Below are 144179 nucleotides of genomic sequence, written 5' to 3'. Positions count from 1 at the left end.
TTTCATTGTAGCATTTTTTTTGTAGTTCTATTTTATCATGGCTCTCCTTTTCAAATAAAACCAGTCAATCAAAGTTTTCAAAGTTCTATTTACTTGTAACTTTTCACAAGTCCAACTCTTTCAAAAAACAAGAATGTAGACTACTTTACTCTGAGAGTAACAATTTGTAATCTAATGACCAAGGAAACTCTCTATCAAATCACTAACGATCTGTTAAATTATGCAGTACGAAAAGTCTCTTTGGTCTTTTGCATGACGCATACCCTTATAAAATGCATTCTACTTATAGTCAAGCTTTCATGGGGCTTTAGCTCCAAGTATGAAAATCTATTCTCAAAATAGTAATATTGACCACTGATAGTATCTTTAACATACACATTTTAATGGTAATTTACAGAAAAAGCAGAGCTTCAGGCCAGTAAATATATAACTTCATAAGATAAATAGATAAAAGCTTTTAAAAACTTATATTTAAAATTCAAAGAATGTTCTCTAAACTAGATAAGTTTAAATTATTTAGAATAAAAAAATTAAGGAAATAATTTGTAAATCATTTCAGGGAGTTGTTAAGCATTTATAGATGTGTACGAAAATAGAATGTGTCTGGTCACTGTCTATTGCTACCATATAAAGATATAATTCCACACACCGTTCATTGTCTTAAGTCACCCGAATTAAGAAATACACATGAGGAGGATATTTGCAAACATTTTATGGGAAATAATCTCAAGAGCAACCTTAGGAACTAAGGAAAGCAGGTTTGGCCAGGTGCAGAAGTGCTGAGAACCTTAGTACCCAGGTTATTCTTGGGAACTATAAGAATTCTCTTTCTTTTGTCCTAGTTAAACATAATCTGCTAATTTACTACCGGAATTTTCTTTGGAATTAGATCAATATCTATTTCCTTTGAGTAAACAATGTGTGAACAAATCAGAGTTGAAATCCTGAGCCATATGAATCAATTTTTTATCCCCTTCAGCACATACACACTGCTCCTTTATTATAGTTTTGGGTATGTTTTTAGAAGTTATTCAAGAAAAAATTATGAGCTGGGCGTGTGGCTAAATTGGTAGGGGACTTGCCTAGCTAGCATGATGCTCTGGGTTTGAGCCTCAGCACTGTATAAAACTAGGTGTGGGGGTTTACTACAGTATTCACTGCACCAGAGGGGTAGAAGCAAATCTCTAAGGTGTTCAAGGTCATCTCATACACAGAGAGTTGGAGGCCAGCCTGGCATACATGAGAGCCTGTTTTAATGATAACAAAGTGCTGCCTACGTATCAGTCACTGCTACAATGATGCTATATTAAAAAGAGCAAACCAAACTTGATGGCTTACAGAAACATTCTGCTCTAGGATCTGGGTCAAATACAGATATGCTTACTTGAACTGGACTCTGTTAAATGACTCTGCTGGGTTAGGTTCAGGTTTGGTCTGTATGCACTATTCTACCTAAGACATCCTTTCTTCATGGCATGCCAGGACCAAACCAAGCTAAGAACCAAGCATAGTTAAAACCTCCACTCATCTGATGACTACTGGCATTGTTTGGTCAAGGCAAGCCACAAGGTCAAACCCAACATCATGAGATTAATGAATTATACCTTGCCAATAATGTGAATGGAAGCTTTCTTTACACTAACCCAAAGTATCATAAATGCATCCGTTCGGGTTTGTGGATACAAGCTCAGGGCACCTGGATGCAAATGATAAACTGAAAACATTCTCTCTACATATCTCTGCCTGCTGCCTGTGGATCAGGGTGTAAATCTCTCAGCTACTGCTCTAGCACCATGCCTGTCTGCTTCTCATCATGATTATGGACTAACCCTCAAAACTGTAATCAAGGGGCCAATTAAATGTTTTCTAAGAATTGCTTTGGTCATGGTGTCTCTTAACAGCAATAGAACAATAACTGAGACAGCAACTTTGCCTTCACTCTGTCTTGAATGCTCTGTTCCTAGCTTCCGTAAGAGATGACTTTATTTTTCTGCTCACGTGTTGTGTCCATGATGAAGCGTCTTATGATCATTCTTCTGAAACTCCTGCCCAAGCTGTCCTTTTCCCACTGTTTTTACTCTTCTTTTCTTTTTCCTAGTAGAACATCTAATACATTGCCTATCTTATATGTACTCTTCATTGTCCCCCTCTACTAAAATCTAAGTTCTATAAAAGCTAATTTTAATCTTCACTTATTCATTCTAAGTACCTGGTAATCTGTAGCATATGGTTGGCACCCAAAAGCAATTCTGAGTTAATAAGCACATAAAAGTATAACCAATAAGTATACTTTAAACTTCTGAAAATTAAAAAGACCAAATCAGTTTTAGAGGCAGCATTTTAGGAAAACTAAGTCAGGCCACATTTTAGGCACAATTCTTATATTATATTAAAATGTCATCATATTCACAATGCATGCATATTTCATACTGGAGGTTAATTGATCATTTTTTGTTCATACATAAATGCCTAAATGGCTTATCCTCCACCATTTAAAAAGTATCAATCCTTCTTTTGTTTAAATAACTAAAGCTAGCATGGTTAAAATTCAACAACTTCTATTCAGTGCAGTTTAAAGGCACACAAAGCTATAGAGATTATTAAAGCCTCACAGAAACATTCTCAAACCCTCTAGGTATTCATTATAGAGGAAACATTCATAAACACAGAAGGAATTTGCTCTCAGTGATTATAGTAAATAAGTACATGAAGTTTATTGCTTTATTTTGAAACTTAGTAACTCCCTCCTTCCCTGTCTTTTTAAATGCCCTCATCGTCCTTGCATGCCTACTCCTGTACTGTTTAATGTGTTACCTTCTCTAATAGATATAGATACACGTCTTCGACCATATTTTTTTCTTCCAACAAAATCACTAAAATACTGCCTAATTTAGATTATTGATATGTATCTGAGATCATTTTTTTTACTCACAGGAAATAAAATTTGTACAAAGAATTGATGTCAATTAAAAAATAACAAGAAACATTTATCATCCATCCTTTCAGCTTAGACATGAGAGACAGTAGCACAAATAATTTTCATGTAACTCTTTTCAAAAGCTTTTGAATAACTTACATACAAGAAGCATTTTATTTCAAGCTGTAAGTGTTGCCTGCATTCACAGTGAAACTTCTTCAACCGTAAGCGTCATTGCTACGGACAACTGCAATGCCAGTACTGGTGAGAGACCTGGAGGAGAACTTTCCCAATACCGACAACTCTGCTAAATCTGCCTTTATTTAGAGTTTGGTGCTGAATCATGTTCTCCCCACTTCAGCAGAGGAAACAAATGAAAACAACTGATTCCTGCAGAAGGCTTACTGTCCATATGGAAGTTTTCTATTCTGCCTTCCCCTCAGATTACCATCCTGGTATGCCTTTCTTTAACACAATAGAAATGGCTATATCTTGGCTCCACAGAATCAATGTGACGTGGTTTCATACATTGTTCCTTCTGGGAGATCACCAGGTACTCAAAATAGTCCAAAAAGTTCTTCTTTCCATTTTACTCTCTCCCACTTGTCTGTGAGCTATGATTAAATTGATAAATGTTTGATTTATTAAAGTTTGCTAGAGCTCGCAGACATGATCTCCTAGATTTTTTTCTTTTCTTTTCTTTCTTTCTTTCTTTTCTTTTTTTCTTTTTTTTTTTTTCGAGACAGGGTTTCTCCGTAGCTTTTGGTTCCTGTCCTGGAACTAGCTCTCGTAGTCCAGGCTGGCCTCGAACTCACAGAGATCTGCCTGCCTCTGCCTCCCAAGTGCTGTGATTAAAGGCGTGTGCCACCACCGCCCAGCTCGATCTCCTAGATTTTTGACTGAATCCTTTTCTTTTGTATGATCTTATAAGTAGAAATATCTTAGGCTTGTTCCAACTTCCTGTTTGTCCTCTTCACAGTGCCTTTCCTTTCATGAAATTAGCCATTCCAAGGCATTATAGAAGGCTATATTACATATGTATTATAAAATATAAAAACACTTCGAAGACCATAAAAATATGTCTCCAGTGACTCAAAAGTCACCCATTTGAGTAAGCAGCTGAGATGGGAGAGACAGCACCCTTGTGTATGTTCAGTTACTGTGCTCTTCCTGGGTATACAGGCATAGGTGGGCACCAGCTACCAAAGACAGAAAACGCTAACCAAAAAGTAATATATCTATCTGCCTATCTAATCTATCAACCACTCAATTACTTATTTCCTAAAAAACTTTAGTTAATATAGATTTTATTAACTTGTAAGTATTATATAAATCTCTTGAGTTGATGTTTTACCAATTCTAACAAAGTGTAGAAATCATGCTTTACATTGGGCCATTTATATTATAATTCTTTTAAATTTTTAATTTTTATTACATTAATTAATTAACTGAAGATTAGAGAGAACAAAGGGAAGAATAGTTGAACTTCAATACAGAGCAATGGATTTGAGTAATTTGAAAAGTAAGAAAAACGAAGCACACGCCTTTAATCCCAGCACTCAGGAGGCAGAGGCAGGCGGATCTCTGTGAGTTCGAGACCAGCCTGGTCTACAAGAGCTAGTTCCAGGACAGGCTCCAAAACCACAGAGAAACCCTGTCTCGAAAAACCCAAAAAAAAATCCTTGTTTTTATACTTGTTATTTTAAATTTTTTCCTTAGTTTTCTCTTTTTAACTTTTCTTCTATGAATTCATTTTTTACATATTTATAATTTTTCATTCCTTTTATGTGTGTTCTATTGCTTACTGAAGGGCTTTTATAGTTGCTGTTTTTAAATCCTTATCAGATAATTCTAACATCTCTTGTATGGCTGTTTCAACATGATTGATTTCTTGCCACATTCAGATTGAGATCTTCCTGATATAGTATGTAAAATTTTTTATTGAAACACATTATTATGCAATGAGACTGTATCTTATTTATATTTTGAAGGTTAGCTTGCCTTCTACAATATTGCTTCAGTGCTTTCTTAGAATTGCCATCATTCATCATGTCAAGTCTAGATTTTCCACTCAACCTCCATTACTACTCCAGGGTGGGAATGAGAGTTCAGGCCCCTCACCAGGCCTTTCCTGATGCCCTCTGGCTAGGAGGAGAAAACCAACAGTATTGTTTCTCACATGGTCCCCATTGACAAACTGAGAGGCACACGGCCACTACTGCTGATTGGGAGCTAAAATCCTGAGTCTCCAGGGAAAGGAGAACTGTGCCTTTTCATGATAGGAGTACGGTGGAAATCCAATCTGCCTGGTGATCCACACTCTGAGGGAAGGCTCAGATCAGAGGAAAGGAAAGTTAATCAGAGGAAAAGCCAAAAAATTTCAGCCTTCAATCAATGGGTAGGGCATTAGGGTGGCCATCACAACCTAACAGAGGTAAAACCAAGACTCTCTCTCTATCCAGCAGGACTTGCTAGAAGGGTGAGTGGGACTACCCTAACCCTTCCCCACCTGAGGTGTTTGGCTGAATTATTTACACGTTTTTTACATTGTTTCACTATGCTTTTCCTGACCATTGACTAAAACAATGAGATTATTCTTGGGACCTTTTTTTTTTTTTAATTTTCTGAAACATTGGCATTATGGATTGCCAGCTTCCACAGGACCCATCTTTTCTTATCTGAATTTTCACTTTCATAGGTTTGCTCACCTGTGATAGGGTAAGCTGACATATGAAATGGGAAATTACGGGAATAAGCAACTTGGGCTTCTCGTGTAGGTCCGAGGCTCTGATTAATTTCCTGAGAAGGTTGATGTGGGTGCTAGGAACTGAACTTGGGTTCTTTATAAGACCAGTATCAAAGGGGCCTGGAGAGATGGCTCAGTGGTTAAGAGCACTGGCTGCTCTTCTAGAGGTCCTGAGTTCAATTCCCAGCAACCACATGGTGGCTCACAGCCATCTGTAATGAGGTTTGGCGCCCTCCTCTGGCGTGCTGGCATACATGGAGGCAGAATGTTGTATACATAATAAATAAATAAAGACCAGTATCAATCTTAAGTGCTGAGCCACTCTTAAAGTAATATTTATCAATTTTTGTATTTGCATATTTTTACATGGGTGAGGGCACGCCAGCCCCTGGAAGTTATTTTTTTACTTATTTAATATGTGGAGTGGGGGCTATGACTCATGGAGTCAGAGGATGACTTTGGGGTGTGGGTTCACCCCTTCTGTCACCTAGATGTGAGGAATTAAACTCAGGTCATCACATGCTGCTGAGTCATTTTTTTTTAAGTGACAAAATCCAATTATGTTGTCCAGGGACCTTCCTGCCTCACTCAACACAGGAGCTGAACTACAGGTGTGTGCCTCTGCTTTCATTGTTTGATATTCATATATTGTCATATCATAACAACTTGCACAGCCTATCTAGGATGTGAATCATACTTTTGTTCAGCAGATCCATGCTGTGCATACCCATTATAGACTTATAAGCCAGCATGATTATCAGACTGCCATAACATCACTGTGCTATTATTCAACTGACCCTAATTTTTTATATGTGCTTCTTTTTTATTGATTTTTATTGAGCTCTACATTTTTCTCTGCCCTCCTCCCTGCCTCTCCCCTCCCCTTAAGCCCTCTTCCATGGTCCCATGCTCCAAATTTACTCAGGAGATCTTGTCTTTTTCTATTTCCCATGTAGATTAGATCCATGTATGTCTCTCTTAGGGTCCTCAGAAATTGTGATTTGTAGGTTGGTTTTCTTTGCTTTTGAGTGAATACATATGATAATTGTCTTTTTAGGTCTGGGTTACCTCACTCAAAATAATGTTTTCTAGCTCCATCCATTTTCCTGCAATTTTCAAGAGGTCATTATTTTTTTCTGCTGTGTAGTACTCCATTGTGTAAATGTACCACATTTTCCTTATCCATTCTTTGGTCGAGGGGTATTTAGGTTGTTTCCAGGTTCTGGCTAAGATAAGCAATGGTGCTATGAACATAGCTGAGCACATGTCCTTGTGGCACAATTGAGCATCCTTTCTTTGGATATGTACCCAAAAGTGATATTACTGGGTCTTGAGGAAGGTTGTTTCCTAATTTTCTGAGAAATCTCCACACTGATATCCAAATGGCTGTACCAGCTTGCATTCCCAACAGCAATGCAGGAGTGTTCCCTTTACCACAAAACCTATCCAGCATAAGGTGTCATCAGTGTTTTTGATCATGGCCATTCTTATAGGAATAAGATGGAATGTCAGAATTATTTTGATTTGCATTTCTCTGATGACTAAGGATGTTGAGTATTACCTTAAGTATCTTTCAGCCATTTTAGATTCCTCTGTTGAGAGTTCTCTGCTTAGGTCTGTATTCCATTTTTTTTATTGGATTATTTGTTCTTTTGATGACCAATTTCTTGAGTTCTTTATATATTTTGGAGAACAGCCCTCTGTCTGATGTGGGGTTGGTGAAGATCTTTTCCCATTCTGTAGGCTGTCTTTTTGTCTTGTTGACTGTGAACTGACCCTTATTTTACACAAAAAGGCCACAAAGCACATGAATAGTGGCAATTCTGACATGTAACAGTGAATCCATCAAATTCTTCTAGTGCAAGGTGAAAACATAATAAAATCTTGAGAAACCATATTTACATAACTTTTATTGCAATGCATTGTTATTGTTTTCTATTTTATTACAGCTGTTATTTTCTTACTGTGTCTAACATATAAACTAATTTTTAACATATGTATATAGAGGGAAAAGCCACTGTATATATATAGTGTTTAGTGGTGGCCTTGGGCATCTTTTAGTGTTTTTTTTTTAACATAACTGTCACATAGTAAGGAATTATTATATAAGTCAAAAAATTAACCCCCAAAACATTGTTATGTCATTTTGGGGGTAATTGAACCTCACTAGTTCAATTTTTTTCTGTGCCTTTCAGAATTTTTTTTAAAGTATGATGTCATTCATATTGTTAGAGTCAATAGGAAGAGTGTGGAAAAGTAAATGTGCTTCATCTTCCAGGAAGCTGGTGTCCTCTGTTTGGAATTTTAAAACATTGGACTATATCATAGAGTCATACAAAGACTTTGTCTCACACAGTCCAAATATGTTGAAATCAATGTCCAGCCCCTCAGAGGAAGAACATACTGGTAGAATGTACCTCTAAGGGCTAATTAAGTTCAACCAACAGGATGAAGGCAAACCCTGGTACAGTGTAACTAGGTACTTAAAGGAGAAGACTGGAAAACAGGCTGGACAGGATAGCCAGGTGAAAATACAGGAGGAAGATGGCTGTCTCCAAGCCAAGAGAGGTCTTGCCTTTAGAAACAAAGTATTATACTTTAAGCTGCCTAATTTTTAGTACTTTGTTAATGCTGCCTCAGTAAAGAGAGACAGAACCACAGCATTACAATAAGATATTGATTTTGTTTACTATTCGGGAGGGGGAGTTCTGCATGAAAAAAAATTAGTTACTCATTTTTCTTTCTTTTCCTTTTCACTTAGACTAAAAATTTACAATTGTAGCAGCCAGCATATGTTCCCCCAAAGAATTACTTTTCTCAAGGGGAGATACTCTTAAAAAGTATTTAAAAGTAAAAATCTGGAAATTCGTCTGTTTCTCAATCTGTTCCACAGCATACCAACTAGAATCTCTAAATGCATGAGGGAAACACCTGTCTGATACAAAGATGGATAGTTCCAGAAAAGAATCAAATCTGGGGGGTGGGACAAATGTGACTGCATTGATGTGTGCACAGAAGCAAGACTGACTATTAGACAGAAGATTAGAAGAGATAAGAAAGAAGAGAATGTAAGGAAGGGGTAAAGAAAGGAGAGAGCAGAAGATAGAGAGATGCAATGTGGGAAAATAAAGAAGAAAAAGTCACAAATCTCCTTTTTCTTGTTTATAAAACATTACTGACAGAATTCCATAGAATTCGTTCAAAATGGAGATTACTGTTTGATAAAAAATGTTTTAGAGGGAAAAGCCAATGATGTACAAAATGAAAGAATGCTCTGAAAAAACCTGTCTCTGCCTCCTGAGTCCTGGGATTAAATTTGGCTGGGCTAGAGAGATGGCTCAGCAGTTAAGAGCACTGCCTACTCTTCCAAAAGTACTGAGTTCAATTACCAGCAACCATCTGTAATAAGATCTGGTGCCCTCTTGAGGAAGAGACCTGGTTGGTGGTCTTTATCAACTTAGACCATGAAAACCCAATATGGACAAGTTCAACAGAACCACCATATAGCGGATGCCCATACATGATTCAGCATTACCAGGGCATAAATTACATTCGAATTTCATTCACCATTATCACCAACTGACACCTTTATTTTAAAAGGGTAAGTGGCTGTAGCTATGTGCTTGTATTTCTGGTTCCTCTATTCCATTCCCTTGCTCTTCATGGCGGATCATATGACAGGAACATTCTGCATTATTGCTATGGATATGAATTACAATTTGAGATCTCATATCATACCTCTAGCATCTCACTTTTTGCTAAAGATTGAGTTCATCATTCAGGGTCTTTTGTGCCTTCATATCAACTGTAGGATTGTTTCTTCTGTATTGTAAAGATTTTGATAAAACTTGCATTAATTCTACAGATAACATTTAGTAACACTGTTTCTACAATATTAATTCTGACATAATCATATAGCTCTTTTCATCTTCTAATTTCTTCTTCAATTTCTTTTTTCTTTTTTTTCTTTTTACCTTTCTTTCTTTCTTTCCTTTCTTTTTGGTGTCTTAAATGTTTTCCTTGGAGAGACCTTTGATCTCTTTGCTAAGTTTATTCCTAGACACGTTTTCCCCTTGCAGCTATTGTGAATGGGATTTCTTTTCTGATTTCTTATTTTGGTAAACTCAAGTTTGTATACAGAAAAACCACTGCCTTCTCCGTGTTCATTTTGCAGCCTGCTGATTTGCTGAAAATGATTATTACTTCTAAAGAGTTTTATGGTGGGCAAGCAGACTCCTGAGCAGAAGGTTGAATGGAATTACAACCTCTGAAGTTAGTCACATCCTGACAAGGCAGTTCCTGTCATGAGAATATTGTCAGGTGGTCCTCAAATCTTCTACAGCTCATATGCATTTTCAAGCCCAACTATCTTTTAAAAAATTCTTATCTTTCCATTGGATTTCGTCTCGGTTAAGTAGGTTTAGTTTTTGCTGGCTACAATCAAATTACACTAATGTTCACATTCTTAATATCCCTTTTCCTTTAAGTCTGAGTCTGAAAGATTTTGATTTATAATTTAAATTTTATTGTGGATTCCTATGCACACACTGGTAACACCAAGGAAGTCTTTAACAACTGAGAAGTATAATTAGAAAGGATTTTTCTCTCTCTGGTCTCCTTTAAGGAAGTAGTAAATTGTGAGCACTAAAGTCTTGATTACATGTTGACAACCAGTTATAAAAGGTCTGCTTAGCACTGAACCCCACAGTCATGGTGTCTATGGGATTTTATCTTCAAAGGATGGAATTTGCATCAGCAGAATAATCTATATAGCAAGTACATGTATTTCTGAAAATAGTTTTAGTCACATTCTAGAAGTTAAATCTCTTCTATCATTTCCTTGAGGGAAGGAACATCAAAGGATCTTAGCTGTAAATTTCACACCATTCATGGCTCCCTGAGAAAACATGGATATGCAGTGTCTATACAGAAAGAAGCAAGAAATGTGTTGGGTAAGTTTCTGTAAATTCTGACTTATCCTATAATACAAAATTGATCTTGCAAATTCATTTTACTTCCTCTATAAATTTTCTATTTATCATTTTGATATTGTTATCTAGATTCTTTTTTATCTTTTTTGAGAAATATGTTTCTTTGTAACTTTTATTTATTATCTTTGGGAAGTGTAATTCTCAAGGCATAGTTTTTGATGTGTGTGTGTGTGTGTGTGTGTGTGTACTCTGAATTGAAACACTCAAAATATCTACATTTTGTAAAAAACAATCCTGTTTTACCTAGCATTTGTAAAACTGCATATGAAGGGATTGTATTCATCTGGGGGCATAGCATATTTTAGAAAGTGTTTAAATTTGAAAAACCTTATCAAAATCAAACGTTTGACAGGTATATTTGGAGCACTTAGTGTTCAGTGAGGTTTCTGTCCCACCTGGTCCTACAATCGTTAAGTCCCAAAGAAATCACACAGAGGTCTACATTAATTATAAACTGGCCCATTAGCTCAGGCTTCTTATTAACTCTTATATTAGCCCATTATTCTTGCCTTTGTTACCCATGTGGCTCAGTACCTTATTCAGCGAGGCAGTCACATCTTACTTCCTCTGTGTCTGGGTCACCACTGCAGACTGAAACTTCCCTCTTCCTGGAATTCTCATTGTCCCACCTCTACTTCATGCCTGGCTGGCTCCTGGCCAATCAGCATTTTATTAAAAATAATACAAGTGACGGGTTGAAAGACCATTGTCCCACAGCAGTTTAGCCTAAGGAATGTGGACAAGCAAGTAGGATCATGACTATTTTCAAATATTTAGCTGAAGAAGTTGATAGATCTCATTAATTTATCATGATCCGAGAGAGGTGCAAGGATAGTTAGTTCCCTTTTGTAAAAATCTTTAGAGAATTCCCCACTAGAGGGGTCTAATACATGCTAGACATGTCATAGACATGCACACTCCCTGCTAATCATGAGATGCCTTGACTCTGCAACTCTTCTTCCTTGTAATTTGGATCACTTCTCATTTGAATTTGAAACACGGTTGATGATGCACATTTGTATATGCATCCTACAAAATGACGTTGTGCTAAAAGTTAAAAATGGTCTACAAGATAAAAAAAATTAAGTAATTATCTTTTTTTTTTTTAACAGAAGAGCAGTTTATCAGTTTATTTTGGCCCATGGTGCCAGAAGAACAGTCCATTGTGCGAGCAAAGGCATGGCAGCTGGTATGGGTCTATCTTGGTTACTGATCTATTTGCGCAATAGACACCATGACCAAACAACGTATAAAATAAAGCATTTAATTAGACTTACCATTCCAGGGGCTTAGAATTTCTGATGATGGAGCAAAGGCGTGGTGGCAGACGGTAGGAGGAAGAGGCAGCTGGAGCCCGCATCGCCATCTAATCTGGAAGCAGGAGGCAGTGGGAGCTAATTCAAATAATGTTATCCCTCTAAAATCTCAAAGACTTCTCTGAGTGACACACCTCCAGCAAAGCCATCTCTTCTAATTCTACCCATATAGTTCCACCAACTGGGGAACAAATACTCAAACATCTGAGCCTATGCAGCTATTGTCATTTGAAACCATCACAGGCTCCGAGCGTGCTAGTGGCAGGAGCCTCATCAGGAAGCAGAGAACAGAACTGGAAGTGTGATTGGGCTATAGCTCATACAGCCCCATTCTCGGAACTCCCCTCTCCATTATGCAGGCCAAAGGACTTACCAAACCAGTGCCACCATCCAGGGGTAGGAGGTGTTCAAATAAGTCATCCTCATTTTCATTGCATAAATGCATAATGATGTTTTCCTTAGGGATTTAAGAATATGAGGAGGTGTGCACAGAATGAAGTAAATTAGCTTTTAAATTTAAGATGAGGCACTAAAATTTTTGTGATGTGTAAATGGGGTTGCCCTCTTAACTAGAAACTAGGATTCCAGATGGATTTCAGGAAAGAAAAAAACTGTTATTTCAGTAAGTTTAATGAAGAGTAAGTTACATGGCTAATAGAAAAGGACATAAAAGAGAAATAATGGAGAAATGGGAGAAGCCACTTATAATTTATCAAGAAATAGAAATAAAGGAACGGTGTCATAGATGATGCTACCTCTGGGCAGATGGAGTTCACCTGTGGGCATGGAAGCAAGCAGGGCCAGCTGGCCAGATGGTAGACTCCAGTAACTTGAGTATTTCTAAGAAGCTCTGTGGCCAAAGACACTTGATTTTCTTTTTAATGTAGGGATGTGCTTCCTAAAGTAAATTATGTGTAGTTATAGTTAAAAAATGCCTGTTACCCTATGCTATATACTATGTATTTGTGTAGTAAATGTAGATCTATGATCTAACTTCTGGAAAAAAGGTATAAAGAAGGTTCATATTAATGATTTTACTCATAATTCATCATTGTATAGAATTTGGAAAAGTCAGTTCTCTGACACCTCAGGGAAAGAAACATTCGATGGTAGTTTTATTTATTTTTTGACACAGGGTCTCCTTTTATAAACCAGGCTGACATTAACTTCCAACCTTCTTGCTTCAGTCTCTGAGTGGTGGGATTATAGGTTTGTGTTACAGGTCTGCTTCATTTTGTGGTTTTGACAACATGTAATTGAGATTATACGCCTTCCTTATAATCTATTGCCGTATTTAATAGAAAAATAGGAAGCGGCTTCCTTCTTCAGAGGGATACTATAAGGAACATAAAAATTGCCTACATTGCATGCCTGTATTTGAAGTGCTCAAATACTATTAAGAAAAGTTATAGCTATTGTCACATATAGTGGTGTTTTCACTCTTCATTCAATTCATGTTCAAGGTTTTATGTAAGAGAATTTATTCCTGACTGAGTGGATAAGGAGCTTTTCCCAGCAGTAATTTTAAACATTAAATGTTTTCCTTTAGACACCATAGAAGAATATTGAAGAAACATTTAAGTTAATTTTAATACAATCCCCTCTAGCAAAATGAAAAAAATCAATTGAAGTATGTCTATATTTTATTAGAATTATTTAGGATTATTGGGATCAAAGCCCAACAGAAATTAAGGGTGTTTGATCAATAGTATAGAAACATTTTTAAATAGCAGTAAAGTTTTTTAAAATGCAGGTAAAGCTTTACATATTTTTCTGAAACAATAAAGGAAACAATAGGTGAACTAATGGAGGGAAATGAGCTAAAATTAAGTATTTAGCCAATACCATTTGTCAAGGAGAGCTTATAGGCTATTCTTTAAAAAAAAGGATATAGCCCATGCTTATCAGGTAGGAATTAGATTGATTAATCAAAGACCTACTTTTAGAACAATGTTGTTAAAGCTAAAGGAACTGCTAAGCAAAGTAGAATGAATTGTGTCCATGGAGTCAGCCTAATTATGAATGTTTCATTTGACAAATCTCAAAGCAAGAAAATACCAACAATTAAAAGACACCAGTAACATCTTTGAGTTGATTGTTATTTACAATTGAAAAAAAAAAGAGCCATAAAGGGTGCACTTTCAGGTGTGTGCAGGAGTGGAGAACATGATGGAGATTTGAAAACCTGATGAAAATAATCCTCCTTAAAGTCTTCCAGGAGAAAAATAAATCTTCAACATTGTTCTCTCCTTGATTTAGCACTCTGGGGAGTCTGGGTTAACACATGCAATGGGGGGGGGGGGGTAGATATGCCCTTCTGATATATAATTTGAGAAAAGAAAGCCTTTCTCTACTACCCCAAAATATCTCTACAGTCAGTCTCAGATTTTGCACCCCGTAATTATATTCTTTCTTCCCCCTAAAGAGCTCTTGTGTTTAGTTGCCTTCTGGGACTGGGAAACACTCTTGGGGGAAGAAAATGCATCAATTAACACTTTAAGGAGAATTCGTTACTAAATAAAGAAGTGAGAGAACTGAAGCCATAGAGAAGATTGCACTAGGAAGGAAATTATACCTGAGACAGTTTTCAAACACTTCTCAGGCATCCCTTGGGCTTTGCAAGTGAATGTGCCCTACCGTCGGTAGTCATAAATGTTTCCGGTTTAATAATCCCGTAGTGCAGTATGCCAACATGCTTACTTGGATTGCAGATTTGAAACTAATACTTGAGTGACTCTCAGACATGTCTAAAAGCCTGTCCTCATTCCTCTAGACTTAGACTCAAACTAGTTTAGGAGTCCTGGTGACTTAAATGAAGACTTTGTCTCAGTGAGAACTCTCAGATTCCACTTGGATCTTGTCTTGTATCTGTTAGTAATATGAGACAAGGAGGGCAGTTCAGGAAGAGGAGTGTTTTACATAGCCTCCTGGCATGCGGATTGCATGTCCACTCCAATGCCCTCTTCTAGAGTCCAAAGGCCACCACCCCCCCCCTTTTTTTAAGGGAAGTTTCTTCCTACTGGTTTTCAGACTCTCAGTACGTTGTACCTATTCCAGGTGCTCACGCCCCACTTGGGAACTTAAAGGTAAACATAAGCTCTCAGATCTTAGATAGAGTTTTTCACCCTCCCTGGATGTTTAGGGCAAAGTTTCAGGGCAGGAAGGCAACTCCCCCAGTGAAGAATGTGTCTTTCATTCTGCACAAAGTTTCTCGCACTGCACAGCAGCGTCTTCCCCAAACTTGGCGAAGGTTAAGTTCTAGAGACTAGAAGTCTGGGAATTTGTTCAAGTGGTTCAGATTGACTGCACAGCCTGGGCTTTCACGTCCACGCCTGGTGTCACCAAGAGCTACAACAATAACAACAAAACAGACAAAACCTAGCATCCACTAGTAATGTCTCTGGTTTTTATCTGATTAAGTTTTATAAATGGTGAAATTCCATGGTTTAACAAAGGTCAAGATATATAGAAAAGTTGAAGGAAAAAAAAAACCCTATCATTGGTTTTCTTTATGAAAAGATCAGTAAGACACTAATATGGGGAACCCCAGAAGCACTGAGGTCAAAGTTCAGTCAATATTCTTCATAGTTCAAAACATATTAGTTACTTTTTGTTGCCACTGTGACCAAAATATGTTACAAAAACTCTTCAGGGAAGGAGGCTTTATTTCAGCTTGTGGTTTCAGAAGATTTAGTCTGGAGTGGGGCAGAAGCTTGCAGTAGAGGACAGTTGTTTACATCATGGAGGACAGGAAGCAGAAAGAACAATAGACAAGGGCTAGGACTAATGTTTCCTGTGTTTACCTATTTCTCCAGCTAGTCCTTGACTCCTAACATTTTCACAGCCTTCCATAATGGAGCTTCTGGCTTACAGGGTTAAGCATTCAATGCACAAACCTAGGTAGGGGCACCATCCCAATCTATAACACTATCCACTTGTGGAGGTAATTTTAATTTTTTGAAATTTAACACCAGGGAGTAGGGGCTCTGATTATCTTTTGTTATGGACTCTTCACAAATGTCAGTACCTCCTGCTAAAGGTAGAACTGGGTTTATTTGCCAAGAAATGTAACAAGCATATTGTCTCTCTTTGTCTTACAACTTAGGACAAAAGTGGAGTGGATTTGCTTGCATTACAATTAGAAAATTCAGTTCCTTAATGATATGATTCCTCAGCAGGGACACAAATCTATTGTATATTCATCTTCTCCTACAATACTCCAGTTTCCTTGCTGCTTAGGGAATGAACATGAAGTTCATGCTGATTTGTACTGTAACTGATCCAGTCCTTGATCTACAGCCCAGGAAGCTGATGTCCTCTACCATGGTCCAGAAAACAGTAGAAGGTAAACTTGGAAGATTAAAGTAAAATGAAATATCATACCTCACAGTTTATTATAATTTAAATTTCATAATATATTACTGGTATGATGAGGGGGTGTGTACACATACCTTGTAAAAGGTCAAAGGACAAGTTTCAGGAGTCATTCTCTTCTTTCACCCTGGGTTCCAGGAACTGAACTCCAATCGTTAGTCTGGGTAGTGTAGTAATATGGGGCGGCAGGGCTGCGTCCCCAGCACTCCGGCTGCCCACATGGCTAGCTTATGCTCCGAAATAACAACACACAAACTGTATTCATTTAAATCACTGCTTGGCCCATTTCTATCTAGCCTCTTCTAGGCTAATTCTCACATATTAATTTAGCCCATTTCTAATCATCTGTGTTGCGCCCCCTAGGTGCGCTTACTGGGAAGATTCTAGCCTAGTCCATCCTGGGTCGGAGCTTCATGCATCTGCCTGGGAGTTGGGAGCATGGCGTCTCCCTGAGGCGTCTGCTCCCGAGAGGAGAGCTGTCGAGTCTGAGCTCACTTCCTCTTCCTCCCAGCGTTCTGTTCTGTTTACTCCTCCCACCTATCTTCTAACCAATAAAATGGGCCAAGGCAGTTCCTTTATTAGCCAATGACCTTCCTCCATCATTTCCCCTTTTTCTGTTTAAACAAAAAAGGCTTTAACTTTAACATAGCAAAATTATATATAACAAAACAGTTATCAAGTAAAAGTTACAATAATCTTTATCATAACTAAGGAAAACTATAACTATAACTAACTATTCTTAACTCCATCAAAGACTCCAGAAAGATACAATACTACCTAAGCAAACAAGAAAAAAGCAACTTTTAAAACTCTAGAAATGACAGAGACATCTCGCTGCCTGGACAGTCACCCAAAGTTCCTCTGTACCATTGGGGCATCCATCTTCAGCCTACAGGCCCATAGTTTCCAGCAGACATTTCATTTCCACAAAGCAGGAAATTTCAAAGTCAGTTCAGTCACTATCTGTTGTGTCCTGCAGAATGTCTTGCAGACTCTTTCATGAATCAGGAACCCCGAAAGATCATCTCACCTTAGGCAAGTTCAGTAGTCCTCTCTCTGCGGGTTCTCTGTTTCCAGTTTATGCAATAGTCCAGGCAAGAGCAGTTTCTTGCCCAAATGGCTATCAAACTCCATAAGGATCCTCTTTGATGCCCATCTTCCTCTCGAAGTAGATTGGTGCCGCCAGGAGCAGACATGTCTCATTGTCATGAAAAGTCCTAAGTTATTAAAACATTTAAAATGCCATATTCTATAATCTTTGAAAAATATGAAGAATGCCTATCTAAAATATATCTATGCACAACTAGAAAATCTTAACTAACATGACTACAAACTTGACTATTATGATTATCTATTAACTACCTATATACATTACATTTTTAAATGAACTACACAATCACAATACCTTAATCAATATCAGAAATACATATACATATAACAAAATTGACCTTAAATCTCTATCAATAAAGCAAAATCTATACTAATGCAAATTGTTCATATCTATATCATATCCCCCTTTAAATGTAAAAGAACATTTATAAACATTTTTTGGGAATATGGGCGCAGTTATTTCTCTCCAAACTGCTTCCTGCTGAATGGGGGCGTTGTTAATTAGGCCTTTCATGGTATAACCTGTGTGCTAGTTTCATCTTTGTGGGCCAGGATGGCCTCAAACTCACAGAGATAGAGAAGCTAAATAAGAAGGCGAATCCAAAGACAAACACATAGGCATCCTCATGAATATTAACCTTCATCAGGCGATGAAAGGAGACAGAGACAGAGACCCACATGGGAGCACTGGACAGAAATCTCAAGGTCCAAATCAGGAGCAGAAGGAGACGGAGCACGAGCAAGGAACTCAGGACCACGAGGGGTGCACCCACACACTAAGACAATGGGGATGTTCTATTGGGATCTCACCAAGGCCAGCTGGCCTAGGTCTGAAAAAGCATGGGATAAATCCGGACTAGCTGAACATAGCGGACAATGAGGAATACTGAGAATTCAAGAACAATTGCAGTGGGTTTTTGATCCTACTGCACGTACTGGCTTTGTGGGAGCCTAGGCAGTTTGGATGCTCACCTTACGAGACCTGGATAGAGGTGGGCAGTCCTTGGGCTTCCCACAGGTCAGGGAACCCTGATTGCTCTTCGAGCAGATGAGGAAGGGGGACTTGATCGGGGGAGGGGGAGGGAAATGGGAAGTGGTTGCGGGGACGAAGCAGAAATCCTTAATAAATAATTAAATTTAAATAAAAAAAACTCACAGAGATCTGTCTGTCTCTGCCTTCTGAGTGCTTATAGAGGTGTGCCATCACTGCTCAGTTTATTTCACAATTTTTTAAAATTCATTTATTTTTATATTATGTATATTAGTCTTTTGCCTGCATGTATGTCTGTGTGAGGGTGTCAGATTCCCTAGAACTGGAGTCATAGACAGTTGTAAGCTGCCATGTAGGTGCTGGGAATTGAAACCAGGTCTTCTGGAAGAGCAGCCAGTGCTCTTTTTTATAGTCATCTATTCATCTCTCATTCACAGATTTTAAAAGCTGTGAAATTCTTTCTTGTCTTTTAGAAACAATTTATTTTATCTTAAAATTATGAATGTGTGTGTGTGTGTGTGTGTGTGTGTGTGTGTGTGCTTATGCACATGAGTGCAGGTACCTAAGGTGACCAGACCTAAACACTGCATCCCCCTGGGACTGACTAGAGTTGGTTGTGAGCTACGAGGTATAGATGCTGGGAATATAAGTTGGGTCCTCTGGAAAAAGTCCTCTTAACCTCTCAAGTGTCCCTGTTCTTGTTTTAATGAAGTCTCGGTATATTACTTTTTTTTGCATTTATTTATTTAGTGACAGGCTTATGTTGCCCAGGCTTACTATATAGCTGGGGACAAGCTTAAGCTCCTCCTGCCTCCATGTTCCAAGTGCTAGGATTACAGGCATGCACGATGACACCTGACCAACTTGGTCATTTCTAGCGTAGATTTACTGACTAGAACTAGAATGGCAAGGTTTATGAATAGTAGTAAGTAAGTGGCATTTCAGTTGACAGGCTGAGTTACGCTATCATAATAAACAACTACAATTAGGAACTTTAAATGCCGAGTAAAGTCTTGTGTGCAGCTCTTGCCAGTTCCCATAGGTTCTCTCGGTGTGGTCAGTTTCAAGCTACAGAGCTTAGAGAAGACAAACATAATTAGTCTTCTGAGTCAACTCAGATGGCATGGGCTTTGTACAAGAACTTTGTTTTGTCAATTGTGTGGCACAGAGAGAAGAATAAAGCTTCAGGATAGCTCCGGTTATTTCTGTTAAGAATTTCCAGTGGGCATTGTGGTACACACCTTTAATCCTAGTGCTTTGAGAGGTAGGTCTCTATGAGTTTGAGGCCAGCCTGGTCTACACAGTGAGTTCTAGGACAGCCAGAGCTACATGGAGACGCTATGTCAAAACAAAAGAAAATTAAACAAAACAAACAGAGTTGTCATAAGTCACTATTATTTTCCTTTCTTTTCTTTCCTCTCCTTTAATTTTCCAAACAGGTTCTCATATGGTCTATGTAGGCTGGCCTTGAACTCATAGCTGAGGATAACCTCTAACCACAGATGCTGTTACCTCTATCTCTTTTTCACTAGGATTACACACACACACACACACACACACACACACACACACACCACCACCACATCCATTGGTGCAGTGATGAGGATCAAACACAGGGTTTCATGTATGCAAATAAAGCACTCCACCAGCTGAGCTACATTGACCAAAGCAGATCACTTGGCCAAACCTGAGGTTTGAAAGGCCAGAAAAGATTTCATTTCTGTGATGGGCTCTTTGTTCAGGCCCCAGAATAAGCTGAAGACTGACACCCCCACCCCCAGTCCCCAAGGGAAGATGAAGACCGAGGGACCCCTCTTTAGAGAAAGTATTGGTTAATGGAGACACGAAGTTGCTGACCGAGTGGAGATCCCTAAAATTCAAGGGGAGCTCCTCAGGGTAGTGAGGGGTGGCAGTATGAAACTGTGTCTCCATTCTCAAATGGCTAATAGGATCACAGAGCGGCTGCTGAGGAGGATCTCGAAGGATTGCAATTGATAAGGTGAAAATCTAGAATGCCAAGATGCATGAAGGTAGGCTGTTATCTGTACTAAACAAAATTAGAAATCTTGTTGAATATTTCTTGTGTGGGAGAGGAATGAGGTCCTACCTAAATCACACAGGCAGGCCTTTAGCCCAATTGGTTGCTATTTTAACATGAAATATCTGCTTATGAAAGGAATATTATCCCACATCTGCAGCCTTTACAATGACAGTTGCTAATTGTGTTGAGATTCTTAACTAACAAGAGGCTTCAACAAGACTCTGGGATCAAGGTACTGCTTTTCCTTCCTGGGTCTCCTTCATTTTTTCCTAGCTTTCTATTCTGTCTCAAGCAGTACGTGAAGTTGATGGCAAGGAATTTCCACATAGTAGACTGGGCACTACACAAGTATATTCTCAGAGTTGGGAGGCTGAAGCATGAGAATCCTAAATTCAAAGTCAGCCTGGTCAACTTCGCAAGATTTTGTAGAAACAGAAAACAAAAGCTGGGCTTAGAAGTATAAGCCTTTAGTCACAGTTCTTTTGAGGGACTGAAGCAGGCAGATCTCTTTGAGTTCCAGACTTACTCAGCTACATTGTATGACTGTCTTAAAAACAACAAACTAACAAAAAACAGAAAAAGAGGAAAGAAAAGTAGATCTTGTCGGTGAAGAATTGCAAACCCAAGGTGAACAGGCAGGACTAAGTTCAAGACAGCCTACATTACAGAGTGAGTCAATTTAGGGAGAGTTTATCTCAAGATAAAATGTTTAAAAGAAAAGAAAAAGACAAAAAACATGAGGATATAGCTCAGTGGTAAATTATTTTTAATAAAAGGTTTTGTATTTGTGTGTTTTGTTTTTCAGATGTAATGTAGAGACTCCACTATAAGAGAGAAGAATTAAAATATGCAGTCAATTTGAAGTTTATATGCAATGCTCAGGTGGAATGGATTTAACAAAGTGCTGAGTGCAATCAGGAGTGGTCAAATCCTGGATTCCCCTTGAAGCTATAGAGCATCAGCTTGACTGTCATGGATGTGGGTATAATAGATAGGCAAATTAGCTAGCACTCCAGTCTGTGTTCTAGCCTCCACTTTATAAGGATTCACTTTCAAAGGGGGCTGTCGTTTCTTTCTTTCTTAAGTTTGATTTCTATTTTATTTTGTGTTTTTTTTTCTTCTGTCCTTAAATGGACTTTGTTGGAGGTCATGAGGCAGTACTAGCAGGTCAAGATCATCTGAACATAGCTTCCTTAACTTTGTCCAGTGCCTAATAATTTGTTCAACAGTTTGAAGACCCAAATTCATAAGAATTAGAGTGGTTTTGGTAGCATTATAATGATCTTGTTGTAGGGCAGTGGTTCTCTTACAGATGAAGCACCAGAGAAAAGGGCTGAAGCTTGTCTTTGAGGGTAGATGGTAAAGAGCAGTACAGCTTCTTCCTATTGCTGGGACCTGTCTTTGGAGTTTTAGCTGCCATGTAAGAAGTCTAAATGAATCTGTCCTGATATGAGGAAGGGTCAAGTCTCACATAGAAGCCTTATGTTAAGAGAAATATTCAACATCTTGCTAAGGGCCAGTAAAAAATGTGAATGAATTTTTCTTTAGGCATTTCCAGAACTGAGGCTTCAGATTGGCTTTGACTTCCAAGTGTTTCCTTCACTGAAGCAGAAACAAACTATTCACTCAAGCGAGCCCCCCTCCTATTTCTAACTCACAGAAGCAATCTCTTTAATACATGTGTGTGTGTGTGAATGTGTGTTTGTGTCAGTGTGTGTCTGTGTATGTGTGTGTGTGTGTGTGTGTGTGTGGTATATGCTTGTGTTCATGTAGCTGGACTATAAAAGGGTATGTGTGGAAGCCAGAGGCTTGTGCGGAGCTGTCTTTCTCAGTCCATTCTCCACTCTACTTTTGGTTATAGGGTTTCTCGCTGAACTTGGAGATCACTATTTTGACTAGTCCACGATCTCCCAATATCCACATTCTGGTACTGGAGCTATAAGATACTGCTTGCCACGGGAGCTTTGACTTGGTTGATTGGGTTCTGAACTCAGATCCACACACTTGCACAATGATCTCTTTTTCTACTAAGCCATCTCTTAAGCCCGTTACACACTTTTAAGCTAGTGAGTTAGTGCAGTTTTTATACAGCAATAATAACCAAACGTCTTGAAAGAAATGACATCTCCAGATAGAAAAGAGGCACTCTTTTTTGTGAAATGACTGTTTTCTTAAAGATCCTAAATTTTCAAATTTTTCTTCCCAACTAAAGTTTTATCCAAGTGTTTGGTCATGAATTACATTCAAGTCAGCTATATACTTTTGTGCCTTTCTCAAGATTTACAAAGAAGTTGTCTAGTTCTCTAGACAAGTTTTGTTACCTAATCCTCAAGCGTTTTTCAATTCTAACTCCTCTCTGAAATCTTTATTGACCATTCTAGACAAACACAATCTCTCATGGGTCTGCTTATGTCCTGTCTCAGTAGACCCGACAGGTCTGGACCTTAGCTGTGCTTCTCTGTATTGTGTTGACCACTCACTCTAGAAGGTTGTAAATAATAGATGTTCAATAAATACTATTGATTTACTCACTAATGTAAATATAGCCACAATATTTTAAAACTGATTATTTTGTCCTTCAATTGCATAAAGTTTGTTCTACTGTTTTGCTATCAAAACAAGATTGTATATAAAGTTATCCATATAGAGTATATATCTATATAGTTAGTATCTTCAAAACCTCTATGTGTGGGGGTGGGTGTGTGAGAGAGGGTGAGAGAGAAAGTGTGTGTGTGTGGTGTCAAGGTTTTATATTGTAGTGTGCTGGGTCTGTGTGTGTGTTGTTATAGGAATCAAACCCTTGGGCCTTGTACATACTAGGCAAGTGCTCAACTATTGAATTCCACCTGAAGACCTTATCTTCTTTAATAGAATATTTTTCACCATGATTATGCAATCTAAAAGAAATGTATGTGAGGGATGGTGATGTCCAAGCTAATAAGTAAGACTATCATACATGTTGGAAAGAGCTGGGCAAACTTTGAATTTACTCATACAATTTTCTAAGAATGGAAAAAATAGAGAGAGCAAAGGCAACTGACTCAGTAGAAGACAACTTGTTAATTAGTAAACAAGCACTGTATTATCACATATTGAGCTATGTGACTGATATTCAAAGGATGACGTACATGAACTATTTCATCTGCTTCCTAAGGCAGTGCCCACTTACACTTCCTTGAGAAGTATGTTTTACCTGCTGTGAGAATTGAGGAGTTAATTTATTGAGAAGAATTAGATAAAAGTTGGATTCAAGGAGATTTAAAGACATCTCAGAGACAGATGGGAGGAGAGAGCATTTATGGCTGAGGGCTTGCAAAGCAGAAGCATACAGCAAGGACAGTTACATAAATCATTCTTCTTTCTCAGAAAATGTGCCTTATCGGATTTGACTTGAGAAGAGCATCAAGCATGATGGGTGACGATCAATGCCATTTGTTTTCTAGAAGTGTTTAACATGCAGGCATTCTAGACAACGGCTGTTAGAAACATCATGCTGGAAAGAAAATCCTCTCCACGGTGCCAAAGCAGCCCCAGTGATTCTACAGTTCTAGGAACCTTAATGGATTTGTGGGCTAAAGTCAGAAACTGCACTCATACTATGAGACATCTCTAAAGTTCTCTGACTAGTTCTGGTACATTTTCTGACCACAAAACATTTGCTATAGAAGCTTGGAGCTGTTCCAGTAGCTTGAGTCTCTCTCAGCAGTCACACCTTGACTGACAAAACCATTCACTCCAAGCATGCCCTGATTTATGGTCTGCTTGTTTATTTTCCCTGATCACTTTAATGCCATTGATATCAGATTGCACTTAACCTTGAATCTCACCTCTTCTGTACTACCGCGTCCAGAACGGAACATTCTGCTTGCTTTCTGAGACAAGTCAAGTCTGCTTGATTTGATCCAGGACCTTACCCTTTTTAATTGTTGTGTCTTGGATGGAACATGCTGGCAATGTGAGTCACAAAAATGTGATTCTAGCAGAACTTGGTTTCCCTTCCCTATGTCAACACCAGGAATTCTGCCAGCATGTCTATTCTCACAAACACTCTACTGTTTCTGTTCTTTGTTTCTTCCCTCTCTAGTGTTGAGAATTAAATCTATGGTTTCACACAAGTTCAGCCACTGAGTTATACTGTAGCCCCATGGTATCTTATAAATCTATGGTAGATTAGAAAGGTTTGTTAACTGGAGGTAAGAAATTATATTTTCAACATTGGTTGCAAATGATCTTAAACGAGATAACTAAATTCTGTGCCAGTTTGTTTGCAAGAAAACTTCACCCGTTGTTTCAAAAAATGTCAGGTGTCTAGGAGGCCCACTTACGGACATAGGTAGGCCAAAACATTGGCAGCTGTGGGGACACCTACCGGGCCAAGACATATAAGACCAGGTTTGTGGTCACACTGGCAAAGAATTTGAAGAGCTGTGTCAGTAATTTTCATCACTATGACAACATACCTAAGAAAGGGAACTTAACAGAGACAAAGTTTATTTTCCTGACAATATTAGAGGTTTCAGTCCACTGTTTCTGGGCCTGTGGTGAAACAGTACATCATGGACAAACTGCTTACCTCATACTGGGCCAGGAAACCAGCAGACATCAGGAAGTGTCAGGGACAAATTACATCTTTCTGAGGCACTGACCTACTTTTCCTAGTAGGCACACTTCATTCTTCAGTTCTGCTCCATAATGTCATATTCTGACACCTTCGAGGGGCTAGTCCATTGATTAGAGTGGAGCCCTCAAAATTCCATCTCTAATTGAGGATTGGCTCTAATAGCTGGAAATGAAATCTTTTAAAAGAATTTAAATAGCAACATTTTAATTAAAAATATTTTATTTATCATTTATAATTTCATACATATATATGATTATCTTGATCATATCCACACCCAACTATTCTCTTCTACTGTTCTAGGACATTTGCCCCAAAACATGCCTCTCTCATCTTCAGGTCTACCTCTTCTTTTTTTCTTTTTTTAACAGAGTTCAAGTAGAACTGCCTGAAGGTATATAGGTACCCCACCAGTGGCCACACCCTCAAAGAAAAATGGCTTTTCTTACCCTAGCACCCAGCGACTGCCAACAGGTCTTCAGTGAGGAGTGGAGCCTTGAAAACTTCTTCTCTATTCATGCTAGAATTATCAACTGGCTTGACCTTGTGCAGATAACTGCAAGTTCACCAGTAGAACTACTAGATGTCCAGAATAGTAAAATGTTAACATTTTATGACTTTTAATATAGTATTTTCCTAATTCTCTGAGAACTTTATATAAGCGTACAATGTATTTTGACCTTAACTGTCCTCTTCAACTTCCCAAGTATATATTCTCTGTATTCTTTTAAAAATTATAAAAATCTAATTCACTGGGTATAATTAATGCTGCCTATATATGCATGGGTGTCAGACCATCCACTGGGGAATGGACAACCAACAAGTGCCATACCCCCAAATAAAAGTGACTTCCCCATTAACCCTTAGTAGCTCCTCAGCTAAGGGTGGAGCCTCTGGAACCTCTCCACAATCCGTGTTGGAATTGCGGCTGATTTGCTCTTCAGAGGCTTCATGCTCTTGTGACTCCATGAGTGCAGAAGCCGTGTCCTACCCAGAAGTCTGCATCTCACAGCACTCTGCCCACTCCCTCGTACTTACTTTCCTTCCACCCACTCTCCCATGATGTTCCCTGAACGTTGAGGGATGGTGACTAAACCTTGAACACATGCACCTTTGTGAGGGATAACATATGAAGACACTTTATGTCAATGTATGTTCCAAATCATTTGCTTGAAAATCTCTAAAATGTACTTTAATAGGGAAGGTGAAAAGAGAATTTACTTAAAGGATAAGTGAGAATCTTACTTTATCCAACTACAAATAGTACTATAGAGCCTCAAAAATTTGAAAAATCCCCAGAAAATTGACTTTCTCTCAGTTTTTCCTCTTCAGACAATACTATTTCCCTTTTTAGCATCTCTCTGTAGGTTAATTTCTTTATGGAGCAGGGCTTCTTCTCCAGGTCCTTGCTTTCTGCTCTTGGACAAATTCCAGGTAACATGAGAATTTCGAGCCACTGTGATGTCATTTGACACAAGCCTGACCAGATACTGCCACTTCCATACCCCCAACTCATCAGTGAATAAAACTCCAGGTCTATTAGTTAAATTCTTACGAAAGATAATCTGATTGGCCCAGCAAACCTTGAGTTTATATTCCCTGGTTTCTATATGGCAAGCATTTGAGCTTGGCGAGTTTATGATCCTGTGGTATAAATGGTAGTCATGGGTATGTTAAGAGGGGAGGTCTTCTTATATAGTGATTAGGGTTAAAGCTGAGGCAATGGTTACCATACAGGGAAATTACAAAGATTTGGTGACACTATGGAATTCAACAAGCATTCACAGTTACCAAAGAGGGCACTTTTTGGGAGAGTGGGGCAACACTTCATTTTGTGCAGGTAGCACAAGTTCTTTTGTATAAATGTGTTTTTTTTTTCAAATGAGAGCAATGACTTTATTTTTACCTAATTTATCTGACATTATTTAAAAAAAAACGGAAGAAGCCGGGCGATGGTGGCGCACGCCTTTAATCCCAGCACTCGGGAGGCAGAGGCAGGCGGATCTCTGTGAGTTCGAGACCAGCCTGGTCTACAGAGCTAGTTCCAGGACAGGCTCCAAAGCCACAGAGAAACCCTGTCTCAAATAAATAAATAAATAAATATATAAATAAATAAAAAATAAAAAAACGGAAGAAAAAGTGTATAATCAATATGATATAGCTTTATCTATCTTAAAGATGACATATTTTAGGAACATGTGAGGTCTTATGAACAACATGTTTGAGATTATTAGTTCTTATTACTACGTAGCTCATAGAAGAACATGCCATATTTGATTTGGTGCAGGAAGAAGGGGTGAATGGCGCCACATTTGTTAAGGACTCAAATAATAATAATATCAACGTCAAGAAAGATTACACCCACACAATCTTCTGTTATTTCCTGTACTGAGACAATTTACTCATTTCATGCTAATCAGATTCAGGGATAATGACATCCATCATTTTGCAAATGGTTTCTTGAGTGCTAGAAACTATTTCCATGAATATTTTGAGTAAGCACAGAATCCAAAGTCCATAAAAGGTCTTTTTGAAAGAAATATGAGATGCTGTAGACTTATCCTGGAAACAAGCGGCTTCCACTTGTAAAGTCGAGATCATGTCAGCGGTAGCTAAATTGTCCTTTTGAGTCATCTAAAATGCAATCTCTGGTCTACACCTATTTCATGATGGTCAGCAACATTTATCTGGTCATGGAAGCTGATTCTATTGTTCATCTTACCTTAATAGAACTGAGCATACAACTTGCCACAGGCCACTTGTACTATTTAAGCTCCTTTTTGTCTCAAGATCAGGGTACTGAGAATGTGGTCCCTCAAATCCAAGAAACCAATACCACTTGAAAACAAGTACAAAATACAAAGTCTTTGTCCTCCACTAGATCTATTGTATTAGAAGCTGCGGGGTGGAACCAACAATCTTTTTAAACAAGCCTCGGGGTAATTCAAATACAACCCAAGGTTTAAGAACTTCTGCCCTAGATCTTTTTTTTTTTTTAATGTGTGAATTGTCATACCAGGAGCAGAATATAGTTCAAAATTTGTTCATTTTCCAAAGGGAAAGTGTAGGTTTTTTTACTCTTTATTCTTTACTCTTTAGGATTCCCACCACCCAGCCGGGCGGTGGTGGCGCACGCCTTTAATCCCAGCACTTGGGAGGCAGAGGCAGATGGATCTCTGTGAGTTCGAGACCAGCCTGGTCTACAAGAGCTAGTTCCAGGACAGGCTCCAAAACCACAGAGAAACTCTGTCTCGAAAAAAAAAAAAAAAAAAAAAAGCAAAGCAAGGATTCCCACCACCCATCTCCCAAATAAATACACAGAAACTTATTCTTTTTTTATGAGTGCCAGGCCTTAGCTTGGCTTGTTTTTAAGCCAGATTTTCTTAAGTTAAATTATTCCGATTATCTCTTGCCTCCAGGCTTACATCTTTCTCTATTCTATATGTCTCTCTTTATTTCTTACTTCAAGGCTTGTTGTGTAGCTGGGTGGCTGGTCCCTAATATCATCCTCTTCTCCTTTTCTCCTTCCTCGATCTTCTAAATGGAGAGAAACTCACAGTGATCCCTGTGAAATCAGGAACAAGACAAGGTTGTCCACTCTCTCCATATCTATTTACCATAGATAGAGCCAGAGTCCTTTACAGGACCAACCCTAACCCAGGGACCTCTGCAGGAACAGATCCAGACCAGGGACAATATCATATGTACTCACTCATAAGTGGTTTTTAAACATAAAACAAAGAAAATCATCCTGCAAATCACAATCCCAGAGAACCTAGACATCAATGAGGACCCTACAAGGGACATGCATTGATCTAATCTACATGGAAAGTAGAAAAAGATAAGATCTCCTTACTAAATTGGGAGCATGGGGACCAAGGGAGAGGGTTGAAGGGGAGGGGAGAGGAAAGGAGGGCAGCAGGGAAAAATGTAGATCTCAATAAAATCAATAAAATTTAAAAAAGAAGCTAGAGTGGCAGTCTTTCTTACATTTGTACACACTGATTCTTCTCTCCAGAATGCCCATATTTTTGTAAATCACCCTATTCTTTACAAAACTGTACTTACTCTTAAAGACCTAGATTAATAATCATGTCTAGAAAGTCTTCTCAGAGTCTTTTAATAGTCATATTTGATCATTTTTCTTTTTAGTCACTGATAATTGAAATAAAATGTCTATATGGACAAGAATTTCATTTAATTCTTCCTTGAACTTTCAACATCTATTATAAAACTTACATGGATTTTAAATTAATATTTATGATCAAAATCAAACAACCAAGTGCATTGGGTAACAGTTTCACTTTATGCAGAAAGGAAAGCAAAAAATCTATGGATCTGGCCACAAAGTCATTGGTGCCCATACTTTTAAGACATTCACAATGGGATCACTTGCATTATCCTCATGATTATTTCTCTCAATTAACAGATATATCTTTAAGGTTCCTTATGTCTACATTGCCACAATCAGTGTTTTTCTGCAACTGCGTCAAAATAATAAAACATGAAAAGTCATTCTCTCATCTTGTATATCATTCGTATTTTCAGTGTGACCTTTCTCGCAAGAGTAGTGTAAATTACCAGGAGAGCTTTCCTAACCAGTTGACTCATGTGTAATGGAGTCAAGAGACCTACCTTTAAGAATTGCTGTCCAGCTAGGCTGCACGGATACAGATAAGTACGTGCTTTTACTCAACAAGCAGTAGCTTTGTTATTGGGCCAGTGTGGTGCCTAGGGGAAGGGAACAATTTGATTACCAACACAAGTGCAAGTTTTTTCCGTGTGACCATTTGCTAATAGACCCTAAATCAAACGTTAAGCGAGGTCAAAGACAGACCACTTTTGCTGTGGAGTGGAGTAAGCAAGTAAGTGACCATGGGATCACTCCTGAGGCTGTGCATGACTCTCTGCAGCTGACTCAACAGACAGGGTAGCTCTAAACTTCCAGCTTCCAAAGCCACCCACCCGCTTCCCGGCGACTGCCCCGCCCCCTTTCCGGCTCTGGACACGCCTCTTTCCTCCTATTGGTTGGCTTGCATCTCCGCTCGACCGTCGCGAAAACCCGGAGAAGAGGACTAATCCTCAGGAGCGCTCGGCGGGCGCTCGCTGCGCATGCTCGAGGGCAGCTGGATTCCGGGTCCGGACTAGAGGCTCGGAGCGGCCCCGGCGGGGAGGCGCGCCTGTGCGCGGCACGGGCGTCGCGGACACGCCGCGCGTCCACGAGAAAGGGAGGTGTGGGCCCGGGTGGGGTGGGGGGAGGGCCGGGTGTCGGCGCGCTTGGCGTGCGGGATCCGGGTGGCTGCGGGCGGCCTGGGCTGCCCGGCCGACGCCTGCTGCGAGATGGCGATCCTGGGCGCGGAGGGCTGAGGAGGTGCCGCCGCGGTGGCCGCGGGCCCCGGAGCCGCAGCTTCGCGCGGGTGAGCACCGTGGGACGCGGGAGGGAGCCTGGAGGGCGGCCGGGCCGGAGTTGGCTGGGGTGGGGTCGCGGGTCTTGCCCCGGGCTGGCCCTGGCACCGGCCTGTGCGGGTGACACCGGAGCCCGGCGAAGTGTCTCGGTGACTGCGGCTCGCTAGCGTTCCTGCTTCCCTGCCTCAGAACTGCCGCCCTTACTTTCACCCGGATCTCACCGGCGCAAGCCGGGACGCCAGCCTCAGAACGTCCTTTTCTGACATGTTTTTAGCATTCAGGCTTTTTCACTGACTCTGCACCTCCTCCCACTAACACCCCCAATCTCTACCTTTGGTGACCTGGTAGGTTCAAGTGACCTTGCAAATTTTTCTAACCCTCGTCTTGTGTTTTGGGCCCTTTCCTTTAAATCTTCTTTTAAAATTTAAGTGTAGTTAGAATTTGGTACTTTCCCCATCTCCTTTACAGTCTTTAAATGATCAGTTTTGTGTGCCTAAGGACTGTGTGTTCCTTTCCTTTACTCATAGGTTTGGAGTTGAAATTCCTCTTCTTTAAGCGATCGTAAGAAACCTTGATTATCAAAAAGAAGGTTTATCTATTATACTCTTGAAATATTTTACTCTTCCACCATAAAATAATCCACAGATGTCTGGTATTTTTTTAATTAGAGTTTGATCTTTTTGTGTGCAGTAAGATTGAATTTCTACTCTTAAAATGCTGCAAAAATAACTCTCAGAATTATTTTCCCACTCTCGTTTGGTGGTTTTTTGTTTTTGTTTTTTCTCATGAAATACCCATTTTACAGTTGTCCGTAGGTTTCTGCAAGAGTTTATGCTTGTGTATAAATCCACTCGACATGTCTCACCAAGTCAGTTTGTAACTGTTAGTAAAACTCTCCTTTTAAAAAAGATATTCTTTCATTTATTTGACTTGTTTTAGCCATGAAATAATATACTTAAACTGACTGAAAATTACCATTTTTAATAAATAGTTAATATTTTAAATTCAAAGTACAGTGACCAAGTGTTGGGATCTGATGAAATTGAGATGTGTGAAGAATGTGACTTAACTCTTTGAAACACAGATTTTCAAATAGTTTTTCACATGACATGTAGAGCTACCTTTAAGACACTGTGCTTTTGAAACCCAGGCCATGACTGATCAGGTCTCTTGCCTTAAATTTCTTTTACATCCTTGCAGTTATTAAGCATGAACTGTATGGCATGGTGAAGTTATTTTGGGGTATATGTAGATGAGATGATTAGCAACTTCTCTCTTTACCTAAATAGGAAGGTATGTATGTTAGATTAAACACAAATGCACCTTTTATATATGAGTAAATAGCAGGATCTCACTATGTAGCCCAGTTTGGCTTTGAACTTGTCATCTTCTTGCCTCAGACCTAAACTCACAGGCCTATACATGCCACCATGCCCAGAATACCTTTGTGTGTGTGTGTGTGTGTTTCATAAATATAAAAGTCTCTCAAATCTAGAGAGGGCAGTTCTCAGATAAGTTAAGGGCTTTTGTTTTGAAGATGAAGGACTAAGTTTTCGTAAGCAGGGAAAGGTAATTCAAGAAGAAGGATCTAAGAGTATTTGGATGGAGTCTAAAGGATTTATACTTAGCATATAGGGTAAGAAAGCATGAAATAAAAACCAGGACCAATGATAAAATTATTTTTTTCTTTTTGTTTTGCTTTCTTTAGCTTTTTGTTTTGTTTTGTTTGAGGCAAGGCTTGCTGTGTAGCTGTGACTGGTCTGGAACTTGCTGTGTAGACAAGTCTGGCCTCGAACTCATAGAGAACTCTACCTCCCTCTGCCTTCAGAGCCCTGGAATTAAAGGGGTGTGCCACCACTCACAGCATAAGAGTATAGTTAATGTCAGACTAATGACTAGGTTACTAGACAGTGAAGGGTACACCGATGATTTCTGAGTTTGGAATGAAACAAATTTAAACCTTTGTTTGGAAGAATTAATCTAGTAGCATTGTGTAATATGAGTTGAGGTAGGAAGACCCTAAAGATTCATAAACCTCAAGATTTCCATCGTCATAGGTAGCAAGGCTCTGAATAAGTGGAAGGACAAAGAAAGTAGGGTAGAATTTGGTGGTCAGGTAAATGAAGCAAGTTAAAACAATTGGAAGATGACTTGTTGGGTAAAGGCACTTTCTGCCAAGTCTGATGTTTTAATTTCGATAATAGGAACCCACTTGGTAATAAGGTAATCTATTCCCAAAAGTTGTTCTCCGACCTTCGTACTTGCACAGTGCCAAAAGCACAGAATCTTCTTGCACCCATAAAAGAATTTTTTGAGTCAGAGTCTCACTATGTAGCTGTCCTGGAACTCACTAGGTAGACCAGGCTGGCCCTGAACTCAGATCTGTTTGCTTCTGTCTCCTGAGTTTTGGGATTAAAGGTGTACACACCACTATGCCCAACTAAAGTAACTGTTTTTAAAAACAGTTAAAAGTTTTGATTCAGGTCTGTAGAGAGACTAGTGGTAGCATAGATGTGTTACCCATAGTATGTGTGCATAAGGTTGATAGTATTTGGGGGATTACTAACCCTTGTTGAAACTAAAGAAATCTGTTGGCCATATGCACCTATGTTTTGTGGATGTGATTTTAGGGTAATCCATGGACTACAAGAAGCTCCGACATGAAACCTATGGGCTGTCTGTTGTGCAGCTTTCGGAATAACTGGAGAGTTAGTGACCCTGACTGCAGAAGAATATTGTGCAAGAACGTAGAGACAAATAATGCACTGTGCTGTGTCTCACATTTTCTATCTATAACATTGCTTTTTATTTGTTATATTATGGAACAAACTTGCCCAAGAGTTTAGTTATCTGTCACAAGTCTAGTTGCAAGTGGTAAAATAGAATCTGGAGTTTGTTGGCAGTGGTGATTTTTTTTCCTTCCTTCCTTCCTTCCTTCCTTCCTTCCTTTTTTCTTTTGTATGATTTAATGTTGACTGGATATAGTTAACATCGTTCAAGTGAGTCCAGAAGATTCCTCCCAGTTAAGGTGTTATGATTCTTGGGGCATAGGTTTTCATTGGAATGTCTGTACTCATCTTTCCTTCTATGTTCTTGAGAACTGGTGAGACTGAGGGATGATACGGGTGAGTGGAGAACAGATAGCAATATCAGTTCAGACACTCTAATTATTACTGTCTATGCGGCTCTCAATTGGGAATCAGGGAAGACATGGTAGAGAAACCACCAGGGGAAGAAGAAACGAAGATCATCTTAGTCTTTTCTGTTTCTGTTTGCCTTACTTAGTAATACGCCTGTCCTTCATTCAGGAGGACAGAAGTGATATGGGAATTCATTTTCAGAGACTTTTCTGAAGAGGATTAAGTAGCTAATTCTCACTGCAGTAGTTACAGCATAGTTTGATTTGTTAAGAGTTGGCTTCTCTGCACCAATGTGCAATTGTTTCTCTGGTAGAAGGGATTGTCTCCCTGTTATGAGTTGGTTTCTTTTCTAACTATAGAAATCTTGACTTCTTAATCATTAGACAGGGTCTCACTGTGCAACCCTGGCTGGTCTGGAATTCCTTGTGTGGACCTTGAACTCATAGAGATCTGTTTCTGCCTCTTAAGTGGCGGCACCAAAGGCTTGTGTTAGCAAACCTTGCAAAATCGTTTTACTTCATTGTATGATGTATTTATAATGAACAGTGGAAAACTCAATAAATTGCCTGTTCAAAGTGGTGTCCAAGGAGCTAGTCCCAAAACACAAATGGATTTTTCTTTATTTGCTGGTATGGAGATGAATATCTCATGGCACAATATATTTTTTATTCTTTTTATGATAGTCTTTATACTTTTCATGTGATTCTTGCAACATGATAATTAGGTGGGTAGAAAGAACCATCATGTTCTAATCTACATGGTTCACTGCAACTTTAAAAGTTAAGTGTCTTGTATGGCCACTTAGCACCCCAGTTTAGAATTAAACTACAACCTACATTTCTGTTCTTAATTCAGTGTTTTCTACACCAGATTTCTGATCTTTTGCCTATGGCGAAACTTTAAAGTTGTAGGGTATATGAGGACTACCTGTTGAAAGTATTTGTAGTCTTCTTGTGTTGACATGGTAACCTCATTTGATGTGGCTACTGGTTGGTAATTTGGAAATTTATAAATATTTTATCACCGAATAGTTAACCTTTAGTCAAAGATAAAGCAGACATACAAAATGGGTATCCTCTCTAGAAGAAACATTGGTAAAATGTTGACATTAATTTACTTTGGAAAATTTGTTGATTTTTATTTCTGTTTTTGAAGATGAAGTTTGATTGTCTTATGTAAAAGCATAGCCTTGGAAAAGTTTTGTTTATTTATTTGTGTGTGTAGCACATAAGTCAGAATCTTATTTCAAAGTGGTATTGTGATGTTTTATAATTTTACCATTATATACTCAACTTTATATATTACCCCTCTCCATGTATAAAATATTCTACACTTCGAATTCATACTTAAACATTTTGGTGTTGTAGGTTGTTCTTAAAGCAGTATGTCAGATGATTTCTAAGTTACAGTGAAGAGTGGCATGTGTTGCTTTGGCCTTGGCATTTCCTAAACGTACTGTTTATTCATAACACGTACTGTATGCTACTGTACCTCAGACATTATGCTAACTGCTGGGGTACAGTTTTGAGACAATATACTAGAAGCCTATTCTCTAGAACTTAGAGCTCATTAAAGACCTTGGCATCAAGAAAAGCACAGACTTTATCTGCTGTTGTTGGTAAAGTAAAATTAATGACACCCTTTCTTTCTCTATGGTATTTGGGCAAGTCATACAGAAACACAAGGAGCTCAGTAGCATTGTTTCACCTTCCTATTGCTCTGTAGCAGATAACTCTAAAACCAAAACAACTGACTTATTGCTTACAGGTTGTCCCTCTTGGGTGTTTTCTGGCTTTGTTTATCATCACTACAGTGGCTATATTCAACTGGCATTTCAGCTGGGGCTGTACACACTCACCTTTTGTAGTCCATGTGGCCTTCACAAAAGGGTTGTGAGCTTTACCTTGTAGTTTATGGCTCTGAAGAGTACAAAAGCTGAAGGAACCAGGCCTTCTTAAGGCGTGTTTCTGGGACTGGCACGAAATCAGTTCTGCCTCATGCTGGTGAAATCACAGGTTTGGCCTGTATTGGGGCAGGGAGCTACTTCTACTACTACTATACATGCCCTTGGATCTATTTGGGGCGACCCTGTAATGGATTATGGTAGAGTTTACATAAGAACAGCATCAGTTATATTATATAAAGACACATCTTCTAGAAGACTTTGGAAATTGAAACTTAGGCTGCTTACTGATTTCTTTAATCAAAACTTTGAGCTGGGCCTGCCAGAGGGCAAGGTGAGTCTAAAGTGCAAATCACTGCATGTTTGCCTTACTGCACAATTAGAAGCAGGTGGTTTTGTCCTTGGTTAGAAAAGAGCTGTGTGATAGTTAATATTGTCAACTTGTCTCTGAGTTTAGAATCACACCTTGGGTGTTTCTGACCTTGTTTAACTGTAGAGGGAAGGCTTTGAGTGTCTGCAGCACCTTTCCAGGGGCTGGAGTTGTGGACTGACTAACCAGGAGAAAGTAGCTGAGCACCAGGTCTCTGCTTCCTGAATTTGGCTGCAATGTGACCTGCTGGTGCATGTTCCTGATATCACGATTTCCCTGCTGTGAAAGACTGCCCCAACAGATCCTTCTTTCCCTACTTTGCTTTTGTCGGTTTTTTTGTCCCCCAAATGAGAAAGGTAACTAATAGTCTAGAATGTAGCTTACTTGGAGAATGCTTGCCTGGCCTGGTGTATCACAGAAGTGGGATGCTCTGTAGTTACATCTGGCATTCTAGGGTAGCAGGGAGACTGACCGCTTCTATTTGAAGACAATGGGGTTTAAGAAAGTGCAGGCCCCATGACTCCAGATTGATTCAGAGAAATGATTTACCCGGTGTCATGTGTTGGTCAGACAGTACCCTATGTAGAGAGTGACCTGTGGTCCCTTCACCCCTTGTGATTAAATGTGAGACTCAAGGGAGTGGAGTTGGTTGATCGTGCTTGAACAACATGTACCTCACATATTTTTTTTTTTTTGAAATACCTTGGAAAAGGTTGGTAGGAACCTTCCTATTGGAGGGAAAATGCTGTAGGATCCCAGGGCTTACTGGAGTCACTGAAGGAGGGAAGCCAGGAGTCAGTGCTCCTTCCTTCCTGGTTCAGTAGGTCAAGTGCTAGCTGGGCTTCTCTGTTCTCTTGACTCTATAGATACTTTGTCTTTGTTTCCTAGTATCTTTCTGCATTGTTCAAATTAGCTACTGAGTAATGTCATAATTAATTGAGGTGAAGGAAGTGAATGTTTAGTTTCTATTACTTTCTATCTTAGATTAGTAAGGTAATGCATTTAATTAAAACAACTATACTCAAAACCTGCCCTTGCAGCCTATAGCAAATAATCTTGCATATTTTAGTGACTGAGTGTGCTGAGAAACATGATTTAGGAAAGGCTGGGCTGCAGGCAGGATGGGTGGAATTATATTAAGGTGTTTCTTGGCATTCTTCCTGCCCCTTAATTACTTGGATAGTTAAGAAATGTCCCAGCAGTAACAGAATTGTTAGGTATTGTAGTTTTGTTTAACTAAAGAAAGCATGTTCTTTGGATAACTGTTTAGTACACTTATAATTACTAAGGTGGGTGGAAGCAAACAGTTGAGTCCTGACTTGAAGTAGAGTACTTTGGCGTAAATCCATCCTAACTTGCCAATATATACTACTCTTTGTATGCTCTAAGTTAGAGTGGAGAGGATAGTTAAGTGAGCTTTTTCTCTGTAAGATCTTCTATACTGTAAATGTAGACAAATTAAACCAGGCATGGTTGTTTACTTAGAGGTTAGGGCAGAAGGTCTTCCAGTTTGAGGCCAGCATGGTGTGTGTGTGTCCCTGTCTGTGTGCTTGTGTGCGCGTACACACACACACACACACACACACACACACACACACACACACACCTAATGCCATATCTGAAAACTACAAATGAACAGCAGTACAGCAACAAAGGGGACAGAGTAGATTGCTTCCACTGTGTAGCCTTGAAGCACAGAAACTCTTGACCTAGGAGTTAAGAGCAATAGCTAGGCAGATCTAACTTTTCTCTATGCTGTTTAATTGTGGTGTTGCCTCAATTCCTTTATTTGCAAAATGGAAAGAATGTCTTCATTTTGGGTTTTAATTGAGAAGATATTTATAAAGTGGAAATCATAGTAGCTTCAATATTTTAGGCCCCTAAATCGTTATTACTTTTAATTATTAAGTTGACAGTTCAAATGAGTAGGTAGTTTTCTGTGGGCCACTTATTTTGTTAAGGACAGTGAGAGGTTAGTTTTGGTGTCTACAAAAGTGTATATCAAATCTTCTCAGTTGAACAAATAAGTTGTAAAAAAAATTAAGGATTATTCTGGGAAAGATCCTGACTCAACAGAATGGTGGTACATCAGTTGGCAGTGATTATTAAGCTGTACAACCCGGGGGTCAAAAATTAACATTGTCATTAAATTAAATGTGTGGACCAATTGGTCAAAATTTAGACTGTGTGTAGCAGTCATGGGGTGTGGGGTGGGGGTATTTGCTATCATGGGTTAGTACTGTCTTTCAGGACCTGGGTTATATGGTCCTGAGAAGGTTTTTCAGGGCTCCTCACCTTAGTAAACACCTCAGATGTTGTTATATGTGTTCATTTGATTAACTGTTGGCAGAAACTGATTCTGTAATTTGGGACCCTAATGTGACTGTTTTTCTAGGTTCCTTACTACCAATGTGAAGAGTAAATATAAAGAGAACTTAACATATTAGCCTTCCAGATGTTTTAAAAGGTTTAAGATAATTGTCAAAGATGTAATGGAAAACAACAGAAATCCCATTCCATGAAAAAATTCCTTTGAATGAAGACCTTTCTTCTTCTAAATTCAGTCTTGACATATCTTAAATTAGATATTATAATAATTTGTTAGGTAGTCTTATTACATTTTCCTTAACTCAGATAAGACAACTCAGAAATAGATACATTGATTGAAGTGTGTCAGACTTGGAATTTGGGTTTTTGGATAGAAAGTAGGTTAACTGTGGGCGTGGTAGGTCTTTTGGGAAAAAGCCATTTTGTAGTATAAGGACATTTACTTGGGGGGAAAATCATTGAAAAGGATTTAAATTTAAAGTCAGTGAAAGTGGATAAAACAAACTTCAAATTCTTTTTACATGCTGTTAGTGGCTATGTGCTTCTCTGTCACTTAAATGTTCCTCAGTTCTGTGACCAACAGGACCTCTAAATTCAATCATATTTAAATTTTTTTGTTGTTGTTGTTTGTTTTTGGAGTCAGGGTCTCATCACGTAGCTCTGTCTGTCAGGGAACTCATTAGGGTGCCTTTCATCATGTGCTGTGGTGGGAAGAGTTCGGAGGACCCCTTTGATGATGTCTCAAGTGGGACTATTCCAGTGCTGCAGAAGGACAAAGACAACACCAATGTCAATGCAGATGTACAGAAGCTGCAGCAGCAGCTGCAGGACATCAAGGAGCAGACAATGTGCCCTGTGTGTTTGGATCGTCTGAAGAACATGATTTTCCTCTGTGGCCACGGAACATGCCAGCTCTGTGGAGATCGAATGAGCGAATGCCCAATTTGTCGCAAGGCAATTGAACGGAGGATTCTTTTGTATTGACTAAGAGACACAGTGTGTTGTTAGTTGAAGTATGTGATCATGAGATCTTAGTAGGTTCTAAAGCTAATGGGAAGTTTAATATAATGGGCTAATTTGAAATTTCATAATTTTGTATTAGAATGTAATTAGACTGTGTATGTACCACCATCACAACGAAAACATACAGTGTTTGAAATTGCTGATTTTTGTGTGTGTGTGTGTGTGTGTGTGTGTGTGTGTCTGTCTGTCTGCCTGCCTATCTGTGTTTTCCTCTTAAATTTGAAACATCAAATACATGGTAATTCATAAAAATTTTGTTTTTGTTTTTGGCTTCAAAAAAAAATTATATAGACTAGAATGGCCTTGAACTCACAGAGACCTGCCTGCTTCTCCCTTCCACGTGATGAGAGTAAAGGTGTGTGCCACCACACCTGGCAGACTTTTTGTTTATAACCTTTTATGTGAATGGGTGTTTTGCCTATGTGTATGTGTGTGTACCAAGTGTGCCTGGTGTCCACAGAAGCCAGAAAAAAATGTCAGGTCCCCTGGAACTGAAGTAACAGATGACTGAGCTACCATGTGGTGCTATGAACTGAACCTGGATCCTTTCTTTGTAAGTGCAGTCAGTGCTCTTGCTGCTGAGCCATCTATCTGTCTCTCCAGCCCTGAGTCAGATCTTTTATTGTAACAGTAGATCTTTAAATAGGGGCAGTTCCTGGAAAAACCAAAAGTATGGTTGAAATAAGCAGAGGTTACTGCAAGTATATTGTGGGGGAAAACATACCAAGCCCGTGGTTCCTTAGAAACAGGAATGCGTTCTTTGGCATTTCTGTTGGACAAGTCCATTGTTTTTGTGCTTATTTTCAACAAGGAAAAGGCAACAATAGAATTTCTTTTAGTCCTGTGACCCATGGAATATAATGTTAGTATTATATTATAGATGTGAACATCCAGAATGCAAGGTATATATTATGTTTGGAAATTTTATTTTTCTAGGTTAAAAGTTTTGGTAATAAATTTTTTAAAAACTTTTTTTGTAATTTAGATTTTTATCTAAAGTGTGATCTAATAAAAACCTAGACCTTATATAAAGGAAAACAAATCTAGATTTGAGTTCTGGTACTCATTTTATTCATGGCAATGCTTGTGTAAACACGACTTAAGTTTTACTGTGTGTCTGTTAGCTATTCATATGTAAAGTGAGAATAGTGGCACCCAGTTTATAGACATATAGGCTGACTTAAGCCTGACAGCATTGCTCTGGGATCTGTTTGTTACAATTTCATTCATGATTTAGCTTAGAAAGATGGACTGGTAGACCATTCAGAGTGGGTGAGAGCCCTTGAGGACAACACCCAATGTCCTCTGGCAGAGGGTGCTTACATGTACATACATGCTTATGGGGTACCCTCATACACCGCAACCCCTAAGGAAAAAAGCATGAAAGCATCAATCAGACAAGGTACTCCACATCCACACACAGTTAAGGTCTGAGATAGTACCTGTGCTTCAGCAAATGCTGAAGTGGGAATAAGCAACAAGTAGCCAGATTTTTCTGCTAAAATAAGTGCAGACAAGCAGGTAAGAGAGGAACTTTCAGTCTTAAGGCTTTCTGTGATTTGAGTTTGTAGATAACGAATTGTATTTTTACTGTATTTTAAACTTAGTAAAGATTACATTTTTTTAAGGGACTGAGTTTTAGCTTTTTAATTGGTTACATAATTTTGAAAATTGCTTTGCATTTTGGTTTCTAATTTTCTCTAAGAGTGAAGACTATTTAATGAGAAGTTGTATCTTATTCTGCTTTAAAATTCTTAAGGAGAACTGTAGTGTGAAGCAGCAGGCCGCCCAGTTAGCTTAACCCCCGAAATAACCCACAGAAATTGTATTAATTAAATTGCTGCCTAGCCCATTAGCTCTAGCCTCTTATTCGCTAACTCTCACATCTTGATTAACCCATTTCTATTAATCTGTGTTTACCACGAGGCATGAGTCTAACCGACGTCCGTCTGGGGCAGGAGAAGCATGGTGTCTGCCACACTTCCCTTCTTTCCAGCATTTTGTTTTGTCTACTCCACCCACCTAAGGGCTGCCCTATCAAAGGGCCAAGGCAGCTTCTTTATTCAACTAATGAAATCAACACAAATACAGAAGGACCTTTATAAATAATATATAATGTTACATATCTGTTATTTGACTAGCTCTGAATTACATTGAAATTCTCTTGTTTGTATTTTGTTGTTTGTTTTAACAAGATTTGCCATTTAATCCAGGCTGGCCTTGATCTCACTTCTTCTACCTCTTAGGCATTGCTTATGTTTTTGACTCTAGAAAGAGTTTCTCCACTTTCCTAGGGTTAGTGTTAGCAACTAAAAGGTAAAACAGTTTCCTGTTGGTGACCTCATTTTTCAGATAAAAGAGAAACAGGTTACATATATACAAGTATATATTTAAATTATTAAGTATATACAAGAGCTAAAGTTGGACATAGGTCTGTCTGACTTAAAAAGTGTTTTTTTCTTTTTTCTTTCTTTCTTTTTTTTTTTTTTTGTGTGTGTGTGTGTGTGTTAACTTACCCCAATATGCTCTTCTGAAACAAAAAAAGAAAACGTCACTTTGGAATTTGAGGTTAGGAAATGTCCATGACTGTGAAAATGGTGGTAAATTAGAATTTGTAATATACTTAGACATAATCAAGAAATATTTCAGGGGAACTGAGCTTTGGTCGTGATAGCCTAGGGTCCAGGGCAGGGTGGAAGAGTAAACCTTTCCTATGGAAGTGGGTTTGGAGAATATTCAGGACTTTGTGTTCCCGAGTCTCTTCCTCTGCTTGTGAGCTCCTCTTTAACTCCAGTCTTCATGACCATGCTTTCTGCTGCTTCAAGTTGCAGATAATGCAGTCGACCTTCTGTATTGGTTGGTCCTGCACTCAAGGTTCAAGCAACCTTGTACTGAAAATGCTTGAGGGAAAAATTCTCTCTGTGTGTTGAACATATTCATGATCACCCTCATCTTTTCCCCCCAGAACAATACAGTATAACATATTTTACATAGAATTTACATTGTGTTTTTTAAGTAATCTGCAGGTGACTAGAGTATATGGAAGGAGTGTGTGTAATTTTATGCAACTATTGTGCCATTCCATTTAGTTGACACCATATCTGTGGATATAGGTATTCCCTATGGGTACCCAAGAATAATAATATTTAGGCAGTGTCTCCTGTGTGTTAGCTGGGATTCAGTCTCAGAGTTTGAACTAAAGTTTTGATATATTTAGTTTTGAATAGTATTTTTTGAATTGATATTATGCAGCATTTGAGTAGGGAACCTGTTTTCTACATTGCTCAATAAGGCAAGAGGAAAAATTACTAAATGCATATCTTTTGAAGTTAGTATTTTCCTATTCTAATATTTACTATATTAGAATAGTATAGTATATCTACTATACTATTCAGTATAGTAAAACATATACTGAATTGAAATTTTTAATGATGATTATGAGGGTAGAGTTGGTGAGGGAAGGAGGTCAGTGTGGACATAGCCACCAGTTTTGCGTTTTTTTAGTCTAGGGTGTTTTTTTTTTAAACATCTTTGGGCTAAAGACTAGAAGGATTGCTGCTAAGTTCGACTATGTTTTTCTGAAAAGTGTTTTCTAGTAAAAAGAAAAAAATGCATGCTTTTTTATGGCCTTTCTTGGAAAAGAGTTAAGGTATTTTGTTTTGGGGGAATTGATAACAAAAAAATGTAACTGTTTAAAACATCTGTTTTATGGTGCAATATCACCATCTTGTGGTGTTTTAGGATATTGTTTCAAAATTTTCCAAACATGAACATAAATTACATATTTAATGCCTTGATGTTAGTTAGGCAAGGATTCCACCAGATCTGTATTTGAAAATTTTTGTAAATGGGCTGTGGAGTAAAAATAAAAAGTGTGATTGAGGAAAATAATAGTATAAAATGAAACGGTTATGAGTTAGATTGGTATGGTAGTGGATGACTTACTGATATTTCTTGTTTTATGAGATAAGTAGTATTTTTAGTAAAATAATTAAAAGTCTTAAAAAATCATCCAGTTTTTTTGTCATCCATTTCTTATTTAAGAAGAAACTAAGGTGCAGAATAATTTAAGTATCCTGTTTTAGCTATTTATTGGGACTTTAAATTTATTTTATTGTAAAATAGTGCTTTCTAGATTGATGACTCTTGGAAGAAGGTTTTTTTGCATTAATTTGTATACTTTATAAAAAATTCTGATGATAATTTATTTCTTCCCCTTGATGTAGTGTCTCATTTAGCTAAGGCTGCTTTTGAACTCCTGACTCAAGTGACCCTTGTAAGTCAGTTGGGGCAATAAGGGAGGAAGGTATATGGTTGTTCTGATGATGGTTTTGAGATAAAGAAAAGAGATAGTACTACAATACAAAACCACCTAGAAGACAGCTGGAAATGTAGCCCAGAAGTAGAGTACATACAAGTAAAGACTCCATGGCACTGTTGCTATTGTCCTTAGGAAAAGAAGACCCAGAGGGGCATGCCTGAGAAGAAAAGTGAACTCAGTGGTAGAGACAGCTTCTTTGGGGTTGTGTGTAATAAAAGGGCCCATCAGATCAGGATGAGAGTCATTTGTGCTAATGAAAAGTTAAAGAGTGGCAAGCTCAAGAGGTGAGGTGCTGGTATGGATATGAAGATCTTCCCTTGTCAAGGGACCATTCAGTTGGGATGAAGGCCTGGGATTGGAAGAACAGATGGACTGACTGTTAAGTTTATGCAGGAATCTGCATCTTTAGGAGTCAAATAAGTGATGATTTAGAGTTTGTTAGAAATTTTTCTGAGAGCTTAGAGAGACATTGGTGTTTCTTTTCTTCCTGTCTCTCATATGCTATCCTTGTGGTGTGATTTAAGCCTTGCTTAGTTCTATATAACTGATCTGGTTTTCTTTCTACACTTTTAAGAAACAGAGAAATTGCTTTGTCACAGGATTCTGTTAGTTTGAGATCCATAGAAAAAGCGAATACATGTAGAGTCTTTACCTTGGTCACTAAGACTATTGAATGTCCCAGTTTCCACAGAATTGAGGAGTTTCCAAGGATGGAAAACTAAAATGTGGATGGTCCTGGACAAACAAGGCTAATTTCCTATCTTTGTCATGTTTTACAAATTTATTAAAATACTTAGCAATATCTTTTTATATGTTATATTTTATGTAGAAGCAACATTCTTGTTTTATTTTAAGTTAAATCTCATATTCTACAGCTTACATTTTTATAAAATAATTTTTTGTGTGCTTTCGAGTTGCTAAATTGGGTATTAACCAGACTGATAGTTTCATCCACATTTATCGTTTTTACATTTGCTGAGTTTCAAGTTTTGTGCTATTGATACAATAACTGCCTTGGTTCCAGGATTTGTAACTTTTCAGTTCCCTGTCTTTGGCCAAGCATTTCTAGTACTTGATGCTTCCTGCCATATCTTGTTACTGGGTTGTTTCCTTTCTTTTAATATTGTCTCTAAAACTAGACTCCCTGTTGTTGAATCTGTACTTTTTCTTCTCTTGTTTTCTATCTGTGCCGTTCTTTACAGATATCAATGCATGTATTCATTCATTGATCCAGGCCTAAGCAGCTGTGACAGCATGTCACTGGCCTTCAAAAGCCTTAATACTATGCTGAGTGCATACTGAATGTGCAGGCAATTCAGGTCGTTCTAAGCAGATATTTTTGGGAGGAAAGTGTTGTTATTTTCTTTTATTGCTTTGATTTACAATGGCATCTTGAAGTGAGCAGGCAATTAGATACATCTTCTAGAGCTGACAGTGCATGCTGTAATTTTAGCACTCAGGATCTGAGGGCAGTCTGGGCTACCTAGTGATTTAGTGAGACACATTCTCAGAAACAACAACAAACAACCCTTTTCCCATTTTCTTCCTCCCCTCCCATTCTTCTTTTTGGTGCTGTTTTTGAGGCAGTGTCTCATGGTATAACTCTGGCTGTTCTTGAAATCATTATGTTGTCCTACCTAGCCTTGAATTTATAGAGAGTCACCTGCCTTTGCCTCCTGAGTGCTGGGATTAAAGGTGATGCCGCCAAACCTAGCTTCCTTCCCCAGTTTCTAAATGAGGGTTTGATAGTTCTCTAATTTCAGAGTACTGGGAATACAACTTATTGCCTATATTTAGGATTCTCTTATATTCTCAGCAGTTGAATACAAATCCTGTGGCATTTTCAAAGGGTTGAAGTGGACAAAATCAGCTTAGATGTACATGCGGTCTCCTCTACACATAGATTTTAATCTAATATTATTCGACTGAGTATCTACTTTGTTGAAAAGTTTAGTAAAAGTCAGACTTTGCTATTTCTCTTGCCTCACTTACTCTCTGAGTTCTTGAATCTAAATTGGCCCTACAATCTTTTTCTATTCTCACATGCTGGATACCAAATACTATTGGAAAATAGCCATACCAACATGCAGATTGTTGTCCCTGTAGGTTTATGAAAAACACTGAATTAATATTGCTTGGTGGTTTGAAGTAATAAGGGCGGCGGCGGGGCTGCGTCCCCAACACCCCATCCGCCTGCCCTGCTAGCTTATGCCCCGAAATAATTACACGGACACTGTATTCTTTTAAACACTGCTTGGCCCATTCTCTTCTAGGCTAATTCTCACATATTAATTTAGCACATTTCTAATCATCTGTGTGTAGCACCCCAAGGTGCGCTTACCGGGGAGATTCTAGCCTAGTCCATCCTGGGTCAGAGCTTCATCCCGGGAGAGGGGCATGGCGTCTCTCTCAGGCGTCTGCTCCCGAGAGGAAAGCAGTCGAGTCTCTGAGCTCACTTCCTCTTCCTCCCAGCATTTTGTTCTGTTTACTCCTCCCACCTATCCTCTAACCAATAAAATGGGCCAGGGCAGTGCCTTTATTAGCCAATGACCGTCCTCCATCAGTGGTTGATCAGCACTTTTTCTTAGCCCTCTCAGTAACTGTGGCAGAATATCTCCCCCATGAGCAAGCCTGTTATCTTCTGTGATTAATGTCTCTGACGAACTTACTTCATATATTTCTTCTCCATTGACCTAATCCTAGCTGTCTCTGATAAGGGGATATTTACAAGTTTTTGAACATCATATCCCAAATGAAAAATGAGAATAACAACTAGCTAGCTTTTGATAGGTGGTTGTTTTGCACCGTGCAATCAAAGTCCTAAGGCCTGCGTGTTATGAGTCAGTCCTCCTAGCATGAGGTGATGGCTCTGTTTTTCTTGTTATACTGATGCAGAGAACTTAGAACATGGCTCTTAAGTGGCAGGACTAGAAAGAAAGTCCTCAGCATTCAACCACAGAACTGGCTCTTGAAAACTTTGCATTGTCTCCCACATGTGCTCCTCTTCCCCCCTTGCTACTGTGACACCATGTCAACCCGCACTGACATGGAAAATCTTAGTTTCAGATTAGCTACATTTTTATTATTAACCCTCAGCTATGGGATGTTCCTCCTTTACCCCAGTACTTCTTTCATATTGCCAATGTGCTTGTTTAGTTAAACTCATTCCTTTGAATGTAGCTTCATAGTTGCCAAAGTTATCATTTCAAATACAGTTTTCCTTATTGAAGCCCCTCAGTATATATGAGCATAAACCTACAGTTTTGTACACAATGTAGTTAGGATTTTATTTCCCTCTTAGCTTCTTTGTCCTCTTGTTCCACTGCCCAGCCATGCCGTCAGCTCTGTGTAATTCTGTCTTGAAGAATTGTACGAGGGCTGGAGAGATGGCTCGGTGGCAGTAGTACTTACTTAACTGCTTGTCTAGAGGATCCTGTAATGGTATATTAGTTTTGTTTTGATAAATAAAGCTTGCCTGTAGATCAGAGGGCAATGTAGTCAACCACATAGGCCAGGCAGTGTTGGCACACACCTTTAATCTCAGCAGCTACACTAGCTAGCCATAGATGCCAGGAGGTAGTGGTGCAAGCCCTTAATCCCAGCACTAGAGAGGATTATAAAACAGGAGGAGACAGGAATCAGTCTCAGTCTCAGCCTGAGGATTCGTGGAGACAGGATTGCCCATTTCGGTCTGAGGTAGAGGTAAGAGCCAGTGGCTGGCCTCTTTGCTTTTCTGATCTTCAGCTTGAACCCCAATATCTGTCTCTGGGTTTTTATTATTTGTGCTACAGGATCCAGGTTCGATGCCCAGTGTCCACATTTGACAGCTCACAACTACCTGTAATTCCAGTTTCATGAAGCACTTCTGGCTTCTGCAAACATCTGTATACACATGTGACATACACGCATGCACAAATACGTAAAAAATATTTTTAAAGAATTGTGAGACTGGCGAGATGGCTCTTAAGAGTAATGGGTGCTCTTTCAGAGCTATCCCCAGTATCCCTATGGTGGTTCATAGTTTTCTGTAACTCCATTTCAGGAGATCCTCTTCTGAACGCCATAAACACCAGGAATCATGTGGTATATAGATACACATTCAGTCTGTCTTAATTAGGGTTTCCATTGCTGTGAAGAGACACCATTACCATGGCAACTCTTATAAAGGAAACACAATTGGGGCTGGCTTACAGTTTCAGAGGTTTAGTCCACTATCACCATGGCAGGACATGATGGCATACAGGCAGACATGGTGCTGGAGGAGCTCAGAGTTCTATATCTTGATCTGCAGGCATCAGAAGAAGACTATCATGCAAAGCCTACCTTGAGCATATAAGACCTCCAAACCTGCCTCCTTACTGACAATTCCTCCAACAAGGCCACATCTCCTTCTAGTGCCACTCCCTATGGGCCAAGCATTCAAACATGAGTCTATTTCAGGCCAGCACAGGCAAAACACCCATACACATAATTGTTTGTTTGTTTACCTATTTATTTATTTATTTATTTATTTTTGAGACATGGTAGACTCATACTCATAGAGATCTGCCTGCCTCTGCCTCCTGAGTGCTGGGATTAATGGTGTGTACCACCATATGTAAAAATTACATGTACAGGTTATTTTCTCTGTGATGCCTCTGCTACTTGACTAAAGGTTATCTGCTTTCCTCATGTGCTCCAAAGGAAGTACATGGCATTCTGCGTCACACTGAAAACTTTTGTGTTTGCAGGGTTGTCTCCTCACCAGACTATGAGCTCCTTGACAGAAGAAATCGTATCTTACTCATCTTTGTATCCTCAGTGTCTGGCACAATTCTTGATACACAGTAAGTGATTGACCCCTTTTGTTTTAAATGAAAATGATGTAGCTAGTAGTCAAACTAATGCTAATTGTTAATTCTTATAAATCAAAATAAACCTATATAAATCAATTAATGTATTTTTTATAAAAACGAAACTTTTACAGGGTGCACATCTTTAGTCTCAGCACTTGGAAGGGAAAGGCAGGTGGATCTCTGTAAGTTTGAGTATAGTCTGGTTTACATAGCAAGTTCCAGGCCAGCCAGGACTACACAGAGACCCTGTCTCAAAAGGAATAAATAAAAAATTTACAAAGTGAAGCTATGTACTTTAAACACTTCCTGAGATTTAATTTTTGAATCATTTCATCATGTTTTCCAGTATGTATGTATATATGTATGTATTCTTGAGTCTAAGGATTGGAAAGTTTATATAAAATAAAGGATAAATAGACAAGTTAATCAATATAGAGAAATCAAGCAGTCTTACAACAGGCTGACAAGTCCCCATCTGTGTAGTGCTTAAACTTACAAATTTCTTCTCAGAGAACTAATCTGATGCTGCTTATCTTTAGTCTCAGCAAATACCTGTCTAATGGAATAATGAAGTCTCTAGCTTTTGTTTGTTTTAAGTCTACCTCCAAATTAAAAGTACTTTCTAGCCTATCTGTCATTTAATGCCCAGAGAAAAAAGTGTCTTTATTGGAAGGCTAATTAAATGGGTGAAAGACATACCTTTCCCCTTGTTTTGATCATAGACTATAGAAGTCATCCTTGATGGATTAGTGATTTACCCTCTCCTCTGCCTACTTTCTTGATTATTGGGCCTGGGGTGATAGCTCAGTGAGTAAAGCATTTGCTGTCTAGGCATGAAGGCCCCATGATCTCCTTTTATTGTGTTATTGCTCTAGCTAGAATCTAACAAACTATATTGAATAGATATGGAAAGAGTGGCAACCTTATCTTGTTCCTGATGTCAGTGGGATGGCTTTGAGTTTCTCTCCATTTAGTTTGATGTTGGCTATTGACTTACTGTGTATTTCATTTGTTATGTTTAGGTATGTTTATTGTATCCCTGCTCTCTCCAAGACCAAGACTTTTATCATCAAGGGGTGTTGTATTTTGTCAAAGGCTTTTTCAGCATCTAATGAGATGATCATGTGGTTTTAATTTTTCAGTTTGTTTATATGGTGAATTATGTTGACAGATTTTCATGTGTTGACCATCTCTACATCTCTGGGATGAAGCCTACTTGATCATCACTGTGGGTGACTTTGCTGATGTGTTCTTGGATTCGATTTGCTAGTATTTTATTGAGTATTTTTGCATCAAGGTTCATTAGTGAGATTGGTCTGTAATTCTTTTTCTTAGTAATGTCTTTCTGTGGTTTGGGCACTAGGGTAATTGTAGCCTCATAAAGAGTTTGACAATGTTCCTTCTGTTTCTTTTGTGTGGAACAATTTGAGGAGTATTGGTATTAGTTTTTCTTTGAAAATCTTGTAGAATTCTGAGCTGAAGCTATCTGGTCCTGAGCTTTTTTGGTTGGGAGACTTTTGATGACTGTTTCTATTTCATTAGCAGCTATAGGTCTTTTTAATTTGCTTATCTGGTCTTGATTTAATTTTGGTAAGTGATAATTTATCCAGAAAGTTGTCCATTTCCTTTAAGTTTTCCAATTTTGTGGAGTACAGGTTTTTGAGAAATGACCTAATGAGTCTCTGGATTTCCTCTGTGTCTGTTGTTAGTCCCTTTTTTCAATTCTGATTTTCTTTTTTTTTTTTTTTTTTTTTTTTTTTTGGTTTTTCGAGACAGGGTTTCTCTGTAGCTTTGGAGTATGTCCTGGAACTCCCTTGGAAGACCAGGCTGGCCTCGAACTCACAGAGATCCGCCTGTCTCTGCCTCCCAAGTGCTGGGATTACAGGCGTGCGCCACCACCGCCCGGCTAATTCTGATTTTCTTAATTTGGATATTCTTTCTCTGCCTTTTTGTTAGTTTGGATAAAGGTTTGTCTGCTTTGTTGATTTTCGCGAAGAACCAACTCTTTGTCTCTTTGATTCCTTGTATTGTTTTCTTTGTTTCTATTTTGTTGATATCAGCTCTCAATTTGATTATTTCCTGCCATCTAGTTCTCTTGTGTTAGTTTGCCTCCTTTTGTTCTAGAGTTTTCAAATGTTCTGTTAATTCACTAGTGTGGGATTTTTCCAGTTTCTTTATGTAGACATTTAGTGTTATGAACTTTCCTCTTAACACTGCTTTCATTGTGTCCCATAAATTTGGGTATGTTGTGTGGTCATTTTCATTGTATTTTAGGAAGTCTTTAATTTCTCCCTTTATTTGTCTTCCTTGACCCATTTATGATTCAGGTGAGCATTGTTTAATTTCCATGTGTTTGTGGGCTTTCTGGAATTAGTGTTGCTGTTGAATTCTAATTTAAGCCATGGTGATCCAATAAGGTATATGGGCTTATTCCATTTTTTTTTTTTGTATCTGTTGAGGTTTGCTTTGTTACTTGTAAGTGGTCAATTTTTGAGAAGGTTCCATGAGGTGCTGATAAGAAGGTATATTCCTTTATGTTTGGATGGAATGTTCCATAGATGCCTGTTAAATCCATTTGATTAATAACATCTGTTAGTTCTCATATTTCTCTGTTAATTTTCTGTCTGACAGACCTGTCCAGTGGTGAGACTGGAGTGTTGAAGTCTCCCACTGTTAGCGGGTGGGATTTAATGTGTGATTTAGGCTTTAGAAGTATTTCTTTTACATATGAGTGCCCTTGTGTTTTGGGCATAGATGTTCAGTATTGAGATTTTCTCTTGATGGGATTTTCCTGTGACTAATATGAATTGTCTTCCTTTGTCTCTTTGGTCTGATTTTAGTTTGAAGTCTGTTTTGTTAGATAATAGGATAGCTATACCAGGTTGTTTCTTTGGTTTATTTGATTGGAATTTTTTTTCCCCTGCCCTTTAGTCTGAGTTGATGTCTGTCTTTGAGTTGGAAGTGGATGATTCTGTCTTTGTATTCAATCTGTTAACCTATGTCTTTTGATAGGTGAATTGAGTCCATTTATATTAAAGTACATTAATGACCAGCAATTGCTAGCTCCTGTTATTTTAGTTTTCATTGTTGATGATGTTATTGTGTGTGTTTTCCCCTTCTTTGGGATTTGCTACTGTGAGATCATCTATTGTCTCTGTTTTTGTGGATGTAGCCAACTTTTTTGGTTTGGAGTTTTCCTTCTAGTACTTTGTGTAGGGCTGGGTTTGTGCAAAGGTACTGGTTAAATCTGGTTCTGTCATGGAATATCTTCTTTAGTCTGTGTGTGGTGATTCAAAGTTTTGCTGGGTATAGTAGTCTGGGCTGGCATCCGTGGTCTCCTAAGGTCTGTGCAATGCTTGACTATGTATGACCTTCGTGCTTTCATAGATTCAATTGAGAAGTCAGGTGTAATTCTGATAGGTCTGCCTTTATATGTTACTTGGCCTTTTTCCTTTGCAGCTCTTAACATTTTTTCTTTATTTTGTATGTTTTTTTTTTTTTTTTTTTTTTTTTTGGTTTTTCGAGACAGGGTTTCTCTGTGGCTTTGGAGCCTGTCCTGGAACTCGCTCTGTAGACCAGGCTGGTCTCGAACTCACAGAGATCCGCCTGCCTCTGCCTCCCGAGTGCTGGGATTAAAGGCGTGCGCCACCATCGCCCGGCAATTTTTTTTGCAAAAATACAAAATTTTTTTTGCAAACATACAAAAATATTTTGTATGTTTGGTTGTAGTAATAAGGGCGGCGGGGCTGCGTCCCCAGTCCCCCAGCCGCCCGCTCGGCTAGCTTATGCCCCAAAATAATTACACAGACACTGTATTCTTTTAAGCACTGCTTGGCCCTTTAGCTCTAGCACTTACAGGCTAATTCTCACATCCCGATCAACCCATCTCTAATAATCTGTGAGAACCGGTCTTACCAGGAAGATTCTAGCCTAGTCCATCCTGGGTCGGAGCTTCATGCCGGGAGCGGGGCATGGCGTCTCTCTCAGGCCTCTGCCCCTAGAGGAGAGCTGTCAAGTCTCTGAGCTCACTTCCTCTTCCTCCCAGCGTTCTGTTCTGTTTACTCCTCCCACCTATCCTCTAACCAATAAAATGGGCCAAGGCAGTTCCTTTATTAGCCAATGACCTTCCTCCATCATTTCCCCTTTTTCGGTTTAAACAAAAAAAAAAAAGGCTTTAACTTTAACATAGCAAAATTACATATAACAAAACAGTTATCAAGTAAAAGTTACAATAATCTATCATAACTAAGGAAAACTATAACTAACTATTCTTAACTCCATCAAAGACTCCAGAAAGATATAATATTACCTAAGTAAACAAGAACTAAGAAACTTCAAACTCTAGAAATGACAAAGACATCTCGCTGCCTGGATAGTCACCCAAAGTTCTTTTGTACCGTTGGGGCATCCATCTTCAGCCTTCAGGCCCATAGTATCCAGCAGACATTTTCATCAAGCAGGAAAATTCAAAGTCAGTTCAGTCACTATCTGTTGTGTCCTGCAGAATGTCTCGCAGACTCTTTCATGAATCAGGAACCCCGAAAGATCATCTCACCTTAGGCAAGTTCAGTAGTCCTCTCTCTGTGGGTTCTCTGTGTCCAATTTATGCAATAGTCCAGGCAAGAGCAGTTTCTTGCCCAAATGGCTATCAAACTCCATAAGGTGCCTCTTCGATGCCCATCTTCCTCTTGAAGTAGATTGGTGCTGCCAGGAGCAGAGTGTCTCATTGTCATGAAAAGTCCTAAGTTATTAAAACATTAAATGTCCTATTCTGTAATCTTTGAAAGACATGAAGCATGTCTATCTAAAATATATCTACGCACATCTAGAAAATATTAACTATCATGACTACAAACTTGACTATTATTTATGATTATCTATTAACAACTTATATTTCCTAATTATACATTACATTTTTTAATGAACTACACAATCACAGTTCCTTAATCAAGATCAGAAACACATATACATATAACAAAATTGACCTTAAATCACTAAAACAAAATCCATATCAATGTAAATTATTCATATCTCTATCATTTGGTGTTTTGATTACTATGTAGCCAGGTTTGGTCTTTTCATCATGTCCCATTTTTCCTGAATATTTTGTGTTAAGCTTTTGTTAGATTTAATGCTTTCTTTGACCCATGAGTCTATATCCTCTGTTGTATCTTCAGTGCTTGAGATTCTCTCTTCCATGTCTTATGTTCTGTTGTTCATGCTTGCATTTATGGTGTCTGATAGTTTTCTCATAATTTGTTTCTATAATTCCCTCATTTTTTTTGTCTCTATTTCAGTTTTCAAATCTTGAGTAATTTCTTTCATATGTTTGATTGCTTAATCCTTAAGGGATTTGTTGGTTTTTTTTCCTTTTTTTTTTTTGTTTATCTTTTCCTCCATTTTTTGGAGGAAATTTTTCATTTCCTCTTTAAGGACCTCAAACATTCTCTAAAGTTTATTTTTTAGGTCATTTTCTTCTGCTTCATCTATATTTGGTTGTTCAAGTCTTGCTGTTGTAGGGCCATTAGTTTTTTAGTGGTTTCATGTTGCTCTTTGTGGTGTGAGTGGGTTCTTACCTTGTCTACTCATCTTTTTGGGGCAGTGCAGCTGGCAGGTGGGTCATTCACCAACTCATTTGCCTGGTGTCTTTACATTATGTTTTTATAGTTTTTTCTTGATTGGCCATTATTATTTCTTCATTAATTGATAAAACTAGTTGTTATTTTGAAAGTTCTTGACAGTCAAAAACTATTGTATTGAATTTCTACTGACTTTTACTTGTAGGTAAAACAGATTAGTTTTCTAATTAGTTCTTCATTCTGGGTAAACCCCAGGGCCAAGTTTGGGTATGATCCTAATGGTATATGTCAGTGGGTTGTTGGTGTTGTGATATAATTTTGTCATGGGTCCTCACAGTGAGGCCTTAGTGTTAAGAAAAGCCTCTCTGCCGACACAAAAAATTCTAATCAAACCAGACTACGCCAAATCAAATGCCTGTGTTTAATAGATGGTGTTCACTGGTGACCGGGAGAGTGTTGTAATGGGAGCGGCGGGGCTGCATCCCTGGCACCCGGCCGCCCGCATGGCTAGCTTATGCCCCAAAATAATTACATGGAAACTGTATTCTTTTAAACACTGTCTGGCCCATTAATTCCAGCCTCTTATTGGCTAGCTCTTACATATTGACCTAACCCATTTCTAATAATCTGTGTGGCCCACGAGCTGGCTTACCAGGAATGATCTTAACCTGCGTCTGCCAGGAGTGGGAGAATCATGGCTCCTTGACTCAGCTTCTTTCTCCCAGCATTCTGTTCTGTTTACTCCACCCACCTAAGGGTTGGCCTATCAAATGGGCCTAGGCAGTTTCTTTATTAATTAACCAATGAAAGCAACAGATTAGAAAGAAATCACTCCCACATCAGGAGAGCATGGTGAGGGAAAGACAGAGGGAGTGCACACTCAAAACCTCTTTCCAGCTCAAGCTTAAATACCCTGTGGAGTCAGCGCTTGACAGGCTGGGAGTTGGAGTCCTGCAAAGCTCTTGGCAGGCCAGGAGTGACACTTTGAACTCAATTTTACATTTAGTTCCTTTCATCTTTCAGTAGGCTCAGTTCTTGTCTCTTGACCATACACTTTAACTATCAGCATTCACAACCAGGATAACATGTTTGTTTGTCTATACTATTTATCATTTTATTTATTCATTTATTCATTTATTTATTTATTTGTGTCAATAAAAAAATGAGGAAGTTAGAGGACATCTTGTCAGGTATGAGGATTGAACTAAGATTGTTAGCCTTGGCAGCAGGTGCCTTTATATACTGCTATTTATATATAAATATATATGTATATAAAGACATATATATATATATGCTGTATATATGTTTCTTACTATTATTTTATTTCTTTTTTTAAGACTGCCATAATATAAATATGGCGTAGGCTTGATAATTTCCACACTTAAGAATATAACAGAATTTGGAAAATGGACATTGGTTTTGAGCTATTCAGGAAGTGTTTATGTTAAAGCAGGAAGGAAGATTTTTTATAATATCTAGTAGACCAGACTGCTAGAAATTGAAAAAGCCTTCAATTTCCATTTACTATATTCTATATTCCCTTTGTTGATAATTTAAGTGTTCCATTTCAATTGATTTTATTAAAAAATTCATTCTTTTTTTTATTTTTGAGATTAATATATTTCTACCTTCTTTTCCCTCCTGTCCCTCCCCCAATGTCACTATCTTTCAAATTCATGGCTTCGTTTTTTTACTAATTTGTTATTACATGCGTATATATATATATATATATATATATATTACATATATATATATTACATGCTAAATATATAGAACTAAATATATATATATTTAGTTCTATGCTTACATATTTCTGAATGTAGTTTCTTCAGTCCATATAATGGACTCTTCTGTAGAATAAGCGTATTGACCTGAATGAGTTCTTGATCATAGATTAAGTAACTCGTGTGTGTGTGTGTGTGTGTGTGTGTGTGTGTATGTATACACAGGCTATGCAGATCTAAGTAAGTGAAGAGAATGCAATGATTTTAAAATATTGGTCCCTAAATTTAGAGAAAAGATCTAAATGGAGCACAAAAAAAGATGACAAATTAAGGGGAAGGCAAGATAAGTATTAATACTCATTAGTATTTCTCAATATTTCCCAGAATATACCACTTTAATCTTTAGTAGGTTAAAGATGAGTAGAAGTTGAGCCTTGAGATAAAGAAAGGTGTAGTTAACTCTGCTTTTTCTTTAATTTTTTTAAACAAAATTTAAATTCCTGGTTAAGTGTACAGTTTATATTTTCCTTAATCTAATTATTGTATTGCGATTATTTAGGAAAAGGTTTTATTTCTCATGAAACACACACTGAAGTATTCAAGAATAAAGGGGGTATATACTAAGGATATTTTAACAATATATAATATATATCATGTTTGCATATTCATGTACATATTAATTTTAAGTCCTCATATGAGCCAGGATTCCTAGTATTATCATTTACTTTGTTGCTCAAATTGACTCAGATGTGGTTAAATAGCTACACTCATATAATGTTTCTATACTATCTTAATTTTAAATGAAAGACAAGTGAGAACTTGTGATGGATATGAATTTTCATTGATTCAAATGAATGGTTTTAAATCATCCAGAAGATTGAAATATCCTCTCTGATGTCTGAACATATTATTTCATTTTTTTTAAATAGAGTCAAGGTCAATTTTGGGACATGGCCACTGCTTCACCAAGGTCTGATACTAGTGATAACCACAGTGGAAGGTTACAGTTAAAGGTAACTGGTAAGTGATTTTAGTAATAATGTAGTATTGTGATGGGTAGATGAAGTTAGATTTTGCATACCTAATGAGGCAAATATATTCCATAAGTGATGCTCTTGAGACATACACAGTGAAGTTGGACTCATACTAGGCAGTACTGGGTTTTAATGTCTTGCCTTCATGTTGCCTTGCCTTGCCTTTATCATTTTGTTCATTTCTGTTTTTAAAGTAAACATTAATTTGTAAAATTCATGATCTTGATTTCACAATAGCTCGAGTAATAGAAACTACTACTTATGACTATAAAGGAGGAGACCAAAGTTCAGAGGAACCACTCTGTCTTCTCTTAGTAATGAGGATGCCGGTTGCAGTCTTAAGACTTTTATCACAACCATGTTCTTTGTATAGGTCTTTTTTTTTTTCTTTTTTTTACCCCTTCTGATCTTGGAGATTGAAGCCAGGGCCTTGTTCATACTGGGTAAGTAAGTATTCTACCACTGAACTACATCCTCAGTCGAGCTTACTCCATTAGTCCTTTTATTTCAAGCAATCAGGTATCCTTCAAGGCCCCTCTATTATTGAAGTCTGGTCATTGTCTCATGAACTAGGAGAATCCATATCTCCTTTAGTCTTGCCTGTGAATAATCAGGGTGACAGCTTGGCATGGATGGCACATTAGCAGCAGAGCTACTGTTGAATGCCTTATATTCTTTCAGGAGTTGGAAGCTTAGGTGGTTGGGATCTTGACCTGAGGTCATCCTTCCCTTTATCTAGTGCTAAGCAGGAGTCTTTCATAATGAAGTTAATCTCCCTATTTGTTTTAACACAAACCTTGGCTGCTCATTAGATCTCCTGATCCTTCTTCCTTCTCCAAACTGTACATTTTGCATTTATTTCTGCCCAATTTGCTCATTTTCATTGTTGATGTGAATAAGCATTTTTAATAATAATCACGTCACAAATTCAGTGTTCCTCCTGCCTCAGTTTCACAAGTACTGGGACTACAGGCATGCACTAATAACCATGTCCGTCATATTTCCTTTCCTTTTCCTTTCCTGTTTTGAGACAGAATCTCACTGTAGGACCCAGTGTGGCTTCATGATCCTCCTTTAGCACCTTAAGCATTGGAATTGCATGTGTGTACCACTGTGCCCAAGTCTCTTCTTTATTTCTGCTCTTAATTTATAGCTTATTGAAGGGAACAAACATACAAGAACAGTGTGCTCTGGGTGTAGCTCCATGGTATAGCACTTTCCTAATGTATCTGAGACTTTGAGTTTCATCTCAGCTTCTAAAAACCAACCACCCAATCAACTAATAAAAATATCCTAAAAACAGGAAAACCATGATCTAAAGTCAAACAGAAGGTAATCCACTGTAATGTGATAATTTACTATGCCACGAACATAAGTATAATAGCATGCAGAGATAAGTAATTTTCAGTATTGTAGACTTTAAGATTTCCAACATGAATGGATCAGATGCAAAGTTTTTAAAGTATATAGAGTACTTGCCTTAAAAACTAACAGATTGCTATGGTAGGGTTTATATATTTAGTTTTTGGTATTGCGTCTTGTGGTACCTCAATTATACTTTAAAAAATATTGATTTTTACATTTATTTATGCATGTGCATATACATGAGCCATGCATGGTACATGTACAGGTCAGAGAACAGCTTGTGGGAATTTTTCTCTATTATTTGGGTTCCAGGGATTGAGGTTATTAGGCTTGGTGGCCAGTGCTTTTACTCACAGAGCCACCCCACTGGCCCTTAATTTCATTCCGTGGTGAGCAATTTTAGTGTTCGTGATATGCGCTGTAGGTGATTTTTCTCAATCATTTGATTATTTATGGCCTAACCATTTTTCTCTTGTTGATTTCAAGAGTTACCACCTTGCTTGTTCTATTACTATTTCTTATATCACTATTAGACTATCTACTTATTTTCATTTTATAGTACATACATTTGGAGAAGTCTTAATTAGCTCAATTTTATGTATATTTGTCTCTGTACTTGTCTATTTCCTTTTGCTCCTTATTTGAATTTAAACTCCCCTTTTCTTGTGTTTACCCCAAACATTCAAACCCAGTAAAATTTTGTGTTATTGCTATAAAATGATATATTAAATTGGAGGTGATATAAAGCTTTCATCTTAAAATTCTCAGATCTAAAGCCGGGCGATGGTGGCGCACGCCTTTAATCCCAGCACTCGGGAGGCAGAGGCAGGCGGATCTCTGTGAGTTCGAGACCAGCCTGGTCTACAGAGCTAGTTCCAGGACAGGCTCCAAAGCCACAGGGAAACCCTGTCTCAAAAAACCAAAAAAAAAAAAAAAAAAAAAAAAAAAAAAAAAAATTCTCAGATCTAAGAATATATCAAATAATTTTCTTTATCTTTGGTGTCCATTGTTCAAGTTTTGTGGTAATTTTTATGTGGATCATATACATTTGTTACTAAATGTTTTTAGGGACATTACTGTTACTGGACCTTTTAAATTAAGGAACCCTATCCAATGTCTGCTAATTTTCAATATTTACATAGTGTTACTGTGAAGGGCATTTTGAGTATAACACGAGAGTGAACAAGTAAATGGGAAAATATAATTTACTCCATTCCCACTAATTAGAATTCCTGTTTAAAATAGTAGCATTCACTTTACTTAAAAACATAGCATTAATTTTATATGCACTATTAAACCACCATATTACAAATTTTTTATGAGATTAAAAAAAGATATTTTAAAATATTTGTTGAGGGGGGAGGGGAGATAGATCTATTATGCTAACAGCTTTCAGTACTGTCAAGCACTTTGCCAGATAAAGGTACACAGTGGGATATCTTCATTAGTCGTAGTGCAGGTGCAGTCACCATACTGGATGCGGGGAAATTTGTTGTTGATGATGGTGCTTTTGCATGCCTTCAGTCACCAATCCTAAGAATTGGGTATTATTGTTCCCCTGTTTTTCAGGTGAGAAAATGGAGGGGCAGAGCCGTTAATTGACCTCCTTCAGGTCAGGATTCTAGTAATGGCAAAGTTAAAACATGAATCCAGATATGTTACACTTGTATGCTTTTAACATGATCCTGTATTGCCTTCTCTTTACTGACAGTGTGTGGATAGATAGGACCTGTATGTTTCAAAGAAATAACTTTTATTTGGAATGAAACCTATTTTGGGGAGGTTCTTGAGAGGTAACAACTCTGGCCCCTATATCAGTCCCTTGGTGGTAAACTTAGAACAACTTGCAATGTCAGAGAATGGGAATGAGTTTTACTAAGACCCTCCCAGTAGCACTTCAGACATTATTTTAAACATTGCACTCTGTTGCTAGTATTTTAATAAGCATTCGCTTATAATCTTTTTTGTTATTCTTTCCATGTTAACAGAGGAGTAACTATTTCAAACACTTTGCCTCTCACACCACTTTCACTTTGTATTTCATTGGTTTGCTTGATTAATTTCTTTCAGTAGAATGGAAACTTTCATTTTATTTCTTAACGATTGATGTGTGTGACAGGGGTGCCTTTTTTTTCTCATCTCAGAGCAGGGTAGAGGTGATCATAATCACTGGTTGATTGCACAGTTCTGTGTTTGGAATAACAGTTGCAATCATTAAAGGCACATGTTTAAGCTAAAATAATTTCTTACTATCTTGGGTAAAATAAATTTAAAATCCCCTTTCTGTAAAAGTTTATGATTAAAATTTATTTCATGATGACATTTTGATTTTCAATTTTTTTTAAATAAGTTTTTGTTTGAAACATTTTTAGGTAAAAATGTTCATTATTTTATTATAAATGGGCCACAGTTATATAGTGAATATCATCCAGATGAAGGCATTTACTTTTCTCACAGTCCTTGATACAGTTTGAAATTATATTTACATAGCAGGTAAAGATAGAAACCATTCAAGTATGTAGTGCACACTGATGGCCCTCTGAACATGGGAGACAGAGAATAGAGGCTTGCAAATTCAATGAGCTTGGGTTACATTTGGGAGAGCTTGATCCCAAATATATATCAATATATAAATCAATAGGTAAACAGATATCACATCCCACTATACTTTGACAGGAGTGTAAATAGTCTGGCATTTATTGAATAGAGACTTACTGTGCTACACAGCAGTTCTGATATGTCCAAAGTAAATGAAAACACGTTCATAGCAAAACTTGCACATGGATATTTATAGACATCTTAGGTACAACTGCTACGAAATAATTTAAATGTCTGTCAACTAATAGATAAATAAAGTGTGGCATATCAATAATGGAATAGTACTTGGCATAAAAAGGAATGAAGTATTGATGCTACAGTATTGATGGAACCCGAGAGCATTGTAAGTGGAAGAGGAAAGTCATGAAAGACTGTGTATGGTCTCACTACACAGAATTTATAGGAACAGATCAGGCAATCTATAGAAACAGTCTGCAGATGTTGGCAGAAGATAGGAAAATTACTACTTAATGGTCTACTGGTCTTTCGGAGAATTAACAAAAATGTTTTTGAGTTAATTTGAATGTTTATACAAGTCTGAATCTTTAAAAAAGAATGAATCTATTCAAATGGATGAATTCTCTTGATAAATTGATTACTGAGAAATTCAGATGGCTTTTAGACAATAGTAGCTTCTCATCTTGTCAGTGTGATATGTACTAGAGGTGGAAGAACGCTTCTGTTTCTATTGGTTTAGTAGTTGGCAGTGCTGATCTTTTGGTTCCATCTACAGACAAATAATTATTGTTTTCTGTTAGTTTCTAGTGCCAAGCTAAAAAGAAAAAAAAACTGGTTTGGAACAGCAATATATACTGAAGTCATTGTAGATGGAGAAATTAAGAAGACAGCAAAATCCAGTAGTTCTTCTAATCCAAAATGGGATGAGCAGCTGATTGTGTGAGTATTTTATGTAAAGGCTATAAAATCTTCACATTGCATGTCCTATGTTTTATATTTTGTAGAATGACTTCAAGTAATAAGGTTTTTTCTTTATCTAAGAAAGAATTTAAAAGAGATATGTAGAGAGAATAGGTGAAGTCAGAGAGACGCCGTGTAACTGCTGAAGGAAATAACTGCCTAGAACCTTTCTAGTAAGCCACATACTCATGGAAATACACAAATTACTAGAAGAATATGCCTAAGCTGTTGGCCAAGCAGTGTTGTAATTGATACAGTTTCTGTGTGGTTATTTGGGTCTGAACAGTTGGGAAACGAATGAGCAGTCTCCCATTTACAGATGTCCATCAACAGATAAGTGTCTGTCCTTCTGAGCTGATGCCAGAATTTCCTAAGTTGTAAAATAAACTGCCCTGCTTTGGTTAAAAAAAGAAAGAAACAAAGAAAGAGAGAGAGAGAGGGAGGGAGGAAGGAAGAAAGAATTTAAGATATGAAGAAATTTTTTAATTTCACTTTTCTCAAAGAGAAAGCACAATAATTGTGTTTTTGTTTTATAGATAGTTATTTCCACATGACCCTATTTACTCTGAATGTTTAGTATAGAAATAAACCCAGTCATTCTTAATTTTGACATTTCGAAGTAAAATGGTATAAAGTTACATGTAATAGAAGAATTATAACTGAACTAATGCCCGTCATTCTAAAGAGCTCTAAAAATGGGGTTACACAGGAGAGATGTTTTCTGAGGTCTCAGTAAAACAGTGCTTTGCTGCTCAGTGGGTGGCTAACTACAAAAATCCCAAAGTAGTTTTTAAAGTCATAATGTGTTTGTAAATATTTGTTATTTATATTTCTGATTCAATTAGTTTACTGTTTCATACAGTATTAAACTGAATTCATCATTTTAGAAAAATCACTGCAATAGATAACTTTAAGAGAATTAGCACACAACAGTGATGCCGTGTTTATTTTTGTTATAATGTTATTCATGCAGAAATGTGACCCCACAGACCACCTTGGAGTTTCGAATTTGGAGTCACCACACTTTAAAAGCAGATGCTCTGTTAGGAAGAGCAACAGTGGACTTGAAACAAGTGCTGTTAACACACAACAGGAAATGTAAGTGGCTTTCTAACCTTTGTTTATTTATATATTATTTCAGAGACTTTAAACATATCCTTCTACAGCCCAGAAATGAAGTGTTGTGTTGTGTTTATAAAGAACATACAATGCCAATGGTGTTGTAATTGAACAGTGGGCAGTATTTTCCCATCCTTTCCCCACACTGTAGATCATCTACCAGTTACTCCCACTCATTTGTTGTTACTAGAACAGCATCTCTGAGCTGGATAGAGACTTAACTATCAATTAGGCAGGTCAAGCTCCCCCCCTTGGGGAGGATTGCCTCTAGGAAGATCACGAGAGGACCAGGAATTTTCCCCTAATTATTGGTACTCTCACTTTCTCACTCTGAAGAAGTAACTGCAAGTTCCTTAATACTTTTGGCATCTCTGGCCTGTGTCAAAGATGAAACAATAGAGAGACAATGTCTCAAAAAACAGCCACATAAAATAAATCATAATGTACCCATATTGGATAATGAAGTGCTCACTGATGAGTTTTTAAAGAAGATTGTTTTTCTAAAACTTATTTACTGATTGTTTTTCTAAGATTTATTAACTGATAAATTATATTTATGGAGTCAAAAGTCATTTTATGGTTTACATATAAAATTGAATAATCAAATCAAGCCAACTGATATATCTGTTCAAGTACCCTTTTACCCTTTGTTCTGATGCATGTTTAAACATTTAGTAATTTTGAACTTTACAGTACATAATTACTTACTAATTGACCACACCCATAATGTATTTCAAGTGTGAAAACCCCATTTTCTTTGTATATTTGATGTGTTATACTCTTTCATTGTTGTCTTCACAAGTTCTTCTCATTTCTGAGTAAATTTAATATATATTCTGTGGGATAGAAGTTGAATCACAGTGGCTTTGCATTTAAATCAGAATAGATTTAATGGGAGGGAAGTATTTGGCCTTACATAAGAAAAAAACACCAAGCTGTCCTCACAGTGTGTAGCATTCAACTGTGTCAGGTGAGTGCTGCGACTTTCGTGCAGTTTTGAATTTAGTTTTTATGACTCTCCACTGAGAATGAAGTTCCTTTTATTTCCTTTTTGATGGCTTTTTTTTTTTGTATTTATATATATTTTTGGGGGACAGTTGGTTTTTGGGTTTTCGAGACAGGGTTTCTTTGTGTAGTCCTGGCTGCCTTGAAACTCACTCTGTAGCCCAGGCTGGTCTGGAACTCAAAGATCCACTTTCTTCTCTCTCAATTAAAGATGTGTGCCTCCTTGATGTTCTTATTTTTCCATTTTGTAACGAAAAGTGAGGAAACTGAGGCTAAATAAAGCTTGAATGACTTAGTTTTTTATGGCTAGTAAGTGGCAGAGGTGGAATTGTCAACTAAGTCATTTGACTCTCAGGATGAAATTGTGCCCCCTTCCCAGGCCTTTGGGCCTCTGCTCAGGAACAAGTTTTCACAGCTGTGCTTATTAGGTAGATAGTATCAGCTTATCCTCTGAAGGTTATACTGTGCACAGAAGCACTTGAAGATGATGTCAAAAGTGTGGAGCTTGGGAAGAAGAGTCACTCAACTGCCCATGAATGGAATTATGCCTGTTGTTGTTTATATAATGTCTACAGATAAAAATGCAAATAATTGCTTTTTCAAATGCAGCAGTCAAGTTCTGGAATACAGCAGTTCTTGGATTGAGGTATTTTTAAACATGCTTGTGTATGTGGCACTTGTTTTTAAATTAGAATTTTCTTTTTTTCTAGTAGAAAAAGTGAAAGAAATATTAAAACTTTCTTTGGAAAACAAGAATGGCATAGTGCAAACTGGTGAATTGACAGTTGTGCTTGATGGATTAGTGATTGAGCAAGAAAATCTAACAAACCACAACTCTTCTCCAACCAGTAAGCTGTGCTTATGTGCTTTTAAATTTAAATAAAGAAAATTGACAAGAAATAAATATGTAAAAACTGAACTGCTTTCCTTCTTGATGTTTAGTAGAAATCCAGCAGAATGGTGATGCCTTACATGAGAATGGAGACCCCTCGACAAGGACAACTGCCGGGTAGAGTGCTTTGTATATTGATATAAGATTTCTCAGGCATCAAGTTTGTGTTTTTAATTTACTTTATTTTCTCTTAGCTCCAAATTCATGACCTTCCTGCTTCAGTTCCTTGATTGTTAGGATTATATTATGGGGTGGAGGTAGGAGTTTTCAAGATCTTATGTAGCCCAGGTAGATGTCAGATCTACTGTGTAGTTGAGGATAACCTCTAACTTCTGATCCCCCTGCTTCTGTACTGTACCAAGGTTCCTCTGTTTACCTGTCCCGGCAGTCCTAGAATTCACTCTATATATCAGGCTAGCCTCAGATTGAGAGATCTACCTGCTTTTGCCTCCGAGGTGCTGGGATTAAAGGTGCGCATTACCACTGCCTAGCAGAAGTTTTAATCCTTAGCCTCATTTTATTATTTGTCATAGAATTTAAAAGCCTAACCAGGGCTACATTAAAATACCACATTTTAAAAATACCAAAAATATATTAATAAATAAAATTTAAAAGCTTAAATATTAAAGATGTTATTTGCCAAGTATCTGGGAAAGAAGCTTTAAAATAACAATTTATTAAGATCTAACACATAAGAAAATCATTGTTCTGGCCTTTTTCTATAAACAAATGGTTCTCTTACAAAGCATAGTGCTTTAACTATTCACTTATGCTGTGGAATGTGGTAGTGCTTTCTTTCTTATTGAAAATGTTGTTAAACAATCAATATTTATGATTTGTTGGTTAATAGAGTGAGTAGTATGGGAGGAAGACCTTATTGATTGGGCATTCTCCTGTAGTTCACAAGATAAATGGCCTACAGATTTTATTCTACTATTTCAGAACCTCTCTGCCATTCACATTTTGTGATTGCTAAGTGATGATTTGAAACATATAAATGAAATGAGAGTATATAATAATTCAAATATGGTGGAATCAGAAGTCCCAAAATATTAAAATATATTCTTACATAATTGACTTGGTACATCTGAAAAAATATGCCAGTAAAGGGCAAAGTATAACCTCTTGGACTATGCACAGTTACTGATAACATTGTTCTTAATTGCTGTTGGATGCTTCTTATCAAAGCACTTAAGCAAGATATATATGTGGCACACACCTGCAGCTTGAGATAGCTGGGAGGTTGAAACAAGAGGACAAGTTTGAGGCAGCCTGGGTAGCTCAATGGGATCCTGTCTCAAAACAAAAGCTGTGAAAAAGGCTCAGGAATATAATTTCTTAACAGAGCAATTGCTTACCATTTGCAGAGACTTGGGTTTGGTTCTCAGTACTGCCTTTTATTTTGGTTACGAGTCTAGCCTTAAACAGTTGAGCCATTTCTCCAGCCCAACCAGTAGTCTTTAAAATATCTTTGAAACTATGCTTTCAAATTGTATATTTGTTTTATGTAAATAAGTCTCCAGATTATAATTTGCACTGAGAAAAATTAATGACTGAAATAATCTAACAGTTTGTAGATCAAAATGCATTAATATGTGACATATGTTTAAATTCTTTAAATTACAGTTTCAATTGGGGTTTAAATTATTACCACCTAAAACCTAATCCTGCTTTGTACAAAGTGAATCATGCCTTGAATGCTAGCACTTGAGAGGCAGAGACAAGAGAATGGCTGCAAGTTCAGGCAGGGATTACATGATGTGGGATTCCCCTCTGTATGCTGTGAATACCATCGGTTAATAAAGAAAACTGTCTTGGGCCAGTGCAGGGAATAGAGGTAGATGGGGAAAACTAAACTGAATGCTGGGAGAAAGAAGGAGGAGTTTAGGAGAAGCCATGTAGCCCTGACAGAGCTGGACGGAAATTTACCACTAGCCTGGTCCTTCTAGGAAGACCTGTCTTAAGACAAAACCACCAAAGTTTATTGTTTTATTTTATGATAGCACATCTTGTTTTTAAAAACGAGTTCGGTGGTGCTAGGGGAACTTTCAAGGACTCGCACTTAGACTTCTAGATCACTGATTCTAGATGGCTAAGGAGTGATACAGACTTGAGAAATATCTGGAAGTTTTGTTCAGACCTTAGCTGTCTTCATTGCTAAATGTAATTCCAAGGTTAGAATTAGTTTTTGGATATTTCTTATAGTTTCATGAGCCTTTGAAGCTACTTTTAGAGCATTTAAAATAGCCCAATATTCTTATTTAAAATGTACAATTTAAACAGTGCTGGAAGGCCTAGATAAACTCAGTATACTTGGTGTGTCTGCCAGTGTCAATCCTTACAACTGAAAGTATTGTAGGTCAGTGTGGTAACAGCAGACTGTGTCTTCTTCTCTGCACTCTAACACTCCCTCTAAATGTCAGAAAGTCAGTCCTTTTATTTTTATGTAAACTTTGCTGACATATTGTTTTGTTTCACTTAACTCATTGAAGTTAGAATTTTGTTTTCTCTTTGAAGGTTGGCTGTTGAAGGTACTATTGGAATAGATAATCATGTACCAACAAACACTGTTGTTTCCAACTCATGCTGTTCACATGTAGTTAATGGAGAAAACACACCTTCATCCCCGTCTCAGGTTGCTGCCAGACCCAAAAATACTCCAGCTCCAAAACCACTCACGTCTGAGCCCACCAGTGATACAGGTAACCTTGGGGGTTTGGCACATTGTTTGAATGACAATTAAAGAAGTGTATGTATTTAATGCCTCCATTTCCTTTATTATGCTGTCATCCTTCATCTGCTGCAATATAGCTTATAAAGCTATGATACCTGAAGATTCTTTTGAAATTTTTAAATCTTTGGAGTATTTAAGAAGGTATTCCTAAAACAGTTGAGAAATCACAACATTTTATTAAGCAAGTTCTAATATGATGTAAGATTCTTACACTTTAGATTAGACCAGAAAATACTATTTAATTAGTGACATAAATATATTTTTGAAAGAACTTGAGTGAATTCTTTGTTTTTTTTTTTTTAGGCAAAAGTTAATGATGAATGGTTTGTTTAAACTGATTTTATCATATGAATTCCCTTGTAGTAGCTAACTTATTAGAAATGTATGCTGTGATTTGACATAGACATCAGAAAGTTTTATATTTCCCTAAGGGAATAATTACACTGCTGTAGAAGAAATGCCCCAGGAAGACTTTATAATGGCTTTGGATTTTTCTAAAAATATACCACAATACGAACACCCTGAAGTGCTCCATACCTCCCAGAAGGCAAAAACAGCAGTGAACTTAGTTGTTTCTCTTTCAGAAAGGAAAAATGACATAGCATGATAGTATAGGCCAAGTAAAACTCATCTTTTGTTTTGTTTTGTTTTGTTTTTTTGTTTTTCGAGACAGGGTTTCTCTGTAGCTTTGGTGCCTATCCTGGAACTAGCTCTTGTAGACCAGGCTGGCCTCGAACTCCCAGAGATCCGCCTGCCTTTGCCTCCCGAGTGCTGGGATTAAAGGCATGCGCCACCACCGCCCGGCAGTAAAACCCATCTTATGAAGGGACAGGGCCTTATGAGCTCCTGCTTCTAAAGAATTATTTACAGTGATATCTTTTGGAGAGTTAGTTTCCTTTAAGGGTGTGGCCCCACACCCATGAGTATATGAGAAGCACAAAGTGGACTTTAAAAAGAAAAGAGGGCATAAAGTTGGAGGAAATAAAGAGTGGGGGGCAAATATGATCAACGTATTTCATGAAATTCTTGAGAAATTAATATTATATATTTAAAAACTTATCCTGCAACACATTCTGAACACATCAGTTCCTCTTGGTCCAATCTAAAAATTAGAATGTGCAGTTTTCAATATATAGTCTGAAAAAATAAATACAGAACGAGCAACAGTAGTTTTATCTCAGAAGAAAGGTTTATCTGCTCACCATACTTTACATGGGTCTAATGCTTTTTAGATTAAAAGGCCTTTAGTTTACCAGATAGTAATCCATAGGAAAGAACAGGAAAAAATTGACATTTTAATGTTATTTCCTTATGAACTCTTCCAAGTGGTTATAAAGATAAAAAAACAAAACAAGTATAAACTCACATATTAGCAAACTGAATGAGTTTATTTTATGTGACTATTGTTGGATTCAGGAGTTGAAGGAGTTGCATCATCTCTTGCAGTAATTAGATGTCATGACCAATAATTAAGTCAATTCCTTATTCATAAAAAGACTCAAATGTTAAAAAAATGTGGAATGGTCACTTCAGAAAGGCCATTTAAATGTATGGAATTTGAAGAATTTGCTCATATTTCAGAAACATTTAGCTGTGTGAGTAGATTAGTGAAAGTACTTACTACCCTTAGTTATTGCATATTTCAACATTGGGCTTATTCAGATGTTGATGAAATGTGAAAGCATTAACCTTTGTACAACTAGCATTTTAAATCTCTTTGCATACTTTATAGTTTGTTGGATATTTTATATATTCTATTGGGAATACGCTCATTATTCACATTCTTCTACCTGTCTTTACCTGAAATTTCAGGGTGAAAATATAACACACACATAAAGAACTAGCAATGAAGATTCAATCATACATAATGCCCTGGCATTTGTGAAATTATAAAGAAAGATAGGGCAGTCTTAACAGTTGTCATCTGCTTGCTGTACATGTGTTAAACACCTAATACTATTTACCAGCCACTCTCAAAGTCATTGGATACATAATAGTATTTTCTGTTTGCTCTGAGGAAATTGAAGTGCAGAGGGGTCATAGGCATTAGTATCCAGCTCTGTGGCTTTCAGCTTTATACTTGTAGCACAAATAATAAAAAAACCAGAGACAGATATTGGGGTTGAACCTGAAGATCAGAAAAGCAAAGCAGCCAACCACTAGAGTGAGTCTCTTCCCTTTATATCCCTCCCTCTGCCCAGCCATATTGCTTCTGTCTCCACCTCCCTAATGCTGGGATTAAAGGTGTGCGCCACCACTCTTTGGCCTGTATGGCTGACTAGTATGACTGCTTTGCCCTCTGATCTTCAGGAAAGCTGTATTTATTAAAACACAAATAATATGCCATTGTATATACTACCTCCTGTTCATTGTTAATTATATAAAGCTTCTCAAAAGGCTAATGTTTATCTTTTATTATTGAGATGGGCTTACCAAAATATTTTCCCAACCTTTTCACCTGCTGAGATTTTCTTAAAAATAGTGTAACTGTCCTCATATCTTTTAGTTTAAAGGGCTTTTAAACCTTTTATGTTGGTCACAACTACTTAGTTGATGTCTTTGTCTGATAGCTCATTTCTTACTCATAGAATTAATTCAGATAGCTTTTCAAGAAATTGGCATTCCTTATTTCTTTAAGATGTAGGTACCAAGTAGTATTCCCCAACCCCTTTTGAGGAGATGGATGCTGGGTATTGCCACAGGTACTTTTTTTTTTTTTAACTTTTTTTTTAATTGAGAAAAGGAAAAAAAAAACAAGTTTCCGCCTCCTCCCAGCCTCCCATTTCCCTCCCCCTCCTCCCACCCTTCTCCCCCTCCTCCCACCCTTCTCCTTCTCCTCCCACCCTTCTCCCCCTCCCCCCACTCCTCTCCCCCTCCCTCTCCAGTCCAAAGAGCAGTCAGGGTTCCCTGCCCTGTGGGAAGTCCAAGGTCCTCCCCCCTCCGTCCATGTCTAGGAAGGTGAACATCCAAACTGGCTAGGCTCCCACAAAGCCAGCACATTAAGTAGGATCAAAACCCCGTGCCATTGTCCTTGGTTTCTCATCAGCCCTTATTGTTCGCCATGTTCAGAGAGACCGGTTTTATCCCATACATGAGCAAAGAAGTCGGGATCACGAGGGGTGCACCCACCCACGGAGACAGTGGGGTTGATCTATTGGGAGCTCACCAAGGCCAGCTGGACTGTGACTGAAAAAGCCACAGGTACTTATAGATAGGAGGCAAGCACTTTAGCATCGAACTTCATTCCTAATATTCCTTTTTTCCATTCAGGACTCTGAGCCAGATTTTGTTACTGAATTTGTAATACTGAGTGTGGAGCCCCATATGCTCTCTCATTCACCACCAGGTCTTTGCTAGATGCAGCCAATGCTGTTGTATACTATTGAAGATCTTAATGTGAGCTCAGCAAACTTTTTTTCTCCAGGAAGTTATTCTAATATACATGTAATTCAAAGTTTCTGAAATCTCTTGGTAGTGGTGGTCATACCTTTAATCCTCTAGGGGAAGAGGCAGGTGGATGGATCTCTGTGAGTTTCAGGACAGCCAGAGCTGCCCAGTGAAATCCTTTCTTGGAAAACCAGAAAAAAAAATTGTGTGTGTGTTTGTTTTGTAAATTTATTTGGACTGGCACTAGGTTATCTATTTCCGCCAAGATTGGTTCCTAACCTGCTCAGGTGTTGGTGTGATTTATAATGCATATGCCATATTACTGTTCCAAATTCTAAAATATGAATTCTGGAATACATCTGTCTCCAAGGGTTTCAGATAATGGATCTTGGCCAATCTTAAGGAGTTCAGAGAAACGATAACTTCTCACCAGAGATAGTATTATACATGAAGGCTCTTTATCCCTCTTGATTAAGAAGATTCCTTTGAGACGGTTAGTTGCCATAAATATTTATTTTAGATTACAATGAGGTGAGATAATGAGTAAACCTGAAAAGAAAAGCTTAATCTGCTAAAAAGTGACAAAAATATCCTCAAAGTTAGCATCTCTATGTATAAAGGTGACTGATATTCTTAATTTAGTGCCTTATAACTTAGTTGAGAAGGTTAAATAATATATTAAAACAAAGATGTCTGCCATAGTTCTTGGAAAGTGGTATGTAATAAAAATACTATATTCTTTTCTACTTTAATTCTCTCTAATTTCTAGTATGAGATTATTTTTTCTAATGTATAATTATTACCATAATAGATATATAATAGATCAGTGTGATTTAGTATCAGACAAACCTATTCTATAGATATGTTACATTTTTTTCAGTTTTTATTAAGAAGTATAAATACTGAGAAAACTGCATAGAAATGTATGGGCAGATCCTGTGTACTGGCTTCTACTCATATCAAGTCTGCTTGTTATAGTAAGTTACCGTAATTCAGGAAACTGGTGCTAATCAACCAGAGTTTGTCACTGTGACAGTTCTGCCTACTGTGAGCAGTTGTGTGTTAGTTGCTTAATTGCTTCGCAGTGGGTTTAATCTAACTACCATTATTATTAGGTACAGTGCTGGTGGGCTGTTCCTACAGGGCAGCCTCACAGGCTTTTCCCTTGTAGATGTAGTCACTCTAAAATGATTTACCTGTAAGGAAATTCCTTAAGCAAACAGCCAGTTTTCATGTCATTGTTTGAAAAGTAGTAACATGGTCCTGTGATCTAGTTATGTTAAGGTAACAAAATACTCCAAGACTGTGTAACTTACAAATAAAGTGATATTTTAATTGTAAGACTCGGAAGGCAGAGGCAGGCTGCCCCTGTAACTTTAAGGCCAGCCTTATCTATGTAGTAAATTCCAGATCAGTCAGGACTACATAGTAATACTCTGTCAGGGGGATGGGAGATAAGAGAGAGATTTAGTTAACCGCTTTCCAGTCTGAAAGTTCACAATCATTCATCTCCTTTGGAACTCTGGTGAGGACCTTATGTTGGATGTCCTTGTGGCTGGAATATTTAAGTATTAAAGAGAAAGATGACCTGATAGGACAGGAAGTCAGAGAATGACTAGGAGTAAGACTTAATGTTTCATACATAGCAGCTTACTCTCTTAAGAACTGACTTGATGTTGTGTGACAACTACCTCAATCCTTCCAAGGGCAGCAGATTCAATGACCTAATTATTTTTCTCTCACTCAAAAAATGTTATATATACACACTTTAGACCATAACAAAGACATAACAAGTGGAATTCAAATATTCTAGTATTTTTACCTTTTTCTGCTTTATATGAAAGAATTGCTCTAACTCCCAAATCTTAATGACTAAAAGAGATTAGACTGTTAAACCAAACTGGGGGCGGGTATCACATGCTTGGAGACCTAGCTACTTGGATGAGGACAAGGTAGGAAGATTTCTTGAGTCCAGAAAGTCAAGGTCTGAACAACTTAGCTAAACAGTAATGGAGATCTCATATATTTGCCTCTCCTATTATATTTAAGAGTTTCCCAGTGACATCTTGCATTTTTTACAACCAGTAAATCATTATGAATAAATTGTTTTTGACAAAATGCATAATTTGCAAAATCAAACTGTAATTTAATAACGAAGAAAAGGGATCATGAGTTATAAGCATGTATAATCAGAAAGTCTGGAACAATATTTTTTGTAATAAGTATCACATAGAAACAGTGGATGGAAATTATAATTTAATTAAATTTCATTTTTTGAGGTACACTAGTTAGGTAGGTTTTGGAAAGCATAGTGCCATTCCAGTACTGTACAGAAATATTTGACTGCTCCAAAATCCCCTGCACTTTACTCACTCCTCCCCAGTCCCCGAGAATCACTGATCTTTGTGTTGTCTCCGTAATTTGTCATTTCTAGAAGATTTTGTGGCTAAATTGTGGAGTATGCAACCGTCTCATATTGACTCTTTTCACTTAGGAAAGTGCACACCTCAGGTTCTTCTGTGTCTGTGAATTTTATTCTTTTTCTTTATTGTGGTATCACAAGTGGTGATTTGTTTATTTAATCAAATCACCTGTTGAAGCAGCCTGGTCTCTTGAGTTATAAGCAATTAGGAATGTAGATTCTATCCAAATTTGTGTTCAGGTTTTTAGTGTGGTCATAAACTTTGAACTTACTTTGGTTAACAAATGAGATCAGTAGAGTGTATGATATTTGATGGGAAACTGTCCAGTCGTTTCCAAGGTAACTGTGCTGTGCATTTCCACCAACAAGGCATGAGAATTCCTGTTGTTCTTCATCCTAACCAGCCTTTGTATTTAAGCAGAGATATTTTTCCACCTTCTCACCCAAAGATTGTTTATCTATTCTTAGTCATTTTACTTTTATAAATGTCTTTTATTATACACCATGATGGTACATGCCTGTAATCCCAAGTGCTTTGGAGGATTAGTTTCCAGGCCTGCCTGGAGTAAAAACAAACAAACCAACAACAAAAACAACAAACACCAGCTCAGTATTTTTTGTTTTATTTTTTTTTCTAACAGACCTTGAATATGGTCCTAATGCTGAACTTAGGCTCTTCATTCTTCCAATATATTGTATTTAATTTATTAGTTCTAATTTCTGGTTATTTATTGTATATGTTCTAAATATTCTCCTTTATATGAGTTTTACCTTTTTCAGTGTTTTTGATTTTTTTTCAGCCTTAATACATTGTCAAATATAATCAGCAATATTGAATTGGAATAGTGTGATTTTGATCATCTTTACTTTGTTCATTAGTATTTTATTGAATACTTTTTTAGCTAGTATTGAAAATAATCTTTCTTTTATCCTTTGCTCAGTTACCATGATACATTTCCTAACATAATTTGCTAATATTGAATTATTTTTGGTTATGTATCATGTTGGCCTATGGTTCTGGGGACATTGTTTGATATGGGTTGAAAAGTTTTTTTTTTCTAATAGAGTATAACATTTTAAATAATGTAAAAATTATCTATAAAGCTTAAAGAATTTTTTCAAACCCTGTCCATCCCCTATGTATGAGGGAAACATTTTACCCATTACCTTTCCATTTTGACTCTGATTGAACATTTTAAGTTTCATTCATTTGCCTAATATATTTCACACTCATTTCAATAAAGTTCTGTGTATTTCTGATTTTACTTATATAATTTTGTTTTTCTTTATCAACATTGTCATTTTTTAACTTTCCTGATTATAAAGTCATTGGATAATATTTTTAAAATATAGATTTCTAGACAGTTTATATAAATGTCTCCCAAACATTTTAATGCCTCTGTTAAAAAGCAAAAGCTGAGTGCCGTTCACTGCAGCCTTCTTTTATGTTGCCCCCCAGGTAGCAGATGCAGTAGTTTCAGACCAAAGCCACTGATCTAGGTCTCAGCGGCTCTACTAGCCAGTAGGTGCAAGTGCCAGATGCAAAACCACTGAGCAGAAATTCACAGTGGATAAGTCCTGGAACTCAGCTGATGCTAGACACCGTGGTGCGTTTGGAGGTCCAGGACCATTTGTGAATCCACTTGGAGGACAGGACAACTGGTTAGGGGTGGTATGATACGTCCCATGCAGTATACCACCCATGAGTCTGACAATTCTGTAAACCATGTTCATGTCCTAGTTCCCCTACATAATCTTGGATCAATTTCCCACTACATGAATGAAGTTCATGATTGTTTCAGGGACACTACAGGGTTACTTGAATGTCTCAAGGTAGACATTCACTGAAGCAGTACTGCAATGTTTCCTTCAAGTTTCTAGGAGACGGGAAAATGCAGAGACTTGTTTGATCAAGTAGCAAGCTCACATGCTACCTTGTCAAATCTCCCTTCTGCAGTGTGACATACATGTTAGGAAGTGCAGAGAACTCTTCTGCACCCACCTGCCTTGCAGATCTCACGTCTGTGTTCAGACTGCCATCTGGCACACTTCCAGTTTACATGTTTCTGTCTGTCCTCTGTTGTACTTCAGTGTTTTCAGTGTTTTGATTCACTGCAGCAGAAGGCAAGCAGATGCTTATTGACTCTAATCCACCATCTTGAATTTTCTTACTTGTGAGTTTGACTCAATTTTATGTGTACATGTAGTCTAAATGGATATTATACTTGAAATAAAATTTAAAAAAAATAAGATGTCAGTAAATTTCAGCAGTAGGTTGTTTCTTAAGTAAGTGTAAAATGGAAGCTGGGCTTGATGGTCCGCCTGCTCAAGCAGCTGAGGCAGGAGGATTTCAAGTTCAAGAACAACCTGGGAAACTCATTGAGACATCTCAAAAAGTTAAAAAAAAAAGTTAAGAATACACTGTTGGATTTTTTTTATAGTCCTCTATAGTACTGTCTTAAGAATTAATGCAGACATGTGTTTCTAATTGGACAAACGAGTTTTTGTTTAGCTTTGTTTTCAGACTAGCCGCCACTTACATATAAGATAGGAGATTTACAGTTTATAATTTGGAGGGAAAACGTTTATTTTCTTAATGTTGGTGTGTTGCTTGAAGTTAAAGTTATTAGTTTATACACTTAAAATTTTATCATTTACCAATTTATTCTTAAAATCCCTAAATTTTTTTATTTACTTACTTTATTCTTAAAAATTGATTCCAAAACATCTCTTATTATTTTATGTTCTTCTGTATCTGGCACATGGCTCAGTTTGAGGAAGCATAGTAAATTGACTAGGTAATTTTATCATAGGTCATTTTGTTATTTTCCCCTTGTAGTTAATGGAGAATCATCTTCATCTGTCTTAGCTGATAATACTTCCACCATGGGTACTCCACTACCGTCTGAAGAAACCACCTCGACTTCCCATTGCACTAGCACCACCATTCAGGAGCCTCCTGTCCAAGGACCCCCGGCATCCTCAGAACACAGTGAATGTATTTCCTCTACCAGTGCCGAAATGGGACCAGAAGCTCAGAGCCTCATAGACCCTGATTCTGATTCCAGAAATGATTCTGTTTTTGACAAATTAAGGCAGCCAGAAGGGTTTGCGGAACCTCTGAGGCCACGGTCTAGAAATGCGAATAATGAATCTTTGCCATCAGGGTATGTCAAGAAAAGGTTTTTAATGTTTGCTTTCATTTAAGTAAAAATTTCTGATGAAATATGACTACTGAATATATGTATATGAAATGTTCCTTTTGTTTAAAAAAAACTCTTCGGGGCTGGAGAGATAGCTCAGCAGTTAAAAGTACATACTTGCAGAGAGCTCAAGTTCAGTTTCCAATATCCATGTCACGATGTTCACAATTCAGCTCTAAGATACTATGCCTGTGACCTCTGTGGGTGCCTGCACTCATGTGCATACATACCCCATACTCACATACTGACACATACACATAACCATTATTAAAAATAATAAAAATAAATCTTTTAAAAAATTAAATATAATTGGAACATTCATGCTATATATCTGCTCCAGTGAAATTTAATCTGTTGGAGTTAAGAACAATCACTTATCTCATCAAAATATGTGTGGTAAGAAATGAGCATACAGACCTGATGTGAATCTGCAAGACCTTTTGATTTTATTTTCACTTTGTTTAGTAGTGACCATGACATACTTGTCATAACTCCAGTTCTCTAGCTTTCTGTGTGATCTAGCATCCTTGATAACAACTAGTCATCCATTTCCAATACACTGAATACTGATGATAGTCTCCAAAGGGCTCTAGTATAAGCCTGGATTTTTCTAATCTTAGTTTTTCCTAATGCCCTTAAATTTCCTAATCTCCTTTAAGTGTGATTATTTAATCCTCAATGATTTTTTTATTTATTTTATTGTTTAGAACAGTCTTTTTTATTTTACATACCAATCTCAGTTCCCCCTTTGTTCCCTCCTCTTGCACCCGTTAACTTCTCCCCACCCCACTTCCCATCCCTTCCTCAGAGAGGATGAGGCTCCCATGGGGAGCCAACAAAGTCTATCACATCACTTGAGGCAGGACTAAGGCCTTGTTTCTAGCCTGAGCAAGGTATCCCTCCATAGGGAATGGGCTCCAAAAAACCAATTCGTGCACTAGGGATAAAAATACTGGTTTCATGGCCATTGGCCCCACAAACTGCCCAAGCCACATAGCTGTCACCCACATTGAGAGGGCATAGTTTGATCTTATGCAGCTTATCAAGCTTTCAGTCCAGAATCAGTAAGCTCCCACTAGCTTGGATCAGCTGTCTCTGTGGATTTTGCCATCAGGGTCTTGACTTTTTGCTCATGTTATCACTCTTCCCTCTCGTCAGCTGGACTTTGGGAGCTCAGCCCAGTCCTTAGCTATGGACTTCTGCAACTGCTTCCATCAGTTACTGGGTGAAGGTTGTATGGTGACAATTAAGGTAGTCATCAGTCTGCTTACAGGCAAAGTGCAGTTAAGGTACCATCTCCATTATTGTGTAAATTCTTAGCTGGTGCCATCCTGTGGATTCCAGGGAATTTCCCCAGTGCCAGGTTTCTTACTAACCCCATAATGGCTCCCTCAATCAATATATCTCTTTCCTTGCTCTCCCTCTCTGTCCTTAACTCAACCTTTCCAATCCGTCATGTTCTCTTCCCCTTTCCCCTTCTTCCCTCCTCACTCTCCTTCCACCCTCTCCTCCACACTCCCAATTTACTCTGGAGATCTTGTCTATTCTCCTTCCCAGGGGGATCCATTTGTCTCTCTCTTAGGGTCCTCCTTGTTTCCTGACTTCTCTGGGGTTGAGGACTGTAGGCTGGTTATCCTTTACTTTATTTCTAATACCCGCTTATGTGTGAGTACATACTGTGTTTGTCTTTCTGGGTCTGGGTTACCTTACTTAGGATGTTTTTTCTAGTTCCATCTTTGGCCTACAAATTTCAAGATGTCACAGTTTTTTACTGCTGAGTAGTACTCCATTGTGTAAATGTACCACATTTTTTTTATTCATTCTTGAGTTGAGGGGCATCTAGGCTGTTTATGAACATAGTTGAACAAAAATGTCCTTGTGGTATGAGCATGCATCCTTTGGGTATATGCCCAAGAGTGGTATTTCTCTCATATTTCTGAGAAACTGCCATACTGGTTTCCGAAGTGGATGTACAAGTTTGCATTCCCACCAGCACTGGACACCTCTTACTTCACATCCTCTACAGCATAAGCTGTCATTAATGGTTTTTGTCTTAGTCATTCTGGTAGGTATAAGATGGTATTTCAGAGTTGTTTTGATTTGTATTTCTCTGATGGCAACATCTATGACATGTACAGAGGACAACCTTTCACAGCACTCCTCCCCATTCTCTGGGTTTGTGTTCTGTCTCTGCCCTCTTCCATAATGTTCCCTGAGCCTTAACAGGGGAACTGGGGGCTGATAGTGATGTCCTTCTATAGCTCAGAAGTCACGGTCACTTATTAGCACTTTAACAGTTATAAGGCTTTGTGTAACCACTACCCTCTGTATTAAGAAGCTTCTCTGACCAAAGTTGAGAACAGCACAAGTTTGTGGTATGTAAATATAAATATTTAGTAGGCAGTTAGACAACATGATGCTACCACAAAGAGCATCAGTGGAGTCTCTGCTAGGGCCTCTGATGTCCTACCAATGTTTTTTTTTTTTTAATATTTATTTATTATGTATACAATATTCTGTCTGCCTATATTCCTGCAGGCCAGAAGAGGGCACCAGACCTCATTACAGATGGTTGTGAGCCACCATTTGGTTGCCGGGAATTGAACTCAGGACCTTTGGAAGAGCAAGCAATGCTCTTAACTGCTGAGCCATCTCTCCAGCCCCCTACCAATGGTTTTTGACCAGCTTTACAATACCAGGCATGAGTTCTCTTCAATAGAGTGAGCCTGAAGTCAAGTCCAGAGCATAGTTAATTCCTCCATAAGTAGTCTAACCACTGTCTGTCCAGCAGGCACATTTTGCCTGGCATGTGGTATTACCATGCAGGTCCAGTGCTGGTAAGACTATTGTCTGTTCTCAGTAAGCAGTTTGCATGGCACTTTGCAGCATTATGAAAGCTAGCCATTAGGGTGATGTCTTTATTTTTAAAACTTTTTTGTTTTGTTTTTTTTCCCCCTTGTCTATATCATACTGAGAAAAATAGCAGGGAAGAAGAAATGGGGAACCAAGAAAAGAAAATCAAAGTGGGGAAATAGATTGAGAGGCTTTTAGGAAATGATAAGTTTGTGATAGTCATTCAAAGGACTACTGAGATAAAGAGTGGAGTAGATATGCACAGTAACTCTGTGTGCACAGAGATGGCAGAATTGTCAGGGACAGTACCACCACATGTCTTAAAAACCTTCTAGATGTATAATTTTAAAATCAAAGACAATGTATATTACTTACTGGCATTTAGTACCTTGGACTTGCTCTTTGCTGAGATTCTTTTACCCTTGATTATATTTCTTTTCTGTTAGTTTGGAGGAGTGTAAATTGATAAAATCAAAATTTTAAGTATTCTATGCTTTCTTAACTACAGTTATTTATTTTCTAGTTCTGTTATGAAGAAGCAATAATTAAGACATCAAAATACCTTTATATGCAGGTAGTGGTGGTGCATGCCTTCAATCCCAGCACTTGGGAGGCAGAGGCAGGCAGATATCTCTATGAGTCTGAGGAACCCTGTTTTGGGGAAAAAGATAGATAGATAGATAGATAGATAGATAGATAGATAGATAGATAAAAAGGCCTTTATAGGTTCTCTCTCTCTCCCTCTGTGTGTGTGTGTGTGTTTGTGTTTATATGTTATGAATGTGTGGGACTTGTGAAGTAAAGCCTGTTTGTATTGTTCCTCCTGGTTTCTAGATTCTAGAACATTTTCATATTTCCTAATCTTTTGTTTCTTGCTTCTATTTTTGTACTTTTATTATAGGTGGGAACAGAGAAAAGATCCTCATGGTAGAACCTATTATGTGGATCATAATACTAGAACTACCACATGGGAGAGACCACAGCCTTTGCCTCCAGGGTAATGTACTATCCTTATGTGTCTTTAGTTATGTTTTTATTGTATGTAAGTTTTAAATTTATTTGGTATAATATTCATAAATACAAATTTAAAGATAGTCTATAATTTTTGGACAGTAGTTTTAGTGAAATAGAGTTTATGTTATGGTTCTCAATGGATGAATTGAATGAATGGCTATAACATGGTGATCCTATTTATTTAAAATGAGCCTTTGGATGTACTATATTGAAACACCACATCTGTGTTTTCCACTAATAAGTTCTTACTTAATTCCATAGGAACAAGTGCTGAGTTCTTTCCTTTATTTAAAAAAAAAAATTCACAACAATGAAATCTTTTGACCATTGAAACTAGGCACTCAGGTGTCAAAGACTGAAGGAAATATATTCTAAGCATAGGGATAGTGTTTGAAGGTAATTCAATAGTATAATTCAACTATCTGTCCAATGCAGTGTGTAGAGTTATTTTAAAAAGCAAAGGAAGATCAGTTTTGACCTTGAAAAAGGGTACTAGCAGAAACTTTAGTATGTTTTTGATTATTTAAACTTTATGTTTTTCATATGGTATAATATAAGCTTACATGTAAATGAGCTTATAGATGTTAATTTTGGAACCAATCTAATGTCTCTTACATTATTAAGTCTCATGAAATATAATAATGCACATCATTGTGTATGTCAGAGGGTCACACATTTTTTGTCTGACCCACATAAATATGTATATATGTATGTTTAGGGGATGTTTTGAGATTGGGTTTCTCTGTGTCAATGGATCCCATTATATTTATAATAATAAGTTTGGGAGAATTTCAAATTGGATCCTGAAGGGATACTTAGTCATAGTACAAAATTAGTAACAAAAACTGACTTAATAGATCCCAGGTTTGGGGAAATACAAGTAATAAATAGAACCTTGGAATCTGAGTGAAATTCTAGTTGGTAAAAGATACAGAACAGGGCCTCTGCCCATCTGGAGTTAAAAGAGTGGCAGGGCAGGATTGACATATAAGGCACACGTGGGACCAGCACCTCACTGGTTGAGCTCTCCTAGGAGATATCTGAGGGACTTTAAGAAATGAAACTGAGAAGATGGATAAGTTCCTTCTGACTACTGCCTGAAAACTATTTTTCAAGAAGAAATGAGGAGTAAGTCTGTCTGTGATAGAACAGGAATTTAGCAATGATAAGTTCTTCACAGATTCATATCCTCTTTTGAAGAATAAATATAGCTAGGTATTATGGCTTATTCCTGTAATCCTAGCACTTGGGAGAGAGAGGCTTGAGAGTTGAAGGTCCACTGGTACCCTGAGTTAAGACCAGTGTGGTCTACATAGCCTCTCCATGTCTCAAAAGACCAAGACTGGGATGTGACTCAACAGGTAGAGAATTTGCCTAACATTGCTTGGGCTTCCTCCCTAACAATGCCAATGAATAAATAAAGTAAAAATACGTATGTTTTAACTTACTAGGTGGTTATTTATTGCTTATTTGTCTTGCTTATTTGTGGTAGTTGGGAAAGAAGAGTTGATGATCGTGGAAGAGTTTATTATGTGGATCATAACACCAGAACAACAACCTGGCAGCGGCCTACCATGGAATCTGTTCGAAATTTTGAACAGTGGCAGTCTCAGCGGAATCAATTGCAGGGAGCTATGCAACAATTCAACCAACGATACCTCTATTCGGTAATTAGCACATAACAATGTGTTAATGTTATCTTTCCCTTACATTGGTGGCTTTCTAAAATGTGGAGACTACATTCCAATGGTTTGTTTGCTTCACTTTATTTTTGGTTAATCTTTAATATTATTTCTAAAAGGTATAAATGAATAAGCATTCTTGAATATTTTCTGTCTTTGGAGTATTTTAGATTTTGGTTTAGGGTACTCATCCTGTGTATAGTAAATAAGGAAAATTTTACTATGAGGTTTGTTTTTGTTTCTGTGTAGGACTTTGCGTGCATGAAAATTTAGAAACAGGAAAAAATTAGGTATTGATTATGTGTCAAAATATTTTCTGTTAAATGGCAGAATTCTCTTAAACAGATGTATTTTAAGTTACCTCAATAGAATACCAGGACTGCGATAAGAAAGACGCATTCTCTGGCTTACAGTACCCTCATCAAGAGCTGAGTTTAGCCTTTTAGGGCATCATCTATTATCATGGATCTTGCCTGTACCATCTATTATCATGCTTCTTGTCTGCATTGCCTATTGTCATGCACCTTACGGACACCATCTGTTGCACCCATTTTACCTGCACCTCTGTAGTCACTCATCTTACCTGCACCAGCTGTTGCCATGCATCTTTCCTGCACTTTCTATTGCCATGCATTTGGTTTTCTTTTTTGAGCATGAAGAGCTGCTGCCCTTGACCTGATTTCCAGAGTCTCTGTCATGAAAGGGGAGGGTAAACTGAAAGGGAGGAGAGAACTTTACTGTAGCAGACTCTTGTACTTAGCAAGTCTTTTGCTTCTGCCTCATTGGTCAGAATTGAGCACTTTATGCTGTGCTAATCCAGATTTAATGGACTATTTCTTCTGGGCACGTTGTTACTTCAAACAAAACAGAACTAGTGGTTTGATTATCAAGAAAGATAAAGATGGATAATTAGTACAGTTAGCACTATTTGTGGCAGTACTATCAAATATTCATCAAGATGTGTATACATTAACATTTTGCAGAATAATTATAATAATTTTTCTCTTTTTGAAAAAATAATATCTTATTTAAATGTATAATTCTCTATATACTGGTCACCCATCTCTTTGAACTTTGTTTCTTGAAATTACTGTATTCATATTCCTTTATAATATTTTTAAAAATTTTAAGGTATGACTATTAAGTGCTTATATATATTAGTATATTTCTGGCTAAAACTGCTATCTTATTTCTGTCTCCAACCTCTTTTTCAACCAGGCTTCAATGTTAGCTGCAGAAAATGATCCATATGGACCTTTACCTCCAGGCTGGGGTAAGCAGATAAGATGTTTATAAAAATATGTGTAAGGGATATAGGTATCAAATTGTTATTAAATGTTATTCATACTTTATGTTTTAGAAAAAAGAGTGGATTCAACAGACAGAGTTTACTTTGTGAATCATAATACAAAAACTACCCAATGGGAAGACCCAAGAACTCAAGGGTATGTATATACTACAGTCTTAAGTTATCACATATGGGTAGATGGATGGATGGAATCAGTGGGCTGTAAGTACCCAAAACATACCCACCTTATGATTGTGAGTTTTATCTTATAGCTTACCAAATGAAGAGCCCCTGCCAGAAGGCTGGGAGATCAGGTATACTCGAGAAGGTGTTAGGTACTTTGTGGATCATAACACAAGAACAACAACATTCAAAGATCCTCGCAATGGGAAGTCATCTGTGTGAGTAGAAACCTGAACTTTAAAAATATCACTTAGTGAAAACAGGAGGCTTAGTCTCTAAATAGCCCCAAATTTAGGAACAAACAATTTTTGATTAAGAAAACATCCACAGGTAATGTCCAGCTATAACTGTTTTTGTTCTATATTATTCCAGAATGGATTTGTGGTATGCCATTTCTTAACTAAAGCACACAATATATAGTTTGCTTTTTCATTCTTATCTGTTTCCTTCCTTGGTACATGTGTTACACAAACAGCTGTTTCCCCCATGTTATTAGCAAAGAATGCCAGATCCCTGTGAAGTGTTTGGTGAACTTCCTTGGATGAATGAATGTCCTTGATGACAGCTGAAGACAGTATTTTATGTTCATTCTATCATGAAAGTACCCTGTTCTTTGTGTTAAGATTGTCTAGGCAGGAGAAGCAGGCCTCCTGAATTTCTTCTGTGCTGAATCGTGTATCTGCTTCTTTTCTCATTGTCCGGCAGAGTCACATAGTCAGCATGTAACTTGCTCTAAGAATTTAATTTTACTTTGCTTTGTTTTTATTCAGATCAGATTTAGGATAAGGTACAGGGTTTTTTCCTCATGTTCCCCTTATCTAGAATCCCCTGACTTCCTCAGTGTTAAGAATGATCAGGATTCTGCTTGTTTTTTTCACAAATAAAATAGTAAAAAACAAAGGTTTTTTCTAAGTATCCATAATAGATCTAGGACCTGCCTCTACTTGCAGTCTCTGTGTGTGCATGTGTTCTACTAATGTGACAACCTTCATGACTCAAGGCTCCATTGTCCTAATGAATGCACCTGTTTTTATTGCAAGTAAATAATTTTCCTTAGTCATATTATGATCTAGTGCACACTGTTTCATACTTAATGTTACAGTTTTATTTGTTATGCTTCTCTTCAGAGCTAAAGGTGGTCCACAGATTGCTTATGAACGCAGCTTTAGGTGGAAGCTTGCTCATTTCCGTTACTTGTGCCAGGTACTACAGTGGTAAATAAATCTCATTTATAATCATTTAGTCTGATTATTATATAATACATGTTTGACTTAAATGATATGGTATTTTTGTTTTTAGTCTAATGCACTGCCTAGTCACGTAAAGATCAATGTGTCCCGTCAGACTTTATTTGAAGATTCCTTCCAACAGGTAAGGTTCATTTTCATTATCAAAATGAAACAGTGCTTCTTGTCTTATTTTCTTCTGGGCTTCTAAAGGGAGTTAAAAGCTTTTGAGTTTTGAAACATTTATAGTAGGTCCCACTCCTTAAGTGACTAAATTAGTAATTATATTAAACTTTATTATGTGGGCTAGAGGCAAAGCATTCAAATACATGAAATAAAATTAAACTTTACTATTTATTTTATTTTATTTTTATTGAGAAAAGGAAAAAAAAGAAAAAAAAGTTTCCGCCTCCCCCCCAGCCTCCCATTTCCCTCCCCTTCCTCCCACACTTCTCCCCCTCCCTCCCACTCCTCTCCCTCTCCCTCTCCAGTCCAAAGAGCAGTCAGGGTTCCCTGCCCTGTGGGAAGTCCAAGGTCCTCCCCCCTCCGTCCATGTCTAGGAAGGTGAGCATCCAAACAGACTAGGCTCCCACAAAGCCAGAACATGTAGTAGGATCAAAACCCCGAGCCATTGTCCTTGGCTTCTCATCAGCCCTCATTGTTCGCCATGCTCAGAGAGTCCAGTTTTATCCCATGCTTTTTCAGTCACGGTCCACTGAGACAGTGGGGCTGATCTATTGGAAACTTTACCATTTAATAAGTAATGACTGTTTACCAATTACTGAGAATTTTAAATTGCTTTTCTTTCCTCCTCACAGCATCTCTGTGAGAGAACTCCTAGCGTCATCTCCATTCTATAGGTGAGGTGGGAAACTGAGAGACAGCCAAGAATTTAGGTGTAGCTGGGTGTGGTATCACACGCCTTTAATCTCAGCATCCTAGAGGTAGAGACAGGTAGGTCTCTATGAATTCCTGGTCATACAAGTGAGGTAGTGAGAATCTGTCTTCAAAACCAACCAACCTTGCCGGTGAGGGTGAGGGTGATGGCAGCACCTGCCTTTAATCCCAGCACTTGGGAAGGCAGAGGCAGGTGGATCTCTGTGAGTTCAAGGCCAGCCTTATTTAGGAGAGCTAGTTCCAGGACAGGCTCCAAAGCTACTGTGAAACCCCATCCTGAAAAACAAACAAACAAACAAAAAACAACCAATAAAATAAAATAATTTAGATGTATTCTTACTGAAATAAAGTTTGAACAACATTTGGGGCAAATCTGTTTTCACACTTGTAAAACTTGTGAAAATGCTAACAAATGAAATTGGTGGATACTGTAAGTCCACTTAAATATCCCATTAGTGACTCTTACGTTCATTCGTCCTCTAGGTTACACTGTGTTTGATCTAGCTTGAGCGTGTTGTTTATAATGACAGGCCCTGCTTTCCTCCCATATATGGTCATTTTCTAATCATTTATAGTTCATCATTTTCATAACACTGTTCCTTCCCTGTTTCCCTTACTGGAATGTATGCTTCATGAGAACATGGATTGTTGGTTTACTTTACCTTGGTTTAGTATCTAGAATAGTGCCTTTAATTCAACAGTTATTCAGTAAGTAAGTAATGAACAAATGGGTGGATGGATACATAAATGTAACATATCTGTCTTTCTGGAGTCATCTGCAGAATATTATTAAAACTAGAATCATGACATTCTCTTATGATAAAGTAGAGAGTTTTTCATGATCTTTCACTCTAAAGCAATGACTTTAACTTTTTTGTGTACTCAAATAGGAGTTTCATTAATTTTTTTAATTGTTTCTTTTATTTTAAAGATTATAATATAACTACATCATTTCCTCTTCTATTTCCTTCCTCCATACTCTCTCATATACTACTTCTGGCTTTTTTTCAAATTTATGGTCTCTTTTTTCATTAATTGTTGTTCATACATACGTATATCTATTTATATTCCTGATATATAAATATAAGTTGTTTCTTCTGTATAATATTATTGGTATTTATATATTTTTATGGCTTACCATATAGTATTAGACAGCCAATTGTTGTGCTTTTCCCTAGGGAAGACTATTTCACCTGCTCTCAGCATTCCTGCATTGCCTATAGTTTTTATATAGGACCTTTAGACCCTTTCCCTGTCCATATTAGTATGTCCCTTGGTGTCCTCCATGTTCTAACTCATGGTTAGGCGTTCATGTTGTGAGAATTTATGGGTGTGGCTTCTATCATTCCAAGGAGAAACAATTTCACAACAAGCTTCCTGATCCTTTGACTCTTAAAGTCTTTTTGACCCCTTTTCTGCAATCTTTGGACCTTAGGTGTGGTATCAGTTGGGACTGGGCTTCACAGCTCTACAATTTAATTGGTTGTTTTCTGTAATAATCTTTGTAGCAAAGAGAACATTCTTGGATGAAGGGTGAGAACTCCACTTATCTGTGGGTATAAGGGCATATATTTAGAATAGTGTTAGAGACTATGCTGGTTTAGTAAAGAGGTTCTCTTCCAGGTCCTTTGACTTCATGAGCACTGGTAGTGTGCTATGCTTCCAGTAGCAGGAATGATATCCCTCTCGTTGGGGCAGTCTTAGGTCCAGTTGCAGAACCCTATGAAGTTCTAGAGACATTTATAGCATATCCTCATTTTACTAGTTGTTGTTAAACTTTAGAAAAGAAAGCCGTAGCTGGGCAGTGCTGGCACACACCTTTAATCCCAGCACTTGGGAGGCAGAGGCAGGTGGATCTCTTCGAGTTCAAGGACAGCCTGGTCTACAAGAGCTAGTTCCAGGGACGTGCTTCAAAGCTACAGAGAAGCCCTGTCTTGATAAAAACAAAGAAAAGAAAAAAAGGGAGAGAGGAAGGGAGGAAGAAAGGGAGGAGGGAGGAAACGATAGCTGTTATCAAACTGCTTTTGCATGTGAGTGACTAATTCTGAGCCAAATAATTGTTTCAAGTTTCCAAGTGTGTTTTTACAACTGGCTTGTTCAGAGCTATATTTGAATTGCTTTTAGCAACTGTGTATCTAAATTCACTAGTTATTGTATTACTTTTACTGCCTTAAGTCTGTTCAGATATAGAGTTAAGCCAGTAATTGCTTCCTAGGGAATCCTATTAGTGAGCTGTGTTTGGACCTAGACCTGCCACTCTTGGCTGTGGTTCAGATGAATGATAGTAGATAATAAATTTTTATCCCCAAGTAAAGCATGCTTATGAATAAGTTTGATGGAAACTTGTAGATTATAAAAATGTATTTGGTTCTTATTTTACGATATGCTGTTATGTAAATATACCTCCTTGTGTAAGGCTTGCAGATGAATTTCTATCCTCTTGAGAGATAAAAAAATGTGGTGTAGGTGGGACTCAAAAAGTCCTTTCACGTTACAATATTGCTACAGTGAAAAACTTACCAGTCACACATTGGAAGATTAGAAACTTGAGGTGGGGAAGGGGAAAATGTAATCTAACTTGTCCAACTCTAAGTGGAACCACTGTTTAACGCTAAAAGTGGGAAGAATATATAAAAGTGAGTCAGAGAAAACTTGGAGGATTGTTCATCTTTAGCTAGTTTTTGGAACAAGCCAGATAAAATGCAGAATTAAATATGGGATAGTGGAATGTGTACTTTTGAAAATACAGGTTAATTTAAATTGAATTATTTGGAAGTAACTTATGCAGTGTATAAATGTCAAAATATCCACATTTTTGTCTTTAATTAGATTATGGCATTGAAACCGTATGACTTAAGGAGGCGATTATATGTAATATTTAGAGGAGAAGAAGGCCTTGATTATGGTGGTCTTGCAAGGTAAAGTTAAAAAGTTACTTATTAAAGAGTTATTACTGCTTTGTAATAAGTTTATTTTGCCATCTGAGATGGATGTATTCTTAAAGAGATATATATGAATATAATAAGCTACCTTTTTTAGTAGCACCAGAGTAATTTTGGGTAATCATTATTACAACTCTTTTTGCATATGTGTATATGTATGGTATGTGTGTATGTGTACTTGCATGAGTATGGTAAACGTGTATTCATGGACGTATGTTATGTAGGAGTGGTGTGCACATGCATGTACAGGCCTGAGGTTGACATGTGTCTTCCTCTATCCTTTCTACATTATATGTTTAGGCATGGTCTCTTGTTGTTCTCAAGTTCAACTGGTGTGGTTAACCAGATTTTTCTGGGATTTTCTCTCTCTATATCCCATATACTGGGATTACAGGTGGGTCACCATGACCACATGCCCAGAACACGTGGGTTCTGGGATCAGAGAACTCAGAGTGCCCTGCCTGTGTGGCAAGTGCTTTACACACAGGGTACAACCATTGTGATTATTCTTCTGTGCATGCTAAAGTTCTTATCAGATGGCTGCATAGTATTCTACATGTGCATGTAGCATAATTAATGGTTATAGATGGTTATTTATTGATTTTGCTATTACAACACTGTATATCACTTTTATTTGTCCTTTTTCTCTGATCTGAGTTTATTCGGAAAATAAAATTTTTCTACATTTAATCAGTTTACTTAAGAGATACCCGTGAAGTAGTTAGTGAAAATCCTTCTTTGTTTTCTCCCTTAACTACTTCATACAAATCTACATTGGTATTTTTTATAGTTAACAGTTTCATTAAGTCTTCCTGGGAATTCAGATTTTTATAGAATTTTGTAGAATGAGAAAAACCACCATTCAATATAGCTGATAGAAGTGCAGAACTAGGTCACAACTGGTAGAAGTAGATACGTAATATTGCTGTGAGTTGGTCAGGGTTTCTCTTAGCCTCTTTTTGTGTTGATGTCATAACATTTTACACATTTTCAGTAAGCACTTCTATCCAATAAATCTTCATATTGTGTGTTTTGTGAGTTTTTCTGAATTTCGGGCATGCCCAGACATTGAAAAGAAAGGGACATCTTAGAAAATTATGAACATGATTTTTTTCCTCAGTGTCTGACATGATAACATTCATATTCTTTTGTGAAGCATTTTTTGTCTTAGTTATTTGGTTCCAACTCTGTTTCAACAGTTTAAATGACGTAATTGATTCTTGTGTATCATAATTGTCTTACTCCTAACTTGATTTGATTCTGCGTTGTTTGGTTAGATTCATCATCAGGGTGCTTATTCAAGAGTTCATGTGGGGGGATATGTTCCTGTAGTTGTTAAATGTTTGGAAGTGTTTTCCGTGTTGGTTATATAAACAGCAACCTCTCTGGACAGACATTTTTTGCACAGCATTGTCTATCCAGCATTCTTAGGTACTGCTTCAGTGTTTTAGCATTGAATGTGAGCACTATGAAGTATGAGGTCAAACCTTTGTCAGAAAATTTCCTGGGCGTCCATGCTGTCTTTTAAAATTCACTAGTTTCATTGCAGAATGTTTGTTTTTTCGTTTGTTTTATTTATTTTCAAGACAGAGTTTGTCTGGGTAGCCTTGGCTGTCCTAGAACTCACTCTGTAGACCAACCTGGCCTCAAACTCACAGAGATCCGCCTGCCTCTACCTCCCTCCGAAGTGCTGGGGTTAAAGGTGTGTGCCACCACGCCTGGCATTTGATCTATTTTAAAGGAACATGTGAAGAGCTTTAATTTCTGGGAAGTTTTCTTCTATTTTATCTTTGAATATTTTTTTTCTGTTCTATTTGTTCTTTTCTTTCTTCAGGAACATCAATCATGGGTATGTGGAATCTCCTTTGTCAGTCTTGCGTGTCTGTCATCTTTCCTCTTGTCTCTCATCAGTGCTTTTCCTATTTTGGTTTTCTGAAGCCTGTCTTCCTGTCACTGTTTGCAGGATTGCTCTATGTTTTGCTGCTTCTCATGTGATTTTTCTTCATTTGCTGTTTTACTGTTTTCTTCATTTTCTTCTCTAGGCCATGTTCTTTCAGCCTCACGTGTCTAGTTTGAAGTGCAGAGCCAAACTTGTGATGAAAGTCAATCATTTCTCTTGTCAGTTAGGAATTTCTCTTTTGTGTTGGTATTAGAATACAGGCTTTTGTCATATATCCATTCTTCTTTTGGACCACTACAGTTTTCTCTGGTTTGCTTCTTTCTAAAAGTGATCTGAAACAGTTGGAAATTTAATTCTGTGTGTGTGTGTGTGTGTGTGTGTGTGTGTGTGTGTGTGTTTGTGTGAACACATTCTTACTAGATTTACTTATTTCTCTTCTCTGAGGAAATGTCTTACTTCAGCTCAACCACAGAGTGAAGTTATTTGGTGCACTTAGTATTTTGAGCCTGAATTTAATTATATGATTTGACATGAATTCATAGTTGATTTTGTTTAGTGACTGTCTTCTGTAGTTTCCAGGGAATGTTTTAAAAGCTCTCTTAAACATTTGGTAAACAAAATAGCAGACTATAGGAATTAGCATAGAGGTGACCCAGAATGACCTAAATATTTTCAAATTGCTTGATAGTATTACATAAATTATCAGACTGAGATGAAGAGTTAAAATTGTGTCTTATCTTGAGATAAATGTGGTGATAGCTTTAATCTGCACCCAGGAGGCAAAAGTAGACAGATTTCATTTGAGGCAGCCTGGTCTGCCTACTAGGTTTCAGAGCAGTTCGGGCTACACAGGAGATGCTGTCACAGAACATCAAACCAAGAACAACAATAATAATTCTGACTTTTCCTTAGAAGCAGTTACTCAAATTTCTGCTTTTACTGACACTCACCATGATTGATAGTACCCACCACTGTCTATCACCATCATTATGTGAAGACTGGGTTACTGTACCTGGAACTTTTCTTTCCTTAAAGCCAATAATATTTATTAGCAAGTTATAAAGAAGAGTGGGAATTGTGGCAAGGCAAAACCCCATGACCTCACACTGATCATAGTAAATATTTGAGTTTGGAAATCCACTGGAGAACACTTTGTAAATGTTTATTTTGTGTTAAAAATTATTAAACTAAAGCAAAATAGGTAGTTAAGAATTAGTAAACACTTAGCACATTTTAAGATTTCACTTTGTAATTTTAGCACCATTTGAATACATTTGTAAGACAATTTAAACTGTTCTTTAAAAGCCAGATATGCCAGCCCTTAGGAACCTGTGGCAGGAGGACTGCTACAGACTCAAAGCCAGCCTGGGTTGTGTATCAAGTTCCATACTAGACTGAGTTCTGAAGTAAGACTTTGTCTCAAAAACCAAAAGAACCTCACTATTTTAAAGTAGCAGTGTTATGTGCTGCAGTGTCGCCATCAATACTTACTAGAACCTGTATAATGGAGGCTCCATTTATCCATTGCTTAGCATCTATGAAGTCTTGGATTTTGTTTCCAGCTCAACAAAATAAAAAAAATCCCAAAACATAATAAAAAACTTGTTAAGTATATATTTTAGAATGCATGTAAGAGTTAAGGTTACTGAAAATATATAGACATGGCTTTTGCCTTAGAGGTTAATGTTCATAAAAGTATATTTTCAGATTGTTGCTGTACTATGAATGCAATCACAGATATGTACTATACTCTGAAACTGCTTCAAAGATACCTGGATTGGGTTAAAGTGTGAACTGAGAAAAAGTCTAATCTACTTAAGTTGAATTGAAATTGAGAAAAGATACCCAAATAAAAGTTTGATGTAGAAAACAACATACCTGTGAGGAACAGTGAGCTTGCAGTTTGACAGTGCAGACCTAGCAGTGGCTTTGAATGGAAAGCCAAATTATATATAAATATACAAAATATAAATGGAGGAGGGCTAAGGATTGAGTAGGTGTGTGTGTGTGTGTGTGTGTGTGTGTGTGCGCGTGCGTGCACTCATGTATGTGTGCATACACACATTTATTTACTTATGGATATATTTAACACCTTTTTAAAGTTCACATATATGTGAATACTAAAAGTAATCTTAACTTATTTTCTTATAGAGAATGGTTTTTCTTGCTTTCCCATGAAGTTTTGAACCCAATGTATTGCTTATTTGAGTATGCAGGCAAGAATAACTATTGTTTACAGATAAATCCAGCATCAACCATAAATCCTGATCATCTTTCATACTTCTGTTTTATTGGTCGCTTTATTGCAATGGTGAGTTCCTAACTTTCAGTTATTTTATTATCTGTTACTTATTTCAAAAGTGTTCTAGGGGCTAGGGAGATGTCTCAGTGGGTAGATTTCGTGCCAAGAAGGCTCAAGGACTAGAGTTCAGACTTTTAGTGGTCTGCTTATAATTCCAGTACTCAGAAGGCAATACTGGGTCTTCGGAGCAAGTTGGCTAGGTAAATTTGCTAAAACTGCAAGTTTCAGGTTTGATTGAGTCTGTTTCAGTATTGTGGTGAAGCTGGGCTGTGGTGGTGCACGCCTTTAATCCCAGCACTCGGGAGGCAGAGGCAGGCGGATCTCTGTGAGTTCGAGGCCAGCCTGGTCTACAAGAGCTAATTCTAGGACAGGCTCCAAAGCTACAGAGAAACCCTATCTCAAAAAACCAAAAAAAAAAAAAATCAATATTGTGGTTAATAATTTAGGAAGGCTCATCATTAGCCCCGGGCCTGCACACACATGTGCATACCACATACACAGACATGTGCACAAAAATGTATTGTATAAAAATCTTTTGAAAGATACTTTATAACCCCCCGAGTTGTAGGCAATTCACTGTTGTTGGGGTAAGTGTCAGATTCCTCAGTTGTGTAGCCACCAGTGATCTTCCCTTTTTTATGTAAACGGTATTTCATATATGCTTATTCAAGCAGCCCAGATTAAGTACCATGGGACGTGTGTGCTTAAACACACATGCATGCACACATACACACGCATACATACACGCATGCAGAGAGAGATGAAAGTAGAGGGGGAGGAATTGTTGGGAAGAAGAAAAGTTACAGTGGGAGAGGGAGGGAGAATGACATGATAATGGGAGCATGATTAAAAACATACATTATGTGTATGGATAAAATTTAGGAAGAATAAATAAAATTAAGAAAAGAGTAAAAACCTTATTTATTACTCATTTGTGCAGGGAGATAGGGGAAATAAGTGTGGTTATTTAGCCCAAGGAAAATCTGAGTTGCTGAGTAAGTACACTAACTTAGTGCTTTTAGAAGTTTCAGAGCTTTACAGATGCTCTTGTAAATTATTGTATTTTTAGAGGAGTTTGTAATTTTTGCACTACATTATCCATTGGTTCAATTAGCAATCATTTGTTGAGTGTCTAAGTAATTCCCTTCCCATTTCTAGGTACTGGGCATTAAAGAACAACAACAAAATGGTACAGTTCCTACTCTTGGAATCTAGATTCTGTAAAGTGGGGGCTACGGATGTTGATTTTTCATTTAATGGGTTGAAGGAGACCTTTGGAGGTTGAACATGAATGGAAATGTGAAGAAGGCAGGAGACTGGGGGTCATATACATATCTTACAGAAGAGCACTCGGGGCTCATGGGATAGCAGAGCAAGGCTGTAAGGTTTAAAAATGCCTCATTAGTTGAAAAGGAACATGGCTGGGGCAAAGTATATGGGAGAGAATATGGGAGGGATGAGATTGAGTAATACCATATAGGACTTTTCGGAAAGTCATGTAAAGGTTCTGAGTATGTCAATTAGTGTTATAAATTAAGCAATACCAATAAGAAACCCTCTGTGTGTAGAGGATAGCAGAAATAGAGATCACCATGAGAGGGCATAGTGATTTTGTGTCTAAATAGCATAGTAATAGATGTGAGAAGTGATTTGGATCCAGGGTATGTTTGGAAGTTAGAAAGTATTAGGTTTTCTGGTAGATTAATTGCCAGACATAAGAATAGAGTGAGGCACCAAAATACATGGCCTGTACATTTGCTTGAAATTGCCGTTTCCTAAGTGAGGCTTTGGTGGCAAGAGCAAATGCTGAGGAAAATCAAGAATGTTGGATTTCTTCTACATCCAGGATGCATATGGCATCCAGTGGAGGTTTAAAACAGGTAAGTATCCAAATGTGGCAAGGAGATTTCCAGGGTAGAAAGAGACCTTTGAGCTTCTAAACATGTAGAGAATATCAAAATCTCATGGTTGTGTTAAGGAATAGCGTGGACAGAGGAGTTAAGGGATATTTGTAAGCTGAGGAGATAAAAATGAGTGAAAAAAACATCAACCAACCAAATAAAACTACCTGAGATTAGAAAGTCAAGAAAGTGTTTCCCAGAAGAAAATGGAAGAAGGAAATGTTTCAAAGAAGACACCATGGGTAGCCCATCAGTTACTGATGGGTCTTACATCAACCATTTAGCAAGGTGTATGGGAGTTCAGATGCTAGTGGTGGCAGATTGGTTGGTCTTTATGAAAGCTCTCCTGGTTGCTCTTTTCTATGTGCAATAATTATAGTAAGTGTTTGAGGACAGAGGTACATTAGTGAATAGTCATCTAAGACAGTGAAACTAAATATAGTAATGAAATAATGCTTCCTCTGAGGTTGCTGGCACAACTGGATAGCTTGTTCTACCATAGTATAAGCAGAGTAAGTTTTAATTAGATTTTTATCTAGAATTGGGATTTTGTTTGCAATACAGTAGGGGAGGGTTTAAAGTTATTTAAGGGGATAATTCAGTGACTTGGTGATTAAATATAATAAGGGAATGAGGGCCAATATAATTGGTTCAGTGAGTGGTTTTAGGTATCTATTGAATTAAAAATCAGTGGTGCTTCTTCCTGTATTGTTGCTGTATGTAGGCATGAAGACATGGAGGTCCTACAGATAGGCAGGAAATGGGAAGAGGTGCATGGGCCTTTTCATTTCTGTTAAGCTAATTATCAAATACATATTAAAAGGTAGGGGGAGTTGGTAATAAAATCCCATGTTTATATATCTATATCTATATATAGTTTTGATTGTACATTATGTTTGACCTGTGAAATATTTTTTCATTTTAATTTGTTTGCTTTGCATTTTGTATTTTAATTTTCACAATTTATACCTTTGAGTATTGCTTTTTAAAGGTAAAGTCTCATGACTTCTATTTTATCACTGTGCCCTAAAGAACATTTTGTAAGATTAAGTAAAATGTTTTGTTTTCTTAACAGGCACTATTCCATGGGAAGTTTATTGATACCGGTTTCTCTTTACCATTCTACAAACGTATGCTAAGTAAAAAACTCACTATTAAGGATTTGGAATCTATTGATACTGAATTTTATAACTCCCTTATCTGGATAAGGTTTGAAGATTTCTTTTTCATTGAGTTATTTACTTGAAACCCATTTATATACTTTGTTTATATGCTCACTGACATGCTATAATTTTATCCAGAGACAACAACATTGAAGAATGTGGCTTAGAAATGTATTTTTCTGTTGACATGGAGATTCTGGGAAAAGTTACTTCACATGACCTGAAGTTGGGAGGTTCCAATATCCTGGTGACTGAAGAAAACAAAGATGAATATATTGGGTAGGTTGACATAGCTGATTGGACTCAGTCTGTAGACTCTATGGAATCTAATTAGAAGTCTCCTTTAGAATATACACCCTTAATTGTATTTGTTTTTACCCTTTGGGAATTCTCATGAGGTTCTTTTCCTGCTAGGGTCTGTTCCCTATTCTGTAAAGATGATCCACATCTCCCATTCCCAATTTTCTTGTAAGAAGAAAATGTGTAACATCCTTCACTTTTCCATTTGCATTTGCAATAGGCTTTCCCCCTTTGACCAGATCAGATGACATGAAGCATTAGTACTGAAAAGGGATTAAAAATCTCAGAAAGAAAATTTATATAATTATATCTTCTCCCTCATATGCGGATCCTAGCCCCTCCGTATATGTGTGTATCTATGCATTATATGTATGTATATATAATATACTTATATAATTTATACATGTGAAGGGCAAATTCAGGCACAGTATAATGCGGAGAGCAGGAAAGGGTAGCTAATAGGCAATGATAAAGGAAAGACTGAATGTAGGTAATTGGCACTTGATTCATGAAAGAGGATATAAACCTTATTGTTTTTCTAGTTCTGGTTCTGTCAAGGCCTTTTCATTTCTTGGTGGTGGCTGCAGATATATTCAATAGTGAAAATGTAAAAATCCGGTGTGAAGCTTCATAGCTTCAGAGTGGCTATTCTAGTTATATAAAAAGTTTATTGAGATATATAGACTTCAGGTATGGCTAATTTTGGTGTGTGGACTTTTTTATTTCTAAGTTCTTTAAAATACAATTTTAGTTAAAAAAGTATTCTTGGAAAAACTGTGCAGCCTCTTCATTTATAGATGAAGGGAGTGAAACTGTGATAGAAACGGGCAAAATCAAATCTGGAAACTACTCTTTGAATGTCATTTCATTCCATATACATTTCCACTCTAAACATCCTATTTATTTAATTAATTCATTTGCTTATATGATTTTTCCAGACAGTATTTCTTTTTTATCCGTGGCCATCCTGGCACTTGCACTGTAGACCAGCCTTACCTTGAACTCAGAGGTCCACCTGCTTCTCCTTTTGAGTGCTGGGATTGAAGGCATGTGTCAACACCACCTGGCTCATGTTACTCTTTTTGTTGTTGTTTTTGATATGTTTTTTTTTTCCCCTCTGTGTTACAGCCCTAGCTGTCCTGGAACTATCTCTGTAGACCAGGCAGGCCTTGAACTCACAAAGACTTGCCTGCCTCTGCCTCCCAAGTGCTGGGATCATAGGAATGCTCCACCATTGCCCAACTACTTTAACTTGTACATAATAAATGTTTCACTGGCCTATATTCAGTGTGCATGGTGCAGGGTTTTATAAAGAAATTTCAAGTAATCCCAGACTTTGACTATATTCAGTCTTCTATTTCCTCCCCTTGGCCTCATTGCCTTCTACTACTCTCTTTCTTTTCTTTTCTTTCCTCTCCCTCATCCTTTTTATGTTTTCATGATAGCTAGATAATTGGCTCAGCAGTTCAGAGCATTTGCTGCTCTTGTAGAGGCCAGATTTGGTTCCCAGTACCTATATGGTAGTTCACAGCCATTTGTAACTTCAGTTCCAGGAGATGTGACTCTCCGTCCGCTGCAGGCACCAGGCATTCACAAGTGCACATATATACATGCAGGCAAAATATTCATATACATAAAATAAAAATACACATTTGAAGATAAGACTTATGGTGGGTTTATATGTCTTTATAAAATCTAGAATTCACAAGTAAAAGAAAGCATGAAATACTTGTTTTTTCTAAGTCTGGTTTATTTCACTTAACATAATCATTTCTAATTTTATCTATCATTATCAAATTGAGTTTATAATATAATGACACCATTTCCCTATTCTCTTTCCTCCCTTCAAACCATCTCCCATGTACCTCTGCTCTCTTTCGAATTCATGGCCCTCTTTATTCCCTAACTTGTTGTATGTGTGTGTGTGTGTGTGTGTGTGTGTGTGTGTACATATATATTCCTAAATATAATCTGTTCAGTCTATATAGGATTAGTTATATATGTATTTTCAGAGCAGAGCAGTTTGGTTTAGGATAAACATTTGGTATCCTCTTCCTTGAGAATAGTTCTATTTTTTGTTTTTACTAATTATAGTAGCGAGCCAGATTACGTTCTTAGCAGCAGGATGTGAGGATTCTCTTTTCCCTGCTTCCTTCCTGGCATTTGTTGTTTTCTCTGTGGCAGCCATTTTAGGGCGAGACGATCTCTGTGTAGTTTTAATTTGCATTTCTGTGATGACTAGTGACGTTGAACTTTTTTTTTTTTTGACTGCACCTCATCTTTCAAGAACTACCCATTCCTTAGATAAAAGTCCAGTGGCTATGTAACTCTTGGACTTGTGTTTTATCCATGTGTCTGTTTTTGAGTCAGATCATTTATTTTTCTGACTGGGGTTCTGTTTAATTGTTCTTTTTGTTCTTGATTGCCAAGCTGTCTAGGGTATTTTGCATTTTCCTATAAATTTTAGGTTTTTTTTTTTTATCTATTTTTTTCCCAGAATATCATTGGTATTTGACATGGTTTCCATTGAGTTTGTATCTTGCTTTTGTCAGTATAGCTATTTTCATGCTACTAATTCTGCTGCTCCATGAGTGGCTTTCATTTTCTTTCTTCTTCAGATTCTTTCTTTAGTATTTTAGTATTTTCACTACAGAGCTCTTTACTTTCTTGATTAGATTTATTCCTAAGATGTATGTTCTAGCTATTATAATGTGGTTGCTTTGTTGTATTAAGAGCGGCGGGGCTGCATCCCCAGCACCCCGCCGCCCGCACGGCTAGCTTTACCTGAAATAATTACACGAACACTGTATTCATTTAAACACTGCTTGGCCCATTTCTATCTAGCCTCTTCTAGGCTAATTCTCATATCCCATCAACCCATCTCTAATAATCTGTGAGCACCAGTCTTACCGGGAAAGATTCAGCATGTCTAACCTGGTGGCTTGCTTCATCGCGTGCCGTGCGTCTACCTCAGAGAGCAGAGCTCTTGCGTCCGCCCAGGAGAAGGGAGCATGGCGTCTCTCTGAGGCATCTGCCCCCGAGAGGAGAGCTGTCGAGTCTGAGCTCACTTCCTCTTCCTCCCAGCATTCTGTTCTGTTTACTCCACCCACCTATGTTCCAAGCTATGAGCCCAAGCAGTTTGTTTATTACTTAACCAATGAAATCAACAGATTGATATATGACACTCCCACATCACTTCCCTAATTCAACATTGTTTTCCTGATTTCTTTTTCTGCATGTTCATTACTGGTATATAGAAAAATTGTTAACTGACTTCTATAAAAATTATTAATACCTGATATATATATATATATACATATATCACATATAATATATATATATATACATATATAATATATATTATATTTGTCCTGTTACTTTTCCAAACATGCTTATTAGTTCTAAGAGTTTTCTGATGTGGAGTCTTTAGCATCTGTCCTATACAGAGTCACATTGCCTGCAAACAGAAATAACATGACTTGCTCCTGCTTGTGCCCTTTGTTTCTTTCTTACCTTATTACTTTGGCAAAGACTTCAAGTGGTATACTAAGTAAGCACCTTGTCTCAGTCCTGCTCAGACATGCATTGAGGTTTTTCTGCTTTTATTGCAATGACTATAGATTGGTCAGTTACAACCTTTATGATGTTGGTGCATGATTCTAGATTCTCCAGGCTTTTGTCTTGAAGGGTTGTACTTAGTCAAAGGCCTTTTCTCCATCCTCTGAAATCCCATGTGATTTCTATTCTATAGTCAGAGTCTCAGTCTCTCTTTTATGTTTGTGTGTGTTTGTATCTGTCAGTCTGTCTTTCCTTGTAAATTTTTGGTATCAGGTGATAACTGTTTTTGTAAAATGACTTTGATGGAGTTCTTTGGACTATATTGAAGAGCACTGATGTTAGTTATGTATGTGTGAGTCCATATAGGCCTGAGCCATTTTACTTAGAAGATTCTTTATTACTTTTTTGATCTCACTGCTTTTTATAGATCTATTTAAGTTGTTTATAGACTTTTCATGTAATTGTGGTTGATCATATGTGTCAAGTAATGTATTATTTCTTCTGGATTTTCCTTTTATTGGAATATGGGAGGGATATATGGCAGTGTTTGGATGGAGGAAAGGGATGGGTGAAATGTTATAATTAAATTGTAATCTCGCCGGGCGATGGTGGCGCACACCTTTAATCCCAGCACTCGGGAGGCAGAGGCAGGCGGATCTCTGTGAGTTCGAGACCAGCCTGGTCTACAAGAGCTAGTTCCAGGACAGGCTCCAAAACCACAGAGAAACCCTGTCTCGAAAAACAAACAAACAAACAAAAAATAATAATAAAATAAATAAATAAATAAATAAATTGTAATCTCAAAAAATGAATTTGGTAATGGAAAATCATGTTAGCTCTAAAATCAGATATATGCATGCATACATGCTTGTGTGCATATATTTGGAGGAGTATATTTTGAAAAAGAAAAGGAATTTGAGGCTTTCTTAGTGCTTTTGTCCCTTAACTTCATATATAAATGACCAATTTTCAAATGCTGTCTTTATTTTCAGTTTAATGACAGAATGGCGTTTTTCTCGAGGAGTTCAAGAACAGACCAAAGCTTTCCTTGATGGATTTAATGAAGTTGTTCCCCTTCAGTGGCTGCAATACTTTGATGAAAAAGAATTGGAGGTTAGGTTCTTTATTGTTTGATAGTAGGGAATGCTGATGTGCGAATGGGTGGGCTTTGTGTTTCCTTTCCAGGTTCAGTGTTGTTTATTCCTTTAAGACAGGGTCTACTTCTGCTCAGACTGATCTTGAAATCCTGATCCTCCTGCTTCAATCTCCATAGTCTTCCCATACCAACAGTGCTCCACCGTCTTTGGCTTGTTTAATGATTTTACACAATGTCCACACATTTTAGTACCATACTGATTTTTCTCATTTGTCTGAAGTATGTGGCATTGGGTGTGTCCTATGGTTTTCGATGTTTTAAGAACAATAGTATTACAAGTACAAAATCATTAATTTGTGTCACCTGTTAAGGGTCATAAAGAGGAATTTGATCATTATTAATAATTTAAGGAAGTTTCAGAAATCTTAATTAAGTAGTGACTTAATATGAAAGGTAAGATTTTTAAATGAATGCTTGATGGTCTTGCCTGCATGTAAGTAAGGTTGGGCATGTATCAGAAGTGGCTTTGTTTATATAGGGTAAAATACATACAAAATTTGCCACTTTAATGATTTTTAGGTATGCAATTCAGTAATATTACGTATAACTGAATCATTATACATCATGTCTTGGGAATTCTTCCATCTTATAAAAACTGAAATCTACACACATTAAACACAAAGCCTCATGTACCCCTACTTTATTTTTATTATTTTGTTTATATCTCCGATAAGTGAAATCATGTTATATTTGTGTTTTTATGACTGCTTATTTTATTTATCATAATGTCTTCGATGTAGCATATTTCAAATGTACACATTTTGGTTTATGGCATCTAAATAAATCTAGAAACAGCAGAGTGTGCATTGTCAAATTATTTTAAGTGGAGAAAGGGAAATAACAAATAATGTTGAAGCAGTTGGATATCTATGTGAAAGAAAGTTAACTTTGACCCCACCTCAGCCCATAAATAAAGTTTACTTTTAACTGAATATTAACTGTAAACATGAAAACCTAAAACAAAAGTAGCCTAAATTAAATCCCACTTTGGATAATGTTGGTAATTTCTCAGGTTATAATGTTAAATGTATGTCTTCCTCATGCCCTAGCAAATCTTCCATTGGGTGTTTACCTATGGAAATGAAATACAAGTTACACAAACATCTGAATGTATATATAAGTGTTCGTGATATAGGCAGAAGTTGCTTACAGGGATTTATTTTTTAGTACTGTAAAAGAAAAAGCATGCCTGACTTCATCAAAAGTAAAAATTGTGTTCTTTAAAAGATACCCTTAGGGAAATAAAAAGGCTAGGCTTGGTGGCAGATATCTATAGCTCCAGCACTGGAAGGATATGCTGAGGACTGCCATGTCTGTATGCTAGCCAGGAATTGGGGTGAGTTCCAGCCCCTTCCCACTCCCTCCCGGGACTACATAGTGAGACCCTGCCTCAGGAAGGAGGGAAAGGAAAACAAACACCAAAACACTGGCGGAAACTACCTTGACAAACTATTCTACCCAGAATATATTTTCAGAAACTTCTATAAATAATAAAAAGACAAGCACTCGCCCCCCCCCCCCCCCACTCCAGTCTTTCTTGTGGCTGATTCTGGGCTTCTTCCCCAGGTTATGCTGTGTGGCATGCAAGAGGTTGACTTGGCAGACTGGCAGAGAAACACTGTGTACCGACATTATACAAGAAACAGCAAGCAAATTATTTGGTTTTGGCAGGTATTCGCTTTATGTTTTTTGAGACAAATTATTTGAAGAAAATAATGTTTTCTCATAAAAAGTGGTTTTAAAGTAGTTTATTATTTTTGAGACTGCCTTTGGACCTGTGTTTTATCTTCCAACTCATTCACTCTTTTCTAGATGGAGGTCTGAGCAGTCTTTAGTGGGATCACAAATATTGACTGGTTTTGGATTTGTTGGGGTTGCACATTGAGATAGGGTCTGCCTGGATGGCCCAGGCTGGTCTTGAATTTGCTTTCATATTGCATCAGCTCATCCAGTGCTGGGATTAAGGCATCTTTCACAACATCCAGCCAGCTGTATGTTTTAAATGATGAGGTCAATGTGGGTATTTAATTCTGAAAGTGATATGCTAAAAAATTGGAATAATTCAGACAGTAACATACAAGAATGATAGTTTTTCATACTGTGTTTTGGCTTTAGCTGTGACAAGATAGAACATCCAAATTCACCATACTAATATTTAAGCACTTTTTTTTTCAAGACAGGGTTTCTCTATAGAGCCCTGCTGTCCTGGAACTCAATCTGAAGACCAGGCTGGTGTCGAACTTACAGAAATCTGTCTGCTTCTATCTCCTGGTGCTGGGGTTAAAGGCATGAACCACCCCTGCCCAGCTATTTAAGCACATTTTAAGAGACATTTTGTTTTGCTTTGTGTTTTTGTATTGAAGATTTTAAATCTCTAGGCCTAGAATATTCTTTCTATAATTATTTCACTAACTACAGCTCATCTAACCAACTTAATGTTTGCACTTCTGATAATTTCACACTCGGGTGAAAAAGCTGGGTTTTATATTATGGGGAGATTTTCCAAATGGTACATCTTTTATAAGAATTATTCCCATCAGTTCATTGCATAATAATTTAACATGTAGACCCTTCTGGGAACCTGTTTTACACATTCATCAGCATGTACAAAATGACATACACCAAAGTGCTTAATGTAATAATAGTTTGTATACTAACAGAACTAAGATGTCTACCAGGAGAGGATTGAATGAACTATAACATTTACTTTTTGTATGTATATGCTATAGGATATGAATATACCATCTCTGGAAGGTAGGAAGGGAGGGGAAGAGATTAGGAAGAGAAGTCAGTAGTTGGAGGCCAAGCTGAGAAAACATTTTTAAAAACTAGTCTGTTGTTCCTATTTACACAGGAATAAGTCTGCTTTCAATCTGAAATACAGAACTGCATATTGGGCAGTGTGTACAGGTGTTCCCCTTTGCACCCTTTCCTATCTCCTTACACTTTAAAGACTTTCCATTTGGACATGTGTGTCTAAATAGTTTAGGAACTTAGGGTCACAGAAGCCCAATGAGTATTTGCATTTCTGAACTGTTTGATTTAGGTAAAATGGTGAGGTTTATGTTAGAACTGGTAAGAAAATGTGTTTCCTATATCTTGATGGTGTGGCATTTGAATCCACTAGGAGAAACCAGAGACTTAGACTCAATTATAATTTAGATTAAATGAGCTTATTATTATTGCTAGCAGAAGGATGGCAGCCTTAGAACCAAACAGTATGCCATGCAGAAGGGGGGTTAAGGTGTAGTTTTAAGGCAAACATCACAAAGGTATGCATTACAACCATCCATGGAATCCATAGCTGGGCAGAAAAAATTTTTACTTCCCCAAGTTGTTTCTTATTTTCCCTTCTATATAGTAATAAAAACACCATTTCATCCCCTTTCCCATAGCAAAAGCAGGTTTTACAGAAGCAAAGACAGCTGTTAATGCCTCACAGCCATTATTCTATTCTTATCACACCTGCAGGCCACTAGGATCACCCAGGTGTCACAGAGAAAAAGGTCAACAGCCCTTCAGGGATGCCTGGCTCCATATTAAATCGCTTTAGTTATCACAGGGGACCCGTGTAAATTATTACTCAGGTCTGAGCACTCTAATGAAGCAGTTCATTTCTGGACAGGCAGAAAACCATCAGGTTAGAGCTTACTGTCACATCCCCACAATTCTATGCAAAGTTTTCGATCCAGACTAGCAAAGCGTCTTATGTTTAACTAAGCTATTACATTAGCGACTTTCTCGTTGCTGTGAACAAATTCTTGACAAGAACTACTTGAGAATTACAAAACGTTATTTTGCCTTACAGTTCTAAGAGTACCAGTCATCACAACATGAGGTTAAGAGCAGCTACAACAGTGACCTTGGGAGCTTGTCATAGCTATGCACATCCGGAAGTAGAGATGGCCTACTCCGGTTTTCTGTGATTCAGCCTGGAATGTAGCCCACATCATGGTGCCTCTCACTTTCAGGGGAGAGTCTTCTTCCTTCAGTTAATTCTCTCTGGAACACCTCAGAGACATTCCCAATGCTTATGCCTCAATTAAGGCTTTTAATTAATCCAGTCAAGTTCATAATGAAAATTAGCCACCCCATGATTATTCCCTATTTGAAAGAAGCCCTTTTGTTCTCAAACTGCCCTCTTCCATGACTGACTTTTGTTATATTCAAACCAACCCATTCATTATTTTACTATATTTGCCATCCACATTCCTGTTTGAAAAGAACTTGTCAGCAAACTTTTTAATTTTGAAGATATCTTTAGTTTTTCAGGTACTAATGAAGGACATAAAAGTTTGAAAAATGCTTAATAGTAGAAAATACCACAGCAAAAAGAAATGGGAAGTGTTAATTTGTTTTTGTAGCTTAAAAGTGAGCAGTTGATAAAGCTTAATGGTGGTTTAGGCCTCAGTGAAATGAGTTCAAATGTTCTCCATTTTAGCAGTTTGAAGAGACAAATTACTTAAACTCTACAAGCCTTTCCTTTCTTGCATATACGGTGAGATTGCTGATGATTACAGCTGTCTCATAGATTGGTGTCTATGTAAATGAGACACACATGGTACAGTACTTAACACCAGCTCTTAGTAAGAGACAAGTGTACCTCTTAGAGATGTTACTGTAGGCAAGTGACTTAAGATTTCTAAGCCTCTTGTTTATTTCCCATTTATATGATAGCTGTAGTAGTGCTGGTTAGCTGAAGTGACCACAATGCACCTATGTGGTACTACAAACACTCTTTTTTTATTGCCTTATTGCTTGAACCAGTATCAGTGTTAGTTTTTTTTTTTTAAAAAAAAAAACATTTTCACCTGTTTACTGTTCATTATTGGTGGGATGTTGACCCTTATTTTATATTAAAGTCTTCTGATTTTGTCATACAGTTTGTGAAAGAGACCGACAATGAAGTAAGGATGCGACTCTTGCAGTTTGTCACTGGAACCTGCCGATTACCTCTAGGAGGATTTGCTGAGCTCATGGGTAAATGCAGATTCACTGCAGTTTCTCTGAAGTTAGTTTTGTGATAATGAATGTTTTTCTGGGTTATATGTAAGGTTTCTACAGCAGAGAAAAGGCAGTCATTGGTACCGAAGGCATTATTGCCTTAGTCACTGTTATGCCCTGAAGATACGCCTTGACCATGGCAGCTCTTACAGAAGAGAGCATTTAATTGGGACTTGTGTACAGTTTCAGTTTAGTCCGTTGTCGTGGCAGGAGGCATGGCAGCATGTAGGCCGACATGGTGCTGAAGGAATACCTGAGCTTTCTACATTCAGATCCACAGGCAGCAGGAAGAGAAAGACACTGGGCCTACTATGGACTTTTGAAACCTTAAAGCCCATGCCCAGTGATGCACTTCCTCCAAAGAGGCCACACTTCCTAATCTTCTCAATAGTGTCACCCCTTAGTGGTCAAGTATTCGAATCTTTGAGCCTGTGGGGGCTATTCTCATTCAAACCACCACAGTTTGTGAGATAAAATGAAAGTGTCATCAAAAAAGAGATAGCTTCTGCTTTACTCCATAGGGTAATTGCTAGGGAAGCCAGATTGTATAAAAAGTTACCTTTCTCTTCACGCTTACAATTTTTTCTTCAATATCTCTGCAGCATGAAAAAGCTTCTCACAGAAGCTATGTTATAAAATTTTCAGTTTCCTCTGTATCATTCATGTAACAATATGACATGTTTCTGTTAGTTTTAAAGAACCAACCACATAAACTCTTATTTTATCCTATGTTCCTGCTTTAGGAAGTAATGGGCCTCAAAAGTTTTGTATTGAAAAAGTTGGCAAAGACACCTGGTTACCAAGAAGTCATACATGGTAAGTTCAAGAATCCTAAACAGGAAGGTGAGGGCCTTTTTGTTTGTTTGTTTGTTTGTTTGCAGGTAAGAGCCATTTTAGCTACTTCTTCATTATACTTTGTGAACAGAATCTTATAGTGTTCTGTAACTAAGTGCTCTAGAATGAGTGTGTAGCTTTAACAGAAATACTTTAGAATGTGTCCATTGGTTTAATGAATATTTTAGAATACCCATTATATAGCAAGTAGGATGGAATTACTCTTGGAATTTTTATGAAGTCTTTGTAGGACAGAGAAATTAAATAGGTAAGAGGAGAAAAGAGTGCTGTAACAGTTGAAGTGTGTGTTGTATGACATGGATAGAGAGCCAGATTCTTTGGACAGGGTAATATTTAACTTAAGTTTCCTGAAAGCATGCTATGGGGAAAAGTAGAATATTCTTGGAATAAGTGCTGAAGAACGCAAAACCCCTGAAGCAAGAACTGAAATTTGACTGCGGTGACTAGAGCATAGTCAAGAAAACATGAACATAATTAACTGACCTAACTGGAACTTAGTGAGTCAGAAAATACGAACATAATTTGAAATACATGATTTAGCCAGCCCATATTATTATTGTAATTTGGACTTCCTTATAAGGAAATTTAAAGGCTTAAAGAATTGTAAATAACAAATAATGAGATTGAAGAGCAATCATCTAGTAAAAGTATAACAGAAGAAGTGGATGAAAGAGAATGCAGGGAAATGTTACATTGTCCACCACAAATGGTATGTGGTTCTTTCAGGAGTTCAAAGTTATTTTCATCCTAAGCCATTATTTGGCTTTTTGTTGCCTTGGTATTTTTACATGTTCAGAAACATGTAAAAATGTGCTATAACTTGGTAGTGCCTCAGAAAAATAAAATTCCAAGCTGTTCTTTGATACACTTCAACAACATGTACTTGTCAAAATAAATAAATCCAGGGCTTTATGAAGCACTAAACATTATGTTTAGTGTTTATTAAATCTTCATGTTTGAATATATGCCTTTTCTAACATTAATACTAAAGTTTACTGACATATTCATTGTATATACTAATGGATTTGGTTCAGACATCTTCATGTAAATATATCATATATTCGACCAAGTTCAACCTCTTTCCCTCCTTTGTCCCCCTCCCCCATTATTGCCATTCATTTCTCCTATAGTCTTTCTTCTACTCTTGTGTCCCATAGACAGGTATTATAATGTAGGATACATAAATGGAAGAGAACATGTGAAATTTTCCTTTTTAAGTTTTAACTTTGCTTAATATGATTATCCATTTGGATATTTTCTTGAAGATGACATAACTACATTCATTGTGGCAGAATAAAACTTTTAGTATATATGTTTATATGTACCCCATTTTCTTCGTCCATTCATCTGTTTCGAGACCTTTAGGCTGATAACATAACTTTGTGAATATTCTGTAACATAGACGATAAGAATCACTATGGCATGTTGATTTAGAGTTCTTTACATACATACCTAGGGATGTCATCGTGTGGAGTTCTAGTTTTAGAGAACTCTCTATACTGATTCCCATAGCAGGTAGACTACCTACGTTTTGTGCTATCACTGGAAGGACGTAGACTCTCAAAGTAGTTGTGATTTGTATTTCCGTGATAGCTAAGGACAATGAGCATTTCTTTTTTATTTATTGATGATTTCTTTGTTTTGAGAATTGTATGTTCATTTCATTAGTCTATTTGATTGGTTTGCTTGGCTTTTGGAATTTAGTTTAATTAGTTCTTAGTCCTCGTGTCAGTCAGTATCCTTTGTCAAATGTTGAGCTGACAGATTCCTGCCCTGCTCTCTAGGCTGTCTGTGTACTCATTTGTTTCTTTTATGGTGATGAAGTTTTATAATTTCATGCAAACCAGTTTATTACTTCTTGGTTTCATTTCCTGATATAGGACTCCTTTTTAGAGAATCCTCTATATTGGGCTATTTTTCCTATGTTTCCTTCTAGCTGTTTCAAGTTTTACATTTTGATATTTGATGCATCTTAAGTTGATGGTAGGAAAATGGGAAATATGGATCTAGTTTTATTTATATTTATTTGTATCACTTGGATATCCATTTTCCAGCACTGTTTGTTTGTATGTTTTTCTAGTGTATATTCTTGGAATCTGCCAAGTCAAATGGCTTTAGCTGTTTCTGCGACATTTTATTGTGTTGATCTATCTGTTTTGTTTCTTTGGCTTTTTAGTTTGATTTGAAATTGGATAATCTCTCCAGTATCATTCTCTTTGCTCGGTATTGCTTTGCTCTTTGGGATCTTTGAAACATAGAGTGTAAAAATCAGTTGTAGCATGTTAAGAGTCCTTTAGGTACATACTGAGAGTTGGCATAAATATGTTTTCATATGAATTTTAAGACTTAGTTTTCTGTTTCTGTGTAGAATGCCATTGGAATGTTAACGAAGATTGCATTGGATCTGTAGATTTATTTTAGTAATATAGTCATATTAATTTTATCAATCTATGGGTGTAAGTGGTCTTTCCCCCTTTTGGTATCTTCTTCTGCTTCTACTGTAAGTGTACTTAATAATTTCAATGAGAGGTCATTCACTTTTATGGATAGCTCTATTCATTGGTGAGTTTCTCTTTTGTTTTAAATGAATGGGGACTGCTTTCTTAAGTTCATTCTTGCCAAGTTCATTATTGGGTTATAAGAAAGTTACTGATTTTTATATGTCAATTTTGTGTCCTGCTACTTTCTTTTTTTTTAACTTTCTTATAGTCAATTATTTTTTTTATTGAGAAAAGGAGTAAAAAAAAAAAAAAAAACAAGTTTCCACCTCCTCCCAGCCTCCCATTTCCTTCCCCCTCCTCCCACCCTTCTCCCCCTCCCCCCACTCCTTTCCCCCCTCCCTCTTCAGTCCAAAGAGCCATCAGGGTTTTCTGCCCTGTGGTAAGTCCTAGGTCCTCCCCCCCTCCGTCCATACCTAGGAAGGTGAACATCCAAACTGGCTAGGCTCCCACAAAGCCAGCACATTAAGCAGGATCAAAACCCCGTGCCATTGTCCTTTGCGTCTCATCAGCCCTCATTGTTCGCCATGTTCAGAGAGTCCAGTTTTATCCCATGCTTTTTCAATCACAGTCCAGCTGGCCTTGGTGAGCTCCCAATAGATCAGCTCCACTGTCTCAGTGGGTGGGTGCACCCCTCGTGGTCCCAACTTCTTTGCTCATGTTCTCCCTCTTTCTGCTCCTCATTGGGACTTTGGGAGCTCAGTCCAGTGCTCCAGTGTGGGTCTCTGTCTCTATCTCCATCCATCACCAGATGAAGGTTCTATGATGATATGCAAGATATTCGTCATTATTGCTCTAGGATAGGGTCATTTCAGGTTCCCTATCCTCAGCTGCCCAAGGAACTAACTGGGGACCTCGGCTTGGGCACCTGGGAGCCCCTCTAGGGTCAAGTCTCTTGCCAACCCTAAGGTGGCTCCCTTAACTAAGAATTGTGGTTCCGTGCTCCCATGTCCTGCTACTTTCAAAGTGATTCTTAGTTCTAAAAAGCTGATGGAGTTTATAGTCTCTGACATATAAAATTATACTGTGCAAATAAAGGTACTTTGACTTCTTCCTTTCCTGTTTGTTTCCATCTGTTATTTGCTCTAGTCAAGACTAAAAGAACTATATAAAATAGGAGTACAGAAAATAGACATTCTTTCTTTTCCTGGTTTAGGGATTTTTTTCTTTTTAATTTTCCCATTCACCACAATGTTGATTATAGGTGTCATATATGCCCTTTTGGTTCAATTAGGTTTTTCAGGACTTTTATCTTGAGGGTATGTTCTTCTGTCATCCCCATTTTCTACATCTGTTGTCATGATTAGGTGATTTCTGATCTTTGTGTAATACTATAAGATATTTTTGCATATTTTGTACCATTCTTGAATTCCTGAAATGGAACTCAGGCATGATGAATAAATATTTTTCTTTCCATTTTATGTGCATGAGTGTTTTTGCCTATATGCATCTTTGTACTCCATGTCTGTGCCAATGGAGGTCAGAAAGCCTTGGATTCCCTGGGAAGTTGAGTTACACAGGTGGTTGTGAGCCACTCTGGGTGCTAGGACATGAACCTGGGTCCTCTGGAAGACCGAACAGTGCTCTTTTCTGTTGAGCTTTCTCTCTAGCCTCATGATCTTTTTACTGTGTTCTTGAATTTGAATGAGGTTCACCAGTATTTTCTTTAAAACGTTTACATCAGTGTTCATCAGGGATAATGGCTTATAGTTCTTTCTTTCTTTCTTTCTTTCTTTCTTTCTTTCTTTCCTTTATCCACTTTGCGTACTAGGGAAATACTAGTCTCATAAAATGAATGTGGTAAATTTCTTCCCTTTCTATTTCATGGAATGTTTTGAGGTGTGCTAGTGTTAGTTTTCTTTAAAAGGCTGGTGAAACTTATTAGTGAGTCCATTTAAACTTTTAAGTTGGGCAACATTGACTAATGTTTTTAATCTACTTGAGGTTGTTTATATTCTCTTGGTATAATTTTCATATATGGTGGTGAAGAGTATTGGCCAAACAGGCTTGCGTTTTCATTGAAATAAACTTGAAAGACATGGTCAGAAAACAATATAAAGAAATGTTCTTCATTGGTGTTGACAATATTAAAGATAAGACCCTGAGGTCAGTAACTGAAAAAAAAAATAGAGCAACAGATCACTCAAGAGTGAGGAGGGCAAGGAAGTGGGAGGCCATGACATTGTTTTTCATCCATATGAACTGTGAAACAAAGAGCATGTAATAAGAAATTTAGAAAGGTCACATAGGTGAACAGTGTGTACACCAGAAAAGGAAAGCTTTTATGGATTAGCAGAGGAAATGACATTTTTTCTACCTTGTTGGATTTCAGTTATAGCAAGAGATGAAGAGTTAAGACTATAAGAGACTGAAAACCATGTGAAGTTCAGGCCAGACCCAAAGAAGTCTGAGATGGGGTTGGGATTTAGTTCAAACAAGGGAAAATACAAATGAGTATTTTGATGAACATTTGGATTAAAAAAAAAAACAGGTGATCAGAAAGGTTTTGGTTCCTAACAATAATGGTTAAAGTAAACTGTAATCTCCTCAGTAATGTAGTTAGCCTTAATCACTGTCAGTAAGATAGGCATTACTGCTACTATGATCTTCATAGTAAGGTAGCAGCTTTAAAGTTCCCTAGGTATAGAGTCAATAAATAATAATCATACAGCTTTTTCAGATTACATGGAAAACACACGGGCTGCAGGTCTCTGCCCTTTTTACAGAGAAGAAGTAGCAAATTTGATTTTATCTATTTTGAGTACATTAGACTCAAAGCCAGACCTAAAACCAGGACTTTGCTATTTATATACTAAACATTCAATAAAAAATGAGCGTACTTTGTTAATATATCTCTGCCCTTTATGAAGCAACACAAACATAATGGTTAATTTATTGAAACATCTCTTTGGGTATTTTCAAATAATCCATTGTCATCAGTTATTCAGCTTAACTGTCCCTAAATTAAGTATTTACTAGTAGTTCAGAGATGACTCTGTGCTTATGGAGGAAAACAGTCAGTCATGATATAAATGCTAAAATTGAAATAAAGAGCTATGTAAGATTCTATAGGTAAACTTTCTTGAAGTTGTAGTATTTAGGATGATTGTTGGTGAACAGATAAGACTTTCACATGAAGGGTATTCTAGGCCAAGGAGAGATAAAAGAAATAACTGTAGAGAAAAACATGTATTACGCCCCCCCCAAAAAAAGATGATAAAATAAGTTAATACTAGTCTTCCATCTCTCATTCTATAACTTCTGCAGCTTTAGCAGCAAAAGGTTCCCAAGAGTGGTGTAAACTAGTGTGTCATGATATAAATCAACTAAGGGAGTGAAGAAAATAAGTGGATACAAAGTGAACAGAGAAACAAATTCCTTTTTTAAAAACTGTTTTTATTGAGCTTTCTATTTTTCTCCACTTCCCTCCCTTCCTCTCCCCTCCCCTCCCCTTCTACCCTCTCCCATGATCCCCATGCTCCCAATTTACTCAGGAGATCTGTCTTTTTCTACTTTCCATGTAGATTAGATCCATGTATGTCTCTCTTAGGGTCCTCTTTTGGAACAAATTATTTTTTTTTTTTTGGAACAAATTCTTAATGGTCCGGATGAGTCAGAGATGTATACACAAGAGTGAAGTGACAACAGAAATGACCAAGAGGAAAAATGGAATTTAGTAGAATGACAAAATTTTTCAAGGGTGTGTGAAAGACTATTTTGGTGTAGGGCTATAACATATAAGGTTTTTGTTGTTGTTTATTTCCTAACCTCAATTACCATTAAGAGTTTTCCTTTCTTGGAGTATAGTTTAAAATGAAAAACAATCATTATAAAGTATATATTGCTACCATCGATATATTTATGTTTTTTTTATATGAAGAAACTAGTATGTTATGATGGTTTTCATAACTGTTGAAATTGACTGCCTTCTCCCAAAGACTCTTAATTATCAGCTTTCCTAACTTGCATGGGTGGGAGCAAGGATAGATGGAAAGTGTCTATAAAAAAAAAAAAAAAGAAGAAGAACTGAAAAGTTTTTACCCTTTCCTGGGTGTTTCACAAAGCTACCAAAATCCTTGGAAACTTGAGTCTAATGAAATTAGGCAGAACCATATTTTAGAAATTGAATATTATTCTTTTTTATTTTTAGTATTTTTCTTTCATCATTTAGTTTCAGAAAACAATTGATCTTGGAAGGATTGGAAAATGGTCAGTTTGTAGATTACAATCTAATATGGTGAGATTACTTAAAAAGACAAATATATGTATCTGTTTATTGACTGTCTCTATTCAGAACATAGCTTCCAATGATAGAAGGGACTTAGAATTCAACACTATATTATGAGCTGCTGCAACATCTTGCACACAAAATTTCTCAGAAAATAAATAATTAATGAATGAATAATTGGGTGAAATTAATTCTTAACCTAAGAAAAGTTATGGAGCCTTATAACCTATTACACAGAAATAGCAAAAGAAAACCCATTTTTTAATCCAGTCTTTACACATGTTGATATTATTTATAATTCCATTATTCTTTGGCAAATATATAGATGTTTTATGTCTTAAAGTTGAATAGATTCTTCTATGAAATTTAGATGTGTTGACACGCTGATTATTATATTGAACGGTTAGGATACCTTTGGCAAAATTTTTATATACGTAATATTCACGGTTCAATGTGTTGTTAAAGAATACTGTATTAGAAATCTCTTCAGTTTATTTTATTGAAAACGTCTGATTTTGTTTTTGTTTTTGTTCAGTTTTAATCGCTTGGATCTACCACCATATAAGAGTTATGAACAACTAAAGGAAAAACTTCTTTTTGCAATAGAAGAGACAGAGGGATTTGGACAAGAATGAATGTGGCTTCTTGTCTTGGAGGAGCTCTTGCATTAAATACCCCAGCTGAGAAAAATTGCACAGATAGTGTATATAAGCTGTTCATTCTGTACAGTTAATTTTCTGAATCTTTCAAAGTATGTTTTCCATTCTTCCACAGAAATATGCAAAACATTTCATCATTTTCTACTTTATTTATTGTTCCCTTGAAATGACTGACCAGGAAAAAGATCATCCTTAAATTTTGAAGCAAGCAAGAGAATTTATTAAGAAGTATATATCTATATAAGCATATGACAGTGGCTCTAGTTTTATAGAGCGCGGGTGTATTAAACATGGCAACCGTTCATTCATAAAGCTCTGAATTTGCTTTGCTATGTTTCTGTTATCCAGGGGGAAAGTGCAAATGTTCCATGTTCTTCCAAGGTGATATCCGATTGTGTTTACTTGCATGACTGTTCAGGAAGGTATTTAGGACTAGGCCAACTCTTACTTTAAGTGTATTTTAAAATGCTGCTGGCTTTTTTGAAGACTATACTTCAATGTACTGAGTTCGAAATGAACAGATAAAAAAATCCATCATTATATCAGTAAACACAGAAGTCATATAATAGATTCAGTAGTGTCTAAGAGCAGCTAGAATTGATTTGCCAAGCAGCAGAGGTCCATTTACATGTTACTTAAGGATGCTGGATATTTGTGGAATTTCCGAGAATGAGGTATTTCTGTACTTAACTTGTAATGTGCTTCAAATTTAATTAATAATAAATTGATAGTTATTACTTAGGAATATATAAAAGGTACTGAACTTTGATGCTTTTGTGCTCAAGGTTTAGTTTAAAGAAATTAGAGATGTAATTGAATGGATCAAAAAGTTGCATATTTAAACACTCATACTGAGAACTATTACTGTTTGAATATCCCCTTTCCTTTAAAATTCATAAAAATTGTTTCTAAATTTAGTAGGTACTTTAAAAAATCCTTTGTGCTCCCCACCCCCAATTTTATATAGTTCAGGTTTTCTCCAAATAACACTGATTTTCATTATAAGGGCATTCATGGTGTATAAAAAAAAGTTAAAATCTAATGTGAATTATATTGCTACTTTTAGCAACTGGGCTTCCTGATTAATATAAAAGTTTTCCATTTTTATCCTTTCACTATGCACTGCAAAGTTCATTAACTTAAAATTTTGTAACTATGAAATTCACTTAGAATTACAACTTCTACTCACTAGTTTAGTTTTGCCAAGATTTTATTTTTCTACATATTTAGATTATGTTCTTCAGTTTTATTCAAAATTCAAAAAGAGAAAATAAAAGCATTAATTCACTTAGCTGAATAAACTACAGAAAATCTGGTTATTTTCAAGCTTAAAGAATTTTTTAATTCTAATATATGGCAAGTTATATAGTAGAGGATGACCAGTCTTCAAAAGTACTGCATAAATTATTCTGTAAAATAATAAACTTGCTATGACTGAAAGTATTGGCTTTCTTTCAGTGGAGGTATTTGAGACTATTCATTTTGCAGATGTGGTTCAAGATGGTGTTCAGGGAACTGGTCCTTTTTGTTAAGTTACCCTCACACTGGTAATGACCCACAAGACCAAGCCAGTTTCCTAGTTTGCAGACCTCATCAGGCTCTTCTATCTTTCATACCCAGTTCTATTGTTAAGACATACAGATTTGTCTTTTCGTAGTGAACATGAAAGATTAGAGATGCGGTTCACCTCTTACCTTCCCTCCTTCCCATCCTGCTCTGAATTGGACCTTCTACACAGTCATGAGAAATTGAGAGATGAAAGAGACTCAAAGACAGATTATTAATAATACTATTAATAATACTTTATAAAAGTGACAGTTCCTAACATCACCAGTACATTGATCTAGGGAATGGGCCATAGGCTTAAAGCAGGTTTACCCGTCAACCCAGTCATCTGTCTTGAGAGAAATTTTGTGTTGTCTTTATTTTTCTGTACTTCCTAGGCAATTGGAAATGAAAATGTAACTGTTTCATCCAGCTGACTTCAACTATCCACATACTACTTCTCCTAAAAACTAAGTAAGGTGTTACATATCTACTCCATTGCCAGACAACATTGCTTTTGTTTGGGGTTAAAAAAAGATCCTAACTAGCAAGCTACTTCTGAACTGAGAAAGCTCCTGATGTATATACTAGGGAGAACTGAATTTCCTTGAATCTGAAAACTCTTATAATTTTTGCGTGCACTGAGCTGTCACTTTAGGAGACTCTGGTTCTTGGAGAACCACATAGATGCTCTTGCTACATTATTATTACATGTTCATTTTTTGAAACAAGGCCTAACTGTGCCCTGCAGCTAGTCATGTTTCCTGCATTGCAGTATTCTGAGTAATCTGATGCCAAACATAGTTTATTGTAGGCTTATGAATCTTAACATTTAATTAAACATTAACATGATCTAGTAAACACTGGAGAAACCAAATAGATCATTTGTTGAAACGTGAAATAAATGTTCTCCTATAACATACCCTACTTCTTAATCTATTGATAGAAATCAAGTTTAAAGTCAACTGGGAATTTGAAATAAATCTAAAAGTGCTAATTCCTAAATTCTAAATGCTCCAAAATTCAACCAAGGAAATGCAATTAAAATGATGATAGTACTTCCTTTAAAGTATTAATTCTATGTCTTTCTTGTGAGCATCCTCTTGGTCCTTGTGATTAACTTGTTTTGTTTTTATTATGCCTTTTTGTTTTGTTTTGTTTTTCCAGACAGGGTTTCTCTGTGGCTTTGGAGCCTGTCCTGGAACTAGCTCTGTAGACCAGGCTGGTCTTGAACTCACAGAGATCCGCCTGCCTTTGCCTCCTGAGTGCTGGGATTAAAGGCGTGCGCCACCACCGCCCGGCTTTTTGGGATTTTTTTGAGACAGGGTTTCTCCTTAGCTTTTTGGTTCCTGTCCTGGAACTAGCTCTTATAGACCAGGCTGGCCTCGAACTCACAGAGATCCGCCTGCCTTTGCCTCCCAAGTGCTGGGATTAAAGGCGTGCGCCACCACCGCCAGGCCTTCATTATGCCTTTCTAAGATGAGACAAATTGAAAAACTATTTTGTAGCATCCATTGCCTGTTGATGGTCCACACTGGGAATATTTTGTCATCAAGAAGTGAAAACAGGTTTGCTGCCAAATATGAGAGAAAAGGGGACAAATAACCAAACAAACCCCCAGCTTTCCCCTGGTGTGCTTAGAGGCCTAGGCTCCCCTACCCACTGTACTATCAATAAACAAATTCAAATTCAGGTTTTATACAATCCTCAAAGGGAGGAGACACTTTTAAGGAGAGGAAATCACCCATTGCCTGTGTCTGTAGTATATTTGGCATATAGAATACTACAAACTATATGTGCATAGGGATATTAACCTTTTTAAACAAAGTGAGGTCTAGAATGCACACAGAAATAGTCAGATGGAAGTTCTACAGGAAGGAGAAATAATGGCATTAAAGGGTACATTCTCTGAGTAGTGGTCTCACCTTTGGGTACACATCAAGAACCAAGGTGACCTTATGAATAGCTCCTGGGAAAACAGCAATTTCGAAAATACACAGAATCTCGTATCCACCTGGTCATTTATCCCATGATAATATGTATACATAAAACCATAGGTCATAACCGCTTTAAATTTTTTATTAGTGTATATTCACTTTACAAAATAACAGGTTTCATTGTGACATTTTCATATGTGCTCTGACATGTCCAGCCAGCCATTACATCCTTCCTCTTTCCAAGTAATCTGCCTTCTACTTTGATGTTTTTTGGTTTGTTTGTTTAATTTGGATCTACATGCAGTATCCACCTGAGTTTCTATTGGTTTAACAAGATCATCTTCAGTTCCATCGTTTTGGCTGCAAATGAGGTAATTTCACTTTTTATGGCTGAATAAAACTGGTTTGTTAATATATACATTTTCTTTGTCCACTTGATAGGTGTCTACACTGATTCCATAACTTGTTTGTAAACAATACCACAATAAACATGAATGTAAAACAATTTTAGTTTTCATAGCCACAAATTAGAAAACACTAAATACCTTCAACAGATGGAAAAAATATTAACACTAAAAGGAAAAACTGATTGAACTTAGTTGTTCTAAGAGGATCTGACTAAGTGAAAAGACACAATCTCAAAAGGTCATATTCTAGAAGATTGCATTTCCTCAAGATTCCTGAAGTGGCAGATTCATAGCATATTAGTTGTAGGATGTGTCAGGAATGTTAGAAGAACTGATGGTGGCTGGGTATGACTATATAGAGCACTAGATGTCTAAGTAAAATACATCTGTATCTAGCCTGTGGTGGTAGTTATAAAATTTGTATAATGAAGTTAATAAGAACTAAACATTAAGTGAGGACATATAAAAGTCATACAATCTGAATGAAGGTCTACAGATCACACTTGTATGTTTCTTAGTTTGGTATTAAACTATAGCTACTTGTCACCCATGGGCAAACAGGAAGAAGGGTATTCAGAACCTGCTTGTACTATATTATATAATTTCTTATGAATCTTAATTATTTTAAAATAAAGATTGTCTGTAAAGCATCAGAAGATAGATTCTCTAATTCATAAAGCCTTTATTATTGGAAAGTATCTCATTTCACAAAATTAACTTTCCAGAAATAATTTCTTGTGTGTGAGTGCTAGGGATTGATTCCATGACTTTGTGCTGGTAACAAAAAAAATCACTAGAAAAGCCATTCTAAGGAATAAACCCACAGAAGCAGCTGGGATACATATCTGATAAAGGCCTGGATGTAATATAAAAAAATTAAATTCTTTAGAATGATATACTAATGTGAATATGAAAAGTAGCTAAAATTCATAACTAGACAATTAATGAAAGTATCAAGTGGCTACTGACAAAAGTCAGGAGAAAAATGAAGAAAAAGACAAAATAAAACCTGCAAATGAAGATAATGATCACATTTTAAGTAATACAAACCACCTAAAGGAAAACAAAGTGTATAAAAAATGGAAATGAACTTAGAAAATGAAACAGAAGTTAATTTCAAATATGAATATGAAAGTCAAAGATGACTAAGTATAATTAACTGGAGTCCAAAAGACAAGGTGGAACATGATTCTCAGAGGACAGTTGATAATAACAATTAAATTGGCTTCTCCAAAAAGTCTGTGTTGTAAGATGTGGGAAGAAACTTTCTGTATGAAAACCAACTGCTGCAAATCAAATTCTGTTCTCAAAACGCAGAAGATTTTCTTTTTGGACAGTTAAGAAAATTTGAGTATGTCTTGTTACAAATAATGTAATAGGTCTGGTATTTGTTTTGGAAGATGTACTTATTCTGAAGAGCAGCTAGATACTAAAGAGTATGATAATATCTGTTATTTCAAATGTTTAAAATCCATTATATGTAAATAGATATACAAAAATAGGATATAGCAAAGTATTGATACCTTAAATCTAAGTACAGGGTGTACTTCCAATGTTTATGTTTGAAAGTTTACATAGTAAAACAGGAACAGCAGACACCTACACATTTTGCTGTAATTTATTAAAACATTACAATTCTCATGTCTTTGGCGGGGGGGGGGGCGTATAAGTATACAGTCTCACATTCATTCTGTGTAAGTGAAGTGGCATCCAAGCTTCAATTGTTAATGTGACAGTTTCTTTTACACTTTTAATTGTGAAGAAACCCAGAATTTTGTCCATTTATTCTGAAAAATGGTTAAACATAAAAGAACTGGGGGGGGGGGAGCCATAGAATCATTATGGTTAATGTATCATCTTTATAAATCAATGAAATACAAAGTGTTAGGTAGATTGTTGCCTTCTCCAAAAAGTTCTCAGCTCTTGTCACAAACCTGTAAGCAACTGAGCAGCTTCTGTCTGTATCTAAAGTGAAAAAAACACATTACATATTAATAAGTGTAGTCTAACTCATAAAACTGAAGTTGATAAAATACACTGGTTTCTCAGAGTTTCAAGATAACAAAGATCGGACATGGTAAGAATAAAGTCTCTTGTGATTAGATGACACTCCAAAGAAACTAGTTCATATCCCTTAACCATCCAACACCCACCCCAGCCCCACTTCCCCACAGTGTCAGAAATTGAACTAGGTCTTTGTGCATATTAGGTAAGCACCTCTGACTGAGATGACTTTTATGTTTTAGAAATCACATCTTTTCATTTATACTGCAGCAAGCAACTTAGAACATTTGGTGATAGTAACTAAAGAGTTTTCATGCTTAATCGTAAAGGTAAATAAAAAAAGGCACTTGTACTTTCCACAATACTATGCACTTAAACAATGATGCTTTTATAGAAGTTCTCAGTTTATTTATTTACTAATGCCTCAATGAAAGCCTATCTGCCTTTATTACAGATATTTTACCTGTTTATCTTCCTCTGTGTGTGCTGGATAACCCTTGGCTTTTACCAGCCAGAAAGCAGCAAGCTTTTTGTTGTTTAGTTTCAAGTATGTCTTTCCTAACAGCAGCAAGTTTTTGCTGTAGAAGTTTGGATCCACTATAAATAAGGAGGAGAAACAAAGTCAGCTCCAGTGAAATAGTGGTTTTATTTTTATAGGTTTAAATTCTTTTGGTCTAAATTCTAATAAAATTGTGTGGTTAAACAATGATTAGGCTAATACAATTCTTTTGTTCAAATGTTATCTTAAAAAAACATAAAATGATCATGTATTGAATATACTTACAGACTCTGTACATTACTATACCAAGGTCTCACTATAAGAATTTATTATTTGTTATCTGATAGAACATGAACTATATAAAAACCATTTTCTTTTTAAACCACCCATCCTTATTGTATTTCAGTTGCTTAGAACAGTGTAGGGAAAGTAACATACTTAGTGCATCTGTTCAGTGAAGGAAGGAATACATGAATAAAATCATGGTTAAGATAAATCTGATCAGTTTGCTAAATATCTCCTATACTTAGGCACAGAGAGGGAAATAAGAGCATAATTAAATGCTTTGCCAGATATAAGCTAATATGCTGCAAGAGGTCACATTAAAAAAGAACAACTAATTGAGAGATAGGCATCTTGGAGGATGAAGAGGATTTTAACAGATAAAGTAGAGAATATTCTTGGTTGAAAGAAAAGTGCAGATAGGTTCGAGGAATGACAGAGTAGAAAAGTGGTTATCAGAAACTGGGAAGGGAAAGAGATGGAGAATGGATAGGTCACAAAAGTAGGGAAATTTTTTTTTAATAATTTACTATATATTTTTAGAAGATTTACAAGCTTTAGTACTTCCCAGTACAAAGATGATATATGCTTGAAGTGGAGCTAACTGCTTTGATTTGGTAATTACATCATGTATGAATATATTGAATTACCAATGCTCCAAAATGTACAATTATATGTTAAATAAAAAATAACTTTTTAAGAAGTCTATGAATGAAATTATAAAGGAATCCTCTCACTTTCTTTCTTGAAAACGAGAGAGAAGTTCTTCTGCATGTCCAGGTGAGCCTGGAATTTAATAATTCATTGTAACTCAATGGCACAGTTCCTCAGTCTCCTATATGCTGGTGACAACATGCATGCACCACCCCACTCAGTTCTAACTTACTTAATTTCCTCCTAATAACCTTGGCTTTCTGAGGCCAAGCATGGAGCTTGGTAATAGAACACATGTCTAGCACATACCAGGCTTTAGGGTTAAAAAAGAACAAAGCCTACTTTTTCCTGGGTGTATCTTAAGATTAAATGCATATGCTTAAAACTCAGTCATTTAATTTCTTTGATTTAAACATTTTGTTTTTGTTTCTGTTTTTCAAGACGGGGTTTCTCATTGTAGCAGTCCTGGCTGTCCTGGAACTCTATTTGTAGACCAGGCTGGCCTTACTCACAGAGATCCACCTGCCTCTGCTTCCCAAATGCTGGGATTAAAGGTGTGTACCACCACCCAGCCGATTAAAATATTTTAAGCTTAAGTACGCTGATTTATATTTATCTACTTCCCCATCCAGGAAGTCAGCCAAGTATCATATGTGAAGCAATGGAAATATAATCATGAACCAGAAAGAAAAAAAAAAGCCATTTACCCACACACATAGCCTTAAACACATGAACGGCAAAATAAGAAGGCTGATATGGGAGGTATGAACGACATACAACATGGGAGGGACTTCTGGTCCAAAACTAGGCATCCTTTTACTTAGAGAAAGGGACTGCTCATATAAAATCTTATATGCAACTGAAATCACCAAGGATTTAACTCCATGAACAGAGGAGTACATCTTCATTCAGGACTGCCAAACCTTGTCTTAAGGTCTAATTTTTGCTTTAGAATTACAGTTTCAAACCCCTTTGAGATAATTTCATTCTTAGATTCATATTCATGAATATGATCAGTTCATAGTCATATGATTAGTAAGAATACCAATAAAATGAGCAGTGAGCAAAACTTTGAGTTAGAAATATTTAACATTCAAACAGTTATTTAAAGCTTTTAAAATTATCACTAAATTGCTTTGCTTAAGTTTCTATATATGGGACCTCAAATTAAAATGTAAATCTTAGTTTTCTGTTATAAGGAATTGTGGGTATCACATACCTATGAAATTTCAATGTTTGGAAGCTGAGGCAGGAGGATTAGTACTTTGAGGCCATCTTGAGCTATATATTTGGAGTGACTTTTATGATACACTTGGTAACGGACACTTGAGTCTCTTTCTTATTTCTTCTAGTTTTGGGGACTGAACTGAGGCATGTCAGCAAAGCACGTGCCATTGAGTTACAACCACAGTGCCAGTATTTTTTTTTTAAGGGGGAAACATGTAGGACAGGTAACCGACAGTGTTAAAGTAGTATCCATTTTTTAAAAGTCAAAGTAAGAAGAACATTGAATTTTTTTACAATGGAATACAATATACTGTAACATCCAAAAAATAGTTTTCATTTAGGTGTCTCTAATTAACTATAAAATATCAAGTTAGATAATTGTGTAAGTCTCATTAAAAAATTACCTTAACTAAAGAGAACATTCTAGAATTGGAACTCTGAATTCAAGTGCAATTCTGATATAAGTGATCCTTACTTTAAAAAATAAGTTCAAAATTGAGGCTGGAGAGAGGACTCTTGGTGAGATCACTACTCTTCCAGTGGACCTGGGTTCAATCCCAGCACTAGATGGCAGCTCACACCTGTGTTAACTCCAGTCCTGAGGGGACCAGACACATATGTGTGCACAATATAGATGCAAGGAAATTTTTTTCATTTATTTTATTATCCAGTGTGAAAGACACAGCAAATATATTTATCTTGATTTAAAATTTTCTATGACATAGTCAGCACTGAGACAATATTATATGAGTAGTTCAAGTAAAAGGATTTTACCTTGTTCTGCCCTGTGAAAGTATTTCAAGGCCTGTTAAGAATATGAAGAGTAAAACAGTATGGAAAGAATTAGATTCAATAACTTAAAAAATAAAACCCAGATTTTCTCTAAGAGTTAATCTTACTGTTAAAAGTGTCAGAAAGTAAATGATTTAATATTAAGTGATAAATTCAGTAGTAAGATTAATATAGGCTTAATATAACACCATTAAATCATCTAAAACTAGAATTTTAATAATGAAAATCACTTCTAGTAATTACCTGGTTGCTACTTAAGAGTTTGTAGAAAACCATTCTGTCACAAAGCTAAGGAACTGATCATGTGGAATTCAGCAGTTAACTTTGTCTTAAATCATGACAGTCACGCTTCTGATACAAGCTGTTATGATTAAATGGTGAAATCACTCACTGCTTATACTTCATGAGGGGTGTGTGTGTGTGTGTGTTTTTGGCTGGGAATGGAAACAAATGTGACTGAATATATCATAGATTCCTAGGGGCAAACAACAACAATTGCTCCTTACTACAAGAGACGAATACTAGGATAATTTTTTTTTAACTGGCAAGTTCCTTACATTTTGAAAATTAAGTGATTAAGTAAACTCAAGATTTTCATCTAATAGGCTAGGAAGGTAGATAGTGGGTAGGACCCTGGTTCAAACCCTAGCATCCAAAGGATGGGCTGGGGGCTTGAAAGTCTATGTACAAATTCTTTTCTAATTTTATTTATATAGGCCTTTAAAATATGAGGAACCTTTCAGAATCAAGAATTTTTTAAGTCAATTCTTACATGTTCTTCATTTCTCTAAATGACTTGCTATTACAAATAGAAAATGGAGGTCTGTTTTGGCCATGAGCTACTTTGACAGCATAACAGAATCATCAGCCACTCACCTAAATAAGAAGAAAAAAAGCACTCACCAGTCCTGGACAGTAAGTATTAAGTCTTTGAGATACTGTTGAATTGGATCATTAGAAACTTGCTCAAGTCCCTCATAGAATCAGATCTCCATATGTGTGGACACTGAAGAATGGTACTGCAGTTAAGAAATCAGTACTAACTTAACAAAGGACATCACACTACCTCCTCATAGGTGGAAGTAGGAGGATTTGCAAACAGCACTTTAGCAATTCTTCTTTGATACCAAGGCATTTCAGCAAATGTATAGCACCTACAGAAGAATATAGTATTAAGTACATTCAAACTGTATCTTTTTTTACCCACAGAACAAACATCTTAATAAACTTTATAAAAGGAATATTACAATTTTAAATAATTTGAATGTTACATGATACATGGTTGGTTAATATTCATATTTAATTAATTTTCTAGAAACTGACCTGACTTAGTAGTTGAGTCATTTTGTGCCAGAATAACTAAGTGACACAGGATGATTATTATAATCTAATTTCTTTTCTTTTCTTTTTTTTTTTTTGTTTGTTTGTTTAGCCAGAGTTTCTGTGTGTAGCCTTGGTGCCTGTCCTGGAACTCCCTCTGTAGACCAGGTTGGCCTCGAACTCACAAAGATCTGCCTGCCTCTACCTCCTGGAATTAAAGATGTGCGCCACCACCACCTGGCCTTACAATTTGTTTTAAGTTTTCTTTTGAGACATGCTACCCCGGGGCTAGCCATGAACTCCTAATCTTTCTGCCTCATCTTCACTCTTGAAGGGCTTATGCCTGGCTTACTATTAGTTTTGAAATAAGAAAATTCAGAATATTTTTAAATAACCAAACTCAGTGTACTATACATGAATAACAATAATTGCCAGTAATTTATTTAAAAAGAATGAAGTAAATAATTAGCTTCCAAAAATAATGACAGGTTTCTGAGGTAGGACAAAAACCAACCATTGGGGATCTTTGACTAGGGACTGAACTCCTTGAAGCAGAGATTGTATCACATTTGCTTACTGGCTAAGTAGCTGTCCTTTGATAATTATTAATCTTCAGTGAGTAGTTTAATGTGAAAAGTATTTCTTTTGTAAAAGACTTTGGTAGACTTTTATGCCAGCAAAAACATAAAACATTTGTATGCCCTCATACCAGCAAAATAATACCTCATATTGAACACAAGATCACAATGAAACTGGAAGAAAGAATACACAGTTCTCCAGAATAATCAAATCTCAATCTGATGATTTGAAGGTACAAAGACCTCCTATAAGAATGCAGTTTTACTTAGAATTGTAAATGAGGTCTTTCCCAAGAAAGGAAATTAAAGGCCTATAGAAAAAAAATCTTAAAGTGTTTTTTAGTTTTCTTGGGGTTTTAATTTTCCTGGTGGTGAAAAGAGGGTTTTGAGACAGAGTCTCATGTGAACCATGCTGCCCTGAACTCACTATGTAGGTGAAGATGAACTTGAACTCCTGATCTTCCTGCCATTATCAAAGTGTTGGGATTACAGGCTTGTGCCACCATGTCTGCCTATGTTTACTACGTTTTAGTGATACATATTCAAATGCTATTCAGTGACTTAATTCTCAATTCTGTTAGTGGTATTTTTATATAGTTTATTTTGCTTATAAGTAAAATAAAATATTGCTTATACATAGTATAAGATCACACTAAATAGGACAGAAACATTATTGAAATTTTCTTACCAAATACCCATAAGGTGAATTGAAGTAGCATCTTTAGGGTTCAGCTCAATTGCTTTCTGTTGAGAAATAAAATCAAAGAAGCAGTGAATTAAAAAAAGAAAAGGATAAACCTGTATTTTAAAGATGTATTTGTGTGTGTTTCTGTATGAATAAATGCCACATATCTTCAGGTACCCATGGAAGCTAGAAGAGGGTGCTGGGCCATTTGGAGCTGGAACCACCTAATGTGGGTGCTGGAAATGAACTCAGGTCTTTGGGAGAGTGGTCTCAGCACTCTCAACCACAGAGCCATCTCTCTAGCCCCAAACCTACACTATAATCAAGAAGAGCACTTCCCTCAGGATACACTCTCCCTCTCTTCACTGCCCCTTCCCTTGTGTGTGTTTACATGAGACATTAAAGCCAGATGTCTCTCCAATCATTCTCCACCTTGTTTTTAAAGACAGGTCTTTTATCAAACCTTGAGCTCCCTGACTGTAGACCACCAGCAAGCTCCCAAAAACTTCTTGCCCCACACCTAGCATTTTGCATGGATGATGAGCTTGGGTACTCAGGGTTGCATGGCAAATATTTTGACAGCCAACTCCTCACCCCCATATTCTTTATTGGTTAAAGTTGTTCTAGTACAATATTAAAGACATACTAAAGATATAGTTTCAGAAATCTGTTTAGGAGGTGGGAAAACCCATAAAATATACAAATTAACCTAATTCTGAAAAGTTTAATAAAGTACAGTTTTTACTGTTTCTTTAAAAGGAAGGATAAATAAGTCCTTCAAATTTAATATTGAAGAAAAGTCTTCCTGTTATCAAACCCCCATCAATATGGGACAAAATTATTATATATACACCATTTGAAAAGGAATAAAAATACTGCTTCCAGCAGTTAAAAGCATATGCTGCTCTTGCAAACGACTTAGGTTTGGTTCTCAATATCCCTGTGTCAGCTCACAACCATCTGTAACTACAGTTCCAGGAGTTCTGACACCCTCTTCTGACCTCTCGGCACTGCATGCATATACAAGCAAAACACTTTTTTATATAATTTATTTGTATTTTATATTCATTGGTACTTTGCTTACATAAATTTCTGTGTGAGGGTATTGGGTCCCCTAGAACTGGAGTTACAGACAGTTGTAAGCTGCCATGTGGGTGTTGGCAGGTCCCAGGTCCTCTGGGAGAACAACCAGTGCTCTTAACCACTGAACACTCATATTAAAGAAAAACAAACAATGCTGCTTCCAATTATATTATAAGGTAACACTAATTCTGTGGTACAATCTTAATTCAGATATTTTAAAATATAGGACATGTAAATAAATTGTAAAATGTAATGATGCTTGTGTAAGAAGCTAGGTGTCCTGATTCCTAGTCCAATGTTATTTTTCTCTAGTAATTATCTAAGCTAGATACTGGGACTTCTAGCTGTCAGCTTCGGAGGAGTTGCTGAGTAGCATGCCCAGCTTATTCCTACCTGTGCTGTTGTTCCAGTATAGTTTTGAGATGATCTACAATAATAAAAGATTTTTAAATGCTGGACACTTCTGTGTAGATTTGTTCTCTGTGTAAGAATAATGAAATAGTGTACACATAGAATATGAAATATATAGATTTATGTGTAATTTTTACCAATGAACAAAAATTACTAAAACAAGTACATTAACTTTAGGGAGAAATTTGAACATAAAATACACATAGCATAATCTTGAACAAAATTATTACAACTAAGAAAGTGTAGCAGCTTGATTAGACTGTTATATTTTAACCACCGAGCTTTCAAAACCTTCCAGAGAAACCGACTTAACCTCTGTTTGTTTGTTTGTTTGTTTGTGACACAGTGTCATTCAGAATGGTCTTGAACTCACAGACATTTGGCTATCTCTGCTTCTGCGTATGTGGATTAAAGGCATGTGCCACTACAGATACCAAATTTTTAAATTCAATACAATGTTATTAATTGTGCTACAAATGGTTTGAAAAACTTTGCACGCTGGAAACTTTTCTTTTGGAGCATTCACTCTTGAAGGCCATCTCTCATTGTAGAGAAGCTTGGGGTAGATCCCTAAACAACAGGACAAGTAAAGAAGGAACTAAGATAGATGAGAGGCCATCTTGAATCACTCAGTCCTAACTAAATAAAGCATAAAAATAGCCGTAGCTCTACCAAGCAAGGCAGAAGCCCTAATACATAAAATTTACCCAGAAAAGTGGGAAAAAAATAATGATTATTGCTCTATCCCACTGGGCTTTGGGTGTGCTTTCTAAAATGAAATAGGTCTTGTTCTGTTTCCTCGTGTAAGCCTCTAACTCCTAGGCTTAGTAATCTCATGCCTCTGCCTTTCAAGAAGTTGGCCTACAAGTATGCAGTAACATGTTCTGTATACAATAATGGGTAACTAAATCACATCCACTCAGAAAAATACTTCGCTTTTAAAATTCATGAACTTAAATCAGTACCTGAAAATGTTCCTTGATAATGTAGGCATTTGCAATCTTAACCTTGATGCCTTCATAGTCTCCAACATCACTAATGCAGATTGCATACCACTAAAAGTAGGAAAAATAAAAAGTGAGAATATTGTTCTTAATGTTCCATTTAATGCAAATAAAAAATTACATGAGTGCTCTTCAGTTTTTATTCTCATTTAGCAAAATGTTACTGAGCATCATGATGACTTAAGAACAAAAGGTACAAATAAAACAGACATGGTCACTAGGAACTAAAGGCTAGGACACACAGTGATAATACAAGGTAGTAAGTGGTGAAATCTAAGACAACTACCGATATAATAGAGAAATAACATCTGAATATACATTTAGTTAGGTTTGTAACTGGATGACTTATTGTCTTCTCATCTCCTTTTTCTACATCTGCACGGCTGTGTTAGAGTCACAGCTGCTAGCTTTGTCATCACCTTTATAGCCACTGTTGAACAATAGACCCAAACTGAGACTATCTGAGTTTCTCTACCAAGAACTAAACTTAAAATATCTAAATTTCATAAACTCAGGTGTTATGGAGAGCCACAAGATTTAGAGTAGTGTAGGGGAAAATGTCTGCAGTAAAAAATATTCGTGGAGCCTCAGAGCAATTGAGTTAATTTTTCTTGGGGATCAGAAGCACCTGCCTTTGAATTCTGTGCATACTACAGTTTCCTATTGCATTCCTGTGAGCTATAGCTATAGGATCCCAATACACAAAATTAAAAAATATAAATCTATGTGTCCTGACATGTTTACTGGAAATAAAATGGCACATTTTGAAATACATATACACACCTCTCTACAGACTACTATCATTTAATCTCTCTTGTTATCCAGTTGTACAAATTCTGTTCATTAGAAGGGTTACAGAGGATTTTGTCTTGCTGCTCAGATCTTCCACACATCAAAGCTATTGAATAAAGTAATCTCTTATGAGTGGCTAGGGGTATAGTTCAGTGGCAGGGTGTTGGGTTTTCATGTGCAACCCACTATACCACAAACACAAAACCTCTGTTTTAAAAAAGGGATTTGTTTAATGTGTATTTGTGTTTTGTCTGTGTGTATGTCTGTGTACTGTGTGTGCTGTGCCCTAAGGACAGATCAAGGCTTCAGATCCCAAGCCGGCATGTGGGTGCTGAGAACCGAACCAGCATGGGTTCTGTAACGGGTACTTGAGATGCCGATAGAATCTAAATGCCAGCATATTTTTTGGTATGCTAATAGGCAACACATTTAGCTATTTGTCCCAAGTTTCTTCTAGACCTGACACTACCTACTAGCTTTTTGGTAACCTATTCTCTTTGGATGGATACCTTTCTCAGTTTAGATATAATAGGGAAGGCCTTAGTTAGACCTTCCCCAAAGCTATGTGCCTTACAATTTCTGAGGAGGGGGTAAGTGAAGGAAATGGGAGGAGGGGATGAAGTAGGAATCTGGATTGGTATGTATAATGAAAAAAAGATAGTCTGTTATCTATTTAAAAAAATTTTTTTCTTCTTAAAAAAAAAATCCTAATCCAAGACTGTGCATTGACCTCACCACCCATGTCTCTGCATTACTGAAAACCAGTCAGGAGATGCAAAAGCTAGATAAGATACAGGAATCACATTAGTTCTCAGTTTTCCAATTGCTATACTCCCGCTGCTACATACACCAGAAACAATGAGGAAAAGAAACATTGTAAATTGGGGTGGAGGGATGGGTTGGTTCAGACAAGGTCTTACAATGTGGCCTAAGCTATCCCAGAACTCTCCATTCTGCCTTGGCTTCCCCAGCTGCTGAGATTACAGGTTTATACCAATATGCTCAGCATTAAACATAGTATGTCAGATGCTTGCTATATGAACTACAGATAAAGACTGGTAACTTCCAGTATTTGTTTAAGAACAGGCACTCATAAGCATTCACAGAAGTATTTTATCAAGCATACGAATGTAATTAGATGACCTGTTCAAACTCAAAACTGTAGCAATCCTCTCTAGTCCTTTAAAGTGGAGCCATTTTTTCTCCTCACATAAATTAGGGATAATGGGTAAGTAGAGACCAACACAGCCTTCCTCACAGGACATTTTATTAACTAACTCACCTTATGAGCAGCAAAACTCGACTCGTTTTTCTCTAGTGCTCTTTTTGCATACTCTAGAGCTTCATACACCAAAACTTTTTTTTCTTCTTCTGAAGTCCTACTAAGCTGTGCTATGTCACGTGATGCTCGTGCCAAACGCCACAGTAGCTCTGCATCCTCACTAATTTTGGACAAGATATGAAACCATCTTAATTCACACTGAGAAACTGTTAGCAGTCATATCACTAATGAAAGTTCTTTCGGTTTATTCAGGATATATCAAGTATCATAAAGGACATTATTAATACTATTATTTTCTTTCATAAATAAAGCCCTTGCTAAAATCTACTGAAATTTTCCAAATTATTTGCAAACATTAACTTATCTATACATAATATCTAAAACATCAGCTTATTGAAAAAATATTTTTGTATTTAAGTTCTCTGAACACTTTTTGTCAAGCTCAACATATAACATGAGGCTTGATTTACTAACCTTGTACTTCATACAACCCCTAACTGGTTTAGATACTACCATAAAATACATTAGCTTTATGGACAGAATCATACTCTATAAAAATGGAACTGCCAAATCCTTTTCCCCAAATATATCTGGCCAAAAAAGATGTGTGATATTTACTTATTTGTCCATAAATGAATGATTGAACAAATGCAATCTCAAACTAAAGTTCAATGCCATCATGCTGTATGACATACATCAAGTAAGGGCACTGAACTCCTTGAAGATCTGTTAGTTAAATACAGGCATATAAAACAAAAAAAAAATAACTAATAATTAAAAATCACAAGTGATAAAAAATGTTTTAACCTTAAGTTACTTTTTATTAAATGTATGTGTGTTCAAGCCTAATTTGTATTTTCTCTTTGTTAATGAAAAATAACATTCACTTAAATGTTGAAGCTATAAAGGTATCAAAAGTGTACAGCTTACTTTTCAAATAAGCAATGTAAAATGCCCAAACAGCCAACTCATGAAGACACACTGAAGAAGTAATGACTTAGTCTACAGATACCTAGCAACTAAAGTTGAGGGGAATAGGAAGGGTGAGATTATTAATAAAATTAGATGAAAGGCAACTCAATATTCCAGAAGTAAATGCCATTTAGCCATATTCAACTCATAGGGTTGACCACCGCTACCTTCTGAATGAGTGCACACTGACATTCTACACTAACCATGTAGTCTAGGACTAAAAACAGAAAATGGATATATTTGCTGTTTCTCTGAAAACTCTAAACACAGCTGTCATTCAGAAGTGCCAAAGACCACCCTTCTCCCCCTCCCCCCACTCCTTTCCCCCTCCAGTCCAAAGAGCAGTCAGGGTTCCCTGCCCTGTGGAAAGTCCAAGGTCCTCCCCTCTCCGTCCATGTCTAGGAAGGTGAATATCCAAACTGTCTAGGTTCCCACACGGTCAGAACATGAAGTAGGATCAAAACCCCGTGCCATTGTCCTTGGCTTCTCATCAGCCCTCATTGTTCGCCATGTTCAGAGAGTCTGGTTTTATCCCATGCTGAGGCTGGGAGGAGGGGGAAACTTTTTTTTTTCCTTTTCTCAATTAAAAAAAAAAAAACAACAACAAAAAAAGGAATAGATAGTTATGTTTATAGTTTCCTTTAGTTATGATAAAAAATTAATTAGATGTAAAACTTTAGACTCACAAAGATAGAATAGATGATAGAGTATATTCTTTAATTTTGGCAAATACAAATAGACTATATATTGTAACAGTAATTCTTACTTGATAACTGTTTTTTATATGTAATTTTACTATGTTAAAGTAAAAACCTTCCTTTTAAATTAGAAAAAAAAAAAAAGAAGTGCCACAGAACCATCCCAAACTCTAGTAAATTCATTTAAATCCTATACCAGTTAGGAATTTCTTTTTTAAAAAACATGAAATATGGGTGATAATAAAATACAGCCGGGCGGTGGTGGCGCACGCCTTTAATCCCAGCACTCAGGAGGCAGAGGCAGGCAGATCTCTGTGAGTTCGAGGCCAGCCAGGTCTACAAGAGCTAGTGCCAGGACAGGCTCCAAACCTACAGAGAAACCCTGTCTCGAAAAACTAAAAAAAAAAAAAAAAAAAGCATATATTTAGTGTTACTTTTTTTTTTAAGTGGGATGGAATTTTGCAGTTATTTTTTTTTATATTTATTTATTTATTTATTATGTATACAATATTCTGTCTGTATGCCTGAAGGCCAGAAGAGGGCGCCAGACCTCTTTACAGATGGTTGTGAACCACCATGTGGTTGCTGGGAATTGAACTCAGGACCTTTGGAAGAGCAGGCAATGCTCTTAACCACTGAGCCATCTCTCCAGCCCCTATTTAGTGTTACTTTTATGAACCAATGCAAAATAGAAAAAATACTTCAACATTCTAGTAGAATAAGAACAATCTTTACAAATCAATGAGATTCAAATAGCACTTTTCAATCATTTACTTTAAATAATGATTTACTATAAAATGAACTCTAGGAAATAATACTTTGAATAAAAAATGTCATACAAAAATTTTAATACCAAGAATGCTTTTATTGTTAACAAAAGCTTTTTGAGTTAACCTCAGACACAGATAAATCATACATAGCTTACCTTTCCTTGTACTGTGTGAGCAACTGATAAAGCTTCTCTGTTTCTCCACTTTCATATAGGTAGTCTGCTTGCTCAAGTATTTCTTCAACTTCCAAAGCATAACATGAAAATAAAAATTACCACTGATATATATGCTAACAAAACCAGACACAGAAACTACCATTACATCAGAAATTCTGAACCATCAAGATAAAAGTACTGTAGTAGTAAGCATGAAGTGGTTATAGTAAGTGATCTACTAAAACCACAAAGAACACAACCCAGACAACACAGAATACTATATTTGATTAATACATGTTTAAAAATGAAAAAAAAAGTAATTCCTTATGAGGAATTCATGGCACAGAAACTACAATCTTTTTGCTTCCCAGTAGACATGTCTGGTGGCTACAGAGTATCAGACACCCCCTTCTGTCCTCCTTGGGTAAATGTTCATATATAACCCCTCCCTCCCTCCCTCCCTCCCACCCTCCCTCCTTCTTCCTTCCCGCCCTCCCTCCCTCCCTCCCTTCTTTCTTAAAAATGTGTAATCTCTTCTGATTCTAAAAAGGAATTCTGAAACCCACACTATATGTGATATATAAGAAAAAATAGTTACAGTACTACAGACTCACAATATGTACTCAAATAGGAGCATGTAGACCACTCCATGTACATATCTGAAAATTGGTTGTTCTCTTATTTAATATTCTGAACTATCCTGAGATATTTAAAAATAAGCTATGCTGCTGACATAGAAACCACATTGTATAAAACAATCTAAACTTTTAGAGTAAATTACTTTCAAGTTAAAGTATGAGAGTATTGATATCCTGAGGTGAGGTAAGAAACACAACTATACAATGATATCTTAAACTTGACCTAAAATGAATACGCCCAAGTTCATAACACTTGAGCAAAATTTTTCCAAGGAAGAAATATCAATGGTATGAAACCTGGCAGGTATATGTTCTAGAAGCTTTTGACTTTCTAGTTTTTGTTTGTTTGTTTCGTTAAATGAATTGCAGTCACATCAGAGTCATCAATACAAAAACAAAATACTACTCAAGTTATACTCAAGTGGCCTGGAGAGATGGCTCAACAGATCAAGGCTAGGCTCAAATCCAAAAATAAAAGTTTGTTCAGGTAACCAAAATTTTCAAACTTCTGTGTTTTCTTTATATAGGACTTACTTAATTCATGAAAAATAGGCATACTGACAGTCAAGGATCAGGATAACATTGTCATCCAGATCTAAGGCAAAGCTTTCCCACCAGTAATTCTGTGTGTTTCACAAGTACAAAAAACAATGCTATTAAAAATATTAGGAAATATAACTTAATAGTACTGAACATCTGTTGGTTTGTTCATCCTTGAGGAATGTTTTAAGAGTGTGAAAAGAAGGAAACGGAAGTGTTACATGAAGAACCTTTAGGTTGCTCACTTGTGACAAACTTATCTCTTAAGTAGTTAACAAGGAAGTTTCCACCTGCAGGAGGGTACTGCAAATCTATTAATCAAAGACTTTATTTTTTTATTAAATAATTTATTTTTTACATGCCATACCCATTTCTCCCTCCTTCCTTGGTGTAGGAGGGTCTTCTGTCTATGTGTTGCTTTCATTGGTTAAATAAAGAAACTGCCTTGGCCTTTTGATAGGACAGCAGCTTAGATAGGCAGAGTAGACAAAACAGAATGCTGGGAGAAAGGAGGCAGAGGCGGAGAGCCACCTGCTATAAAGCTGCCAGGTTAGACATGCTGAATCTTTCCCTGGTAAGTCCTGAGCTCATGGTGACATACAGATTATTAGAAATGGGTTGAATCAAGATGTGAAAGTTAGCCAATAAGAGGCTAAATATAATGGACCAGACAGTGTTTAAACGAATACAATTTGTGTGTTGTTATTTCGGGACATAAGCTAGCCAGGGAGCTGGGCCGCGAGAAGTGGCCCGCCATTCCTTTTTACAACACTCCCTCTCCCCTCACCTTTTCCCCACCCCACCCCCATCCTCAGAGTGTAAGGCCTCCCTTAATAAGCACTAAATCTGCCCCATCACCTCCTTGAGCTAGGAGCAAGACCACTCTCCCTCCCCAGGGCCTACGCTGTACAAAATGTCTCTCCAAAGAAAATGGGCTCCACAAAGTCAGTTCCTGCATTAGAGTTAGATCCTGGTCCCACTGCCAGTGGCCCCATATACTGCCTAATCCACACCGCTGTCACCTGTATTCAGAGGGCCTAGTTTGGTCCTGTGCAGGTTCCCTAGTTGTCAGTCTGGAGTCAGTTAGCTCCCACTAGTTCGGGTCAGCTGATTCTGTGGGTTTCCCCATTATGGTCTTGACCTCTTTGTTCATATTATTGCTCATCCCTTACTTTGATTGTATTCCAGGAGCTTGGCCCAGTGGCTAATTGTCTCAGAGTTTAAATTTTAAAGAATTTTTTTTTGAAGTTCTACTAGTTCTTCATTTCTTGTCAGAATGGGTATTTGCTACCACCTTGTGGTAAGCACAGATATTAACATTAAAAAAAATTAAAAATTCAGTTAGAATGCACAGTGGTTGTGTGTGCCTAGCAAGCAAAAAGCCAAGTACCTTGATAAAACAGACAAAAAAGTATTGTTATGAGGCCCAGAAAACAGTCCCTAATAGGTATGAAGTGGCATAGTCTCACTTGTGCCAATATGCCACGGGACTGAAACTAGTCACGAAGTCCAGCCAGTTCATGGAGGACTACACGGAGGCAGGCGTCTCAGAAGTGGGCAGGGGTCTAAAGGGAAGTCAACTTGGAGACCAGCAGCACTGATGTCTTTGTTTCTTTCCTTTGTTATCCCCAGACCAAGCGTGTACTAAAGAGATTTTCATTTTCTTTCCTTTCTTCTGGCTTGGAATATATTCTATATTTGTTTTTTCTTTAGTCATCTGTGGTGATCTGAATAAAAATGGCCGCCATAGGCCTGTATATTTGAATTCTCAGTCTGCAGGCGTGGTACTACTTAAAAGGATTAGGAGGTGTGGCCTTTTTGGAGGAAGTGTCATTGGGGGTGGGCTTTAAGGGTTCAAAAACCTAAGCCAGATCCTAGTGTCTCTCTCTTCCTGCTCCCTGTGGATCTAGATGTAGAACTCTCCAGCACTAAGTCTGCTTGAGTGATACCGAGAATGGGCTAAACCTCTGAAACTGTAAGCAAGATCCAATTAAACGCTTTCTTTTATAAGACTTGCTGTGGTCATGTTGTTTGTTCATGATAACAGAACACTGGCTGAAAGAGTCACCCTACATTTTCTCACCTGTATACTGTATTTAACTATGTTTGAAGTTAAGCTGGGTGGACCTTGGAGAGAAGAAGCATTTGGGCCACTGTGAGTTTGAGGTCAGCCTGGTATACATACTGAGTTCCAGTCCAGCCAGAACTACATAGTAAAACTCCATCTCAAAATATAAAAGAAGATAAAATGTCTTAAGTTAATCACTGTTTTATGGAATATATCTCTGAAATCTGGTTTACTGCTGCTCATTTTTATTGCTTTCTATTTTTTACGTCTTATTTTGCTGTTTTGTTTCTTTTAACAGTACTGGGGATCAACCCAAGGCTTTGTTGGTACTAGGTAAGCACAATACCACTGTGCTACACACCAAATTCTTTTGTTTGAATTTTCAAACTAAGTCTCTCTGTGTAACCCAGGCTGGCCTCAAACACTAGATTCTCCCAGCTCAGCCTCTCAAGTATGGGGATTACTGTTTTGTCTTTAAGACAGCCTTTTTACTCTTATACAGTCTGTGCTTGCTTGAATTTTCCACACGCAAAAAATATTTTGGTTCTTGGTTCATAGTACCACTACTTCTGAGATTTACTACCTGAGTAGTTTATTTCATGTTTATTACCTGAGTGGTCCATATTTTATTAAGTCATTAAAAAAGGATCATTCCTATTTTTTATATATATATTAAATTTTATAAATATATACATATCACTGACTGACAGTGAAGAACATATAGTACTATTAGTTTCATTATACATTCAAAAATAAGCAAATGAGAAAATCTCAAAATCTTTGGCTGAGAGAATAAAGAGTTTGTTCTACAAGCACGGAGATCTTAGTTTTAGATCCTCAGAACCCATATAAAAATATGATTTGGGCATCACACATCTGTAATCCCAGCACTTGGAAGCAGAGATCCAGGTTCAGTGACTTTGTCTCAACAATTAAATTGGGGGCTGGAGAGATGGCTCAGAGGCTAAGAGCATTGCCTGCTCTTCCAAAGGTCCTGAGTTCAATTCCCAGCAACCACATGGTGGCTCACAACCATCTGTAATAGGGTCTAGTGCCCTCTTCTGGCCTGCAGGTATGCACACAGACAGAATATTGTATACATAATAAGTAAATAAATAAATAAATGAATGAATAAATAAATAAATGATTTTTTTTTTAAAAATTAAGTTGGAGGTACTAGAGAGATGGCTCATAAGTGAAGAGTCCTGGCTGTTCTTCCAGAGGTTCTGGGTTCAATTCCCAGTTCCCCCATGGTGACACATGACTGTCTGTAACTGTACCTCTATGGAATCCTATGCCTTCTTTTTGTGTGTAGATATATGCAGACATAACACCCATATACATAAACAAAATAATTAAAAAGTTGGAGAGCCAAAGGAGTCACAACATCGGCCCCTGGCATATGTGGACAGGGTCACACGTTCTGCCACCCACAGAATAAATCTTCAAGATCTTTAGTTTATGCTTACCTTTGGCTGTGGCATGAACCACGGCAGCCTGAGAAATGACTTGGTAGGTTTCAAAACCCAAAAAAGACAAGGCTGAGAACAAAAGGCCTCTCTTGAAAGGTCGAGTGTTTCTTATCACCTAGAGAATATATATTAAAATTATGAAACTCAGAAATCATAAAGAATTTGCAACCCCAAGTAAAACATATTAATTTTTTTCCACCTTTAAAGCAAGTAATTACCAAATGCTAGAAAAAAAATGGTTTGCCAGTTCCTCAGTAAAACTACTTCAAACCTTGCATACAGTGTATCTTTGTAGTAGAGCATCATGCACAATGCACTTGTTTCAAGACCCAGAATATCAAAATGAATGAATGAATATGACAAAGTGACTATTACATTATTATGGAGATTTTTATAGAGACAGAGGTACTACAAATTGTATGGAATAATATTAATAATAAACTTATCAATTATATCATTTATCTTATAAACCAACATATAACAAATACTAATTACAGGTAAGCTGAAATCTATAATTACTACACATAAAAAATATATACTGGGCTGGAGAGATGGCTCAGAGGTTAAGAGCACTGGCTGCTATTCTAGAGGTCCTGAGTTCAATTCCCAGCAACCACATGGTGGCTCACAATCATCTACAATGAAATCTGGTGCCCTCTTCAGGCCTACAGGCAGAACACTATGTATATAATATGTAAAATCTCAGTATATATATATATATATATATATATATATATATATATACACACACACACATATGTGTGTGTGTGTTCTTGGTTCATAGTACCACTACTTCAGAGATTTACTACCTGAGTAGTTTATTTCATGTTTATTACCTGAGTGGTCCATATTTTATTAAGTCATTAAAAAGGATCATTCCTATTTTTTTAATATATAAAATTATATATGTATACAGCTCTCAGTGAGGATATTGTCCTGTAGTAATAAGGTCGGCGGGGCTGCGTTCCCAGCACCCCAGCCGCCTGCTCGGCTAGCTTATGCCCCGAAATAATTACACGGACACTGTATTCTTTTAGACACCGCTTGGCCCTTTAGCTCTAGCCCTTACAGGCTACTGTTTACTCCTCCCACCTATCTTCTAACCAATGAGGGCCAAGCAGTTTCTTTTTATTTAACCAATGACCTTCCTCCATCATTGTCCAAAGGCCCCATAATTTTTAAATGGAGGATGAATAATCATTATTTAAGATGAGTATGGTAGCATATTATATGTCTATAATCCCAATACTCAGGAGATAGAGGCAGGCGGACCAGGAAAATATTCAAGGACAATCTCAGAAACAGTTGCTGAGTTTTAGTTCAAAGCCAACTAAAATAGACCTGAAGCCCAGCCTCAAACAACAAGAAGATTTAGAATCAGTTTATACAATCATCATCAGATAATTCTGACCAATTACGAGAACAAATACATCACTCCTACAACTCTTCCCCTTTTCCATCCCTCTTCTATTTGACACAGTAGCATTTTTTCCTTTCTGTCAAATCATTTGACCAGCATGAAAACAAACTTCTATCTTTATTAAAAAGCAGCCTGTAATTTTTTCAATATTTTGGAGACAGGGTCCTACTTTATAGCCCAAACTGGACTTGAATAGTTTCTTGGTCCTTCTGTCTCTGCCTCTAAAGATGGGATTACAAGGTTCCAGCTATCTTTTTTTTTTTTCCTTCTGAAAACAACCTTTGGCCAGATATGTGACTCAGAGGTAAAGTACTTGTAAGATCTATGTTTAATTTCAGCTGAAAAATAAAATAAAATAAAGCACACTTCCCCTTGATTTTAAATCTCATTTCAGTCTCCATTCCCAGCTCTTTCAAAACATTCTCCATCCTGTTTGGCTGTTTCTACTTTCTAGCTCCTATTTTCTCTTGAACCCACAGATTATATATTTGAGACAATCTCTGGTAGCCCAGGCTGACCTTGAACTCATTAGTAGCTGAGGATAACCTTGAACTTTGATCCCCCTGTCTACATAGTCTAAAAGAACAAGCATGAACAATCTACAAATTCACTTTTAACCAAATCACTCCATGAATGATGTTTTGTTTCCCAGATTTTGGAATATTTATAGAGACATGATGAACCATCATGTGGTTAGGACCATAGTATACCCATGAAATTAATTTGTGGTTTTTATAATCTTTCTACACAGAGCCTGTAAATAATGTTGTATAATATTATTAGTGTGCCTGTGTTTTAACTTTGACCTGTTACAAGAAGTCAGTTAGAATTTCCAATTCTATGGCACTCAAATGCCTTGAATTTTGAAGCATTTAGGAAGTTCAATTTTCAAATTAAGAATGCTCACTCTGTATGTATTTTCTGTGGTCAATTCTGAGTTCTCATTGTACTTTGGCATATCAACAGCATTTGATAGACAAGTATTTCCTCTTAGCAAAAATTATAATAGGAATAAAAATAGACAAGTTATGAACTGATACTAAATTTTAAGACCAGCTTTACTGGAATATTCACTAATAAACTACATACTTGAGGGTACAATTTTATTATATATATATAAACTGGGAAAATCCATTTTCATCAGCACAATTAAGATAATGAACATACTCATTAACTCAAAACTAATTTCCTTGTAATGTACTTTCCCAGCATTGTGTTTAGTTACTGTTAAAACAGTTCAGTTTGGTTTTGAAATATTATTCTCTTGGATTTTTCTCCTGTCTCACGACCTTCCATCTCTTTTAGTAGTTCCTCTCCAATGTCTCCTTATCTGTTGTATGTGTCTAGAGCTTAATCCTAGACCTCTGTTTTGTGTGTGTTCTTATTTCCTCTTTGCCAGATTTGACCCATTCTATCTCTAACCTGGATGTCCCTTCTAAACTTGAGAATCACTCAGCATCTGTCTCTATATGAAGTGTATTATGAATTTCAAGGCACGATTCTTCCCACCATCCCCTCTCTTCTCAGTTTTTCCTATTAAGGTAAATGGGAGCTATATTTTCCTTGTTATTTCTTTTTTCTTTGTTTTGTTTTTATTTTTAGATTCATTTATTTTATTTTAAGTCCATAAGTGCTTTGCCTGCAAGTATGTGTATGTTCTATGTGCACGCCTGGATTCTTCAAAGGTCAGAGAGAGTGTCAGATCTTCTGGAACTGGAGTTACCACAGCTTGTAAGCCACCGTATAGGTGACCAAAGATTGTAAACCACCATGTAGGTGTTAGGAACAGAAACAGGGTCCTCTGAAAGAGCATAGAGTGTTTTAACAACTGCCACTAAGCTATCTCTCCAGCCTTCTTGTTCAGTTTTTAAAAACTAACAAAAACACCACTGACTCATCTAGATTCTCTAAGAATCTACATTTAATCCACATCTAAACTTCTGATATAGACTTAGACTAAAAAATGGAAAATATACCATATTCTAATTTTTTGAATATTCTGTTAAAAATGAATACTCAAGATATATTAGCACCCGTGACAAATCAGTCACAAAACAGCATTTCATGTTCTGAATGTATTCTTAATTTTTAAAGACAGGTTAGCGGTTTGTAGTCTTGCCTAACATATAAGAAGCCCTAGGTTGGATCTTCATCACCATATAAACTGGGCTTGGCGGTGCTCTTAATCACAGTACCAGCCGGGCGGGGGTGGGGGAGCACAGGAGGATCAGGAGTTCATGGTCTCCCTTAACTACATACCTGGTATACACAAAATCTTGTATTAAAAAAAAAAAAAGAGGAGGAAGAGAAGAAAAGTTGGACTAAGGAGACAGTATGCCAGGTTTATAGGTATGATGTTAGTGCCAAAAAAAAAAAAAGGGGAAAAGACCAATATATTTAACATTAAATTTTAGTTGCCTACTAATCCACAGGTAATGACACAGTAGGAAGGTTGTATATACTACTGTAATTTGAGAAAAATGTCACATTTAGAATGCTCAACATTTTGTGCTGAAGTAATATGTAATTTTCTTAAGGGGTATGTTGCCATTGAGTGACTATATTTCTCACTGTTAATTCATAAATTGACAGTTTATCTGCTGAGTTCTGATCAGTTTGATTAATATCAAGCAATCCTTTATTCCTTTATTTATCTCTGGGAAAGTAGAAAAAATAGTGTTTCTATGGTTAAAATAAAAGACCCAGAACACCTCCAAGCCACTGATAACTTTAAGAATGTATTCAGCAACTAGAATATGCCACTTCACCTTGTACCTCTAAAGTGGAATGTAATGCTTTTTATGAGTTCTTAAGCAGTAACAACAACAACAACAGAAGTCTCTTGAAGGAGCCATAAAGATGACTCAGTGGAGAAAGGCACCTGCCACCAAGGCCTTATGATCTAAGTTCAATCCCTGGGACCCACAGGATGAAAGGAGAAAGCAAATTTCCACAAGTTTTCCACTCTAGCATGCATCTGAATACATATACAGAATGTAAAATGTAATTACAATTTTTAAAGCATTTCATATAATAAGTATACTCTCAGACATATTTTTCTTCAACATTAATTTTACCAACTTTAGAGTCATTTTTTAAAAAATCATTAGATGAAAGGAATATGTTAAAATTCTTCCCCTTTTCTTTGTAATTTTTGCCACAATATCTTCCTCTTAACTATTAGAATTCCCTGTGATGGATACAAAGCCTCTTCTTGGTGTAATATTAAATACTTTGAATATTTTACCATGGCTGAAAAATACAATTATTTATGAGCCGATTGTGGTGGTGCTTGCATTTAATCCCAGCATTTAGGAGGCAGGGATAAGAGGATCTATGTGAGGTCCAGGCCAGCCAAAGCTACAGAGACCCAGTCTGAAAAACAAAACAAAACAAATAATTACATGCTAAAAGTTCAACAGGTAATTAATTGGCAGACCTACTGAGCTTCTTAGCTATCCATAAGCCAACTTGGCCCTCTTAATACAGTCCAAAATAAAACTCACTTCCCCTTTACCCCTCAAATTTCTTTTGGCAGTCATTTCTCACACTATCCATTAGGCTGTTTCAGCTAGAAACTAAAGAATTCTCCTTGACTTTTTTTGGGGGGTGGGGTGGGGTGGGGGGTTATTTGTATTTATTTTTTTTCAAGACAACAACAGGGTTTCTCATAACCTGTACCACGCAACTGTAATTCTGTCAAATTCTTTGAACTCATCTACTTACTTACATTTCCACTAGAGTTCAAACAACATTTCTTACCCATCCTACACCAAGAACTCTGTAACATTCACTCTTGCATATCCATTCTGTAGCCAGAACTACAGCATTGAGCCATCATGCTGGGCATAACCCGAGTGCCGCAACCCTCGGTGGCTTGGCAGAAAGTGACTTTTTCAACGGTCGAAGGTCTTTCACCTTCCCGTTCTATTTTCGGACAGGAAGGGCAGGGAGCACGCACACGTCCGCGGACGTCTAGCCGGGATGCAGGACCACCCGGGACGCCCTGCCGAAGGAGAAGGCAGGCCCAGGACAGCGGGTTACCTCGGAGCCACAGTGTCCCCGGCTGCCCCAGGTCCTCGCCAGCTGACGGAAGCTCTGGGTGGCTCCGCGCCGCAGAGGGAGAAGGCGCCACAGCCGCGAGGACAGCGCCATGACTGACAGCTCCGCAGCCTGACCGAACGGGCGGGGCGAGAGGCTCGTCAGGACGGCCGCTCTCCAGCTTCCGAGCCAGCACTTCCGCCACGCCCGCAGCTTCCGGGTCTCGGGATCCAAGGACCGGAAGTGGCTTGACGGGAGGGGGGGGTTGGGGGGGACGGACGACATCACGCATGTGCGCAGCATGCTCAGGTGAGCGGGAGCGCCCTCCTCTGGCCACTGGCGGTTGTCCTAACTTTTTTTTTTTAATTGAGAAAAGGAGAAAAAAAAAAAAAGTTTCCACCTCCTCCCAGCCTCCCATTTCCCTCCCCCTCCTCCCACCCTTCTTCCCCTCCCCCCACTCCTCTCCCCCTCCCTCTCCAGTCCAAAGAGCAGTCAGGGTTCCCTGTCCTGTGGTAAGTCCTAGGTCCTCCCCCCTCCGTCCATATCTAGGAAGGTGAACATCCAAACTGGCCAGGCTCCCACAAAGCCAGCACATGAAGTAGGATCAAACCCCCGTGCCATTGTCCTTGGCGTCTCATCAGCCCTCATTGATCGCCATGTTCAGAGAGTCCGGTTTTATCCCATACTTTTTCAGTCACAGTCCAGCTGGCCTTGGTGAGCTCCCATTAGATCAGCCCCATTGTCTCAGTGGGTGGGTGCTCCCCTCGTGGTCCCGAATTCTTTGCTCATGTTCTCCCTCCTTCTGCTCCTCATTGGGACCTTGGGAGCTCAGTCCAGTGCTCTAGTGTGGGTCTCTGTCTCTATCTCCATCCATCACCAGATGA

At 37.2% G+C, this 144179-nt stretch overlaps 2 protein-coding genes across 8 annotated transcripts; one reads left to right on the top strand and one right to left on the bottom strand.

Annotated features, from left to right (window-relative positions):
* Positions 1–30284: 30284 nt before the first annotated feature.
* Positions 30285–115462, top strand: Wwp1 (WW domain containing E3 ubiquitin protein ligase 1). 6 transcript variants are annotated; one of them, XM_041657046.1, is made up of 25 exons: positions 30285–30521; positions 48326–48421; positions 56663–56753; positions 61489–61627; positions 62622–62746; positions 64483–64620; positions 64718–64781; positions 67182–67366; positions 76047–76374; positions 80165–80260; positions 81770–81944; positions 83178–83232; positions 83320–83404; positions 83520–83648; positions 84558–84633; positions 84730–84801; positions 88383–88471; positions 92547–92706; positions 95674–95807; positions 95900–96040; positions 100612–100732; positions 102342–102446; positions 105659–105755; positions 106523–106595; positions 113896–115462. In XM_041657046.1, the coding sequence occupies exons 3-25, from the start codon at positions 56684–56686 to the stop codon at positions 113993–113995; spliced, it is 2757 nt and encodes a 918-aa protein (XP_041512980.1). In that variant the 5' UTR covers positions 30285–30521; positions 48326–48421; positions 56663–56683; the 3' UTR covers positions 113996–115462. The 6 variants fall into 6 exon arrangements, with proteins under 6 accessions (XP_041512980.1, XP_041512982.1, XP_041512979.1 ...); XM_041657048.1 differs by having other exon boundaries at positions 30286–30521; positions 64715–64781; positions 76077–76374; XM_041657045.1 differs by having other exon boundaries at positions 30286–30521; positions 64715–64781.
* Positions 115463–119510: 4048 nt separating this feature from the next.
* On the bottom strand, positions 119511–143491 carry Rmdn1 (regulator of microtubule dynamics 1). Of its 2 annotated transcripts, XM_041657178.1 has the most exons (10): positions 143299–143491; positions 137832–137949; positions 133117–133204; positions 130522–130681; positions 128409–128498; positions 125953–126008; positions 124433–124520; positions 123349–123379; positions 120376–120509; positions 119704–119873 (listed from the first exon to the last, which is right to left on the bottom strand). In XM_041657178.1, the coding sequence occupies exons 1-10, from the start codon at positions 143407–143409 to the stop codon at positions 119835–119837; spliced, it is 915 nt and encodes a 304-aa protein (XP_041513112.1). In that variant the 5' UTR covers positions 143410–143491; the 3' UTR covers positions 119704–119834. The 2 variants fall into 2 exon arrangements, with proteins under 2 accessions (XP_041513113.1, XP_041513112.1); XM_041657179.1 differs by lacking the exon at positions 120376–120509 and having other exon boundaries at positions 119511–119873.
* Between the last annotated feature and the right edge of the window lie 688 nt (positions 143492–144179).

This window comes from Microtus oregoni, unplaced genomic scaffold, assembly GCF_018167655.1.
Source record: "Microtus oregoni isolate MIOR12 unplaced genomic scaffold, Mior012 000008F_ref0000371, whole genome shotgun sequence".
NCBI lineage: Eukaryota > Metazoa > Chordata > Mammalia > Rodentia > Cricetidae > Microtus > Microtus oregoni.
The sequence above is the reverse complement of the archived record's forward strand: the minus strand, read 5'-3'. Positions and strand labels throughout refer to the sequence as shown.

Coding starts and splice junctions, on each gene's coding strand:
- Rmdn1 (XM_041657178.1), bottom strand. CDS start 143,409: ATGGCGCTGTCCTCGCGGCTGTGGCGCCTTCTCCCTCTGCGGCGCGGA. Junction 137,950..143,298: donor GGGGACACTGTGGCTCCGAG/GTAACCCGCTGT, acceptor TATATTCTCTAG/GTGATAAGAAACACTCGACC. Junction 130,682..133,116: donor CTCACACAGTACAAGGAAAG/GTAAGCTATGTA, acceptor GTCCAAAATTAG/TGAGGATGCAGAGCTACTGT.
- Wwp1 (XM_041657045.1), top strand. CDS start 56,684: ATGGCCACTGCTTCACCAAGGTCTGATACTAGTGATAACCACAGTGGA. Junction 83,649..84,557: donor CGCAATGGGAAGTCATCTGT/GTGAGTAGAAAC, acceptor GCTTCTCTTCAG/AGCTAAAGGTGGTCCACAGA. Junction 88,472..92,546: donor GATTATGGTGGTCTTGCAAG/GTAAAGTTAAAA, acceptor ATTTTCTTATAG/AGAATGGTTTTTCTTGCTTT.